The sequence below is a fragment of the Carassius carassius genome, chromosome 33 (assembly GCF_963082965.1).
Source record: "Carassius carassius chromosome 33, fCarCar2.1, whole genome shotgun sequence".
NCBI classification, from domain to species: domain Eukaryota; kingdom Metazoa; phylum Chordata; class Actinopteri; order Cypriniformes; family Cyprinidae; genus Carassius; species Carassius carassius.
Genome location: NC_081787.1, coordinates 1,438,534 through 1,544,221, shown reverse-complemented (window position 1 = coordinate 1,544,221; position 105,688 = coordinate 1,438,534). Strand labels below are relative to the sequence as shown.

The 105,688-nt window shown below is 37.3% G+C and overlaps 4 protein-coding genes across 5 annotated transcripts; all 4 read right to left on the bottom strand.

The window, feature by feature from the left end:
- Positions 1–33,525: 33,525 nt before the first annotated feature.
- Positions 33,526–41,619, bottom strand: LOC132114180 (histone-lysine N-trimethyltransferase SMYD5). Its single transcript, XM_059522293.1, has 13 exons — positions 41,469–41,619; positions 41,120–41,228; positions 39,871–40,010; positions 39,605–39,726; positions 38,998–39,067; positions 38,643–38,747; positions 38,404–38,466; positions 37,026–37,096; positions 36,849–36,955; positions 36,642–36,698; positions 36,396–36,490; positions 35,373–35,443; positions 33,526–34,235 (listed from the first exon to the last, which is right to left on the bottom strand). The coding sequence occupies exons 1-13, from the start codon at positions 41,559–41,561 to the stop codon at positions 34,088–34,090; spliced, it is 1,251 nt and encodes a 416-aa protein (XP_059378276.1). The 5' UTR covers positions 41,562–41,619; the 3' UTR covers positions 33,526–34,087.
- An 8,197-nt stretch (positions 41,620–49,816) lies between these two features.
- gdf9 (growth differentiation factor 9) lies at positions 49,817–53,761 on the bottom strand. The gene is made up of 2 exons (XM_059521261.1): positions 53,288–53,761; positions 49,817–51,437 (listed from the first exon to the last, which is right to left on the bottom strand). Exons 1-2 carry the CDS (start codon positions 53,640–53,642, stop codon positions 50,509–50,511), a joined length of 1,284 nt encoding a protein of 427 aa, XP_059377244.1. The 5' UTR covers positions 53,643–53,761; the 3' UTR covers positions 49,817–50,508.
- A 7,506-nt stretch (positions 53,762–61,267) lies between these two features.
- On the bottom strand, positions 61,268–62,876 carry sowahab (sosondowah ankyrin repeat domain family member Ab). The gene has a single exon (XM_059522292.1). The coding sequence runs from the start codon at positions 62,658–62,660 to the stop codon at positions 61,410–61,412; it is 1,251 nt and encodes a 416-aa protein (XP_059378275.1). The 5' UTR covers positions 62,661–62,876; the 3' UTR covers positions 61,268–61,409.
- A 7,389-nt stretch (positions 62,877–70,265) lies between these two features.
- Positions 70,266–105,202, bottom strand: LOC132113482 (copper-transporting ATPase 1-like). Of its 2 annotated transcripts, none has more exons than XM_059521259.1 (22): positions 105,083–105,202; positions 96,976–97,318; positions 95,265–95,936; positions 87,446–87,658; positions 85,930–86,093; positions 85,695–85,856; positions 84,992–85,068; positions 83,870–84,092; positions 83,156–83,389; positions 82,980–83,071; positions 82,773–82,900; positions 79,038–79,192; positions 77,859–77,993; positions 75,299–75,493; positions 75,032–75,214; positions 74,055–74,235; positions 73,802–73,948; positions 72,820–72,962; positions 72,536–72,739; positions 71,095–71,212; positions 70,838–70,940; positions 70,266–70,731 (listed from the first exon to the last, which is right to left on the bottom strand). In XM_059521259.1, exons 1-22 carry the CDS (start codon positions 105,200–105,202, stop codon positions 70,458–70,460), a joined length of 4,266 nt encoding a protein of 1,421 aa, XP_059377242.1. In that variant the 3' UTR covers positions 70,266–70,457. The 2 variants fall into 2 exon arrangements, with proteins under 2 accessions (XP_059377242.1, XP_059377243.1); XM_059521260.1 differs by having other exon boundaries at positions 75,299–75,439.
- Positions 105,203–105,688: the final 486 nt, after the last annotated feature.

Below are 105,688 nucleotides of genomic sequence, written 5' to 3'. Positions count from 1 at the left end.
TTCTGGCTTTGAACCGAGGATTTCAGAAGCTGGTGCTGAAATATTAGCTAAAAAAAAAAAAAAACTCTTCAAAGTTGCTCTTTTTATCTCCTTGCCTTTTTGCTGAAAGGACGGCCACTATTGTGGTGGAAGAAAACCTTTCAGCATTCACTGTAGACTTTTAGGGGACTGATTTAAGGGAATAGTTCACTGAAAAATAAACATTTTATGAAAATGTACTTACCCTCTGGTTTTTCAAGATGTTGATGAGTTTGTTTCTTCATCAGATTTGGAGAAATGCAGCATTGCATCAGTGTCTCATCAATGGATGCTCTGCAGTGAATGGGTGCCGTCAGAATGAGAGCCCAAACAGCTGATAAAAACATCACAATAATTCACAATAAACATCTGTTTCTTACAAACACTCAGCTTTTGTCTTCTCCAGATGTTAACTGATGGACTGGAGTGCTGTGGATTACTTGTGATGCCTTCATCAGCTGTTTAGACTCTCATTCTGACGGCACCCATGAACACAAATATAGATGTACTGTGTGAGGGGAATGTCTTGTGGTCACAGCCCTGGTTCATAATGGCAATCAGAGCGTGCTTTGGAGAACTGCTAACCTTCTCACCAACCCTGTGGTGCTACATCATAAGCCATGGCCTTCATGAATGCAAACTGAATGTGTTATGATTCATAATCACAATCATGTGTTGCATTTTTACTAGCCAAGTAATTATGACAAACTATATTTAAAATACAGAAATGGGAACCTTTACTTTTAAGAGTGTGTTCAGAAAGGGGTTGCATAATCAATCCATCTCATTCACGTGTGCTGATGACAGGACTGATTCCAGCTGTGCGCTCTCCTCGTGGCTCTCTGGAATGAGAGTGTGCTCTATTGTTTAAACTGAAGCTCTTTCAGGATTGGGCTGTGTGTATGTGTTGTGACATGGGTGATCGTAGACTTCAGGGGGGGTTTGAAATGAGGGACAGAGATGTGCTAAGAAAGCACTGACAGTCTGAATGAATCATAAGAGGATTAAACATAAAAAAGTAAAAATGCCCGAGTGATGCTGCCTGGAGGGAAGAAAGGCAATAAAATATCTGCAACTGGCTTTGAAAATCAGTAGAAAGATGTTTTAATATAGGCTGTGGTGGCATGTAATACCATAAGCATTGCTGGACTGATAACCCAAATTTACATGTCGGCAGTTTCTTTATTTTTATACTGAGGGTTTCAGAGAAAATGTTATAAAAGTAATGCAAAAAATAAATACAATGAAACAAGGCAGTGTAAACATGCAAAATCACATAATGCAAACATTAAAAAGCAGTTGTTTTTAGATTTACTAAGTTTGTTTAAAAGAAAATGTCTATTTAAAAATGCATATTTTATGTACTCAAAATGAGACAATATTTTTAGTATTTATGTACAGTAACTATGTGGGGTAAGCTGAGTCACAAACTGTGTATCGCTTTTGTCATTTGATCTTGTACTTACAAAGTTCTACATTTGTATGCATTAAATATTCTTAACATAGCATGCATTTATTCGATCATTCGTGTGTTTCGTTATGTGTTCACCAAGGCTGAATTTGGCTAAGAATACAGTAAAAACAGTAATATTAATAATATTATTAAATATTATGAAAATAACTTGTATATTTTAATATTTTGTCAGAATCTAGTTTGTTCCTGTGATGGGAATTCTAAGTTTTTTTTAATGTTGCATCCTTCCTAAATCATTCTAAAATGCAGATTTGCTGCTCAAGAAACTTTACATTTTTATCAGTGTTATCAATGTTGAAAACATTATGTATTATTATTTAAAAAATAAAAATATAAAAAATCATAATGACCCCGAACCTAACCACATACAGTAATTGGCTCAAGATTGGCTATGAATTATTGGCTAAAACATTTTCCTGTCATATGCATCATATATGCTTTAGGGTAAGCTATGTCAGTGACTAAACTAATAGTGATAGTAAGATTTGCGTGCAAATTCAGAAAACAATAAATAATTAAACTCGAAATGGGGACCACGTTTTTTGGAGGAAATAAAACGAGCTGAAAGCCACGAGAAACCCACAATTCAAAGAAAAAGATCAAGAGTATTTTTTTTTTCTTCCTTAAGTTGTGTATTGAAGAAGCTAACTAGAAAATTTCAAAGAAGCAACATTTCCCTGCAGCCTTGATGGTTTGAACATGAAATAATGTGCCTCAGTTCACCATCTTTAATCAAGGATCTCTACAATAATAATAATAATAATAATAATATAAAAACTTCCTTCTGAAACAAAGTTTCACAACTTATTCAGAAAATAAAACATTTTCTTTGCTTATGAGAATCTATAAGAAATATGTGAATAATATGCAGCAAAATAGGACTTTAGGTTGGGATAGTGAATTATTAAATATTTTTTTATGAAAGTGGCACATCTAACCTCTCTCTCCTCTATTGGTTTAAATGCAAAAGCTGCAAGCACAAACCTGCAGCTAAAGCAGATGGGGCTGATTTATAAAGATCATGTGACTCTGAAGTGAGGCATTATGTACCTCTGTGTGGTCTTTGTCTCTGACCCGAAGTGTGCTGCAGAAAGAATAAACAGAGGAGCATTAGCTAAGCATCACGCGGCCTGATAAGAGACTTCTGCTGTGTGATTGATCATTAATCAGACCTGCTGCTCTACACAGGGCAGGTGTGAGAGAAGAGTGAGCCTGGACTCGTGTGAGAATTACATCAAACGCTCTCATCTGTTTCTTCTGCTTTACAGTGCAAGCTGCCTGTGTAGACAGTAGGATGCAAGACGGGTGATGTTTTGGACAAAATGTTGCCTTCAATTGCATCTGTATGCTTATTTGTAACACTGGAGCTTTTAATTTAGTGCAATACTTTGTCATTGCAACTATTTAGTGCAACTTTCACTAACAACCCACTGGTCACTAGTATTGCCATCAACATGTTTACTCATTTTATCACCACACTCAAAAAATATAATAATAATGAATTCATATATTAATACTAGACACTTTAAAGATAGCATGTACCAATGATCTGTGTCATATCTTAATGCTAACACGCTTTACCAACCTTTCGTTTTCAAGCTTTGATGCAGCCATCATCTTCTCATGATGCAAACAGGAAGTAACCTGCTCTGGTCATGTGACAATTTGCACTAACCATGTGACACTGCACATATTTAATTGAGACACTTTCATTTTGTCATTAACATTTTTTAATATATATTTGCAGGAAATACACTAAAGTATCAGTCAGTAAGATTTTTACCGCATTATAAATGAAAACCTTCTTGTACAACTAGTGGGATTAAATAGGTTAGGTTTGCTGAACTCTGAAATACTTCATCAGTACAGTGCACTCTTTGTTTTATTTCAAGTAGCATGTATATACTGTACATGCATTAATGTATTTACTTTCACGTTGTTTTGTGCAATAATTAATTTAAATAAAAGTATTTGTTTTAGATGCATCAAGCATTTAAATAATCATATGAATGCAAACAGAAAAGACTCATTAATCGGAATCTAATTTATTTGAATCACATCGAATTTCATTGTGAACCATAAAATCTGAATTGTGAATCAAACTAATTGTTATATACATAGACTACACCATGAAACAACGAGCTAATCTGTTATGCTAACTCATGCTAAGAAATGGCATGCTACATGCATAATAGCGTTTAACATAAACAGTTGAGTCGTCAAAACGTCAGAAGTGTGCGCTGGATGATTTACGTCCCACAATGTTCTGGAATGTTCCAGAAAGCACTCGAATATTACAGAAACTTGTAGAATGTTCCCATCCTCACAAAAGCAAAATGCAAAAAAAAAAACATGCAGAATTAGTACAAAATGTTTCAGAATTAATGCTAGATGTGCCATAGTTTCCCTCTTATCATGTATGCACTTGTAATTGGGATATTTCCAACTCCACTTGAAAGGGACGAGAGCTGAGCTATTCTTCCCGTCCCCTGACACTGATGTCTTTTCACTGGATCATTTACACCCACACTGGGTCTCTCCCTCACACTATAAAGAACAGTTTTGTCTAAATGAGCTCAATGAGCCACTGATTGTTTGAGATATATATATACTTGGCATAATCAATATGCACATTTTTTCTTATACAAATGTGTTTCCACCCAACTTTATTTGCTACTCTTATCATTCATTTATTTTTTACATGCAGCACCATCAACGAGCTTGTAAAATAACAAGTGTTTCTCTTCAGCCTCCACTTCAGCTATAAAGCCTTGAGATTTATTTCTGAACTTTAACAGTTTGGTAGGGCTGAGATGTGCGAGAGGAAAGCATTAGACACCTGCCACAAGCAAGGATTGTTTCAATTCCAAGAGATTCCAAGCTGGGATCGCCATAGACGTAATCGAGCTCCCACTTTCCATCGCAACAGATGGCACAGTGTGAGCAGAACAGGTTAAGATGCATTGCTCCTGTGCACCTTTAGATATCACCTCCCTCACACACACATACAGGTCAGCGGCACATTTTCATACGACATTTCATATCATTTATGTTTTAATATAGTGGATCAAATATTCAACTCAGAGACCAAATTTATTCAGAGACCACAGAGGTGAATTTTTAATCACCACTTTGGTTTGAGTTGATGTTGTGATTTTGTCTTGTTATGCCTTCTAACATTAAAAACTGGCGATTTATGTAGACATATTCCAGGGGTTTCATCCATTTTTTATTTTAACAATTCTTTTTAAATCTTACACCATTTTATAAGTGTATTTTATTAATTACAAAATGTTCATAACAATAGGTTGATATATGTTACTTTTTAGATTTTTGCCATTTTATAAATATAATTGTGTATTTTATTAATTACAATAAATGTATTTTTTTGCAAAAAAAATAATAATAGTAATTAATTTTATTAAATGAAATTATATTTTATTATTATTATTATTATTATTGGTTCAACTTAGGTCAGAAAGAAAATAAAAATAACGTAAATATAGTATAAATAATATAGCTACATATACACACACACATACAACCATACATTAATTTTCTTTTTCATATAGCAACATTTTTCAAGTCCAGTAACAGTTGAAATGCTCAAAGCTTTTTCATAGCTAAGACTTCAAGGCATGTGTCTACAAAGAAGCTGACAATCAAAAATAAACCATTAAAAATGTACAATACAATAGCTAATACTTTCTACTTTTTCTACTCACCATTTCCTTGTAATTGCTAACGAATTCTACTAGCAATTTCTGATTGAAAATTGATTGTACTTTCTGTTTTTTTCAGTGCACCCTCAGAATTATTCACTGGAGTAAAAAGTGTGACAATTAGGTCATGTAGTTCCTCTGTCCTCTGATGACTGCTAAAGTTTCAACACATTATCACTCCTTTAATGAAAGATTAGTCACGTCCCGGTGAAATACCAGATGGTTCGGATTCCCATCCCAGTGTCGGGTGCTAGATTCATAAAATGGTTTGGTTTTATAACCGGGCCCTCGCTGTCTCTTTGGCTCTTTATGGGGGGTGAAAAGGTTGCTTTCGACCATTTATCACCGATCTCACCAACACCCCTGGTGGCCAAAAATAATCAGATGGCACCTGAGTCAACAGCTGCGGGTTTTAAAGTCCATAAGCTATCAAAGGTCTGGAAGGTTGGGGGTTGAAAATAAAGCCTGGGGTGAAAATAAACACTGGAACAATGATTCGGAAACAGTCTGTTTTCTTGGCAAGTTAATTGAAATAGCACAATCCACTAATATCCAAATATTGGCATGACTGCTGTGTGCTCGGTTGGGTTTTGTAACCTAATTGCAATGCTTGCACAAGGCTTGAAATTAAAGGAAAATTAAGTCAAGCAGTTCACAGTAGCCATCGACTTCCATAGTATGAAAAATAAAACACAAAATACAAAGGAAGTAAATTGGCTGCCATCAACTAACCGTTTGATTACCCACATTCCTCAAAATATCAACAGAAGAAGAAAACTCAAGACACATTTGGAAAGATATGAGGATGGGTGATATGAGGTGGGAGGATTTGGGTGAACTTTCCCCTTAAGCATCGTTTTGTGCTTCTCGAGGAATATCATCACGTTTTGTCTTTATAAAGGGTCGTTTCCCACTTTTTTCGTGTATAGTCATCTTTAACATCAAATTCTTACATTTAATCAATAAATTCAGAATAATAAGACACTGTATAGGTTGCGCCAAGTCACTTTATTAAAATATAAATTGAACCGTTTCGTCCAAACAGCTGATTCATTCAAGAATGAATGAGTCTTTATGAATGAGTCACTGAATCGTTGACTCACTCGATTCATTCAAAACAACTGAATCGTTCAGTGAGGAAGCACTATTGTGTGTTGCTCAGAAATGCACAACAGGTCAGTTGTGGATTTGTTTGGAATAATTTGGAAAAATAAAGATAGAGTCACTACTGTGTCTAAAATGTAAGTCGACTGTCATAATGTTAAATTATTTCTTGAACTACTGTTGTGTAAAATCAATGTCACATTTGCAATCGTGCTGAAATTTGGGAAAACACATAAAGCACTCTTGGTCAAAATGTTTTCTACTGCAGTACTACTTCTGTGAATGGGTTGCCAAGTCCACAGTTTTAACGCAGGAACATGATTTCGGCAGAGCATTTACGTATGAATTTTTTTGGTTTTAAAAAGTTTTGGTGCTTCTCTGATTATTTTTTGTTATAGACATTTTATCGGTCGGTAAAGTAGAATTTTCTCTTACTTGCTCCTTTAAAAATCGCATCCTGAACAAGCATTAAAGCCATGTTTGTGTTCACATTTCTGCTCACCATATTTTATAGACTTGATAACTGACAAAATACTGTTGTTGCTTTAGGAAGCAAGATAACATTTTCATTTTATAATGAGTCTGCAATCCTGAAGTGCGACCAAGCGCTCAGTTTTCCAGCTGCATGATCCTTCAGCGTGCAAAATATCTGTATGAACATCTTTTAAAGGTTTACTACAATGCATTGTATCATCAAAAATTCAGCATGGACATCTTCGTGGATTTGCACCACTGGGGTTTTGCTTTACCTTGAACACAGCGAGTGCATCATAACTGAATAATGCATTATTCTCAGCATTTCACCGGCTGCTTTTACTCTCCAATATGTGTTTTATCATTCAAAATGCGTTTATTTAGTCTTCTGCGACCGGCGCCATTAAATATAAAGGTGGTCATTAAAATGTCTGTGTGGCTACGGAGATAGATGGGCAGCCATGAACGGATGTGAGTTTAAGTGAAACCTCTTAAGAGCAGGAGGAATAAGCACCGTCCTCAAAATTTGTTAATGGTGTTTTGGTTTTCCGGAGCAAATAGATGTTAAAAAAGCAAGAATGACAGCGGGTGCAGGTGAGTCAATATCCAAAACGGCTGGATGGAGGGCGTTCGTTGCGTGTCGAGTTTGTGCTGTCGTGCCCTGCAGAAAGCTCATTGTTAAGCTGTTCACACGGCTGGCTATGAGACATTATAAATAATGAGGAACATTTGCTTGTGGTGTCTGGGCTACACCCCGTCAATAAGTATCCGTTAAAGTATCAGTGTCTAGAACAGCAAAACTATATTTAAGCACAAATGTGATTCGTGCATTGTCCTGAGAAGCTCATGTTAGCTCTAGAGTGACTAAAGTACATGTCAAAGTTAATATAACATTGTTAAATGAAACCAATCTAGGTGCGAGTTCATCCATCAAAACTTAATTAATCAACAGCGGCTGTAGGTTTTTGGATTTGTATTGTTTTTTGGCGGGGTTTGGAGTATATAGCACAGCATTTGGGAAGAACAAACAGGATAACACACAAGGCTCATGTCTCTGTCTCTGAGTTAGAAACCAACTTTCACCGTTAATATCTTTAATAATCTAATTATTCACTCTAAATTGAATAGTGATAGTAAATTACCCTGGAAAAAGAAGCATAATTGACAGGCCTGTGTCCAGTTCACACCTGTAGACTAATGAAATAATATCTATTATAAAAATAAAAAAACGTCCTCGAGCCACATAGTTAGTGAACGTTTAAATGGTCTATTAAATTGCCATTTCTAAGGTGCATTTTTTTTCAATCTTCAATTGTTAAATGTTTGATGAGGATTAACTATATATATAGCGTACCAAGGCTGCATTTATTTGAGCAAAAATACTGTAAAAGCAGTATTATTGTAAAATTTTATTACAATTTAAAATAGCTGTTTTCTATGAGAATGTATTGTAAAATGTAATTTATTTCTGTGATGCACAGCTGTATTTACAGCATCATTCCTCCAGTCTTCAGTGTCTGAATATGATGATTTACTGCTCAAGAAACACTTCTGATTATTATCAATGTTGAAAACGTTTTGCTGCTTTTTTTACCCCCTGTCCATTTTAATCAACCCTTACAGTATAAAAGTATTAATTTCTGTACACTTACACAAAGGGTAGTATACATACCGTCTTGAATTGACTACTAGGAACTAATTTAAATAAAATCTGAAACATAATGACTGTAACACCACTCCTCATGCCATATCCTACACTTTTTATATGAAATGAACTTCTAAGAGTCATTGACATGTGGTCAAGTGTCTGAGTTGCTTTGATCTATTATGCCAGTATTCATAAAGTAAAGATGAAGGACTTGGACAAAACTTAGCAAAGAGATGGATGCCTGTAAACCACAGAGGGCTCTTTGAGTCACTGAAGAATTGTTTGCCCAGCCATTCAGATCGACACAGAAGTACGAGGCTTACAAATGTCTTATTATTTCCCTGTAAAACAGGACCGCCAGAACTCCAGCAGATGGGAAGGGATCGGAGAGATTCATATCTGGACCCTGAATCCAGGGGGATTTGACCCCATTGACTTATCCATATAGAAAAACAAAGAAATCCATACTGAGGGGATGGGATAGTTCATCCAGTTTAACTCACTTTTAGGTGTTTCTAAACCTGTATAACTTTATTTATTTCCAAGCTTCTAAAAGGAATCACTCTTGTGTAGGGATACTGATGATATTGACAAAAAAAATACATTTGATGTATTCTGGAGTTGTTTGATAATAATAATTTAATGATGTTTTGCTGAGTGTGTTCTGGTACCTTAGCTGGTTTAGGCCTGTCATGGATAATAAATATGACACTTAAACCGCCAGTAGGTTGCATTTATTCCAATGATTTGTTAAAAATGGCTGATTTATGTAGAAACGGAGCAAGTAGCTGTCTTTATGAATGTATTATTGAATCATTGACTCAAATGATTTGTTCAAAAACAGATGCATTCAGGAAAAACAACAAAAAAACGCAGTGTTGCTCTGAGATGCACACATGTTCAGCTCCAGCTTTAATTAGAAAACAGAAACAAAACAGACAATATTTTGTCTAAAATGTAACTCACTCAATATTAACAATATATTTTTTTTAATGTCCAATTAAAAAAAACTCCAATATTGAGATAAAAAACTGGGATATTTTAGCTTTGAAGACATTTAACTGCATTCTAACAGGCTTCAATGTCAATGCTTTTGTGCTCTCAAGGCGTGTTTTTGTTTGTTTTTGAGTACTGTATAATGTCAGCTCGCATGTCATTAAAAGAACAATAATAGACAACGATCATAGATGATAAATATATCACTGTTTCACATAAAAACAGGTATGATTCAATGATGAACTGGACTGATCTAGTTATCAAATTCACTGGAGCGAAAGATTATCCCAGAATAATAATTCATCAGTAATACTCCAAAGTAAAGCGCAGAAGTTGTATTGTTTATGTCTATGTTTATGATGCTTTTGATGGTGTTTTGCATCCTCTTTGAAGCTTGAAAGCTCATTGTATCAATGCACGGAAAATCAACTAGTGCAGTTCTTCAAAATGTCTTATTTTGTTCATAGTGCAGAAGATAGAAAGTCACTCATGGTTTGGTAAAGCATGAGAGTGAGGAAATGATGACAGACCTGAAATAAACTGGACTGTAGAAATACAGGCGTCTCTTTTTAGTAGCACAAAACAAACCAGATGGGAAATTCAGAGCTTATTGATTCGTCCAGACTTTTTATTAAATGCCTTTCCTAGAGAATCTGCGCATCTAAATTTGTAAATGCACTCTGTAGGTCTCTAGGAATTACATAAATTGTTCATTTATTAATATAGCCGTGCATGTGAAATGCTCAATTAAACATGCAACCATGCAATGTTTAACATCTACGTTGAAGAAATTACAGAGATTCAGATCTAACCCGTCCATTTGGGGCTGAAGCAATTTAAATTAGCTTGCATTTTGTTTTTCACTTTACTAGCCGCAGAGAATCCTGCCTGTAACCCGACTAATTGATTAGGTCAGAGGTCTGAGGGACAGTGGCTATGGGAGGAATGAATTTCCTGTTTCCTGCATCTATAATTCAGTGGTTTCCTGAGTGTGTGCATCGCTGAGAACAGACACAAGCTGTGCAAAACACAACTCTGCCAACACTTACCACAGAGCCGTGGCTTTGAAGGTCTGCTGGATCAAGTCTACATCTCACAATACTCCGAGACCCAGACGTACACGCAGACAGACGCCCCACGAGTTCAGGCTTTGTGTGTTTGCTCCGGGACGGTTCGGCAGTCAGCTTGAAAGCAAAACAAATACCTCTGAAACATTTTCTTAGACTCGGCTGGTGAGGATGGAAATATTAACCAATGACGCCAATGTGGATTGTTTCTGACACACCGCATATGATGCATGAACCAAATATGAAAGCCAAGTCAACATTTACTCTCCCTCATGTTGTTGAAACACATATTTTACAAAATGCTTGTGCTGCTTTTTTTCCATTTAGTGGATGTAAATGACTATCAAACGCCAAAAATGGTAGAAAAAAAACTGTTGCATTGCATTATACTGTATGTTATGATCTCCCAATAAAGCAGAGCTTTGATCATAAAACTAAGCATTTCAGTATCATCTTACTATGTCATATCATTGGGAGATACAGAGTGACGATTGATATTTATATGCATTTTGTGCATAATTATTTTTAAGGATTCTGCTATACTGTTATATAATATCATACAAGCTTTAAGAACTTCATCTTACTTTTTGTCCATATAAATATCACCATCTGCACCAAATTATAATTTTTGTTATCAGTTTGGTCCTCTGATGTATCAGATTTGATACAAAAACACATGAACAAAATTTATTATATTATATTATTAATTATTGTTTTTGTCTAAAGATTCAATAAATAGATTTTTTCAGATTATTATTTAATACGTCAGGCTAATAAAGGGTTACAATACTATTTTCCCATATCTCATTTGCAATTGCATGCAAAATGCAAAATGTGATTTTGATAGTTTTCTAACTGAACCAAATGTGGCTTTTTAAAATGCATGAGTAAAAATGAGACTCCAGAGCTACAAAGTAAGGATGTTCCACAAAAAATGACTCAAGTTTCCAAAATTTCATGGTTGTTCCTCGTGCAAAACTGTTGTATGGCTTTGGACTGCTTGAAATATTGGGCATGGGTCATAGCGACCACTTTTATTTATTTATTTAAATTGTATTTATCTAAATTGTATTTATTCATTTAAATTTAATTTTATTTATTTAGATTGTATTTTATTATTTATTTAAAAAAAAATATTTTATTTTTTTATTTTATTTTTATTTTGTATTTTTTTTATAGGAGCTTGACAATCCTCAGTCCACTTTTACCTTTATGTACAAGAGCAGCATGAACATTCTGCTAAACATCTCTTTTTGAGTTCCACAGAAAAAAAGTCAGTCGTGCACGTCTGGAACAACATGAAGGTGTAATGAAAATCACAAGTGACAGACGTACCTGAAGCAGCATCAACCCCTGATGTCAGCAGTACACGAAGGCCACACATGGCCAATTGAAGGTTCTCGATCTAAAACGTCCATATGGGCCTCAAGACCTGCCCAGGACCCTTTTGTCCCTGAAGGCTCGTTCAGCAGCAGAAAGCAACCAGTCACTACAGCCTCAGTCAGGAGAACATGCAGCTGCTTATGAACCACATCCTGCGAAGTGAAGGGTTTATTTTAAATCTTCTCTCTGAGGAGAGAAGAAGCCGCTCACAAAGTGAAGGAAATGTCAGTGTCATTGGGGTCGCAGTAAATAGCAGCATTTCCAACAGCCCTGAGCGACGAAACCCACAAAGTGTCCAAGAACTTCTGCCGAATTAAACAGAATCATCTGTCACTTAAGCTGCTTTATCCAGTGTCACACTAAACAGGTTTATGTGAAATAAACGCTGGATGTTTCCTGAGGTATTTGTCTGCTCATGCATTGCTGTGTGGGACTCTCTGCAGACGCAGACAGCAGCTGCGAGATCTGAGCGGCCCTATAGATCATGCAGTTGACTTTTGGAGATGTTTTGAATGAACACGCAAGGAGAATTGAGAAGTGTACATCTAAACCAAATCTAAAATGTGAAGTCTGAACACAGATGCCCTGCTGCGCCAGACTGAGTCAGACTCGACAGATCTAACCTGACTAGTTTTGTTTTAGTGGGAGAATCAAAGGGTTATGGCCTTCACAATTTCACTTATTTCCAGTTTTCTAAAGCTTGTTACTGCTCTGATATGAAATATATAAGAATGATTCAGGTAAAGTTGAAAAGATCCCTCAATTTATTAGGTGCAACGCATTTATTGTGTTTTCTTCAAAAACTGTTCTGCAAAATGATTTGCAACTGTTACAGTAAGATTCATTTAATTAAAAACATAAACCAAATTATATGGTTTAATGCAATTATAAAAATTGCAAAAGCTGCAGTTTAATTAAGTAAATATGCACTGTCAGAAAATTACATAAAGTTTGAGATAAATAGCATGGGAAAAAACACTGTTACTGATATTAAAGTACAAGTCTCCCCTGTTCTATATAATGCAAAAGAAATTTAATTTGAACATCAGTCTCGCTCAAACTGATCATATATTTATGAACATAAACACAAATGTTGATAGCTATTTTAATTTCTGAGTAGAATTGATTGAGTCCTGATAAACAACGTAAACACTGGACGTCTATCAGCAATCTTCTCTATAATCTAGAGTACGCCGGACACTACATGCACACCAGAATGCAATTTTCCATAAACATCCCATTTTATTCAATCAACATGACCCGTAGGGATGTGATCTTGATTATTAAAACATGAAAATATGAATGCAATTTCAAACAGACTTTCCATTTCCCCCCAAAGGTCACGCTGCATAATTGTTGACTTGATTGCATGTGATTGTTCTTAAGTAAAGAAAAGACGACAATAGAAATATCGCTCACCACATGTGCACGTGTGTATGAGACTGAAACGCTTTGACGTGTGAGCTGACAGCTCTCTCGTGTGTGTGTTTAATACAGAAAGCATGTATGACAGGCCTTTATTGTGGTCCAAATCAGAGCCTCAAGTGATTAGTAATTCAATGTAAAAATCTATATGTATCCCTGGAGCACAAAACTCAAAATTGAGATTTGAAATCATCTGAAAGCTGAATAAATCATCTTTCCATTGATGTATAGTTTATTAGGATAGGACAATATTTGGCCAAGATACAACTATTTGAAAATCTGGAATCTGAGGGTGCAAAAAAATCTAAATATTGGGAAAATCATCTTTAAAGTTGTCCAAATTAAGTCCTAAGCAATGCATATTACTACTAAAAAATTAAATTTTGATATACAGTATATACAAAATATCTTCATGGAACATGATCTTTACTTAATATCCCAATGATTTTTGGCATAAAAGAAAAATCGATATTTTTTTACCCATACAATGTATTTTTGGCTATTGCTACAAATACACCCCAGCAATTTAACACTGGTCCAAATATAAATCGTCTCATTTGTTTAACAATCCTGAAGGATTGTCTGTGCAGTCTGTAGAGAGAGAAAACTTCCTTCGCAGAACAGACGTCTTGTGAAAGCCGATCTGCTGCATGGTGTGTTTTGATGTAATCAATTGAAACTGAAGGGGAAGAGCGGTTCAAAGTGGGAAATGTAATGATGTGAGTATCTCTGGCAGGAACACACCGAGCCCTAATGCTAATGAGGTATCTGTTTCTCCTCCTAATAAATACAAGTGGAGTCTCACCATTGATCTTAAGTACTGTACGCCTCAAGGGGATCTCAAGACTCCCTAAGGTATGTCCATTAGCGAGACAGGAAGGAAACGTCCCATAAGGATGACGAAAAGGTTGTAGAGGACGCGTGTTATTTAACCATGTGTTTCTATTTCTTTGGAAGGCTTTTTTCTTTAAACACATTAAACTGCACAAATGCACATTATTTCTAATTTACATGCAATGCAATGATTTCCAAACTTTTTTGTCAGCCGAACCTATTTCACCAAATGTATTTAATTTGAGAGCTCCTGAGATTTTGAGGTAATAAGTTAATAATTAAACAACACATGTGCATATGCACAGTTATTAATAGTCACATGACATGCAGGAAAACAAATAAATGTTTTATTTTATTGTTTTTTTTTGTTGTTGTTGTTATTTTAAAATTATTTGTTTTCATTATTAGCTTTTTCAATAAATTCATGAGTTTTTGTCATGTGATTTGGAATCAGTAATGTTTTTGTCATGTGATTTGGAATCAGTAATGTTTTTGTCATGTGATTTGGAATCAGTAATGAATTAAGAATGCCTTTTAAATTCCAATTCAATTAGCATGAGGAATTGTAAGTCAGGAATTAAAAATGGATTGAAATTCACTTAACTTCTGTTGAATATCTCAAGCGTATTCTTTTATAGTATTTTACATCACAACATTTGTATATCATTGTTGAACATCTGCTGTTATAATGTTGTATTGAACATCAAATGTTATGATCAATTTATGCGAATTAAATCCACAGTAAATTAATAACACGACTGGTTAAAATACATTATCCTCAAGAGAAATAAAAGTGAACAATGCTTTTACAACATGGATTCATTTGGGTTAACGTTCATTTCTACACATATTTACTTCCCCCCACTTGATTAATCTCAGTAAATTAAGAATTAATTATGTGTGTTACAAGTCTTCTGGAACATTATGTTTGTTTGAATATGCAAATATAGCATTATCTATTTAATTATGCACACATTTGCATCCATTTCCTGGACAGAAATCTTAAACAGAATTCGGTAACACTTTATTTTAAGATTTCCTTGTTATGCATTGCATGCAAGTAACCCTAATCCTAACCTTGAAGTTAATTAATATTACTCAGATGCATAATTACACTGGAACAATGACACCTTAAAATAACCCATAATACTTATTTCATTCTGTTTTTGGTGCATGCAAGTGCTGCTGAAGTGGAGATTTCTGGCTTTCAGTTCGTTTAGAGAAAAGGCTCTTTAAATATTTGTTATTTGGAAATTTACAGGCACAAATATATAATGTGAAAGCTTAAAATTGACCAGTGCCAAAAAACAAAAAAACCTTTGGTTTTGCCTGAAGTGTCTCGTCTTAATTGATGGCAGAATAAAGTGTAAACCATACTTCTCATGCAACTGTGTTACGTTTAATAAATTAAATTTCTATTTATGGACCAGGATGGAAGACACTTCACTTCCCAGAATCCATTGCATGTGCTGAACTTCTTTGATAAGCAATTCAGTGAATTCCCATTCAAACTACAGTTCAATATCCTGTAGTTGATCATAAATAGAAATGTAAGTTGCTATTTTCTAAATTCTGCCCAACCTGAGGCTGACATGGTCACAGTTTACAAATCACACAAGTCCTTCTTAACTCGGTAATCAATATCAGGTCAAAACAGTACTCACAATTTTTTGACTGATGCAGCTACTCTTAAAAAAAGAGCTCTGGCTTTGTCCATAAACGGCTCCCACATCAATCAATACCCAACATTAACCAGAGCAACACGTTTTACAGAGGAAGGCAGCTAATGAATGTGCCTTAAGGATGATGAAGCTTCTAAAAATATCTAAACCCTTTTCATTTATTAAAACAGGAACAAAAAGTACAGTCCTTTATCGGGTGTGCTCTTCGTTTAGCTCTATCCGCAGGATGTCACCGAGCACAATGCGTCCTTAATTAAGGTGACTTTATAGGACAGTGTCAGCACATTTCATTGAAGTGAGCTCAGATCATATAAGCGTAATTAATCAGTGGAAACCAAGCACGGCATACAAAGATATCTATTTAAAAGAAAAACGCTGCTTTTGTGTTATTGTGTGTCTGGGCTTTAATCTCCAGCCTGTTTCCAAAGAGTTCATTTCCGTTAATGATATCAAACAGGTTCAGATATATATTCTACTGCACTCAAAGCGTGACTTGCTGTAGAATAGAGACCAGATTTACTAAAACAGGGCACAATCTTATAAAAGCACAGATGGGAGTGAAAAGTTCTGCTGATGTACGGACAATGTGCACATTAAAGAACATGAACGCAGCCGGATTATTTCCACAATGAACAACGCAATCCACCAAGAGAAGGACAAATCAGATTTAAATTAAATAATTGCACAAATAACAGTAAATTGAATTGTGCAAACCTTATTACATTTAAAAACTCTTCTTGGAAAAATGTTGCGTCTTAAAGGGAAACTCCTACAAATGCATATGCATTAAGGTCAACCTAAAAGAAAAAAAAGGCTGTGTCCATGCATTTCATTACTAATTTTTTACTGTGTACCTTTAGTAAATCCTGATACTAGTTTTAATGACCAAAATAGGGTTTTTGCTTAACAAATCCATCATTAAGATATTTTAAGTTCATAATGTTATGTTAATGTTACTTCATAATCCTTTACATTATCCATAACTTTTCCTCCAGTGAAAAAGTCCATTCTCTGTTGTCATTCATATCAACATATTTGTTTTGAACTGTTCTGGATTGTAAACAGTTTTGATTTGTGCATATTTTTCGCCTGATTCAGACGAGACTACTTTTTCAATGTAGGAAGCAATATTATGGATAGATAATTCATATTTTAGTTTGAAACACTGGATTAAATTTAAAACACGCAGGTTTTGTCTTCTCCAGATGTTAACTGGTGGACAGGAATGGTGTGGATTATTGTGATGTTTTTATCAGCTGTTTGGACTCTCATTCTGACGGCACCCATTCACTGCAGAGCATCCATTGATGAGACACTGATGCAATGATTCATTTCTCCAAATCTGATGAAGGAACAAACACTGAGGGTGAGAAATTTTTCAGCAAATGTTCATTTTTGGGTGAACTATTCCTTTAAGCTGCTAACATCATCTTATTGTTCGTCAGTCAAGAGTGACATCTATTGAACTGCTCATGCATTTCCATTGGTTCATTCATGTCCTCTGAACAGGAAGTCAAAATCACAGAATCACATAATTGTCGTGTCGAACCTCCATGTTAATTCTGCGGTAGACCAAACATTTCTAAAATGATTGCTTCATGAATGACCTTTTGTGCAACATAAAGCCCAGTAAATGCCTCGCCCGAGGACAAGAAGGGAGTTATATCTTATCTCTGTGGAATATCTCGCCGACCTACTATACAGACATCCAAAATCAGTTAAACATAATTGTTCAGTGTTCCTCTTTTTACATCGGCCGACTTCAAAATGCCACGCGGGGAAAAAAGATTAGCTTCATTCAACAAGGAACCTGTTGTGATGAATTAGAAACTCAGATAGGACGACGGACCACTGAATGACCAGGGCCTTTTCACACTTCACGAGTCATGGATGAAATCATCTGTGCATGCACACTCCAGTTCTTCTGGAAAACACGGCTTTGTTTTGATTGTCTGAGATTCAAAATTGGATAGGGTTGGACAACTTCTGCAAATGTCAACATATTCCAAAGGTCTCAAGCCACTGTTGAGAGAACAGAATAATGAATGAGAGGGAAACCAACAATCCATTTACTGTGCTAAAAAAAACCTCCAAAACCCTCGCTGTGCACCGAAATGCTGCAAATGGAACACAATCGCCTCCTAACCTCGGATCTCTATTCAGACGTAAAGAAAAAGAGAACAGTGTGATGCCTATATACATTAGAGTCTGAATTAATAAAAGGTTTTGCTCTAAAAAAGCTGTGTACCCTCTGTGAACCGTGAAAGAGCTTGCGATCTCCCAGCTGGGACTTTTTTGACGAACGTCCACCACTGTAAGAACATTTCAGGAATGGTTTGTTGAACCTTCAAGAAAATAAAGCCATTCAGAACAAACGTGAAACAGCATCTCAATCGTGAGACATTCATGGCCCAATTCTGCGGTGCTAGACTCTGTGTTTATGTCAGAGGAGTCTGGGTAGTTGTGCAAATGAGCTTTCCATCAGCTCCACGGGACAGGAGCAGTCAGTCACTCTGCTTTACAGTCTCCCTCGTGAGCGCTCATGGCTTTCACAGAGCTAACAGATTTGGACAGCTCGCAGCTGATGGTTTCCATGTGCTTCATACTTCATCTTGAGAAACGGTTCTGAGCAAAGCAGCTTGCTAATTAGTTCTCTTACGAGAGCTCTCTCGTACTGCGTCTTAGCTAAGACGCTACGGGAAAAGTCTCTTTTCACGAAATACTGAAGCAAAAAATTATCCTTAATTTTTTATTTTTGTAAAGCGCATTTGCAGCAGTACACAGCCATCATCCCTCATTGCGAGTTAATGCCTATGGTGACTCTGAGGACTCGCCTGACATCCTTCTCGAAGCCTGCATCATCCGCTGCGCCGCAGCGCCGTAAGAAGCGCCGCTCGCAGCGCCTACCAGAACCGCCTCCAGCTCGGCCAAGCTCGCCGGTTCCCTCCGCTTCGCCGGCCTCCCCTGCATCGCTTCCCGATGCTCAGCGTCCGCTGCTTGCCGACGTGTCATCTGAGGAAGTGGATCTCAGGCCCGCGTCGGAGGAAGAAGACACGTGCTCTCTGCTTGCTTCGGGCAGTGAGGGTTGGGCGAGCTCTGTGGATCTCGCGCCCGCTGCTCAGAGGCCCAGCAGACGGGGGGATATCGATAAGGAGCTGATGCGTGTACTCTCGCTGGCCGCGGCGAGCCTCGGCTTCGAGTGGTCTGCACCAGCGACCCCTTCACGTTCCCGGCTGGATGGTAGCTATCTTCCGGATGAGCGCTCCTCCTCAAGCTCAAAGCACACCCCTTTTCTTCCTGAGCTTCACGAAGAAGTGGCGAAAGCTTGGGACGCTCCATTCTCGGCGAGAATCCGCCCATCTGTTTCGCCAGCATTCTCCACACTGGACGGTGCTAAGAACAGAGGCTACCTGTCACTTCCGCCGGTGGAACAGGCTATAGCAGCGCACCTTTGCCTGCCATCTGCTGGACGGCGGACTAAGGCGGCGTTGCCATCCAAAGCCTGCCGCATGACGTCATCGCTGCTCGCACAGATATTCTCTGCTGCTGGGCAGGCTGCGTCTGCGTTACACACCATGGCTACGCTACAGATTTTCCAGGGCGATCTTCTCTGCAAGCTGGATGAGATGGGACCTGAAGCGATCAGTCTCGCGGATCTGAGGAGTGCTTCGGATCTCTCCCTCCGCGCTACTAAGTCCATTATGGCTTCCGCTACGGTGGCTGAGAGGCATCTGTGGCTGACGCTTTCTGACATCAAGGAGTCTGAGCGCGCTGCGTTCCTTGACGCGCCGCTAACTCCTGCCGGCCTCTTCGGATCTTCCGTCAACGAGTTTGTGGAGAGATTCGCCGAGAATCAGAAAGCTTCGCAGGCGTTCAAGCACTTCTTGCCGAAGCGCTCCAGTTCTGCAGCTAGCCGCTCTAGACCGGCCCCACAGAGCTCTCAGTCACGCCCACCGCCTCCTGCTGCGTCATCGCGACAGTGTCAGCAACGCAGCTCAGGACCCCGTTCTCGCTCTTCAAGCCGTCGCCCCGCGCCGCGGGAGCCGCGGCAGAGGATTGCGGTGAAGCCAGAAGCCCCGAAAGCATCCTAGCACTGCTGGGAAAGCGCCGGTGTTCGAGTTCCGCTGCGGCCGAGCTCTCACCCAAGCGCGCCGCTGTTGCAGTTCCAAGAGTTGTGACTGCCTCAGTGTCTTCTGCAATGCGCAAGCCTGCACGAGTGCCCGCTTGCCTGCACACAAAAGCCGTTATCACGGCTACCCAGATGTTTCACAAAAAGAGTGTTTTTTCTGGTGTTCCGGCCCCGGCCGATGGTGCTATAAATGTTGTGACGATGCCCACTCCTCAGTGCCCATCTCCACATGTAAGCACAGACTTACACAGGGCCTGTGCCCATAATGTTGACTCAAGTCGGTCGCGCACACTGCATAGTAAACGTGCCCACCCCTCAGTGCCCACAATTACTATGTCACACGCGTCATGTGGTTTCTGTAAAAACGAAACCCATGCACGCTCGTCCGGCCACGGCCGATGGTGCTATAAATGCAGTGACGATGCCCACTACCCAGTGCCCATCTCCACATGTAAGCACAGCCCTGCACACAGGGCTAGCGCACATAAGATCGACACAGATCGGTCGAGCGCGCCGCATAGTAAACGTGCCCACTTCCCAGTGCCCACATACACTATGTCACATACGGCGCGGGGCTTCTGTAAAAACGAGGCCCGTGCACATACATTCTGCACTGGCAGACAGCGAGTTGAAAGTGGTAAAAGTGCACACATGCAAGCGAGGGGGGGCTGTACAGCAGATACTTTCTGGTGCCCAAGAGAGACGGGGGTCTCATGCCCATACTGGATCTAAGACAGCTGAACAAGGCATTGATGAAACACAGTTTCAAAATGCTCACGACCAGGAAGCTCCTCGCGCAGATTCGCAGAGGGGACTGGTTCATGTCAATAGATCTGAAGGACGCGTATGTTCAAATACAGATAGCGTCAAACCACAGGCGATATTTGAGATTCGCCTTCAAGGGCCAGGCATACCAGTTTACAGTCCTGCCATTCGGCTTGTCCGTAGCTCCTCGTACGTTTACGAGGTGCATGGATGCAGCGCTCGCTCCTCTCAGACTCAGAGGCATACGAGTGCTCAATTATTTGGACAACTGGCTGGTTCTGGACCGATCACGAGCGGAGCTCGTGGACCACAGGGCCGTTTTACTCGATCACCTCGAGAAGCTCGGCCTCAGTGTCAATTGGGCGAAGAGTTCGCTGAACCCCAGTCAGACGATCCTGTTTCTGGGTATAGTTCTGAACTCGTGTTCCATGACGGCGCGGCTGTCACCACAGCGCGCGATGGGCATTCAGCGCGCAGCGAGTTCTTTCTCCTGCGGCGCGACCGTGTCGCTCAAACACTGTCAAAAGATGCTGGGTCTCATGGCCTGCTGCATGCGCCCCCTGCAGTTCTGGCTGAAGGCTCGGGTGCCGCGCAGAGCGTGGGCATCTGGCCGGCTGCATTTCAAGGTCGATCAGAGCTGTGTTGCGGCTCTAGCACCTTGGACAGCGAACGGCTGGTACCAATCAGGTGTAAGCCTGGGGACTTCCCCGAGTGTGAAAATGGTGTCGACGGACGCCTCCACTTCGGGATGGGGAGCGCTGCTCGAAGGCAGACCGTCCTTTGGCCTATGGTCAGAATGGGAAAAGCTCTATCATATCAACTGCCTGGAAATGCTGGCAGTGGAGAACGCGCTGACGCGCTTTTGTCCCCATATCAAGGATCACCACGTCGTAGTCCGTTCGGACAACATGTCCGTGGTGTCCTACATAAATCGCCAGGGTGGACTCGGGTCCCGAAACCTGTGCAGGCTGACGGAACGCCTCCTGGTTTGGGCTCAGCGCAACGTGCGCTCGCTGAGAGCAGTGCATGTGCCTGGACTGCAGAATCTGGGTCCAGACAGGCTGTCCAGAGGCAATGTTCCTACGGGCGAATGGTCTCTACACCCGCAAACAGTCCGGCTGTTGTGGGAGAGATTTGGCATGGCGGAGGTGGACCTCTTTGCGTCCCACGAAAACGCTCACTGCCCCGCGTTCTTTTCCAAGAACGAAAGCGCGCTGTCACGGAGATGGCCGTGCTGCCCGCTTTATGCGTTCCCTCACGTCTCCCTCCTTCCGCAGGTGATAGAACGGGTGAGAGAAACGAGATGTTCAATACTGCTTGTATCCCTATGTGGGACCTCGCGGCGGTTTTGGAGGCCTTGAAGGGTCCCCCTTTTGAGCCTATCCAATCGGTTAGCCTTCAGCATCTGTCGTTCAAGACAGTATTCTTGTTGGCTCTCGCTTCTGTGAAGCGTGTGGGTGATTTGCACGCGCTCTCGGTGAGCCAGTCGTGCTTGGAGTTTGGGCCCAATGACTCAAGAGTCATACTCAAACCTAGGCACGGTTATGTGCCGAAATCCCTCAACACACCGTTTCGGGCTCAGGTTATTGCCCTGTCTGCCCTGCCGGTGTCAGGGGAGGATGGAGACTCGAGTCTTCTTTGCCCTGTCAGGGTTTTAAGAGCTTATGTGTCTTGCTCTGCTGCCTTTCGGCAGACGGAGCAGCTGTTCGTCTCGTTCGGTGGACGTTCCAAGGGAATGGCTGTTTCGAGACAGACTCTATCCAGATGGATAGTTGACGCCATAGCGTTAGCTTACGCTTCCAGGGGCCTTCAGTGCCCGTTGGGCGTCAGAGCACACTCCACAAGAGGCGTCGCCTCGTCGTGGGCGTGGTCTACTGGGATCTCCTTGCAGGATATATGTATGGCGGCAGGTTGGGCCTCGCCGTCTACATTTATCAGGTTCTATAACCTGGAGGTTCCCGCCTTGCAAGCAAGGCTGCTGTCGGTATAGTCGAATCAGGACCCTGAGGGGAATTCTGAGTTCACGAGCGCTATGCGCTGCCGACTGTTATATGGGCAGTATTGCGTAAGACCCGCATTGCCACATTGGTCAGGCCTTGCCTCGGCTGTGTGATGTCATATTGCCGCATCAACGGATGCTGCTAGATATGGGACGGAGGGCTTTCCCCCTTTCTGTCCTGGACTCTCTGGGAGTCCCTCAGGTGACTGTGCACTGTAAATCCTAGGCGTTGCTTCAGGTTTATTGGTGTGTGATCCCTGCGCGCACGGCGTTTTACATTGGGTTCCCGTAGCGTCTTAGCTAAGACGCAGTACGAGAGAGCTCTCGTAAGAGAACGTACTCGGTTACTAAACGTAACCTCGGTTCTCTCTAGAAGAGCGAACGAGTACTGCGTTCTCTGCCGTGCGTACGATTCACTCTGGTTCGCTTCGGCAATGAAATAAATCAGGTGAGTCAGCCTTTTCGAGCTCCTTTTATAGGTTGGGCCACACCCGTTTCGGCGGGAAGTGGCAAGAAGGGTTGGTCTGATGTTGCATCAGCCTGCGCTCGATAGGCTGTGCAGTTGCCGCAGAACAAGCCAATGAGTGAACGAGCCGTCTCGCCTATGGCTGTGTACTGCTGCAAATGCGCTTTACAAAAATACAAAATTAAGGATAATTTTTTGCTTCAGTATTTCGTGAAAAGAGACTTTTCCCGTAGCGTCTTAGCTAAGACGCAGTACTCGTTCGCTCTTCTAGAGAGAACCGAGGTTACATTTAGTAACCGAGTACGTTTTTCATTGTGCAGCGTCTACATAAACATGTACATATGTAAAATTCCAACTACAGTAATGCTAAGTTAGCTTATCTCAGAAAGCGGCAGGACAAAGAGGTTAAAGACACGGATGTTTCATCTAATAAAAAAAAATAAAATGTTGCATGCATTGTTAAAAACATTTTTCTTCTCCATTGTTTTCTAATACAAATATGTAAACATCCTTAAATCAAGACATATTAGATGCAAAGTGAAGATATGTAGTCTGATTTTTTTTTTATTATTATTTTTAAGTGAGTTTGTTTCAAACAAGAACAAATATCTGTCAAGCGGGTAAGAATGCTTGTTTTTCCTTTTAATTAAGTTGTTTTGTTAATATACACAACCATTCAAAAGTTAAAAAGCCAGTACATTTTTTAAGCTTTGCATCAAAGAAATTAATCATATTTTAAAGCATATTAAAATAGAAAACAGTTACATTAAATTATAATAATATTGTACAATATTACTGCTTTTTCTGTATTTTTGATCAAATAAATGCAGCCCTGATGAGCATAAGAGGTCTTTTTAAAAACATGAAAAATCATATATTGACTCCATATCATCATAACTACTTTAAACAGTATATTTATGAAAATTACAAGAAAATTAAAAGTACAAATATTGGGAACACAACATATTCCACTAAATCCTCTAAACAGAAACACAAAATGTCATATTTTACTGAATTTGCACCTCCTTGCATCTGTGCACTGAAAAAGTTTAAAGTGATATATTTATAACTTTATATTAAAGAAAAGAAATATGATTAAAAATGAATAAAAAAAAATTATCATAATTTTGGTGTACGGGATTATTGATTGCTCATCTTCCTTGAAATGAGTTTTAATTGATATTTCAAAATATACTTGAAAAACCATTTACAGCTTTGTTGTTTGACTATGTTGATTCTTCCATCCGATCAAAGTCAGTTCTTAGAACCAAAACAGTATTAGAACAGCAAGATTTTCTAGAACGGCTAGAAACTAAAGAACTGCTTTTAAAACTGCATGTGCAACTATAATAGATGCAAAAACTCATGGTGTCCACTCCTTTACAAGAGTCCCTTGAGAACAAGGCTATATTTATGACACTGCTGATAAAGGACAAAGTTCTGCATATATATATATATGCATTTGTTGTTTTTGTTGTTCAAGGAAATATGAGCACACAGATTTGTGTTAATGCTCTGAAGTGTAACAAATGTGTGCAAATGAGAGCATGCTGCACGCAAGTTAATTACACGCTAAAGAGGGAGCACTCATTAGCATTATCTGGAAGTGTAAACAATGTATATTCATTAGTTACAGACTTTGCAAATATAGCTAAGTCCTTGCCTGGGCCTGTTGTAAACGCAGAAGGTTTGACTCGTTGAATGGTTTTAATCATTCGAAGTGAAGTGTTATTTCAGTCATGAGTTGGAAATCCTTTTAATTACTTTTCACAATGTAAATTCGGTCCTTCTGCTCCAGGCTGCGTCCGAATAAAAATTTATTTCTCTCTGTAGTCGTAATTGTCTTTCATTTGAGTGCAGCCCTCGTTCTCTACATCTACATCAGCTGGTGTCCACCAGGGATCTGTCCTCTGACCGTTCTCATTCTGGAGCTCCACTTCTTGTGTGGCTGTTCTCAATGGGCCATTCTGTGAGAGTATTTCAAAACATACTCGGAAATGCTCCTGCGGTGCTACTGGCCTGAGCTTTCGGGCCCCAGCTGGCTCTGTGCTTCCAGCTGCATTCAGTGGTTATTCCTCAAAGACACAACCCCAGGTGTCCTTCCCTTCCGCCCTGTAATTCTCGTCTCTTTCAAACTCGCAGGATGTCCAACTTTTATTATAGCCTCATTCATTAAACAACATCCAGAGGAGCAGAAGCAGATACAGGTTCAAAACAAACAGATTGTTTGCAGACGCAGCCGGCTTTCACAGTCTCTGAAAACAAACTTTTGCAGCTCGATCTGGCTCCACAGAGATAAGGAACACATACAAACCATCTGAAATCTTCCCAAATAAAGATTAAATAAAACAAACATATTCATGAGCCAAGGGAAGAGAGCTGCATAAAATAACCACTGGTCCATTAATAGAAACATAATTTGATTTCACAGCACGATTAACTGGACTGTTATGATGAACTAACCACCATCACTATTTAATAATGTGGTCAGAGTGTTTTAAACAAATTACTAACTGATTACTAGATGTTCTGATTGGTAGCATTGTGTTGTGTTTTTGCTAATCTGTTGTGAGTGTTTTTAAGATGCTATTATATAATTGTTAAGATGCTCCGAGGGTTTTTAGTGCATTATGAAATGCTTGCTATTATGTTCTGATTGTTAATCATGTTGTTGAGTGTTTTTAATGTGTCTTAGGATGTTAATTATATGATTGCTAAGATGTTCTGAGTGTTGGCAATTGCTAAGGTGTTCAAAGGATAGATATTTACATAGAATCCTCATTAGCAGCTGTTCCTATGGGCTGCTATACATAAACTATACACCATATTGGAACGGTCAAACAATAAGCCATGGTGTTCAAACCATTTTTACCAGATTACTGCATGTTTATGAAGGTGATGTTTTGTACTGAGTGTGCGAAGTGTGCGAAACACAAATGCGTCAAGTTACACGCCAAAGTTCACTAAAGTTAGAGGCTTGTTCAAATCCTAGTATGAGCAGCAGTAATAGAGATGCCTTCCTTATAACAAGCACCAATAAAACACAGCAATATTTTATTTGTGATCTTCAAAGCCAGAAGACTCCCTATCTGTCATTATGTTTGGTTTTGCTCGGAGAACGTGCTTTATTTAGGGTCTGCTTCAGTAAACATTTAATTATTTTGGCAGATGTGTCTGATGACGAAGACACAGAGATTGTCAATAACATCATCCGTGAAGAGAAGAGAGCGAGAAGTGAGAAGAATTTCATAAACAGAGGATGAGAGTATTAAAAACTGGAGGATTATGACAAGAGGTATAAAATGGGATTGCCAGAATTTTCATACTTTCTGCAACACGGCGGATCGTCCTCACTCTACATCAAACAGAAAATTGAGGGGCAAAATTCATCAGTTTGGCAACTAGGAAGGCATCTGCCATCAGTGAGATTAGCAAAGCACTGGAGTCTGCTGCACAACTGATACAACTGCAATGACAAACAGCAGGTGAATTGGCCGCGGGGAATCAGACATGATTGGATGATGGCAAAGCCAAGGCTACCTGATTTCACCTAATCACACACGTCTTTACCAGCAGATGATGCTACTCATCTACAGTACTTTAACTCTTTCCCTGCCACTGACAGATTCGATTTAGCGACGCACCACCAAAGGGAGGGATTTTTTTTTCTTTTACATTCAACCAGTGTTACGATGGCTTTCACTATTCTAGACTGTTTGTGCTGCCTCTAAATAGTCCAATCAGCGACGAGTCACGTTTTGTGTAGTACCGCCCCTTTTTGGGCGATTTCTGTCAAACTGGGAATCGCACCGAGTGCTCTCATAGACTTCAATTCAAAGAATTTTTTTTCAAACTGTAGTAGAGTTGTGACGTTCGCGAACGAACCGATTCTTTTGAACGGCTCATAAACATGAACGATGGGAGCCGAGTCGCGGCTGGAGGGGAGCCGTTCTTTCTGTCGTTCTTTTTTCCTATGCGTGTTTCACACAGATGCACACAAATGAGCTCCTCCGCGAGACAGAACAGTTATAGGGGGAGGGGTGCACCCAGCGCAGGCCAACCCTTTATAGCGTTATGTTATTAGTTATTAGTTGTGCATGTTCATTGCAGCCCACTTTATTATTGTTCATTGACTTGAAGGGGCTGATGTCCTATTTGCAAATTTTACAGTAGTAATAGTATGTAGTATGTAGACATTTCCATTTTATTTATTCTAATTTTATCTACTTTAAATATTTTTTGTTTTCTATCAAAATGTTCTTGTGTGATAACAATGTTCTTGTGTGAAAGTGTTTGTAGTAAAAGCTGTTTTGCACAGAAATTCATTGCAGCCGGCTTTGTTTTTGATGTTTATTTGAGTAGGTATTGTATGAATAACATAAGTCAACATAGCTTTACACACACACACACTTTGTACTAAAGGTAAATACAAAATAGTGATGTCACTGTCTAAGCAGAGGGATTTGTGCAACCCTATGGAATATAGTCCACACATGACAAATGAGGTAATAATCAATATTTCAGAATAATTCAAACTCAGATATTGGTGTGTGATATCTGAGTTTTAATTATTTGGCTACAAATCTCACCTCATTTTTCCTCCCAGTAATTATTTCCAGGATAAACTGAGATGCCCCCAAGCTGGCTTCTTAAAACTGACTAAATATTTAAAAAGAGCCAAAAGAGCCGTTCTTTTGAACGGCTCTTTGAAAGGAACGGATCGCGAAGATCCGGATCCCCTCAAAGAGCCATAAATCCCATCACTAAACTGTAGCCACTGCAATGCAATCTCAATGAGTTTTAGGAGAGCTAGCCCTAACGTGCTTTCGTCATCGTGCGTAACCTTAACTTGTGCAACGACTGGTGGGAACACTGACATCCAATAATATTTAAAAACGATTGAATTTTAAAAAGAAGAAAAAAAGAAAAAGAAAAACTACCGCCCCTTTTTGGGCGATTTCTGTCAAACTGGGAATCTCACCGAGTGCTCTCATAGACTTCAATTCAAAGAATTTTTTTTTCAAACTGTAGCCACTGCAATGCAATCTCAATGAGTTTTAGGAGAGCTAGCCCTAACGTGCTTTCGTCATCGTGCGTAACCTTAACTTGTGCAACGACTGGTGGGAGCAGAGCTAAAACAATATCACACCACTGTAAGAGGTCTTAAAAATAGAAAGGCTATTAAGACCGATCTTGTACTTTCTAAATAGTTGTTGTTTAATTTGATCCTTTTATGTAATTTGGTCTGGTTTTTTTTTTTTTTGTGTTTATTGTTTGTTTTGTATGCCTGTTTTAGTAGTGTATTTGTGTATCAACCTTGGCATAAACAGATGTTGTTGTATTGTATTGTTAATACTGAATAAAAAAAAAATAAAAAAAAAAAAAAATAAAAAACGACTGGTGGGAACACTGACATCCAATAATATTTAAAAACTATTGAATTTTAAAAACAAGAAAAAAAAAAACAAGAAAAACTACCGCCCCTTTTGGGCGATTTCTGTCAAACTGGGAATCGCACCGAGTGCTCTCACAGATTTTTTTTTCAAACTAGCCACTGCAATGCAATCTCAATGAGTTTTAGGAGAGCTGGCCCTAACGTGCTTTCGTCATCGTGCGTAACCTTAACTTGTGCAACGACTGGTGGGAACACTGACATCCAATAATATTTAAAAACTATTGAATTTTAAAAACAAGAAAAAAAAAGAAAAACTTTTATATCTGTATCAAATGTAAAAAAATAAAAAAAATAAACAGAGAGACGGGGACAACTATGCCTTTGTCAGCTGAACTTGATCGACATCACGGTGAACATTACCTCAGCATAGATTAATTCTATCGTGTCATTGAAAGAAATACCATTCATTCATCGTAGCAATAAGGATAAGTTGGCAATTAAATAATTAGGACAACCATGACCAAATTTAAAGATCAAACAAGTATCTACAAAGGACGGGAAGTTGTATAAACGAGGATTTTCGATGACTTGGTATGAGCGGAGAAAAAGGCTGCGAAGTAGCTGACGCTTAAAGGTACAAGGTTGTATGACCTGCCACTGGAGGGCGCACTACCAAAACAATAACAATCGCGTGGTTTGATGACGCTAAGAAGGAGCATGAAATGATGGGATTTGTAGTCTTCTACCCAACCGCTGACGGCCATCAATCAGACGGAAAGATAAATCATGGTTTTAACGCGAGTTCAACGATTTGCGTGAGTAGATTACGTACAAAGTCTATGCAAAGACGCGATCAGACTGGATCAGACGCGTCCTCGCGTTGTTCTAGAGACGCGATGCCCCGCGTTTGGCTATATGCTCCATAATACTAATATTGTTGATCATTATAATAGCATACGTTTTCTGTAAAGATACGAATCAAAACAACTCACCTGTCGAGTAAAACACAAGCGAGATCGGCATCTCTTTCTAGTTGAAGTTTGTCCCAAACTCTTCTTGGGTCGTTCGGTTGGCCCGTACGCTTACGTTTACGGGAGCTGTCCTTGTCGACAGAACTAGCGGCAGATGGTAAACAGTAATTATGTTCCATAAATAAGTAACACAATCCAACATTAAACGTGCAAGAAGTGGTAAATAAGGGACTGCTTGAAGCAAGCTAGACACTACTTCCGCATTTGTCCATGACACTGTTGTCATGTGGTTTCTACGTCAGTAAAGGCGGTCACAAAGGGTAACTGACGTCATTGACAAGCGACTGCACTGCCCCGTGTCACTGTCTAGAAAGGGAATTTTCTCATGATTTACAAGTAGTTGAAAACATTAGAGATATTGTTAGTAATCAGCTGGACAAAAAAAGTTTAAGTAAAAAAAAAAGTAAAACGTTTTTTTTTTTTTTGGAAAAACCACATCCTGGCGTCAGTCTTCATTTGCTGCTGAATTGTGTTAACATGTATAAACATAAGGAGAGCAAGAGATTGATTCCTAATATCAGTTTATTTTTAATTAATAATATAGTAGTTCAGTTTCCTTTACATCTTTAACTAGCCGTTAATTTATCAATTGAATCGGTGACCTTTCCTCATTAATCGAGCAAACATTTGTTTAAACATTACGTTCTGTTAATCCTAAAGTAGTGAAAACTGCATCTTAAGTTTATATTCATCATATGGGTCCTCCTAAGATGTAAATGTATTACTTTTTTTTTTTTTTTGTTAACCTGGCAACACATCATTGACAATTAACCATGGTTTCACATGAAAAAAAAATAAAAAAAATAAATTAAATGTATGTAAAATAAAATAAATAAAGGTTACTAGTTAAACTATGCTTACCACAAATTAACTATGGTTTTATACTGATTAATAAGAAAGAAAGAAGATTCACGAACCCGCTCTGAATCAAATGATTCGCAATGCGACTGGAGCGCTTCGAAACAGTGAATCATTTAACTGGTTCGGAGTTTCGAAAAGCTCATTAACTACATGGTTTTTAAAATCATCACAATCCATGAAAGTGAAAATGAATGGCTCTTTTGAACTGCTAGCGAATCACTTGATCTGAATGATCGAAGTCACGGGTTTGAATCAATCGGAGCGATTCCAGCGTAAATGATTCACTCAATTGAATCGGTTCGTCTGTTCCTCTTATCGCGTCTTTACGTCTTTAGTCATGTTTACACGACACTGTCAACACTACTGGCTTAGATCGATAATGGTATGAAATTAATGGAAATAAGTGAAAAATTATGGATGTTTACAAATAAAACGTCTCTTCAGAAGTTCTGCACGGTAGGAGGCGCTATTACACATATTTTGAAAGAGACTGAATCACGGACCAAAACACTGCAAAGAAGCAGAAACAAGCCATCGCGTGTAAATGCACATATACAACTAGCGCGATAGTTATTTTATAAAGTAAAAAGTAACATACATTATTATTCACAGGTGTGATCCTGTAAAAGCAGTTATTAGCACATATATTCTCAAGTTTCGATATAAATGCTCCTTTTGTAAACTATCAGTTGAAGATATTGGAACATTTATTTCGTCTATTGTACGATTATTTAACTATTATTTTTCTACATTCATTTTTTTCCATTTCATTTTGGGTTGACTTTAAAATAGACATGCCATAAAAAAATTAAACAAAGCCCTTCATTTCTAAACTCGTGATATTTTACTTTGTTTTCGAAACCCATATTTTTCTGAAAAAAAAAAAACATTATTAAACCTAATTATTTTACAAAGTTTTATATTCATGTAAAAAAAAATAAAAAATAAAAGAAACCTGTATTACCTTTTTTTCTTTTTTTTTTTTTACCTTAAACCAGGTACTGGAAGCTTTAGCACTGTGTGCAGGTGCCAAGTCCTGTTGGAAAATGAAATCTGCATCTCCATAAAGTTGGTCAGCAGCAGGAAGCATGAAGTGCTCTAAAACTTCCTGATATACTGCTGTGTTGACCTTGGACCTCAGAAAACACAGTGGACCAACACCAGCAGATGACTTGGCACCATGCAAAATGGAAATGCCAAAGGAAATGCAAAATGTACTTTCATCAGAGAACATAACTTTGGACCACTCAGCAGCAGTTCATTCCTTTTTGTCTTTAGACGCTTCTGACGCTGTCTGTTGTTCAGGAGTGTCTAGACACAAGGAATGCGACAGCTGAAACCCATGTCTTGCATACGTCTGTGTGTAGTGGTTCTTGAAGCTGCAGTCCACTCTTTGTGAATCTCCCCCACATTTTTGAATGAGTTTTGTTTCACAATCCTCTCCAGTGTGCGGTTATCCCTATTGCTTGTACACTTTTTTTCTACCACATATTTTCCATCCCTTCACCTCTCTATTAATGTGCTTGGACACAGAGCTCTGTGAACAGTCAGCCTCTTTTGCAATGACCTTTTGTGTCTTGTCCTCCTTGTGCAAGGTGTCAGTGGTCGTCTTTTGGACAACTCTCGAGTCAGCAGTCTTCCCCATGATTGTGTAGCCTACAGAACTAAACTAAGAGACCATTTAAAGGCTTTGCAGGTGTTTTGAGTTAATTAGCTGATTAGAGTGTGGCACCAGGTGTCTTCAATATTGAACCTTTTCACAATATTCTAATTTTCTGAGAGACTGAATTTGGGATTTTCCTTAGTTGTCAGTTATAATCATCAAAATTAAAAGAAATAAACATTTGAAATATATCAGTCCGTGTGTAATGAATGAATATAATATACAAGTTACTCTTTTTGAATGGAATTAGTGAAATAAACTTTTTGATGATATTCTAATTATATAACCAGCACATGTATATATATATATATAAGTGTGTGTGTGTGTGTTTTGATCATTGTTCTGAATTTGCTCCAGGCATAACCTTTTATAAAAACTTGATTTTCTAATTTTTTTGCTCAAAATGTTGCCCTTTCTATTAAACTTACCCACTTTCACGTGTTTATTAAAAAGAACGCATGAATCTAGAATAAAAGTTTTGTTTGTTTGTTTACATAAGCAGAGGTTCTGTTATTTTTGACAAATTGCATGTTAAGGTATTCATGCAACAAAACACTCTTCTGGGGGCCATGCAATGTTTGTGAAAATGATCAAACATTCAGGCGCTGGCTTGAAACTTAAAAAGAGTGAGTCAACATTCACATCTGACTTTCATAACATGCTGTATTTTAAAGTGAATCAGAATATTCAACGAGTAAGTTGATTTTATCCATCAAGAACTGATTGGATCGTGAGCAGTGGGCGTCAGAAATCAGGAGTCAGAATGTGAGTTAGTGAGTTTGGTTTGGTCCAGCTCCGTCTCCTCATCTGTTGCCTACAGCAGTCTCCCAGTGATGAACACTGCCTCCATCACTTGAACCTTACAGTTTAAACACGCAATCATTTATTCATTTCACATGTGGAATTATTACATGTGCTAGGTGTGATTTTGCATTTACCATCAGTGAAAATTTTGTTCAAAACTATGTTTTTTTTATGTTTTCACTTTTGTTCAATTTAATGCGAACGTAATGAAATAAGATAATCATTTCTTAATATTACTTGTCCCAGATTTCTTAAACAGTAGAGTATCACAGTTTCCACAAAAAAATTGTGCATATTTTATCAAATAAATGCAGCCATTAAGAGACTCCAAAAAATATCAGTAGTGTATGCAAAAAAAATAAATAAAAATGTTTTATGGTTTCCCCTTCACCCAAAACATTTTTTTTCCACAATAGTCAATCCTGGCTCACTTTATATAAAGCTACATTATGGATTGTGAAATTGAAAAAAAAAAAAAATAATAATAATAATAAAATGACTTGATTGCAGGCGACTCTTGGACTTTTTGAAAACGTATTACTTAAATATATAGTTAAATGCTATCGCTATTGCATATACCTACAGTTATTGCCATAACCTTTATTAAATTTACATGACCAATTGCCAAGATTTCAACAAAAGCCTAAAACAATCCCTAACCAGTTATTTGGCTATGCATTGATTATATCTCTTCCCTTAAGACCTAGACGTCGTCAGCTGGAAAGATGATTCAAATCCTTACATAAGACAAAGACAAGATATACGCACTCAAAAAGTATACAGGGTCAGATTTGATTTCTTAGTCATTTTTTTTTTCGTCACATTACAGCAACATGGGTCACTTCTTCCTCTCGATCTGATGACAGTACAGTTTCTGAGATGTGATGTTTCTGAAACATGTGTGATGAATTATATAACATAACCAACCCAGCAGTGCACAGACAGATCATGTTTCATGCATGATCAGTTTTTTTGAATGCATGTGTGTTTAGAGCTACTTTAACCCATTGCATGGTAGAAATCATGACCGAAAGAGCACATGATAAAAACAGCGCACTTATATTTTGCATAGGCTTTGATATTAGGGTTAGAACAGCCAGACAGTAAACTGTACTGCTACTGTAAGTGTGATATCTGCTGTAGATGATTACACATCTGTCATTTCATCCTCCATGTCGTCTCCCTCCGCTTCACCTTCCTCCTCCTCCTCCTCTTCCTCCTCCTCTGATGTCATATCCGCTTCCTGCACCTGGGACATGCACTTCTGACAGGAACAGATGAATAAGTAATTCTCCCTGAAAACCAGAGGGAAAGATGATGTGGTTTAAACGAGAGTCACAATTCAGTCTCTGTTTGAAACAGCATTAGCTTATACTTTCAGTCAAACACACACACACACAATAAAAATTAATGTAAGAACTGTTACGCAGCTCTCGTTTACGAAGTATTTCAAGAGTCATACAACAGATCTGTGACAGAAATACAGGGTAAGTACTCTATAAAAAATATTTGGGTTGTTTCAACCCACCTTTGGGACAAATATGGACTAACCCAGCTTTTGGGTTACATTTTTAACCCTAAATATTTTATCCATATTTGACCAAACTCATTTATCACATTAATGTGAATAGGATCATCTTGTGCCGTATTTATATAAAGCACAATGAGAAAGAAATCAATTTAAATAAATCAAGGTTTCTTAAACTGGGGTTTGTGAAGAAACGAGCTAATGATGAATTAAAATCATAAAAAACAAGTGATTTTAAAACAGCGAAATCAAAATAAAACACTAACAAACTAAAAAAAAAAAAAAAAGATGAAATCTTGTATTTGTTTTCCTGCCGTGAACATGCAAATGTGTTACTTAAGTACTAAATTATTAACATATCACGTAAAAAGTTTGATTAGGAGTATTTTAAAGTGTGATACAATTTAATTAAAACTGATCCAGATTAAAGTTACCCAGCACAGTAAATACGTACATAAATATATACTTTATTTTAAGATGTCCTTGCTCCACTCTAATAATACATCATAAAAGTACCGAGAAATTTTAATTAACTACATGCACTTACAACACGGTTTGAATTAGCATGCAATTATGCATAATTCCTTGTTATTATACCAGTAAGACGTGTGTAACAAGGACACCTGGAAATAAAGTGTCACCTGAAATCCGAATACAAAGGTTTGAATGCTGAATATTAAATCTTTCACACTCAAGTGTTCGGTCCAAGTTTAGATAAATAATATGCATCAGATCCGAGGGAGGTTGGTCTCAGATCTCGACCTCAGAGACCGGTGATTCTTCTCAAGGTGAAGAATATAATAAAGCCTCACTGGAGCTGCTGCGTGAGAACAAGGCCAGCGATGGTCTCTGGAGCCGAGCCGGTTCACACTGAATCCTTAAACTAGGGATTGCACTGGTTTACCTCAAGATCTTGTGCCGGCTGTGACGACTGCGGTCTCTCTGGCAGACGTCCAGGTAGCTGATACAGATCTCCTGCAGAAACACATCACACAATCAGCAACGAAGCAATGCTGTCCTTATTTTATCACAGTTACTTGAGGAACCAAGGGAACCGAGTTGTGCAGAAATGATAGGTTTTCGGTTTTATTGTTTGTCAGTGGTCTTACTTCTTTCCACTAACAGAGCACACTTCAAATTCATACTATTCATTAATTCGTCTCCTTTCTTTTTACGGGAGTTTCTTCCGCTCATCAAGGGTGCATTTAATTATTTTTTCTATTTTAATATGCATTAATAAACTGTGATTTATTTCGGTGATGCGCAGCTGTATTTTCAGCATCATTACTCCAGTCTTCAGTGTCACATGATTTAAAGGATATTAAAATAGAAATCATTGTATTATATTGTAATGACATTTTGCAAGATTACAGATTTTTTTTTCTCATCATTATCAATGTTGAGAACAGTTCATATTTCAGAGGAAACTGTGATGCATTTTATTTTTGCAGGATTCACAGATTAACAGAAAGTTCAAAAGAACTGAATTTATTTACTCTCGCTTTCCATCAATATAATGCTTCCTCGCTAAATATATAAATCAACGGTAGTGCAAAATTTTCCCCATTTAATTCTACGTCCCTGCAATTGCAACCTAACCTCAAATCGAATTCAGGAACCGAACTGGAATTTAAAAAGCATTCATAGGTAACCTTATAAAAATGCATAACCCTCTCGTTCTTAACTACAATGTGAATTCAGTGCAGAAAGCCATTAGAGATCCACAATAAGCTGTCATGCACTGCATGTCTAATATGATAAAAAATAACTCTGTGCAACATGAACAGTATTGCACCGTGAATGCACGCTTTTTCAATCTATAAGAAAACTGCTCTTGAGTCTAAACTGTCGAAACGGAAACACTCAAGGCTTTCGAACACATTACGAGCCTCAGCTTAGCATCTATGATCTAAGATGCTCGTCTGACCTCTCCAGGGCCGATGTCACTGAGAGCGTTGAGGTGGAGGAGGAAGTTATTGTCAGGAAAAGACGCCTCGGCGTTGGGAACGCAGCTGTGGTTACCTGTGAACACAGGAAACACTCATAAATCTTCCCCTCTCTTTTTGAGGAGCACAAAAACAGGCTTCATTAACAAAGCTGACGCCTCAAAGCTAACTTGCATGCAAGAATTAATACTGAAAGACACGCCAACACGAATAAAGACGGTTCTCACAAGAGCTCTGCAGCAGGAAAAGACCAGAGCCCTCGCAGTTGAGGAAATCGCCGGTTTCTGCGAAAAAAAAAACAAAACATGGATTTATTTCACACTTTTGCATGAAACAATCACACTTCACGTAGTGGTCACAAGGCACCAGATGTCTAACACAGAGATATGCATGGTGTACAGATCAATGAGCTTTATAAAAAGGTTAAAAATGACCTTTGTCGATGTCCTTGTACAGCTGGTCGATGAAAGCGTCCAGTTGCTCCCTCTGCTGGCCGGGAAGCTCCAGCGCATCACACGCATGAACCCACTGACTCAGAGAACTACAGAGGAATATTACTCTACTGCACACTTGTGTACGCTAAAAATAAGTTTGCATTGAGGGGATATTACCTGGTGCCAATACCCTGACCGTTGGTCCCGACGAGGGCAAACAGAGAGCGAAACCCTTCAGGAGTGAACCACTGTAACAAAGAACAGAGTCGCTCTCATTCACACTCCATTACATGACATAAAGCAGTGATAAATCACAGATACACTGTCTGTTTGACCAAATAACTGTGTAAGTTATCACTATATTATCAGATATTGTATTTAAGAAAATATACATTAGACTTCAAAATTTGTGTTTGGTAATATTTCATTAACTCTTTATAATAAGGTCGCATTAGTTAATGCATTAGCTAAAAATGTGCAAGATGTATTTATTAATCTTAGTTAACATTAGTAAATTAAAATATGACTGTTCACTGTTAGTTCATGTTAGCCCAGATCCAGGAATGCATTAACTAACATCAATGAACTGTACATTTATTACAGTGTTTATTAATAAAAATACAGTCGTTCGTTGTTAATGTACAGTGCATTAAATGTTAACAAGCACAACTTTTGATTTTAATAATGCATAGTGAATGTTGGAATTAATATTACAATTAATAAACGCTGTAGAAGTGTTGTTTATTCTTAGTTCGTGTTAAATAAAGGAGTTAACTAATGGATTTATTATTAGAATTATCAATGCAATGCTTTTTTTGGGGCCGGTGATACTTTTTTCAGGATTTTTTGATGGATAAATAACATTTGTTCAAAATATGAACCTTTTCTAACAAGATTAATCTTTGCTATCACTTCTTAACAATTTAACACAATCTTGCTGAATAAAAGTTTTAATATCATTAAAAAAAAAAAAAAGAAAAAGAAAGAATAAAAAATGCACTGACCCCAAACTTTTGAAAATATTTATATTTTTAAGAAATGCTCTTCTTTTTATCCATCAAAGAATCCTGAAATAAAAGTATCATGGGTTCCAAAAAATTATTATTATTATTATTATTATTATTATTATTATTATTATTATTATTATTGTTATTAATAATATTAATTTCCAGCACTGATAATAAATCATCATATTAGAATGATTTCTGAAGATCAGAAGACTGGAGAAATGATGCTGAAAATTCAGCTTTGCATCAGATAAATAAATTACATTTTAATATATATTCAAATAGAAAATTGTTATTTTACATCACAATAATATTTAACAATATTACAAATTTTTCTTGTATTTTTGATCAAATAAATGAAGTTTTGATGAACTTTAAAACTTCTTTAAAAATCATTCTGATCCAAACTTTTGACCGGTAGAGTACACAAAATATTATTATTAGTTTTTTTTTAATCTTACCAACCCCAAACGTTTGAACGGTGATGTATGTGACACTTTTGCTTCTTAAATAAATCAGTAAAGACAGATGAAGCGCGATACAGACACCTGACTGAGTCGATCCTCGTACAGCGCGGTGGAGAACAGATTTCGCAGCAAAGACAGCTGTCCCTGAAAAACAACAACACAGTTAGTGACTTAAGATGTGAATCAATATCTTGCATTGGAGAAATCATTCATTTGTCAGTACCACCCAATTACAAAACCTCTCCGAACAGGCAAGAGTGATCTGAAGCATGACATTGAGATCTAATCAAATTAGCGGAGTCAAAAGTCTATACATGTACCTGAAACTTCTCTCCTAACAATTTATGAACTATTTCCTCCTCTTCGTTTGCGGAGCGACTGCAGAAATGAGAGAACAACCTCTGCCAGCGCTCCTTATCTTGAGCCTGAAAAAAAATTATTTCACAATTACTTATGAATGCCACTGAATTAAAAACATGAAAAAGATCATTGCAAATATCACAACACTGATTTGTTTTTGTTTGTGGCTCTCTCAAAATTCAGAACTTTAAGATTAATAAAAAACACAGTTATCTCTTCAGTGGAGGAAACAAGATTCCATTATTACTAAAAATGAATTTATGTAAACAATCATCTTTTTAGACGATTATTTAGATCAATAAGAAAAAAAGTTACCTGCTTGATGCTGGCCACCATCTTTGCCATTATCATGATACTAGATGTTTCCGGAGGGTAGTGCATGCTCCTGGATAAAATGCAAAAAATACAAATAAAATAAAGAGTCAAGCATTTCAAGACCTTTGCACCAGCAGCCTTCAAACCGACCCATCTGCAAAACCTCTCTAATGTTCTGCATACAGATGAAACGCTTTCATATTTCACATCATGTTTATAGTGAGCAAAAAGATCATCAATATTATCACCGTATCTCTTTTTGTTTGCATAAACATTAAAATAATAACATTAAAAATGATGGTCGGATTTAAAACAAACAGAAAATATTGGTTGGGCGACTTATAAGATAACGTTCCACATGCTCAAGTAAAAAAAAAAAAATTTTTATAAAATGATAAACCTTATATTCCAGCCTTGAAATCAAGTTTAGGAAAAGAAAGAATCAAAATGAACCATTATATGGATTTTAAAACAATTCTACATAGGCTCCTTATAATCCAAAGCGTTTTCAAATGAAAATGTAACTCCTCTGTCTGACAGCAGGTGGCACTGTCTGGACTTCAGCGTGGTTTATGGTGATATTTTCAGTGTATGAGAGAATATTTACCGCCAGGCGTCCTGCAGTTTGTTGAGCGGATGATCAGGATCCTGATGTGACGAGCCGAGACACAGGAGCCGGTGATACTGCTCCCATGCAGCCTGTCGGCACTCAACACTACAGTACACCACCTGAACACACACTCAACACTTCAGTACATCACCTGAGGAGATCACATTATATTCTGAACAACAGACATTAGGTCAAATCTCAACATATTATGAAGCACCTCCTGAATCAAACACTAGATGACATCAGGACAGCATGGTGTGTACCTGACAGTGAGGACAGGCCTGGTGTCGATCCGGATGCACTTTACACAGCTCCGGATGAGGCAGACTGAGAGCCGGAAGACCGCTCAAGCGTCTGGCGTTCTCCTCCGCCGTCTCCAGAGCACGCAGACAGTGCTCACACGCTGAACACGGGACAGGAAACACAGCAGAAACAGAAGGATATCACCTACACCCCATTACCTAAACTCGATACTTGAGAGTTGTGTGTCTGTAGAAGCTCAATGAACGGAGCGTTATAGTGCGTCCCAAAGAGATCACTGGGAAATCACTTTCACAGACTTTTCCATGAACTGTTTCCTCCTGATGGAGAGACCTGGCCACCTCAGTCCCAGCAGCCCTTAGCCATCCATCTTCAACAAACAACTGAAAACACATCGCTGCCTGTCATCTTTATCTGAGCCTCGAACTCTAACACACTCTGTTCTTACTGCTTATTCTATTTGTTTAAAGAAAAGCCTCTAACACTAGCATTTTCTATTCTTTTGACTAGGTTTGTTTTTATTTAGAAAATGACTAACACTAGCATTTCTATTCTTTTTCTATTATTGTCACTTATTTTTATTTTTAAAATGACCATCTAAGTCTTGCATTTCTATTATTTTTCTATTCTATCTTCATGATTTCTTTTGTATTTATTATAAAAAAGACTCTAAAACTAGCATTTGCTATTCTTTTGACTAGTTTTATTTTTATTTAAAAAATGACTAACTAGCATTTCTATTCTTTTCTATTCTTTTTATTTTTTAAAATGACCATCTAAAACTAGCATTTCTATTCTTTTTCTATTATTTTATTTTTAAAATGACCATCTAAATCTAGAATTTCTATTATTTTTCTATTCCATCTTCATGTTTTCTTTTGTATTTATTATAAAAAAAGACTCTCTAAAACTAGCATTTGCTATTCTTTTGACTAGTTTTATTTTTATTTTAAAAATGACCATCTAACACTAGCATTTCTATTATTTTTCTGTTATTTTCACTTATTTTTTATTTTAAAAATGACCATCAAACACTAGCATTTCTATTCTTTTTGTATTATTTTCACTTATTTTTACTATAAGAAAAGACTCTCTAAAACTAGCATTTTCTATTATTTTTCTATTCTAGCTTCTTGTTTTATATTTACTATGAAAGAAATGACAATCTAACAAAAGCATTCTCTGTTATATATATTGCAAAACGTCTTTTATCCCATAAAACATGATCAAGTGATGTATCTGTAGACTCACCTCTGTATTTGTACAAAGCATTCCACAAGAACTGAGATGAGACCAGAGGCTGCTCGATAAAAATAGTGTCACCCTTCTTGAAAGGTCTTTTGGCGAATAATCCTTTGCCCTGAGGAGAAATAATTTAATAGTTACAAAATTACATATTAGCGTTTGCTGTCTAGAGCATGTCCTTATGCACGACTTAATTTTAGCGCGCGTGCATTTGATTATTTGGCACAGATTACATATTTTGGCATGAGATGAGACTCCGCCGGCAGTACAATCAAAGAAAACCCGCTTAATAAACACAACACAGCTCTATTATCTGAGGAGGATGGGTCTCTATCATGGTGTAACCGTTCCATACCTTGACTTTATCGATAAATCGAGCCTCCACGCTATTACTGGCTTTGGCAGGATCCACGCAGCGAGAAAACCTGTCATCCACGGGCGCCGCCATGTTGGATATTTACATATTGACCTCCAACCTCTCGGCTTGACCAATGGTGTACGAGTACGAGTCTCTGACGATTTAAAAAGATTTATTCTGGAAGACAATTTTGGTGCTGCATGTCTTTTTTAAAATAAATAAATAAATGCTACGCTTTAAAGAGAAGGTTTATCTGGTACTGCCTAATAAAAACGTAAAACTGTGGCACTGGAGTGCGGGGCAACTCAACCGTAACTAGTGACGTGAATGAATCGTTCTAGTGAATGAATGAATCTTTCTGAATCGGATCTTTTGCATTAAGCACAGTTAAAGAACAAATGAAACATCGCGGTAATATATAACTTGAATACACACACGGATTTTAATGAGTTGCGCTTTATTAAAACTATATTTAGATTCTTAATCACTTGTGTGTGTATTTTTGAGCAGAATCAGGGTTGCAACAAGTTGTACCGGAAAACATAGATTAACAATAAACACCCTTATTAACTCAATTAAAATTTGATTGGAATGTTTTAGAACAGGGACAGCGAAATTACAGCATGTAAAGACAATTAAATTATGTACTTAAAAAATAATTCATTACTGACTCCAAATTACATGGAAAATTGGTAATATAATCAGACTACTGTTTGATTACTTTTGACCAAACTTGTTTATTTAAATACAAGAATGAATTTAATGAAAAGCAAATAATTAATAAAGTCTTAAAATTTTACAATTTAAATAAATAAAAAAATATCAAAATAAAACACTTACTAAAAACTAAATATTTGACCAGCATGTCATGTGACAAATTAAATATAGGCCTTTTAGATGAAAGAGGTTCAGATCAAAATAAGTTTGGGAATGCCTGCATTACATGAAATATATATATATTTTTTTTTTAATACCGTGAATTTGTGCATTTGAAAGACAAAATCCTTACAAAGACACAGTATGCATGTTTAAATAACCCACTGAGCGATAATTCAAATAAAAAAATTAGTCGTTTACATCAGTAGTTGATGCAGTATTGAAATGCTAAGAAAACACTTCTTAAAACTGAAGTGATTTTTGTAAATCCAGTGGTCAAGTCCTGTGGACTTATAATTTTCCGTGTAATTATAGCCACCTGACTATAGTGACTGGAGTCAGGGAGAATCAATAAATTATAAACAATTAAAAAAGATTATTTGAGTCTCATTCCCAGGAATCTGAGCAGTGTGTTAGGACACAGTCTGCAGTACACACTAGTCCTCCTAAAAAGAACATGAACGCACACACAGCCTTCAAGAAGAGCCATCGCAGAGCAGCGGACCGCTGGGACTTCAGAGGCGCTCAGATGTGGACTGCAGCATCCCGTCGCCGTGGCAACTGTTGCTACGGCGGATGCAGAGTCAGGATGCTCATCATCAGTCTTGGCCATTTCAGAGCTAGAAGCACCACAGCAAGAAATACCAGTGTATGGCATCATTAGTGCACAATTAAAATAGTGAGAAAATCAAGATTAGTGTCCGAACAGCTTTCCATAGAAAACAATGCAAAATACACTTCTGTATAACTTCTGTATAAATATTAAGAAAATTATTAGACTTTTAATAGCCACCAGTATACACAAAGTTTTTGCCATGAAGATGAGGTCAGTTATACAGTTAAACTCTGGAACTATATTTTTATTGTTATCTTTATAGTTATATGCAACCGGGCCCTGCACTTTATCTGACTACACTCCAAAGTCTCCAGTTAACGACTCACTGATTCAAATGATCCGGTCAGAGCGAGTCTCCAGTTAACGACTCACTGATTCATATGGTCCGGTCAGAGTGAATCTCCAGCTAACGACTCACTGATTCATATGGTCCGGTCAGAGTGAATCTCCAGCTAACGACTCACTGATTCATATGATCCGCTCAGGGCAAGTCTCCAGTTAACGACTCACTGATTCATATGATCCGCTCAGGGCAAGTCTCCAGTTAACGACTCACTGGGTGCTTCTCAATTCTTATTTGTGCATCCTCGTTTCCTCTCCTCGCTTCCTTTCCTCGCGTCTCAGCTCCGCCCCCTGTAGGATGCGAGGGAAGGCTGCAAGGAAAAGACGCGAGGACGGAGGGATCGAATGAAAGCTTTTTTTTACACATTGGAATCCTTGATCACTCGAGCGTCACTTCGTTGCGTCATAAGCAGCGCTCAGAGGATCTGCCCTCATGTTGTTGAAATTTGTTTATTTAAGAAATTCATAATAAATAATAATAAAGAAAGATACCCTGTTGAAATATGTGAGGTGTGTGGTTTATATAAACTGCAAAAGTAAAGTAGAAATCAAAATTATTGTGACCGATGTGAAGGGGGAGGAGAATTTATACGTGCGTCACGTTTTAGTCGATAAAACTCTTCCGCATAGGATGCACCTGTGTATCCTCGCTCATGACTCCTCTGGAAGCCTCCTCACTCCTCGATCCTCGACTCCTCGCGGTGCAATTAGAGAATTGAGATGTCCTTCAAGATGGCTGAGCTCGATCGGTTTCCGGGTCATAGGATAGAGGACGGAGGAGAGAGGAGACGAGGAGGGATATTGAGAAGCACCCACTGATTCATATGATCCGCTGAGGGCAAGTCTCCAGTTAACGACTCACTGATTCATATGATCCGCTCAGAGCAAGTCTCCAGTTAACGACTCACTGATTCATATGATCCGCTCAGAGCAAGTCTCCAGTTAACGACTCACTGATTCAAATGATCCGCTCAGAGCAAGTCTCCAGTTAACGACTCACTGATTCATATGATCCGCTCAGAGCAAGTCTCCAGTTAACGACTCACTGATTCATATGATCCGCTCAGAGCAAGTCTCCAGTTAACGACTCACTGATTCAAATGATCCGCTCAGAGCAAGTCTCCAGTTAACGACTCACTGATTCAAATGATCCGCTCAGAGCAAGTCTCCAGTTAACGACTCACTGATTCAAATGATCCGGTCAGAGCAAGGGTGCTTCTCAATTCTTATTTGTGCATCCTCGTTTCCTCTCCTCGCTTCCTTTCCTCGCGTCTCAGCTCCGCCCCCTGTAGGATGCGAGGGAAGGCTGCAAGGAAAAGACGCGAGGACGGAGGGATCGAATGAAAGCTTTTTTTACACATTGGAATCCTTGATCACTCGAGCGTCACTTCGTTGCGTCATCAGCAGCGCTCAGAGGATCTGCCCTCATGTTGTTGAAATTTGTTTATTTAAGAAATTCATAATAAATAATAATAAAGAAAGATACCCTGTTGAAATATGTGAGGTGTGTGGTTTATATAAACTGCAAAAGTAAAGTAGAAATCAATATTATTGTGACCGATGTGAAGGGGGAGGAGAATTTATACGTGCGTCACGTTTTAGTCGATAAAACTCTTCCGCATAGGATGCACCTGTGTATCCTCGCTCATGACTCCTCTGGAAGCCTCCTCACTCCTCGATCCTCGACTCCTCGCGGTGCAATTAGAGAATTGAGATGTCCTTCAAGATGGCTGAGCTCGATCGGTTTCCGGGTCATAGGATAGAGGACGGAGGAGAGAGGAGACGAGGAGGGATATTGAGAAGCACCCCAAGTCTCCAGTTAACGACTCACTGATTCATATGATCCGCTCAGAGCAAGTCTCCAGTTAACGACTCACTGATTCAAATGATCCGGTCAGAGCAAGTCTCCAGTTAACGACTCACTGATTCATATGATCCGCTCAGGGCAAGTCTCCAGTTAACGACTCACTGATTCATATGATCCGCTCAGAGCAAGTCTCTAGTTAACGACTCACTGATTCATATGATCCGCTCAGGGCAAGTCTCCAGTTAACGACTCACTGATTCATATGATCCGCTCAGAGCAAGTCTCCAGTTAACGACTCACTGATTCAAATGATCCGCTCAGAGCAAGTCTCCAGTTAACGACTCACTGATTCATATGATCCGCTCAGAGCAAGTCTCTAGTTAACGGCTCACTGATTCATATGATCCGCTCAGAGCAAGTCTCTAGTTAACGACTCACTGATTCATATGATCCGCTCAGAGCAAGGGTGCTTCTCAATATCCCTACTCGTCTCCTCGCTCCTCCGTCCTCCATCCTATGACCCGGAAACCGATCGAACACAGCCATCTTGAAGGACATCTCAATTCTCTAATTGCACCACGAGGAGACGAGGATCGAGGAGGGAAGAGGCTTCATGAGGAGAGATGAGCGAGGATACACAGGTGTATCCTATGCGGAAGTATTTTATCGACTTAACGTGACGCACGTATAAATTCTCCTCCCCCTTCACATCTGTTGTAACAATTTTTATTTATATTTTACCTTTTCACTTCAAATAAACCATGCATGTCATATATTTCAAACAGGGCATCTTGCTTTATTAATATTTATTATGAATGTCTTAATTAACAAACTTTAACAACATAAGGGCAGATCCCTTTAATTACAGCTGATGACACTTTGAAGTAACGCTGAAGGGAGCGAGGATAAATCATTTCACTTGATTCAAGTCCTCCATCCTCACGTCTTTTCCTTGCGTCCTTCCCTCGCATCCTGAAAGGGTGGAGCTAAGACACGAGGAAAGGAAGCGAGGAAAGGAAACGAGGATGCACAAATATGAATTGAGAAGCACCCCAAGTCTCCAGTTAACGACTCACTGATTCAAATGATCCGCTCAGGGCAAGTCTCCAGTTAACGACTCACTGATTCATATGATCCGCTCAGGGCAAGTCTCCAGTTAACGACTCACTGATTCATATGATCCGCTCAGAGCAAGTCTCCAGTTAACGACTCACTGATTCATATGATCCGCTCAGGGCAAGTCTCCAGTTAACGACTCACTGATTCATATGATCCGCTCAGAGCAAGTCTCCAGTTAACGACTCACTGATTCATATGATCCGCTCAGAGCGAGTCTCCAGTTAACGACTCACTGATTCATATGATCCGCTCAGAGCGAGTCTCCAGTTAACGACTCACTGATTCATATGATCCGCTCAGAGCGAGTCTCCAGTTAACGACTCACTGATTCATATGATCCGCTCAGGGCAAGTCTCCAGTTAACGACTCACTGATTCAAATGATCCGCTCAGGGCAAGTCTCCAGTTAACGACTCACTGATAAATATGATCCGCTCAGAGCAAGTCTCCAGTTAACGACTCACTGATTCATATGATCCACTCAGAGCAAGTCTCCAGTTAACGACTCACTGATTCATATGATCCGCTCAGAGCAAGTCTCCAGTTAACGACTCACTGATTCATATGATCCGCTCAGAGCAAGTCTCCAGTTAACGACTCACTGATTCATATGATCCGCTCAGAGCAAGTCTCCAGTTAACGACTCACTGATTCATATGATCCGCTCAGAGCAAGTCTCCAGTTAACGACTCACTGATTCATATGATCCGCTCAGAGCAAGTCTCCAGTTAACGACTCACTGATTCATATGATCCGCTCAGAGCATGTCTCCAGTTAACGACTCACTGATTCATATGATCCGCTCAGAGCAAGTCTCCAGTTAACGACTCACTGATTCATATGATCCGCTCAGAGCGAGTCTCCAGTTAACGACTCACTGATTCATATGATCCGGTCCGAGTGAGTCTCCACTTAACGACTCACTGATTCAAATGATCCGGTCCGAGTGAGTCTCCACTTAACGACTCAATGATTCAAATGATCCGGTCAGAGCGAGTCTCCAGTGAACAACTAAACGATTCAAATGATCCGGTATTTTTCTTGCATTAATATTTCTTTGTATTATGGCTGTTCAAATTCGTTGGAAGCTCCTGATAAACCCAGAACATTCGTGCAGAAGGAAGAACGACCGAAATCAGAGTGTGTTTGGCTTTGATTAGCAGAGCTTCACCTTTACAAAAAAAATAATTGGTTCTGTCTGTAATTTCATTAACAAAGGTCATTGCTTATAATGAGTAGCACGCTTTTGAGTACCAAAATGTTGTTTTTAACTGGAAGTTCTTCCAGAAAAATTAATATTCTGTCATTGTTTACTCATGGCTTTTTTCTTCTCTGTAACACTAAGAAGTTGTTCAGAATGACAGAGCTGCTCATATAAAGACAAATGTCTGTTTATATTCCTCTGATACATTTGCACCAAATTAAAAGGTTTTAGTAATTTCTTTTTAAACCTTTATTTTTTCCCTTTATATTTGTTTAAATTAAAGTATCTCAAAAATAATAAACTTTCCATAGAAAACAATGCAAAATACACTTTATATGGATTTAAAACAAGAACTTCTGTATAAATATTATGCAGTTTTTGCAATTGTTTAAACAAGTCTCTCTTTCATTACACTACTGTATACAAGAAAACTCCAACTGTTGGCCCTGATTGATCATAAAATAGATTAAAAGAAGAGCTCACCAAAAATCATCCGAGATGTAGTCAAGTTTGTTTCCTCATCAGATTTGTAGAAATGTAGCATTGCATCACTTGCTCACCAATAGATGTGAATGGGTGCTGTCAGAATGAGAGTCTAAGCAGTTGATAAAAACATCACAATAATCCACACCTCTCCAGTTCATCAGTTAACATCTGGAGAAGACAAAGAAATCCATCAAGACATATTTGCATCTAGCAATACAATCCATACTATTGTTTTCGTCAGTAAAAAAAAAAAAAAGTCTGGTCTGAATCAGGAGAGAAATCTGCACAGATCATGCACCGATTACAAGCCAAAAGACTTCAGGCAAATATGAGGCTGGATTTTGATGTGAAAGACAACAGAAGATGGACTTGTTCACTGGAGGAAGCGCTATTATGAATTATGGACTCAAGATTTGACATACCCGAAGTTATCAAGACAGTTGCAAAAGGTAATGGAAGTGTCAGAATATACAAGCAAGCATTGGACTTGTATCATAAAAGTTTTAAAACTGTTATCTTTGACTTCATCTACAGGCACACACACACACAGATACTACTGCATTTCAGATCATCTACACACCACCATTCAAACATTTGGAATAATGTGTCTTTGAACGAAAAAAAAAGTATCTTCTTCTCCCCAAGGCTGCTTTTATATGATCAAAAATTTTGAAATATTATTTAAAATATCTGTTTTCTATGTGAATCTCCGTTAAAGTGTAATGTATTCCTGTGATGTGCAGCTGTATTTTCAGCATCATTACTCCAGTCTTCAGTGTCACGTGATCTTTAGAAATAATTCTAATGTGTTGATTTACTGCTCAAGAAACATTTCTGATTATTATCAACGTTATAACAGTTGTGCTGCTGAATAGTTTTTGTGGAAACTGAGATGCATTTTATTTTATTTCAGGATTCACAGATGAATAGAAAATTTGAATTAGCATTTATCTGAATTAGAACTCTTTTGTCATATTATAAATGTCACTTTGTAGCACGTTAATGCTGTATTGAATACTTCCCTACAATATTTAGTATGCATAAAAAAACCGGTACGACAAAATAGTTCATAGTACAGCTTGACGGCAAAAAAGCGAACTAATTGAACAAAGATTCGGTTAAATTTTTAAGCGATTCTGAATTACAATGCACTTGTCATACTGATATTTATTCCGTTGTTAACAAACACAGCTAGTAAACAAAACTTGCTTCCTTCGCTAAAGCCTACAAAACGCGGACTTTTAACTGAACAACTTCCGGAAACGCCGCACTTCAAAATAAAAGTCTGTAGCCTGCGCGACGGAGAAGAGAAAATAGAAATAACAACTAATCGTACTGCACTACGTTTAAATAAAATAAACATGGTACACGCTATATTTTTTCATCTCTTAAAAATATAATCTGTAGCCTATTTTCAGCTCACCTGAGAGTACAGAATTATTACTATTAATAAGAATTTATCATTTCGTTTTCCATAATTTTTCTACATCAAGTGAAATTGGCTCAATTACCTTGTTTTATACACATAATTATTTTGTCTCCTAAAGGTCAAAAAGAGATTATTAGAAAATAATTATATGAATAGAAACTGCAATGTACTTAAAATATGAATTATATTGCTACATCAATGGTATTTGCATACTTTTCTACACATCTACACAACACTTTTATCCCAAGTGAGTAACATTTCTATTTAGCTGATCTTAAATTAACACACTTTAATATTTCATTAACATATATATATATATATATATATATATATATATATATATATATAAAATCTTCAATTTTCAAACACTTTGAAAGCAGAGAAAAATATATTCTGTGCTTAATATATGCAAAATACTGATATTACAATGACAAGCCAATGTTTGAAAAAAATAAAAATGAAACCTGTTTGCTGAATTTTAGTTTTTTATTTTAGTTTTTTCATATGAGATTTTTTTTATCTTCGCATTTTTTTGTGAAACCAAAGCCAGCCTGACCAAATTACACAGACATAAATTATATAAATAGTCATGTGACACACATCCTCATCTATTACTTTCTTTATACACACACATCAAGTTGCCCACACTTAAGGCAACTTATTTTCTGGACACGAAGAAGAGAGAGGTTGCCCACGAGACAACCGTCTACAATTCCCAGGTTTTAAAAAAAACAATGTAAAAGTGTTCTGATAAGACAATAGAACTACACTTTTTATATTCTGTCCAGAACTAGAAGTGTTAAAATCTTGCCATTCTTGTTTAAGGAATAGAGAGTGCGAGACAAGACCACCAACCTACAGGACTCAACTTAAAATAACAACTGAAAAAAACTAAACAAAAAACATCCTTTAAGTCAATTAAACACCCCAATATATAACTATTATACAGAAGAAGAAAAAAAGTGTTTTAAGTAAACAACAAAATATATTCTAAGCATTAGTGAATCAGAAAAAAAAGGTAATGCTAAACAAAACATCGCCGTGAATTATCTGAAACATTGTCGAGTCATTAATCATCTTCATTATAAGAATGGCCAGTGCAAAAACAAAAAAAAACCTGGTCAGTGTTTTACAAAGCAATGCATCACAAAAAAAACTCTTATCGACAGGTGCATTTGGTAGCAATCATTTCCTCGTACTCCTTGTAAGCGATGGAGCCGTCGTTCTCAATGGTCAAAACACTTAACGGATTATATTCTGAAGGCACACATGAAGGTCTAGGCACAGAGGAGTCCAGCTTCTCGTAAATTAGATTCTGAACCATCGTGTGCACTGGAGACCCGTAAATATATCCCACAGCCCTCGGACAAGACCCCTTACAGTACCTCGGGTTGTATTTGTGAGGCGCTATGATCCAGTGATCAAGTTTGAGCTGATTGAAGCTCACTTTGAAATCGTGCAAGTCACAGTCATCCGTGGGGAAGTCGTACATTGGGACTAGTTTAGGCATGCTGGTTTCCGGCGAGTCGGTGGTTTTTAACGTGCCTCGTTTCTTTCGTGAAACTGAATCCCACCATGTAGACTTTCCATCCCATTGGTTCGACGTCAGGTCTACCATCCGGCCTCCTGAAGCTCTTCTCTGGTACGCAACCTCGCTGGTGTCATTGAGGTACAGAAGAAGAGACGGAGATCTGTGAGTTAACTCCACCGGGCTCTTATGAACCTGGCCTCCGGGTCTAGGGATCATATCTTCAACACATGTCAGGTTTATGAGCAGATGGATGTCTTTCTTATGGGCTTGGATGAGAGGATGGAGGAAGGAGGTCACGTCGAGCTCCACCCAGCGGCGGCGGACTCTTCTGTCAGTGTGGACGCGGAAGCTGAGAAGAGGGACCGACTGCTGCGTGCCGAAGTGAGGAGAACACATCTGATCCTTCGAGGGCTTCTGCTCTTTCACGTCGAGATAGCAGAGCGATGTGAAGGAGGCGATGTGGTTGTGGTCGAAAGAGTAAAGCAGGACCGACTTCAGCAGCTGCTCCTGAGACCTCACTCGAGTCAGACTGTAGGAGATGTCCTGCATGAAGAACTCTGCCGAGATAACAAAAAAGTAATATTAAAGGAACACATTCTTCGCTTGAGCTCAGTTGCTTGACTTTGTTGTGGATGGACTGCAGTTTCAATGTTTGGAATGGAATATGGTGATTGCATTTGGTAATATATATTTTTTTTCTGTGGTTAATGCGTAAATGAAGAGGAAAAGCAAAATATTAAAATGTCTTGGCTGTATATTTACTGAGTTTGTAGAGGAGGGTCAAAATTATAATTTTCACCTGAGATTTGGAGACACATCACATGGGTTAAAATGACTTAAAAAAATAGCAGCATCATTTTTATATTATTTCTACACAGAGATTGGTACGTCTATTGATAACATCTGTTGACGTAATCAATATCTGGTGCATTATATGCCAATGGTGACATTTCAAAAATAGGGGAAAAGCACTTTTCAAGTTCATTCTCCAAAGTTTGTGTGGATGTATCTCAAGAAGTATTAAATGTATCTTAATGCCCTTTTAGATTTTGGATCTTACCCAACTTTCCTTTTGGTGTCTTAATTTTTAACGCCCTGTATGGTTCGGTCCCCGAAATATGGGGATCTCAAAGCAGCTCCATGTACAGATTGAATGATATATGTTGGATAATATCCATTTTCAATGGTCGAAAACCAAATGTTTGTCACTTTGTATACAACTGATATTTGTTATAATTAAAGGGGAATGTCTGAGTAGTAAATAATGTTGAAACTACAGTTATAGGTTGTTTTTCTATATCAAAACAAATGCGAGGAACAAATCTTTCTGAGAGCTAAAAATGCACAGAAATGGTCAAATCAAGGCACATTAAATTGCTCTAATTAATCTATTCATAAGATTCTACACATTATTCCGATTTTTTTGTGTTCACCATATACTGCAACAAAAGAACTGGCAACCCTGTCCAGAAGTAAAAATCCCACGCACTTTCTCCAGAAAGAAACTGATTCATCACAAAAACGTATAAAACTTCTAAAAACATAAACGGCATGCAAGTTTGTGATGATGTCACAGAAGTATACAAGTCAGTATGATTTCAATCTAATAATGTGTGCATAACCACTGAAGAACAACACTAGTTTAGTTTACTCAAAAATTAACATTTGGTCAACATTACTCATGTTGTTCCAAACCCGTGAGACTTTCGCTAATCCTTGAAAAACAAATCTCTTCATTTATACTGAAACCTCTGAGACTTTAGTCCACCAAAACGTGATGCTTCAAAACGATTATAAATGACATTCATTAGAAGAGAATGGAATAAAAACTTGTGGGTTTGGAATGACATGAGAATATGACAGTTTTCATTTTGGGTGAACTATCCCTTTAAGCACACAGAACTTGAGATCCACCAATCAGAGAAAGCCTTGTGACTATAGAAAGAGGTCTATTATTGAATCAGGCTCCCTGCAAAATTTGAATATTTTGAAATAAATGTATAATATTGTGCACTTATGTTAATAATGTAGTTCAATGCCTCAATAAAAGTGTGTACTTCTCAGCTTATCAAATGTTTTTGTAATAAAATCTTGGCGCAATAGTCCTCGCTCACTTCAGTTATGCTGTCGCTTTAATATCATACATAAATATAATATTAATGTCAATTATAACATGCTGCAGACATTAGCTTTTAAAGTTGCTGATATTCAGTATATCTTATGTGCAGTATGTGAAATATCTAGGAAAATGTATTAAGTTGTTATTCCACGAATAGGCTATGGATAACGTGCATAAAATGAACAGAGGGGTACATTTGCAACACAAATGAATGTTATGAGTCTTAATCGACCGCATGTTTAAATCGCTGGTAAACATGTCTCAGATTCACTTGATGGAGTAGAATACCTCGGTTCTGCTCGAGACACTCCTCTCGAGGCGTGATCAGGCGGGCAGTGTTGTACAGGTGAGACGCCTCGGGACTCCTGTCCGGTTTGGATGATAGTTTATACAGTCTCTTCATGTAGCGCACATATCTGGAGTCCGGTTTGGCTCGTGGTGTGAAGTCTCCCCATGGGTTCTGTTCTGATAGAGCCTTCAGCAAAGGGCTCAGGATATTCCCATGGTGCACGGAGACGTCGGGCTCGACAGACTCGTTTTCAAAGCTGTAGTGTGATGTAAACGACAGGCAGATAAGCGCGAGCACCATGAAGGATGTGAGCAGGGAGCAGCGCGCGCCAAATTTAAAAACAGGCATCGCCATAATAATATAATCTGGAGAAGACTTCAGAGTCTCCGGCCAAACCTCGCTTCCGTCGCCCTTACCTTACAGACAGGTGTGGGCAATCAGGACGAGGTGCTTTTTTGGGGTGGGGACAGGAAAGCCGGTACAGACATCCACAGAATTTTAATCCATTTTGGTTTTACTCGTCTCAAACAACGCGACATTTCTTTTAGATTCGCTGTCGATGAGCTCGGACGAGTCTAGTTTAAACACAAGTTACGTAGTTAATATGGTTAACAAAAGAAATACGGTTATTGTCTGCGTGTCAGTAATAATTGAGAGCGTCACGAGGACATCTGACCTATATAAAGTGATAATAAAACACATTTAAAGGCTTTCACAGAACATTTATTTGGGGCAGGGATGTCAAACTCATTTTTTGGAGGGATGGAGCCCTGCAGAGATGTTTTCCAACACAATGTAGTTTTCAAATAAGCCTGAAGGACTTGATTGGTTGGATCAGGTGTGATTAATTAGGGTTGAAACTGAACTTTTCTGGGCTTAAATTAATATATTGAGTTTGAAGTCCCTGATTTAGGGTGAATAAGATCCAGACAGCATGATGTCTGTTTAAATAGGAAATCTTCTGCTGTGTGTAAACATCTGAGTTTTACATGCATTGTGAAGCATCTTAAAGACATCTTCTAAACGTCTATTTGATGGTAGAAAAGGTACTATAGATGTATTGCAGATGAGCAAACACACAAAAGAAATGGGTCTTGCAGACATCAAATATAGGTATCGGTGATGACCTGGGTTTCTAAATTGCTTAAAATGTCCACGTTTTGTCTTTGATTTTCATACTTGCTGATGATAATGACTGAGAAGTATTTTTGACCAATAGCGTGAAGGAAATGTACATAATCGACCAATCGTGGCGTGTGAGAAGGCGGGATCTAGAGACAACGGCCAAGCAATACAAACACACAATACAATGCAATATTATCAAGCTGCAGACTCGGAGCCTGCTGCATCTACAGTCCCGCATTCTCAGACCCCTCGTTTTTCGAGACAGCGCCTCCTGCTGTTCGGAAGATCGTATAACACCCTTATCCAAATGCCATTGAAAACATCAGAATGCAATATTACGGTCTCTTTTTATTTAAAGTTATCCAAATAAATATTTGCGTTTCCTGCTTAATGCATGTGCCAAAAAAATCATTGTGTTCTCAAACTAACTAATTACCCAGTATTTATTTTTTGAGCGTGGGTGTAATTGAAAGGAAATTACTGATGCAAACGTTACAAATACAAATTGAACTATCATCTGAAAAATATTATGTGACATTACATTGCTACAATGTTTTAGTTTGTTTTTGTACAATGTTTCAAATTCCATTTTTTTTCTTTCAGCTCAACATATAATGGTCTAATTAACATTATACCATGCTAACATTACAAAACCTGTTTTTTGATATTTTGAATGTGAAGCAAAACTCAAATAATAGACAAAACACCAATAATGAACAATTCTGTACTTTATTTAACGATCACCTTAATCACTGTCATCTTGCTGTAAACAGGACAAAGCAAAGAAAAAGGGAAGAAAGAATTGTGTTAGTGACTTTATTTTCATCTTCAATTGCAATTAAAAAAACTCCTCATTTATAAGTTGCTTTGGATAAAAGCGTCTGCTAAATGAATAAATGTAAAATGTAATGTAAATGCATAAGGTAAAATAATTACTTTCTGGGAGGCAAATGTTGCTTCTTTTCTCATTCTTTTTGCAATCACCCGGTCAAATTCCTCAACTTCACTAAAATAAAAGATGAATGCCATTGTCAAAAATATTGTGTAATAATAATATTTTTTTTGCATATGCAAATTTCAAGCATACCTATGGTGATAAGTAGGGCCACAAAGGAACACCTCCTCAGCCTCCTGCCAGGATAATGCCTGCAGCTCACATAGGCCATGAATGATGGCCTGTCCATATAAATAAATACATTAATTAATTAATGTATAAAACATTTCAACTTATGGCAATATTAGAAACAATCCAATTGACAAACATGTGCGGGCCTACCTCAGGAAAAAGAAAACTACAAATGAACTCCACTTCATTTGTGAAGTTCAGTTGAGTTTTACAATTGTGTAGCAGAGCTTTGAGGTGTTCAAAAAGAATGGCACACTGCTGCTCACTGTCCATGAAGATTGGCACACGTGGCTTTAGGGGGAACCACTTTGATGGTTTCCCATTGAGAACATCCTGCGGTGCAAACAAAAAGTGTTGTTTTATATATACACAAGCCATCAATGAATAATTGGCATAACCATTCAAAATATAGCTAAAGAGCATATTGGATAATCAATTGACAATGTTGTAGTTGACAATGATCACAGCCCTGGGTGAGTCATTTAGGAATGCTTATCTTTAAATGGTGAAAAATGAGCATTTCAGTACCACTAAATGCTGCTCTGTTCCCTTTGAAGACACAATGCAGTCCACCAGTGCTTCTTCAGTTCTTGTCCGATCTTGGACTGCTTGGACGTGCTGTGGGACATCTTGTGTGGTGCTTCTGCTTCTTTTTAGCCTATACAGAGGTTGAGTTTTTGCCTCCAATAAGCATTTTGCCTCGTCTGTCCAGAAGGCAAACCTGCGCCCATAGCTTGCAAACAATAATAAATAAAAAATTATAGAAATAATAATAAAAAGAAAAGAAAAGAAGAGAGTTATTAACGCTTATTAAGTTAGTTACTCATGCTAAATAAAATGTTGTATTGAAAAAATATTCAAAAGTAAATTAATTTAAATAAATTTAACTCATATATGGGACCTCTGAATAATATTTTACCAAAATGTACAATACTTTTTGACATACCCGTCAATTTGAAATCGTTCCATTAGCACCAAGGCACCACCATTTTCTAATCATGGGCATGTCAACCTGAAAGAAATGCCCAGTTAAAGGTCATACTGTTTTCTACTTTTACCAAATAAACTTAAAGTAAATAAAATAAACATAAATTTCCTTTTTTTAACTTACCTCTTGGAAATCGAACTCGATGTCACAGACCATTGAGAGGGTGTACTGAAATACAGGAGACAAGCTGTTGTTAACACTGTTCACTAGACCTTACTTATAAACAAATGAAAGACCCTACCATCAGCACAAAAACACCACAGTCATTCCCTCTTGTCTGACGTGGCAAAGCCTATGATTGAGAAAATGAGAAAGTCAGTTTAGAAATTAATAATAGATAAAAGGTACGGATGCAAAATAATAATTTGTGCAGTAGAATTATCACCGAAAAATCCTTTCCAGTCATTTCTGTCCAGATCCCTGGATCAATTTGGTTGGCAATTTGTCTGTAGACAAAAAACATGAATATGACTGATCAAATTTAAATGACAGCTCATCTGTAACCTGAGAACAGTGTCAGACACACCATGCAAAACAGGCTAAATGAACGTAGCCAAAACATGCAAGAAATGGCTAGGAGAACATAGCCAAAAATTTGAGTTAAGGCAATAGAACATGGCCTTTAAACTTTGAACAAAGCTAATTGTATAGTAGAACAAAAGCTAGAAATGGCTAAAGGAACATAGCCAAAATTAGAGCCTGAAACTGCATGTCTAAATTCATAGATGGACCTAAAAATTGCTCTGTATTCCACATCTCCAAAGCCGGATTCGTGCTCTGCATACTGAGAGTCTAAAAAGACTATCTCCCTTCGAAGTGGCCTCATAATCTATAATGTGTTAAGGTGTAACAAGATTTATTTCTAAAGTTCTTGGAAGAAGCATTGATGATAAGTTTAGTTTTAGAAACACAACAATTACGCTGTAATCAACAGATCTATGAGACACTCAATATCTAGTAAGAAATAATTCCTTACACAGACAATGTAGTGGTCAGGGCCATTAGCTTTTGTCCATGCTGGAAAGACTATCAAGTCTTTCATATCTGCATCCTCCTAAAATTGATTTCAGAAATTATGAAATTTTTTAAATAAGAATTTATGCCTTTTTATAGTTTTTACCTCCCACTCACTATATACACTCACCGGTAATGCTGTAACAATGTTTGGGGTTTCCTTCCAAGTAGGAACAACATAAAAGTTCTCTATGCATATATTTTTGCCCTATGGAAAAAGAAAGCAAGCAAAAATGTAGGTTAATTCAGACACATGTATACTCTTTGAGAGTTTACATTGTAATATTTTATATACATACAATATTCCGAGCCATTTCAATAATAAGCTGCATGCAGGCGTTTCCAATCTGCAATAAATAATTAAATTAGTCACTCATTAGTGAATGTTTAAATACAAATATAGCTTTCCAAATGCAGACTGCTTACGTGTGAATCCATATCCCTCAGCAAACCCAAGCTCCAAAACTCCTCTCTAATGAGACACAATTTCCCCTCCACAAATATTAAATAGACTGTTCATATGTTGGTGTATCGATGAGCTATAAAGCAGTTTGATTAAAAAAGAAATCATTGAATAAAATTGACGATACTCACCGTGTTTCGGTTCTTCACGTGTTTATCCATGTGTTTATCCGATCCAATTTGATAGGTGGCGCTGTCTCGAAAAACGAGGGGTCTGAGAATGCGGGATTCTGGGTGCGGGACTGTAGATGCAGCAGGCTCCGAGTCTGCATATTCATACTACTCATACAATGTAAGAGGACTGTAGATAACTTTAATAGGGAAAGCAAAGCCAAAACTTTGATATTTAGGGCATGTCCGAAAAAAAGCTGATTATTATGAAAGAATAAGTGTATATTCATTGTCCCAATCTTGTATGTCTTAGTAAAGTTAAAATATTTATTGGTGTTCTTTGATCAATGTATCACTATTTAGTGAACATAGAGGTGAACTTTGGTTTAGATGTTCCCATGGTGCCATGCAACTTTTAACCAGGAAAACCAGCAATTTGCGAATAAATATTCTTCTAAAGCATTTTGTTAAATTAGTGGAATACTGATTGAAAAGATTAATTATTGTTTAAGTAGCAAAATTGTGTTTCCTGATGACATTGCCTAACAGGAAGTGACATCACTGTGGGAAAACAACAGTGTAAATATATATGTAATTGAATTAATTTAGCAACATCACCTCATATTGCCAAATGACCTTTATTAAATAGTTAAAAACATGTTTTATGTTGGGTTCTGTTGGGTCAGTGTGTTTACACTGGGCAGTGTTGAGTGTCTATATGGAAGATTCATTCATTTTTACACATGAATGTGGTCAGTGCATTATTTGAAATGATAAACGTCATTTAAACACTACCAAAAACGATAACTTGAGATCATATTAAGGTCCACACCAACACACAACATTCTGTTTATTATAAGCACACATTTAAGTCCACTGCCACTTTAAATGCTTGATCTCTTTAAAGTTGAGTGGATTCCGATTGGCTGTCAGTGTTTTTTTTATCACACATTAGCCATTGATAAAGAAAAAAAGTGATTTCATATGCTTGTAAGATAATAAAAGCACCTCTGATATCGTTCCTCTGTGTGGTTATCATTATAACTCTGGTGTAGCTATCCTCAATTAAAATGATTAACAAAACCTTACTGCTTTAAACGGCTTCTTAAAGTTCTGTTTACGAACATTCTAAATCCAGCTGCATTCAGATGAAACTTTAGAATGTTAAGAGTCGTGGAATTACAAACGTGACATCATTCTGAATGTTACATTTGTTGTTTGTTGCCAAAAACAATGTGATCCGTGCCTCATTTTACCATTTTATCTGAAAGGGTTCCTCATGTGGAGCTTTCAATAAATTATAATTCCCTTGCCAAATAAGCTTTTCAACATTTGTATTTTTTGGGGGGGAACGTATCTAGACTATAAGCATTAGTCCATGTGACTCGCAGGGAATTGAGGCGGTTCAATGTTGAGGTTGACCGTGGGATCCTGCATAATGGATGAGAAACATCCAAACAATGACCCTAGACAGAAAAACACAAAGAACTAGTATTATGCTTTCTCTAACACAGATACTAACAGCCTACAGACAGATAATGCAGAGAACACAAAATCAAGAATTTCCGACTCATTTGACAACATTTACATGAACTTTAATTAAATATTACAAGTAATCAAATAATTTTGTCAGAATGTGCAGCTTAAGTGCTCAAATCTGGCTCAGGATAGCTTCACATTCAACAGTGAAGGGCTCTGAACCTAAAGGATATACTTTCTGAACAACCTTCACCTCGCTGGAGCTCTAACTGAGAGGCAAGGGCACTTGCATCATTCCAGATCACTGCACATCAGTCAAAAGGCTCTGAATGCAGTTCTGCTGAGCTCGAATGCCCATGAAATCACGCCTGAATCACTGCCTGACTGTGACAGAAGCCTCATTATAGTTTCCAGGCTGTTTCTAACATTGATAAATTCCTAGATAAAACTGTGGGTTTCTTCTTCTTACCCATTAGATCAGTAAAGTGGTTGTATGCATAAAGTTCGACCTTGGCTTATTCAAAAATAAAAGGACAGAGCTAGAGTTTATCTCTTCAATATTACACAGACATCAAATCAAGCATGAAATGAGCTCAAGGACGACATGCTACCCCCGACACAGAGGCCTCTCTCTCCATTCATTCAGTGCCAGGAGTTTCTCTAGGCATTATTCACAGCACAGCACTCAGATAAGAACGATGAGAGAGTTACTGTCTGAGGCCAATCAGAAAATGCTCACACAAGTCACATGGTGGCATTATTTTGTAACACAATGATGCATAATGTCCACCAAATTTGCATTACAAAGAAACCGTGTGGTTTTTTTTCTTCTAATTCCTATTACTCTCAATGAAGATTCAGAGTAGATTATTTTCATCATAAATTAAGGGCAGTGCAAGTATTTCACAATTACTCACCTAATACAAAATGTAGAGGAGTTTGTTTTGAGAATCAGATTTGGAGAAATGAAGCATTGCATCAGTGTCTCATCAATGGATGCTCTGCAGTGAATGGGTGCCGTCAGAATGAGAGTCTAAAAAGCTCATAAAAACATCACAAGTAATCCACAGCACTCCAGTCCATCAGTTAACATCTGGAGAAGACAAAGGCTGTGTTGCTTCTGGCTAAAATACAGTCCTCTATCCATAATATTACTTTTCAGGGGAGAAATAAGCAGAAGTCAAGCACTTTTTTTTAAGCCAAAACAGTTCAAACAAATATGTTTTTGGTTTTTGATGTGAGAGAACAACAAGAAATTTACTTTTTCACTGGAGGAAGCATTGTTATAAATTATGAACTTTATGGAAATTATAATTAAAATATATTAATGGATTTGTTTCTTACAAACACGCAGCTTTTGGCTTCACATGATATGACGGACTGGAGTGCTGTGGATTATTGTGATGTGTTTATCAGCTGTTTGGACTCTCATTCTGACGGCACCCATTCACTGCAGAGCATCCATAGCTGAGACACTGATGCAATGCTTCATTTCTCCAAATCTGATGAGTTTGAGCACATTTATTAAAACCATTATTAAGATGGTTTTCAATTTGACAAAATTTTTGGGCGAACTATTTCATTAAAAGTAATTAGTTTGTTCGTTTTGCATTTACAGCATGAGAATTTTCAAGGAAAAAAATCTCAAATATTATTCTTTCCTAACACTTTGGCTGTGTTAACTGCATTTTCTTGTTACTTATTAACTTAATTAACAGATATAATAATCAGTAGATGCAAGGCTGTTACTGTACAATCACAGATTAAATTAATAACACATTATATTAAACCAGTAATACAAGTCAGCTGGGATATTCTACTGTAACAGTTTGCGATGAAGTGCGGCATTCTTTCTGGGGTCTTCGTGATCGTCTCTGATGAAGTGGAAGCTCGGTCGACGTCTGTATTTCTTTTTATGTCCAGCGATGTGGGGATGGAATAGTTTACTCAAGGTGTTGAATCCTTTAGGGAGGTCTGAGGGGTTCTGAGCATCCTTCAGCAGGCTGTGAGGGTCTCCGAGCATCTTTCTGATGTCAGTGGACACGTCTGGACTTAGATAACGGTAAGGTTTTTTCCCGCTGTTATCCCGTATGTTAGTGTTGGCACCATATTCACACACCAGCAGTGATAACACACGTTCACGGCTGTGAATGGCAGCTATGTGGAGCGCTGTGTATCCGTCATAAGACTTGGCATTCACATCGACCGCTGCGCCTCTCTGTCTGGAAACATCGATGACTTTACACACCATTTCACAGTTTCCGCTTTTAGCAGCCCAGTGCAGGATCGTGAATCCAGACATGAAGCTTGGCTTGTCCGCCAGCCGAGGCTCTTGCAGCAGGAGGCTGTAGATCTGATGCCAGCTTCCCGTCGCTGCTTTCACAAGCCACTCATGCTCCATCAATCCCAAAGGCACTCCATCTGAGACTTTAGCAGGTTTGCTGAGTTTGTGACACCATTTCACTTGTGTAAAACTCGCTTTGACTTTCCTGGTTCTCTCTATAGTTGCTGGAAGAGGTTCAGCATCGCCTGCTACTGTTTTTAGGCTTCTTATTCCATTTTCCTCATGCTGCAAATCATATGCTGGAGATTTTATGGCTACAAGAGCAAAAACAGCCCCTGATTTGCCACTCTTGGCATCGCTTGTCATGCTCAGCACTCTTGCCGTCAAAGACTCGGTTGCATTGCAGTCAGATGGTCTTCCAGGATGAACAGATTCAGCACTTTTAATGCTATTACACACAGTTTGAGGGGAGCAGTGACAGTGGTTGTTATTAATAACATCCACATTCTGTGTTTGGCTGGGTTTCCGACTGCAGGGCGATTCGGTGGAGCTGATGTTTTCTCCCTGGTACTTTTTCTTCACAGCCACGTACTTCACATCATCGACTTGTTTGACCACTGCGACGCTGTTGACCAGGCGTTTGAACAGGTCTCGGTTCAGTTTCTTCTCCGCGGGGTCGGCGGAGTTTAGAAGTCCTTTGAAGTTGCTCACGAGCTCCGAGTTCTTCACTTTTCCCCCGCGCTCCAGTAAAAACGCCAGGATCAGATCCTGAGTCAAAGCCATTACTCTTTAGGGTCGCTTTAGGGTTGTTGTTTTTTTCTTTAGTCGTTGCGTGAGATGTTTCGACAACAACCTGCTGTTTCCGGTTATCCTCTGAGATCCGCGTGCCTCCCTCTTTATCCAAGACGAGCACGTGAACGCGCGGCGAATAAAGGATGCGGCTGCGCGTGCACGGCGGAGGGTAGCGGAGTGCACGCGCGGCGCATTTCCCTCAAAGATAGAAAAGTATTGTAAGTGCAGTGTTGGGAAGTAACTAGTTACATGTAACGGCGTTACGTAATTTAATTACAAAATTATTGTAACTGTAATTAGTTACAGTTACTAAGAAAAAATGAGTAATTAAATTACAGTTACTTATGAAATTTTTAACGATTACAAAGGGGATTACATTTGAATATTTACACACATCCACATACAGATTTAACTGATTTCTTTCCCAAATTGCACTGACTATTCTGAGACATACCGCCCTAATAATTTCCGGGATGCGGAAACACAGTCTGGTTCATAGAATCCAGTCATAAAAATGGAATGCCTAACGCGGACGGAATATGCCACATTTTGGATGACTAAATCAAAAGTAGGTCAGTAGGCCTACACTTGAATCAAAACATGACATCGACTAGTGTCTGTGAATATAAAGCCCCAAAAATGCAATATAGGACTCCTGCACGTTCTGCGTGTCTGTGGAAATCAGGCGCGGACTGGACACCGGGAGAACCGGGACAATTCCCGGTGGCCTGGCAGATGATTTTGCCCCACTATTTAATATCATTATTGTATAATTGCCTGCCGAATGTACTAAAGCGATCATTTGCGAATCCGCCATTTGATTTTTTTTTTTTTTTTTGCCATTTGATAATTAAATCTCTAATAAATCATGAATTGTTAGTCATGACGCGCGCTCTCCGCGCCTCCGCCAAACGGTTTGGATCAGACTCAGAGTAATCAATGCGAGAGAGAGAGAGATAGAGAGAGAGAGAGAGAGAGAGAGAGAGGATTGCTGGAGCAGAGAAGCAGAACTACTGTTCAGGGTTTCAGGTCAGTTTCATCTGTAAAGATGCTTTTTTGTCTTTGTTTTTTATTTATTTAGCACGTTGCTCATCAGTCATCACTCAAAATACTATATAAAGGACATCATTATTATCTGTTGTAATGTTACAGTAGTAATTTAGCTGAAAAATAATTCCGATTATTTTTTTATAGGTTTAGGGGGAGCTACGACAGACAACAACACAACCCTTACGAAAATTAACATTTTAATATTTAACTATAAATCCAGAGAAAATGGTTACTATTGTTTAACTGTGATAACCAAAAATGTAAAATTATTTTACAAATGTATTTATTTAAAAATAAAAAAAAAATAATAAAAAAAAAAGTTTATTTTTCTAATAAAAGCATGTTTAACTTTTGTAAGGGAAAAACATGACTCGTGTACAGTATTAGGATTTTTCTATAAAGATATTGTAGTATTGTAGAGTATTGTATTGTAAAGTATAGTTTTGTTCAATCTTGAGTATTAAAGTCACGAGAGAGATGGATAACGGCAAAATAAAGAGACTGAAGAGAAAAATGGAAGTGAAGGTGCAGTTCAGGAGAGAACTTATAATTATTTTGCATGTCCCCAAATTAAAGATTTAAACCTTTTTATGTCAGGTCCATACCAAAAATAGTTTTGTCCATGAATTTGTTTGTATGAGTTAGAATTTTCCAGTCTGAATTTTTTTCCCAGTCCTTCCCTCCTGTAAATTAATGGCAAAGACATGGTTTCATTTACTACACATGGGCCTACTGAAGCTCGCAGTGTTTTCAACCTCTGCTGCCTCAATATAGGAGTACACGAGCACATAAACACAATTTCTAGAACTGCTTTGTGTCACTTAATGTGCATTTTACTTATTTTGAGAAAACTATCATCATATACAGAGACAGCAGTTTCAAAAAAACACCAGTGTTTCAGGAGTTTATTACAAAGAATACGTCACATGCTTATTAGATAACTGTATTTAAGTTGATGTATATGCTTTTATTTATTATTCTTTAATTTTCACAAATTTAGAAAAGTAATCAAAAAGTACTCAAAAGTAATTAGTTACATTACTTTAATAAAGTAATTGAAAAAGTTACACTACTATTACTTTTTAAACAGGGTAACTTGTAATCTGTAACCTATTACATTTCCAAAGTAACCTTCCCAACACTGTGTAAGTGTGCATCTCGTCCGCAACTCTTCGTGATTTATTGACCACTAAACAAACGTGTCTAATAACACATTAACTCAATAAATAAATAAAAAATCACTCCGTGCTCGTTTGCATGCTATCTAAATTCATTGTTTGGTTCTTTATCGCTTTGGTACTAATTTCAAAATAGTATATTCTTCTCCAATCTCCAAACGTTCAGTGTCTCCATGTTTAGTGCTCATTTGGTGTAAAATAAAATTCGACACTTACATATTGTAATTAATTATGTTTATTTCTAAAGACGAGCAAACATAATCTTTTTTTTTTTGGCATTAAACTATAAGTGGAAAAAGTGGATAAAACATTGAGTGTGTGTGTAGGCATATATATATATATATATATATATATATATATATATATATATATATTATATCATATCATATATATCAATATATGAATATTTATTTATTATAATACTGCAATATTATTACTGAAACACTCTGTAGCCTACTATTCTTTATGTACAATAAAATCAAAGTAGTGTCTTATAAAATGTTACATCGATGCTTTCCTACAAAGTGTTTTCTACAAAAGCAACATAAAACATATTGAGTGTTTTTTTTTTCTGTTGTATAATTCCTGATATCTCTTTGTAACATGAGAATATTATTCTGGAATATACAAATGAGAGTGAACAGTCAGAAGTTGTGTTATTTATTCAACATTATTTTGTTCCTGGCTAACTATTTTATACATAAATGTACATTTTGTAAGCAAAAGCCTTTCTTTAGTATATATCGTGAAGATTTAAATCTCTGTGTGTGCATCATTTCCGACTCTTTTAATAAGAAAGCTATAAAAACTAAATTTATTCAAAATGTAGGCTACATTATTATCTTGCTCCCTGCATATGATACACTGTCAATCTGTTACATGTTATAAAAAAAGATTTCATACTAACGATATTGTTTTTAGATACAGAGCAATACTATGTAGTTTATAGTAAAACTTATGTAAGTTACGTTTATATGCAATTGTTACATTTATAATTACAATCTCCCGCCTCCAGTTCACTCACTAAGATGAAACGTCATGTGGAGCGTGTTGCATTGTGGGAAACTGTATCCCATACATCAGATTTCAGCAAATGTAGCAGGTAATCTGGGTTTTCCTTGCATACAGAAAGTTATCATATAGCCTACTATTCACTGTATACAGTATACACTGTATCTAGTTTGTTAGTATGCCATTCGAAACACAGCTTCTGTACTGATTTCAGTGCACTTGAGTTATATTTAGCAGATTCTGGCAAAATAGTAGGTCATCCGGGTATTCCATGCATACTAAGCACATACTGCAGAAATAGTGAGAGTAGTATAATAGTATGGCATTTCGAACACAGCAAGTGACAACCGCAAAACCGGAAAGTGAAACTATTTTTTTTAATGGTCGCTGAACTGCGAAGACTTGATTTAATGTTTTGTGGTGCGTGCCTCTGCTAACTAACTTAGTCTAGAAATCAGATTTCGCGTGCAACAATAGCAGAAATCGAAATTCTCGTTCGGTATTATTGAACACCAGCCTATTTAAAGGTAAGATCTCTCAGATGAGGTGATTTTAACTCGTTAACTTCTCTTATAAGAGTATTATGTGCGATTGCATCTGAGAAAACATCCCATCAGAGAACTGTCAGTCGTATTTTCAGCATGCTTGCTTTGACTGTTGCATGAGTTGATGTATTTTGGTAGTGTTATATTGGGGTTAAAATTCTGGAATAAAAATTAGGCCCAGGACAAATCTAGTCCATCCGGGACACGAGTTCACTGTTAATGTCTTGCAGAAAACAAACGAGTACATAAAACAGGACAGAAACAAATAATAATGATAGATTCGCTTGCTGAGTTCACTGCAAATGCAACACACTTAATGCATTTCTGTCACATAGAAATGCACTTGAAAGTAACGCATTGATTTTGAGCTAGAATGCAGAAAATGCACTGCTATTAAATTCTGTCATTATTTCCTCACATCCTTCTAAAGCTGGAATTTCTTTCTGCTGTGGAACACAAAAGATATTTTGTTGCATGTTGCCAAACCACTTTGGTTACCCTTGATTCGTGTGGACAAACAGTTCTCAAATTGTCTTCTTTTTTCATGTTCCACAGAAGAAAGAAATTCCAACAGGTTTGGAATGACGTCATAAATAATGCCAATTTTCATTTTTGGTTGAACTATCCCTTTAAGAACTTTAAAATTTGTAAATCGTCAACACCTACGTACTTTATATAAAACACTGATATTTGTCTTTTACCAGCCTCTAATTGAATTAACATTTTACTTCAATTAAAATGAATTAGAACTAAACATTTAAAGAGAAAGACGATTCAACTTCGATGCGATTGGCATAATGAAATAAACTATGGAATTTGTAGTAATAATAATAAACCTAAACATGTAGAAAGTGATTTTGTTATTTTGTTTTTAACTGGTAAAGTTATGCATTAATATGTTGTATCATGACCTATCAATGTTGCAGGGATATTTGATTGTAATTTTTGTTTTATAGGTATATCGGTGTGAAATCAAAATCTTTTCCAAACACCTCCTGGACACGTAAATGGCCGGCAACGTTTACACTTGGGTTGTTTTAGAAGGTAGCTACTGTCTGACTTTAGTTTCTGAACATGAACCTACGCTTAAAATGACAAAGTAGAAAAGAGATTTATAAATGAATGCACCGTTTATAGAGCTCTGATGGCGCAAAAGATCATATCATAAACACAAAATGTAAAAGTGCAGCATTTTTCATGTTTCAGTTGTGCTTCACATTTACTGATCAGATGAGCTTTAGTGCATTGTAAGCTAATATAGCTGGTTTTGTTTTACAGCAGATCAATGGGTGAGGCAGAGGGTCCAATCGATGGATGCAAATGTATTTTTTAGGAAAGTTGATCAGCCTTGGAGGCCACGTGTTTTTTCTGTGCATGCAAACACTGTAAGTGTGAGATACGGCAGACAGAGGAGGATAATCACAGATGAGTTTGATATTCTGCTTGAAAAAGGGGTAAGATGAACTGAGAGAGGGAATCATACTTTTATTCAACAAATTCAGTCATTTGTGGAGTGTCATGAGAATTAATCTCCTTGTCTCCAAACATCTGCCTTCAGATGAAGAGGATGTGTAACGACAGACCAGCATCACAGTCACAGATACAGCGCTTCATCTGGAGCCATGAAGAGTCTGACGCAGACGCAGAGAGGAGACACTAGAGGCAAAATGAAGAAGGTGCATGGTTTGCAGTGTTGGGGGAAGCTTTGGTCTCTGTCTGATTTCAAGTTGTTTACAAGAAAATTGTATATGCATTAGATAAATGACTCTCAAACTCTATACACTTAAAGGTGCTGTAATTTTTCTTGACTGTCATAAAGCTTAAAAATACCATAGTATGTGTGCGGATATTTAGGACACATGCTAATGCTCACATGATTATTATTTTTGTCTTCTGAAAAAAACTACATCCAGTGATTCTGCTTCGAAATGTGTGTTCAGTGTCAGAATGTCTGTTTTTGATTTGGTCTGTGTGACTCCGCCCACTGCCAATTCACCCAATAGGATTTGAATACCCCCGGGTTGCCAGTTTGTTTGCAGACTTGTCACCTTCCATTATCAAATGTGCTCATTCTGTTGTGTGTCCCCAATCTGGCAACCTGCATGATTACATAATGCACCTTTAACTCAATGTATTTGTTTTATATTTTTACATTTTCTTACCCTTTTGGAGTAATAAATATCTTTATTAGTTTGTCTACAGCTCTCAAAATGGTTTTAAAAGGGTGTTACATATTCAAAGAATAGTGTTTCAAAATATGTAATTTTCCTGTACCTTTTAATATGAATAAAAATGTATTAATCTGAATGTTTGATATTTGTAGTCCAAATCTCAGCTGTCTTGCGCTCTGTAGCACAACATCTCAACAGAGAGTCCAGTTTAAGTCCTTTCCCTTCTCTCCATTCCTATTATTTGTTTCTGTTTCACAAATAGATATACTGTATAATAAAAAAAAAGAGCTGTTTATTTCTGTACACTCGGTCTACTTGTTCGATCTTGTGCACTAGAAACAGCTAGGCCTACTCATCATAAATCATACAAAAGTTCAAATTTACACCATAAGAGGACACATTGGATAAATACAGAGATGCAGTTTTACAGCTTTAGGATTAGTTTCCATATACAACTTTTAGTAAAGAAAAGATGCTTCTCTAGACTATAAAGACAGTACACCTTTTTTTTTTTTTGCAATCAAAATTTAACTGAAATGCTAATGTGACCGCACTTTCAGAAATACAAAATGACCAGAATGCTAATCTGATTATTATTTAAACATTGAAGGCAAGTGCATATTTTTGCGCATAAATCACTGAAAAAAGTACTTCATGAATGCATGTTGGCTTATTGACAAGCCGTTTATTAAAAGAATATGATGCTAAACTACAATAAGAATTTATCAAAACAATCACAATTTCAGGATGTTTTAATTTGAACACGTTTGGCAAAAACAAGCAACAACTAATCATTACTTACTAACGAGTGCACTTGTTTCATTTGAAGACTGCATACTTGAACTGACCTTAAATAATACAGTTACAAAACAACTTCTGGATGATTTAAAAATATATATATATATATTGGAAAATAATTTTCAAAGTGATGTTTAAAATGCTTTGAATGTATTAATCAGTAACCTGATTCAGGTCATGCTGTGACGTGTGGAAAATGCATGCATCTATTCTTCTTTAAAAATAAAACATTTAAAAGCAAAGTCGACAAGGTAATGCACATTTAAGTATAGCAAAGGCAGCTCAAATGTTGCAAACAGTTTGCTGAACGATAGAATTGATATGCAATGAATATGAATTTAACATCTTAAAGAGGCTTATAATGTTTAGCGTTAATGAATGCTGTTTTCTTTGGAATGCACTCGAAGAATATAAAAACAGAGTTCATTCCTTCACTTTTAAAAGAAATCCTCACATTCCTTCAGGACAAAGTGTCTTATAAATAAAAGACGCAATAAATATTCACTTAAATCATTATCATAAAGCACAATCACTTTTAAACTGCTGCTTCCACACAAATAAAACTGATTTTAAGTTGTTTTGTAGGTAGATTGTCATTCTTAAAGTGACAGTGCACCTAATTTTTTTTTTTATTCTGCCATATATTCCACATCAAGTTGTTTTAAATCTGTAAGAGTTTCTGCTGAACACAGTAAAAGAAATCTTGAATAATGCTGGAAGCCAAACAGTTTCCGGTCCCTATCGACGTTCTGCAAACTATCGTTTTTTATTTTTATTTTTTTGTACTCGACAGAAGATGAAACTCACACAGGTTCAACCTGAGTGTGACTAAACTGCAAAATCGTAATTTTAGGGTTGAACTATCCCTTTAAATTGTCCAGCGGGAATACTGGTAATGTAAACGGAGAGGATCTGAAAGCTGTGTGAGCTGATCCATGCAGCATCACAGTGACAAACCTCTTATAAGGCGACTGAATTTGGGGTTTTTACACAGATGTCCCTCGTCTAAAGGCACTGAGGTAAAGTGAGAGCCGCTCAGACGAACTCCTCCTCGCAGTGAGCGTCTCCCATCAGCAGAGAGTGTTTGTCAAGTTCACTGAGAGCCATGCTGTTCATCGAGTGCTTGTCGGAGCGCAGCGAGCTGATGGAGACCCGGCTGTAGTTGACGAAGCGGTCGAGCAGACTGAGTTTGGGCGATGACCGGCGCAGCTGTCCCATGCCGATGTGAACGCTGACTTCAGACAGGCTTCGGTGTCTTCTGACCTCGCCCAGACGTCTCTCCAGTGTCTCAGCGCTGGGTTTAGTGTAGCTGCAGAAACAGGAAACGACGGACTAACGATCCGAGCATCTTTCAACAACAAACCCAGTTAAACTTAAGCATGCAAAAATAAAAAACTCAAACCGAGACTGTGTACCATTTGAGAAGAAGGGAGGAGAGCACTACAGAAACGGAGGACGCAGCCATCGCAGCAGAGCCCATCCACGGCTGAAGCACCAAACCCAACGGCATAAACACACCTGCACCAATAAACACACTCCAGCAGTTATACAAACCAATACTGGGCACAAACCCATGCTATCAGCTGTGAGATGCACTACTATCCAACATGAGATCTACACTGAAAAGTATCTACTTCTACAATATGTCCAATTTTTTTTAAATTTAGTTTACCTGCAGCGACGGGAATCCCCACGAGATTGTAGATCAGTGCAAATACAAAGTTGATTCGGATTCTTTTCACGGTCTTGTTTGAAAGGTCGATACTCCCAACAACATCAAGAAGATCATTCTGAAAAAAAAAAAAAATGCATTGAATTAAAAAGTAGGTGCAATCTCATGAAACGTATGTTTAATCAGGGTTCCCAACACCTCGGTTAACTTCAAATTCAAGGACCTTTCAAGGACTTTCCAGATCCAGTGACCTCGAAGACTTAATGTGGAGACACATTTCAAGTGTGAGCAAGGTAAGATATTTTATTACAGGTTTCATGTGTCAAACACAACTATGCAAAAAAAGCTTTTTTTTTGCCATATGACAGAGATCATATATTCCATTGTTTTGCATAAAACTGAGGAATATTCAGTTCATCCTTTACGGTTTTCACAATTGATCTGATATTAACTTGTGCATTAGGGTTGCCAACTTCAGAAAATGAAAACAAGGGACAACTTTTTTATTGGAAAATAAGGGACAGGATAAGAAACGCTCAAAACATTTGTTCTGTACCACACATGACCATTTCTGTGTCTGATGTTAAGTATGTGTATAAAAGCTTCTCCGAAATAATCACATTTGTTTTGCTTAACCTACAATTGTACAATTATTGTAAAAATAAAGTTTAATGTCATGCAACAAAATGTTATACACAAAGCATCAGAATTAATACCTCTATAGAATTGTCACTGCACAAGTGCAGTAATTTAGGAAGTGGATATACTGTGAAATTACTTAAAATAGATGGCATAACATTTGAAAGAATTCAGACCTGTATCTATGTGTGTTTATTTTCCAAAACTTTCCAGGGCCTTGAAAAAAAAAAAAATCCTATTAGAAAGCAGTTAAAAGGACCCTATAATTCAAGTTATGAAAGCATTTGTTTATTATATTCATACAGTTATGTAATATCACACTAGACACAGCCATTTTCATAAATATTAGGACATGAGCGTGATCGTCCTAATATTTCATGAAAGCATCAACATTCACAGAATTCACGGATGCTGTGTGCATGGTTTGGCAGAATGCAGCGCTGCATTTATAATCTCTAAAAGACCTCTCAGTTCATCGCAATCTCACAAATCTCTGTTATAACACAATAAATATATGCATAATTGATATTTCATAATTTTTACAATTCGTGTGTTATAATGAGAAGAAACGTGAGCATGCACATTTCAGCACTGCATTGCTCAACGCTGCAAACACGCGTTATAGCCTAAATAGAAACTCTGCATACACTTGCACCTGCTAATCGTTTATATTTTATTCACAAGTGTACGCACTATCAAGTCTTGTCCATCACGCTGCATCACTTGACTCGTCAGTGCATGTGCTACATCCTTTTTACAATCTCTAGCTTTAAACACAACACAGTCATTGCAGTCTTCATACCCTGATGAGCACCACGTCGGCTGCCTCGATGGCTACATCTGTTCCTGTGCCTATAGCGATGCCCACATCAGCCATCGCCAGCGCTGGCGAGTCGTTCACTCCGTCGCCCACCATGGCTACGCGTTTGCCCGCTAGCTGGAGCTGCTCCACTTTCGCCACCTTGTGAGATGGCAAGACTTCTGCAAACACCTTCCTGATGCCCACCTGGACAAAAACAGCAGGACTTCAGCTGCTTAGCTCCACCGCTGCATGAGGACAATCCTTATTCTTAAAGACTGCTGTACCTGGGCAGCGATGGCTCGTGCGGTTTTGCTGTTGTCTCCCGTCATGAGCACGACCTCCAGCCCCATTGCTGTGAGAGTGTGCACTGCCAGCTCAGCCTCAGGCTTCACTGTGTCTGCTATAGCCACCAATGCACAAAGCTCATCTGAAAACAAAACAGCACACATCCACACAATAAACACTGTGCACTGCGTGGCAAGGCGTGAAGTGATTTTTAAATCTGCAATTAACTTATTTTCCCTGTGTTGACAGATTATCGCTCTTAAAAACTGTATTAAAGATCATATTTATGCACAGTTTAATGCACATGAATGCCACCACGATACACTGTATTTGAAATTATGATCACGATTTCTGTGCTTTTCTATTTTCGAAAGCAAAAAGTTCCTGGCTATTTATCCAGAAACATTTTATTTTCATGTTTCATATGCTTTATCTTGCATTAGTCACAAGCTTTCATGGTTGCGGTTGCCAGATATCAAAAGTTTAAACCCCGCCAATCAGGGCTTTTTTTTTTTTTTTTTTATCAATACATTTTCTGCCCATTGGTATACTTAATATTTCCAATGTGGCAACTGTGCATACATGCTCTCTCTACATTATGGAAAGGATCTTTCATGGTTGCGGTTGCCAGATATCAAAAGTTAAAGGGCTTTTTTTTTCTTAAAAAAGTAGATGTTTACTTCCAAGTCTTCAATGCAGCACGCCCATAAAAACCAGCGTTTCTCGAGACGGCCTTAAAACTAGGATAGAAAATAGTCTATAACTTATTGTTTGTGATGTTTTTGAGTGTAATACCATGTGAACGTCATAAGTGGACCTCAGAGAACAGTAAAAGATAATAAAAAAGCCAATTCATCACCCCTTTAAATCAGCGACTCCTAGTTGTCTAGAAAAATCTTTAGTCAAATCTTTGCATGACTTTTACAGTTCCTCACATGGAAAGTCCTAGTGATGAAAGTGTGTCTGAAGTGTCTCACTCACGGTCCACAGCCACCAGCACCGCAGTGCGTCCTCTCTTCTCGTGCTCCGTCATGGCTTCATCCACATCTGCTCGCACCTGCAGCGCGTTCCTCCTCATCCACTCTCTGTTCCCTATCAGCACCGTGAACGAGGACATCTGGACGACAGCTGAAACACAGCATAGCCGAGCATTACACTCTCACAGCTTTCACAACTCTATTGCAGTTTGAGCTGGCAGCCAATGAGGCGCTGCAGAAGTGGTCATGTGACTCACTGAGCGGCTGGTCACTGCTGGTGTGGCTGATCTGGATCAAGACAGCACTGCACTGGTTCTCCTCTCTGTCGATGTGGTCTCTCTTCAGCAGGTTTTCTGTGTTACTGACCACACACTTCATCCCACAACCCGGCACGGCCTGGAAATCTGTACAGGTGCCGAGAGCCTCCGTCCCCAGCTCCTGAACACAGAAGAGACATCGTGGATCTGAATGACTCTGGAGAGCACAGTGAGCTCTGACAAAGGGACTCATGTTTAAAACAGTCCCCAAAAAACACTTAGTGTTAATTTCAACATTTATTAATACATTACTAAAATCAAAAGTTGTGCTTGTTAATGCACTGTACATTAACATGAATTAACAAAGAACGACTGTATTTTTGTTAACTAACATTAACTAAACCTTACTGTAAAGTGTTACCAGAAAATATTTAAATATTGTCAGTATAGTTCATCTGTCATTCCACAGCAGTTTTTGACATGAAAAAGTTTTTTTTATTAAAATGATATTTGTCATAGTAAAGACAGCTTTAAAATTTCATTAATTATATGATAAAAACTACTTTCTTAAATGAAGCAGTACAGTCGTCGTCATTTATTTACGATATTATATTTTAAATTTAATGTGTAACTTTGCTTAAAGTGATAGTTCAACTAAAAATAAAAATTGGTCATTATTTACTCGCCCCCAAATTGTTCCAAACCTCTGTTTGTTCAACACAAAAAAATATATTTTGAAGAATGTTAGTAATCAAACAATTAACGGTAGCCATTGACTTCCATGGTATTAAATAAAATACAATGGAAGTCAATGGCTACCGTCAACTGTTTAGTCACCAACATTCTTCCAAATATCTTCTTTAGCTGAAAGAAACCCATCCAGGTTTAATGGCGAGTAAATGAATAACAAAATATTCATTTTTGGGGTTAACTGTCCCTTTAAATAAAGACACAACACACCATGAAGTCAAACGCACCTGTTTGCAGTATTTGGTGATGGCAGCCCCCAGTGGATGTTCACTGTTATTTTCAGCAGAGCCGACGATCGCCAGCAGCTTGGAGCGTGGCATCCAGTTCCCCTCCGTCAGCATCTTCACCTGGACCACTTCAGGAGCGCCGTACGTGATGGTGCCCGTTTTATCAAACACCACAGTCTGAATCTGTAAGCACAGACAGATTTATAAAACGGTCTTCCTTTGCACAACAACACGGCGGCAGCATTAAACTCAGCAGTCGTCTCAGACCTTGTGTGCCATCTCTAATGGCTCTCCTCCCTTGATGAGGATCCCGTTCTGGGCTCCCACACCGGTTCCCACCATCACCGCGGTCGGGGTGGCCAGACCCAGAGAGCACGGGCAGGCGATGCAGAGGACCGTGATGGAGGCCTGGAAGGCGAAGCGGATGACGGCTTCGGCCTCAGAGATGCTCTTATCATAACCCTGCAGAGAGAGACGCTCATTATTTAATTGTGTTTTAAAGAGCAGAAACCTAGTCTAGCATTAAAGGGACAGTTCACCTAAAAATTTAATTTATTTCACTTTCAGGTCCATTCATTTTTTTTTTTTTTTTTTTTTTTTTTTTTTTTTTTTTTGAGTAGGACAGATTTTAAGTTGAATTGGCTCCTTGGTTATTCATAAAATGCACGTTTTTGAGAATAAAACAGGGATATATTAAGGAACACAACATTAACACTCGTTGCTCCTGACGATATATCGCGGTAGTGTTGTCAATAGACCTGGTACTTCGGTACCAAGTCGGTACTAAAATTTTTTAAATGTGACGGTACCAGGTTTCTTTAAGTACCGGTAGTACCGAGGTCCCGTTCAAACCCGGTTCAGCGCTATGATTTCCGCGAAGCAGAAAACGAGGACGGAATCTCAAAATCCAGTCATGAAAATGAAACTTACATTTTAATATGGACAGTCATAGAATTTGTCAAAGTTAGCATAAATTAATCAAATCAAATCTCCATATGGACCAGTATCTGTAAATGTTTAGCCGCAAAAGTTGTTTGAAATATGAATGCGTGTTCTGCGCGTCTCTGTGTGAATTAATGAATGGCAGAGACGTGCGGATTTGTTTACTACATAGACTGAAGCGCATGACGCTTGCATTAATTTCAGCATCTGAGCTTCAGAGTTCTCTCTCCATCAAGCGATCTGAACTTTTCAGTTCATCTCAATGGACGCACAGCGCACATGTATTTGACGCTCTGTAAACTCTTTGTGAAGGCGCACGACTCACCGTCGCTTTACTGATAGCACTGTTTCTCACACATGCAAAGAGAGAGAGAGACAGAGTCTTAACACGCTGGTTCGACACGTTATATGGAAACTATTCTTTGTTGTCTTCTCCTGTTAAAATAATGGAGTTCATTTAGAATTATTCATATTTATTTTCGAACAAGCAGAAGACATAACGGTTTCTCCGGTAGTGGGCGGAGCTAATGTGCAAATGGCAATTTCATTGGCTGGCGCTGATTTAGTACCGTCCCTGTTTTGATTTCAGCAAATCAGTTTGACCGAACGCATACAACGTGATTAATATTCATGAACCCAGCAGCTCATCAATCCATAGTGCATTGTATATACATTAGTATGATAGTAGAATTAGTAGTAGTATTATCTTTTAATAATAATTAATATGATCTATTACTATTGTTTTACAGAAACCCTCAATGACCAAAAATATCTTAAGCAACACCACCAGTCTTAAGTTCAGTTAAAATGACAAATATGCATTCATTAGGCCTAAAAGTTAATTTTTACATAAAGGCATTGTGCTAGAAATATTACTATTATTTAGTAAAATGTATGTGATACTGCTACTGTTGAAAAAAATTTATAAAACTTTATTTTTTAAAGAAATAAATCACAATATTTCTTCCATGTTTTAATTTCAATAGCAAATCCCCTTTATTTACCAAAAATAAAATGTTTAAATTTCATAAATTAAAAGACAAATTAAATTTGGGTGAAACTTGTTAACTGTTTTTCATAATTATATAACTTGTAGAAAAACTTTAAACACGATTGTAAATAAGTATAAAGAATGGCATTGGTTTTATTTTTAGTGCTAAAAAGTTTTTTTCTTTTAATTAGCATATTTTTGTGTTTTGCTTTGGTACCGAAATTGGTACCGAGAACCGTGGATTTTCACTGGTATCGGTACCGAATACTGAATTTTTGGTACCGTGACAACAGTATATCACGGTCTTATGAAGAGAATTGATCGGTATGTGCAAGAAGCTGAACATTATTACCTGTAATCCAGAGCCTCAGACAAACGGTTTGTTTCAATTAAGAGGTCAAATTCACTAGTTTATTAATGTAATCATACAATGATGTAATGCATATGCAGTTAAACTATTAAAGCACCCAATAATGTTGTGAAATGTGGATGTTTTATGTGTGTAAAGCATATAAAGTGAAGTCTTCATCAGCTCACCATAAAAAATGAGAAACCATTAAAACTTTCACTAAGTGTTCGGTTCATGCATGTGGATATCAGCACGAAGGACAAAATCACCAAGGATTACGGTTTCAGCGAAAGATCTTCTTTACCGTTCTACTGAAGTCATTTGGATGAAATAACAGCACATTTTCATTTCGGGGAGAAACTATCCCTTTAAAACCCTATGAAAATTTTCATTTAACGGGTTTCAGGATTTTTCTTGCTCTTCTGAATGAAACGAGTTCAGTGTAAACACAGTCTAATGTTCACAAAGCAAAGGTTACTGAAACTTGACCTAACCTTGAACAAGTGAATTCAAGAGAAAAAATAGTTGGACAAATCTTCACTCACGGGGAGATGCTTCTCCACAAGAGGAAAGTTCACAAAGCCGATCAGAATCCAGGCTACGAGAGTCAGGAAGGACACACCAATGATGAACGGGACGAAGTATCCGCTGATCTTATCCGCTAACTGCTGGATGGGAGCCTGAGATCGGAAAGTTTAACAGAAGGTTTTGTGAAGATCAATGGTGAGGTTAGACATTAAGAGAGCTTTACAGGATAAACTGACAGTCAAATATGCGGAGTTTGTTTTGATTTAAAGCAATGCTTCTCGACAAGCTTCCTCATGAAATTTGTTAAAAATAAAAAATAAAAAATACAAATTTTATTTCCCATAGACTAGAAAAACCTTAATATATGAGAAGAACAATTTTAAAAGAGTGATTTCTAGACTAGAAAAGTAATCAAATTTGATTATATTCTTACAACTAGATGAGCATTTTTGTAATGAAAATGCATTTTTCAGCTTATGCCACTTTTAAAATATTTGACCAGGTAGAGACTGAGTAAAATATATATTTTAAAAATCATTATCCTGAAAATGAGTATCTGTGTCCGAACTCTTAACTAGCAATGCAGCTGGAAAATACACTACAAAAATACATATATTACGTGTTGTTTTTATTATTAGATATTCCAATCTATTTTTTTTATGAATTATTAACTACTTTATGTTGTTAAATATTTAGATTTTCTCATCAATTTGACATAAATTTGAAAATAAAAATAATTATGTAATTAACAAATAATAATTTATATATTATACAATAATTGTATTTTTTTATAATAAAAAAGCGTTTCCCCTTTAGAAGTGCACTCTATTAATTTGCTAAAAATAATTATTAAAAATATATATATATTATAATAACACTAGCTTTCAAATTTTTTTGTATTGTATCAGTTTTCTTTTCATTTATTACACAATCAACAAAGCAAAAATACCTCTAACACTAGCTTGCTCTATTCTTTTTCTTTATTATGTTATTTAAAAGCCTAAGCTAACGGAGACTTGTATATCATTGCTCTCTTGTTGCTTCCTCATTTGTAAGTCACTTTGGATAAAAGCATCTGCTAAATGAATAAATGTAAAAGCTAAAGCATAAATTGGCAGAACTACAATCTCAGGCTTCCAAATGAACAAACAAAGTGGTGGTTCTTTTCGAAAGCAATGCTATGATGGCAGACGCACCTTCGAGGTCTGCGCCTCCTCCACCAGTCTGACGATCTGCGAGAGCGTGGTGTCTGTGCCCACGTGAGTGGCTTCGATCAGCAGAGAGCCGTTCTGATTGATGGAGCCCGCGATCACGGTGCTCCCCGGCCTCTTCGTCACGGGCATGGCTTCACCTACAGCACAGGACAACTGAAACACTGAGACGCACAAATGTCACAACAATTATGATATTATATCGTTGACAATAAAAATATTGCACACCCCTAACCTGGTTCCCTGAACCTTTTCGACTCCAAGGCCCCCTTTTACTTTTCAGTGTGTGATCACGGTTGCCAGGTTGGGAATATTAAGTATACCAATGGGCAGAAAATATATCGATGCAAGAAAGAAAAAACACTTTACATTTACATTTAAATGTATTCATTAAGCAGACGCTTTTATCCAAAGCGACTTACAGATGAGGACAGTGGAAGAATAGAGCAAGCTAGTGTTAGAGATCTTTTCACACACACACACACACACACACACACACACACACACACACACAATTGCATAATAAATGAAAAGAAAATAGAATACAAAAAGATTAGAAAGGTAGTTAGATTTTTTTAAATAATAGAATTAGAATAGTGAGTGTTAAAGTTAGAGGGTCAAATAAAGATGGAAGAGATGTGTTTTAAGCCGATTCTTGAAGATGGCTAAGGACTCAGCTGTCCGGATTGAGTTGGGGAGGTCATTCCACCAGGAGGGAACATTAATTTAAAAGTCCGTAAAAGTGACTTTGTGCTTCTTTGGGATGGCACAATCAAGCGACGTTCACTTGCAGAACGCAAGTGACACAAATTTAGGTAAATGGGTGCAGAGCCAGTGGTAGTTTTGTAGGCAATCATCAATGCCTTGAATTTTATACGAGCAGCTATTGGAAGCCAGTGCAAATTGATAAACGGAGGTGTGATGTGTATTCTTTTTGGCTCATTAAAAATTAATCTTGCTGCCGCGTTCTGAATTAATTGTAATGGTTTGATAGAATTGGCTTAAAAGACCTGCCAAGAGAGCATTGCAATAGTCCAGCCTGGACAGAACAAGAGCTTGAACAAGGAGTTGTGCAGCATGATCCGAAAGAAAGGGCTTGATTTTCTTGATGTTGAATAAAGCAAATCTGCAGGATCGGACCGTTTTAGCAATGTGGTCTGAGAAAGTCAGCTGATCATCAATCATAACTCCAAGGCTTCTAGCTGTTTTTGAAGGAGTTATGGTTGATGTGCCTAACTTGATGGTGAAATTGTGATGAAACGATGGGTTTGCTGAAATCAAAAGCAGTTCTGTCTTGGCAAGGTTGAGTTGAAGGTGATGGTCCATCATCCAGGAAGAAATGTCTGTTAGACAAGCTGAGATGCGAATAGCTACCGTCGGATCATCAGGATGGAATGAGAGGAAGAGTTGAGTGTCATCAGCATAGCAGTGATATGGGAAGCCATGTTTCTGAATGACAGAACCTAATGATGCCATGTAGACCGAGAAGAGAAGTGGTCCAAGAACTGAGCCCTGAGGCACCCCAGTAGTTAGATGTTGTGACTTGGACACCTCACCTCTCCAAGATACTTTGAAGGACCTATCTGATAGGTAAGACTCAAACCATTGAAGTGTGGTTCCTGAGATGCCTTTTGCCAGTAAAGTTGATAGGAGGATCTGGTGGTTAACCGTGTCAAAAGCAGCGGACAGATCAAGCAGGATAAGTACTGAAGATTTGGATTCCGCTCTTGCCAGTCTTAGAGCTTCAACAACTGAGAGCAAGGCAGTCTCAGTTGAATGTCCACTTCTGAAGCCAGATTGGTTGGTGTCAAGGAGGTTGTTGTGTGTGTGAAATGTAGAGACTTGGTTGAACACAGCTCGTTCAAGTGTTTTTGCAATGAAAGGAAGAAGGGAAACTGGTCTGTAGTTCTCTAAAAGAGATGGGTTGAGGTTGGGTTTCTTAAGTAGTGGAGTTATACGTGCCTGTCTAAATGATGAGGGAAAAACACCAGTGTGGAGGGATGTGTTGTTGATGTGAGTGAGTGCATGTACAACTGCAGGAGAAATGGCTTGAAGGAGATGAGATGGAATAGGATCAAGCGGGCAAGTTGTAGGGTGATTAGAAAGGATGAGTTTTGAGACTTCTGCCTCAGAGAGTGAAGAGAAGGATGTAAATGAGTGTATGTTTGCTGGTGATATGAGCTTGACTGATTGTGGTGTGGAAAATTGTGCACGAATGTGTTTAATTTTATTAATGAAAAACGTTGCAAAGTCGTCAGCTATTAGAGATGAAGCAGGAGGGGGAGGAGGAGGACAAAGAAGTGAGGAAAATGTTTTAAAAAGCATGCGAGAGTTAGATGAATTGTTAATAGGGCTGCACGATATTGGGAAAAAATGACATTGCGATATTTTATTTTTCTGCGATATATATTGCGATATTTTTTCTTACAAACAAAAATGGGGTGAGCACACTTACATTCTCATTTTAAATGATTTAAACATCGACACCATCGCGTCAATTGATTAATATGGGGGAGGGAGAGAGAGCAAGACAGCGCTCGTGTTGTTTGAAGACGGCTCGCTCTCTCTCAGTCTCTCTCGCGCGCGCGCTCTCTCTCTCTGTCTCTCTCGCGCACACTCTCTCTCTGTCTCTCTCGCGCGCACACTCTCTCTCTGTCTCTCTCGCGTGCGCGCTCTCTCGCTGTCTCTCTCGCGCACGCTCTCTCTCTCTCTCTCTCTGTCTCTCTCGCGCACGCTCTCTCTGTCTCTCTCGCGCTCTCTCTCTGTCTCTCTCTCTCTCTCTCTCTCTCTCTGTGTGTCTCTCTCGCGCTCTCTCTCTCTCTCTGTGTGTCTCTCTCGCGCTCTCTCTCTCTCTGCCCTGTTAAACTTGCATGTGTTTTTCAGTCCTGTCAATGAAAAAACTTTCACTCTATGATGGTTAAGCTGTGCAATTAATCTGCGAATCACATTCATCAAGGGCCGGGGAGCAGCTGGCCCGTACAGTTAATGAATAACAGATCAACTACGACAGCCTACATCGCACATCCTGCGATGTGACTATCGTGGATTCGTACATCGTGATATCGATGCTTAAACGACACATCGTGCAGCCCTAATTGTTAATTTTGTTATGGAAGTATGCCATTTTAGCAGTGGAGACATTAGCAGAGAAGGAAGATAGGAGTGACTGATACATATTAAGGTCAGTAGTATTTCTGGATTTGCACCACACCCTTTCAGCAGCTCTAAGCTTAGAACGGTGTTCGCGTAGAACATCAGATAACCAAGGAGCAGAAGGGGTGTTACGGGCTGGCCTGGAAGATAAGGGACAAACAGTGTCTAAACAAGATGTAAGAGTGGAGCAGAAAGTATCAGTAGCATCCAAAGATGCAAACAGTTTAGGGGAAGGAAGTGAAGATGAAACCATTGCAGATAGTCGGGAGGGTGAAAGTGTGCGTAGGTTACGTCTAAAGATGACATGTGGAAAGATGACACTTATTGGGGGATTTAAACTCTTGACATCTGGCAACCGTGACAGAATGCTTGTAGAGGTTTGTTACCAATGCAAGATCACGCAAGTGACAAATTAAACATTTTCAGGAAAAATAAGCAGATGATTATGCATGAGAGAAGCAGAAATCGTGATCATGGTTAACTTATCCATTGTGAATCCCTAGTGTACACCACAATTATCCTGTTTGATTAAACTCATGTCAGTGGAGAGAAAGTGCCCTCTCGAACCTGTAATGAGAGATTCGTCTGCCATCGAGTGTCCCTCGATCACTCGGCCATCAACTGGAAACTTCCCTCCGGGCACAACCTTCACAACATCTCCTCTCTGAACCAGCTCCACATCCACCTGCTCCTCACTGAGAGACAGAGAACGCAGTCAGCTGTGCTTTCTGTTTGATAGGAAATCCAAATTAAACAGCACAGAGATGCACAGACCTTAACACAGACATGTCATCCTTCAGTGTAACAACAGTGGCTTCTGTGGCCTGTAAAGACATCAGCTTGGACAAAGCCTCGGAGGTCTTACTCTGCGATTAAACACAATGCAACACATGAAGAGATATAACAAGCTAGCAAGCGAATAGCTTGTGTAACTGGAAACTCTTGCTCACCTTTGCTATCTGCTCTAGCCACCTGCCCAGCGAGATGAAGACAAACAGCATGGGTGGAGTATCGAAAAATGTGATGGGGTTCACTTTCGCTCCTTCGATCATGGCAACCAGGATTATCACCACGGAGTATGTGAATGCAATCGTTGTGGCAAGAACAATCAGCACATCCATATTGGCCGTCCTGTGCTTGACGGCTTTATAGGCTTGAAAGTAGAAATACCGGCCACCGATAAACTATTTAAGACAGAGAAAACAAGCGTGGTTACTAAATACAAAGAGATCTTTCATAAAGCATTTACCAAAGTTTTGGCATGTTTTCAGCCAACTAAAGACCCAAGAAACCGTGGTTTACAGTGCATTTATAACAACTATTGGGCGTTGTTAGGCACAACGCAAAACCACAGCTATTTTACAGTTATAAAACACTTATTCCATACACATAGTAAGGCTTCACAAAATAAAACAGAGGGAATAAAGTGTAATGATATTAATAAAAACAGTGTAAACAATGTAGCTCCTCGGAATCAGTTGTGGTTGCAACAAAGTTGTTGCCGAGCAACACACAAACGTAAACAAAGGTGTATGTTACTTTGTAGCGTTATTTAGAACAGCTTTGAAGTCGGCTCAGCCAATCAGAATCAAGGAGCGGAACTCTGGGCTTTATAAAAGGAATTCAAACTTAGAAAGTGCATTAATGAGCCACAAGCTGGCAACCTGAACGGGGACACAGAAGAGAAACGAGATCAGGTTCATGATGGAGAGGCCCGGCAGCAGCTGTTTCTCCAGGAACATGGCGGAGTGGTACTTCTCTCTGTCCTCGGCCGAGGCGTTGTGGTGGTGGGACATCTCGATCTGGTGATCCACGATTATCATGTAGATCATCATGCCCATGACTGGCACGCAGAAAAACATGCTGATGAGGAACGATCTTTTCCACCTGGGAGGAAACAGGACGCCAGCATTAGCTCTGACCTACAACCTTGTGAGCAACCAGACTGCTGCTAGACTACTTTTCCATTGTTTTTCTATGAGGAGTTGTGTCTTCTGCAGCACCTCGCAAAACACACAACATCACTCAAGCAAAAAGAAGCAAAGCTTTTAAAAATCGCAAATTGAGACCTCGTCTATTTCCTCATTCTACTGCATTAAAAGTGCCTTGAAAACAGTGATATTAAAAGATCAAATTCAGTACACACCTTATTGACGATGCATGCTTTATACAGGCAAGAAAAATGGGCCTGAAATGAATGCAACGTGCTTAACGTCTTCTTTATAATGGTTTTCTATAGGAAAACATTTAATATTAAACTTTGCACACTGCGTTTATGTTCTGAGTTCATCTGCTTGCCTGTGCAATATGCATCATCGATAAGGTGTACAGAATTTAACCTTTAAATATCACATTACATTACTTAATATTGTACGTACACAGAAAGATAGTAAGGACATTGTAAAAATAGTCCATGAGACACCAGTGGTTCAACCTTAATTGGATGTTTTTTCATTTTTCTTTGTGCAGAAAAAGTATTCTTGTAGCACTGAACCACTGATGTTTCATGGACTATTTATGTGATGTCTTGACTATCTTTCTGTGCCTTGACTGTGGTAGTTCCTTTGCTGTCTATGAAGGGTCAGAAAGCTCTCGGATTTCATCAGAAGCATCTTATCTGAAGATGAACAAAGGAATGACATTAGGATGCATTTTTGGATTTTTGGGTGAATTCCTCTGGAAACATCATTTGCACAAATACGTTAAAATTCCACGATGATTATTTAGGTAATAGTTTTAAAAACTCATTACAGAAACGTATTGCTCTTATTCGCTCATGTACTTACTGTCGGATCTCACGGCTGTGATCCAAGTGACTCCCAGGACCATCTTTCTTCACCAGAGAGGCTGTAAATCCCAAGTTCTGTCCATCAGAAAAGGGAACATAATGAACTGAAACACAACTTAATAAGTGGCTGATTCAGAATGCCGACTGATAACGGATTGCTGAAATATTTCAAATTCTATGCAAGCATATATATATATATATATATATATATATGTGTGTGTGTGTGATATATGTGACCCTGAAACACAAAACCAGTCATAAGGGTCACTTTTTTTAAATTGAGAACTATACATCACGTACAATCTGAATAAATAAGATTTCCATTGATGTATGTTTTATGTTAGGATATGACAATATTTGTCTGAGATGCAACTATTTGAAAATCTGGAATCTGAGGGTGCAAAAACATCAATATATAGAGAAAATCGGCTTTAAAGTTGTTCAAATGAAGTTCTTAGCGATGCATATTGATAATCAAAAATTAAGTTTTGATATATTTACGGTAGAAAATGTACAACATATTTTCATGGAACATGATCTTTACTTAATATCCTACTGATTTTTGGCATAAAAGAAAAATTTATAATTCTGACCCATACAATGTTATTTTTGGCTATTGCTACAAATACACCCCAGAGACTTCAGACTGGGTTTGTGCTCCAGGGTCACATTTATCTGTGTGAACGTGACAGTGAATTCACCTCTATCCATCGGATCACGTCTCTCGGGCCGGTCACTTCTGGGTCATATCTGATGTGGGCTTTATTAGTTGCCAACGCAACTGAAGCATAGAGGATGCCCTTCTGCTTCATCAGGTTAGACTCAATTTTGTGAACGCAGGAGGCACATGTCATCCCTCTGACCTGTTAAACACAGACACGTCATCCTCAATCTTGTGCTGATAAGAAAATGGATCACAAATCAACAACAGCTAACCACAAGCTCCAGGGTCCCATCGGAGCCGTCGTAATCCTCCATCACTGAAGCCGTGAAGCCGAGCTCTCGGATAAACTCCGCTATTCTCTGAGGATCGATGATCGAGGCGCTGTAGCGAACCTCGGCTTTACCAGCCATCAGTGCAACCAAAACTGAGTGTACACCTGGGGGAAGAATGCACGATGCCACACTAAATACAAACGTTTGTAGATTTTGTATTAAGTATACAAAGCTATTAATATGAGATTTGTAACAGATGTACTGATTAATCAATTTTAGACACCATCACTATGATTTAATACAATGCAATTCTAGCATGATTTTATTTTATAAAGATCTGGGGTTACCAGTGCTGGCTGGCTAAATATATATATAAATATAAATATAAATATATTATTAAATATATTAAATATTAATTATAATATTTTAAATAAATAAATAAAAAAAAAAAAAAAAAAAAAAAATATATATATATATATATATATATATTTATTTAAAATATTATAATATGTATATAATGGTGTTATATTAATTAATTTATTATTTTATATTATTATTTATCAAATATAATAAAATATTATAAAATTAAAATATTAGTAAAATATTATTTGTTCATTCTTTTATTATTTTATTTATTTGTATGCTTATTTTTTTATTTATTTGTTTATTTATGCTTGTTTATTTATTATTGTATTTTATTTATTAATTCGTTTCGTAAAATTAAGAAAAAAATTATTTCAATACATCATTAACAATAATATATTTTTCTTTAGGAAATCATTATATAAAAACATAAGAGAAACAACAATAGTACTGATAAAACTCATATACAATCTTTGAGTTTTAATCAGTGATAAAAATTCTAAAATTCTTCCAGGAGAGACTTTTTAGTTTTTTTTCTGAATTATATCGTAAAACTGAACATTCTATTAAAATATATTTACACTCGAAAGATCCTTACACAAGTCTCAAACTAGTTTCTTTTCTCCTTTCAATAAATATGAGTCTTGAACATGTAATATGGATTAAATAATCAGATTACAAAAATGAAGTACTTTTAATTAGAGTAATTACATCTTATAATGCTCACAATCAAATTAGATATACATTTTAATGGATTACAATTACATATTATTCACACAACAGTAATAAATTATTAATAATTCATTAACTCTCTCTAATTCTTTTTTCTCTTTTAATATTCCTTTCTAATATTCACAATGAGGGTCAATGACATTCAGCTAAACAAATAAAATATTTATTTTTAGTGTCAAAGTGTTTAAATTAATTTTATTTGACATTGTATGATTTAATGAAGTACTTGCTTTTTATTAACTCAAAAACCCTCTGCAGTTCTTACATTAAGCCCAGTTTAGGAAACCCTGGTGCAGTGTCATGTTTCATGCATTTTATGATGTTGATATCCAAAAAACATTTTTTTTCTTTTCCTTTTTGCTTTTTTATATCAATACGCTACTTTTAAGAGTCAGTTTAAAACAAGGTTGATTTGGGATACCGTGCTTGTTCTTCAGGTTCCTCTCGATGTTGGCCACGCAGGAGGCACAGGTCATTCCACCAATCTGGATAAAACATTTGGAGATGTTGTTTGTTGGTTCAGCGTAACTCTCTGCTTCAGTCTCTTTCACGGCTGACCGGACTGGAGATAACGACGAGCTCCAGACAGACGGCGATTGGCTTTTGACCACTGAAGGCACCAATGAATTTGTCTCTGAAAACATGACAGGACAAGGTTAAAAGAGACTTTTAACTAAGTTTCAGTGGAAAAGACAATGTAGGGCACTGCTGCTGTGCTTTTTATAATTGACCAATATGCACTCCAAAGCAATGACATGAAAACAACTTTTTAATTTGTTCCATTCTTTTAGTTTAATTAAATTAAACTGTGCTACTCTAAAGTAAAATTATATCAAATGTTTACAGAACGAGATAGATGTGGTTGATAGGTGAATTTCACAAAATCTAGCAAGAACATATCTGGTTCATATTTTACCCACACACACAAAAAAAAAAGAAAAGAAAAAAAATTATTAAAATTATTAAAAAACACGCGCTCTCTCTCTCTCTCTCTCTCTCTCTCTCTCTCTCTCACACACACACACACACACACACACACACACACACACACACACACACACACACACACACACACACACACACACACACACACACAGATCTACAAAAGGCCTATTAGTATTATTAAGACTGTGACATTGTTACAATTACTGCGAAGCTAAAAAAAAAAATAGAGTACTGAGAATGAAGAGTTTGGTTCCAAAACAGGATGAAGGCAATTTTTTTTTTGAGTTACGCCAAAATCAGTATTGTATTTTGTCGGTATTGAAAAGTCAAAAAAGTTTTTTGCAAAATGTGATATTTGCAGAGTTATTAGGTCATGTTTTCAAGTTGTGATCAACTTACTATGTTCTTACTGTGTATTTTAACAACAGTTTCTATATGAACAATAACTTTCATATTGATTCAATGGATTTATTATATTTTGAGAAAAAAATTTATTATGGATTTATTGCATTTTGGGGGGAAAATATTTTTTTCAAATAACTCTTTGAAAATCTACATCTGGATCTGAATTTATGTTATTATAACATAAAGATACTATGTGAAAGTTTGAAACAGAAAATAGTGGTTTTCATCTAGCCTTTTTCTTTGTACAGAAAACACATTTTTACTCAAATTATTCAGAATGGGTTCATTGCGTTTTGGAACCAAACTCTTCATTTAAACATCATGGTATCGCTTAGGTTGCTTTTTATATTACATTGAGTCATGATGACTTGCATTTCTGTATTCTATAAATAAATACAACATCTGGACACATGACAATGCGGTTGAGAATTACGACGGAAATGTGCTTTTGTCATGACAATAGTGTCACAGTGCCAGAAAATCCCAATCGCCCAAAACTAGACTTCATTGTCTTAATGCAAAACATCATTTATGGTTTTCGTTCTTTTTATGGAACGGTGAAATATGACCAGGACACAAGTTCCTTGTTTTCGGAACCAGTCAGATATGGTATTAAACATGGTAAATGGAAGCTCAAATGCAAAAACAAAAACCAAGCCAATCTGATATGGATTACTTTTACAATATCTTTTTTATGAGTATTTCGAAGCGCCAACAATTTGGTAGAATAGACTTTCAATGGAAGGACAGAAATCTCTTAGTTTTTATTAAAATATCTTCAAGTGCGTTTCAAACCTGAATGGAAATCCTGACAGAATTGTTATTTAGGGGCGACTTAACACTTTCATCAGCTTTTTTTTTTTTTACAACAGATTCTCGATTTTTATGATTTTGAACTAGTCAACTTGAAAATGCAACTACAATATGATTCAAGTAACATTTTCTTTATTAACCCTCTAGTCAAAGAAATTTATTTTCCAAGTGCAGCACACATGAAGCTGTCAACATTAGGGCTGACAAAAACCATAATTGTTGATTATTCCCTTTAAATTGTAATTGCGATTATTAATTACGATGATCACAATTTACATTGAATGAGGTTTATACCCAGTGTTATGCTAGTTACTAACAAAAAATAGTAACTAGTTACAGTTACTAGTTAATTAATTCAAAAAGTAACTTTTATGCGTTATGGTCTATACAAACACAAAGTAAAACAGAAAGTAATTTTTAAACACTATTTTGATTGAGTCAGACCAGCACAAACTGAATATTGTATATCACAAGGATTTCTGAAATAAATAACAAAACACCTGAATAATATATTCAGAATCAAAAGCTAAAGTGGCTTCTGCATCATAAAAGCTGTTGTGTTGAGCCCTTAAAAATGTTCCTTTCACAGCTTAAGTATGAAAACTATCAACAATGGACAACTTAACACAAAATATTTTGAAATAAATAAATGAAAGCAATCTGAATTATTCAGAATCAATTTCGATATGTATGTTTAAAAATGAAATCTCTGTTATCATGCTAAGGAGCTGACTGAAAGCCGGCGACTCCACAGTAGAGACAGGCTGCATGTTTTCAACAATGTTTCACCTGTATGAGAAAAACATACAGAGAATCACTTAAGACACTTTGCTGTAGACCCATTCCACATAATAATATTCATTAAAACTGTATGTTAACACGTAGGAGCTCGCTGCATGAATCCGTGAGTAGGCTACAGTTTACAAATCCATGGGAACGGATTGTGAAAGTGTGCGCGCAGATTATGAATTCGTGGGTACAGATTCAAAAACCGAGGGTACGGTTTACAAAACCTGAGCGCACGGATTGGAAATTCGAACCAGAAAGACACAGCTTACTTTTGACTAATAGGTTTTTGTCTTTATGCTCAACTAAAGTGAAATAATGAGCATATTTCCACTTTGAGAAACTCGTGTTGCTCTCGCCTTGACTCGCCATGACTGCCGCACATACTTGAATAAACGGAGACACGCCCACAGTGTGTCTTCGTGTTTACAGTGGTTGGCATCCACCAATCCTACAATGCGTCGCTGCTGCAAACAGGTTAGGCTGCACTTCAGTCAAAATTAATTGATTTTTTTTAAGTAATGGACAATGCACCATATGGTAATGGTAACGGAGTTAATTTATTTAAAAAGTAATGTGTTACAGTATTAGTTACTGTCAGAAGTAGGTGCATTACAGTAATGCGTTACTAATAACCCGTTACTGCCCAACACTGGACAAACTGACTCAAATGATTCGCGAACCTGCTTTGAACTCCCGAACTGACTCAAATGATTCGCGAACCTGCTCCGAACTTCCAAACTGACTCAAATGATTCGCGAACCTGCTCCAAACTTCCAAACTGACTCAAATGATTCGCGAACCCGCTTTGAACTCCCAAACTGACTCAAATGATTCGCGAACCCGCTTTGAACTCCCAAACTGACTCAAATGATTTGCGAACCCGCTTTGAACTCCCAAACTGACTCAAATGATTCGCGAACCTGCTTTGAACTGCCAAACTGACTCAAATGATTCGTGAACCCGCTACGAACTCCCGAACTGACTCAAATAATTCGCGATCCCGCTCTGAACTCCCGAACTGACTCAAATGATTCGCGAACCCCAAACTGAATAAAATGATTCGCGAACCTGCTTCAAACTTCCAAACTGACTCAAATGATTCGCAAACCCGCTTTGAACTCCCAAACTGACTGAAATGATTTGCGAACCCGCTCCGAACTCTCGAACTGACTCAAATGATCTACGAAGCCGCTCCGAACTCCCAAACCGACTCAAATGATTCACTCTCCGAACTCCCAAGCTGACGCAAATGACTCGCGAACCCACTCCGAACTCCCGAACTGATTTAATGTTTTGCGAACCCCAAATTGACTCAAATGATTCGCCAACCTGCTCCAAACTTCCAAACTGACTCAAATGATTCACGAACGAGCTCCGAATGATTCACGCTCCGAACTCCCATACTGACTCAAAGGATTTGCGAACCCGCTTCGAACTCCCAAACTGATTCAAATGACTCGCGATCCCCAAAATGACTCAAATGATTCGCGAACCCGCTTTGAACTCCAGAACTGACTCAAATGATTCGCGAACCCGCTCCGAACTCCCGAACTGACTCAAATGATTCACGCTTCGAACTGCCAAACTGACTCAAATGATTCATGCTCCGAACTCCCAAACTGACTCAAATGATTCGCGAACCCGCTTTGAACTCCAGAACCGACTCAAATGATTCGCGAACCCGCTCCGAACTCCCGAACTGACTCAAATGATTCACGCTTCGAACTGCCAAACTGACTCAAATGATTCATGCTCCGAACTCCCAAACTGACTCAAATGATTCGCGAACCCGCTTTGAACTCCAGAACCGACTCAAATGATTTGCGAACCCGCTCCCAACTATATGCTGTTTAAAAATGAAATCTCTGTTATCATGCTAAGGAGCTGACTGAAAGCCGGCGACTCCACAGTAGAGACAGGCTGCATGTTTTCAACAATGTTTCACCTGTATGAGAAAAACATACAGAGAATCACTTAAGACACTTTGCTGTAGACCTATTCCACATAATAATATTCATTAAAACTGTATGTTAACACGTAGGAGCTTGCTGCATGAATCCGTGAGTAGGCTACAGTTTACAAATCCATGGGAACGGATTGTGAAAGTGTGCGCACAGATTATGAATTTGTGGGTACAGATTCAAAAACCGAGGGTACGGTTTACAAAATCTGAGCGCACGGATTGGAAATTCGTGGGCTAGGATAGGACATTCGAACCAGAAAGACACAGCTTACATTTGACTAATAGGTTTTTGTCTTTATGCTCAACTAAAGTGAAATAATGAGCATATTTCCACTTTGAGAAACTCATGTTGCTCTCGTCTTGACTCGCCATGACTGCCGCACATACTTGAATAAACGGAGACACGCCCACAGTGCGTCTTCGTGTTTACAGTGGTTGGCATCCACCAATCCTACAATGCGTCGCTGCTGCAAACAGGTTAGGCTGCACTTCAGTCAAAGTTAATTAATTTTTAAAAAAGTAACGGACAATGCACCATATGGTAACGGTAACGGAGTTAATTTATTTAAAAAGTAATGCGTTACAGTATTAGTTACTGTCAGAAGTAACAGCGTTACTAATAACCCGTTACTGCCCAACACTGTTAATACCATTGTTTGATCCAACTGCATGCCATATATTTATATGAAAATAAACAAGATGAAAACACTAACTGAAAAACTTTTAGTGCTTTCCTGTAGCATTATGCATCAAATGTGAATTATACATCGGATTGGTTTCTTCTTTAATCAAAAAATCATTAAAAAAATCATAAATATGAATGGTATTATAGCTATACTAAAACAATGGTAAAAACCTTAAGATAACATCTAAAAACACACACACATCTTAAACACGCAGAATAACATAACTGGACTTTGAACGATTAATTGTCGCTTTGAATAATTACGTAATTGTAGCAACCATAATTGTAATCGCGATTAGAAATGAAATTAATTGTGCGGCCCTAGTCAACATGATGTAAATGTTAAACAAATCACTTGTTAAATATCTTTGCAAAAAAGATGCATTAACTACAACTACATCTACAAACAATCTGAGGGTGCAAAAAAAAATCATTTAAATATTGAGAAAATGCCTTTAAAGTTGTCCAAATTAAGTTCTTAGCCATTAGTGTTGTCAAAAGACCCGGTACTTCGGTACCAAGTCGGTACTAAAAAAATGAAAATGTGATGGTACCAGGTCTCTGTAAGTACCGGTAGTAGGCTACCGAGGTCCCGTTCAAACCCGGTTCTTGACGCATACAGCGCTATGATTTCCGTGAAGCAGAAGACGCGGACGGAATCTCAAAATCCAGTCATGAAAATGAAACTTACATTTTAATATGGACAGTCAAAGAATTTGTCAAAGTTAGCATAAATTAATAATAAATTAATTTTTAAATGTTAAGCCGCAAAAGTTGGTTGAAATCTGAATCCTGCATGATCTGCGTGTCTCTGTGTGAATGAATGAATGGCAGAGACGTGCGGGTTTGTTTACTACATAGCAACCCTCTAAATTGCGAGTACACCATTCGCATATGCTAATAAATCTTCCTTCTGGCGACTAAATGATTTCTAATATTAGACAATGGCTAATAAATTCTCCGATTTTACTCGCCATTGTGTGAGTTAGAGGCTAAGTATAAGTTTAGCTCAGATATATGTTCACTTGCCGAACACTCTCTGACTGAGCGCTTTAAAGTTTCACTCTCAGTCAGGAGATCTGTGTGATTCAGTTCATCTCAATGGATGCACAGCGCACTTGTGTTTAGTGTACCTCTAGTGTGAAGGCGCACAGATCGCTGTCACACACGCAGAGACCGAGAGAGAGAATTGACGCACTACATTTAAACTATTCTTGGTTGTATTTTTTCCTGTCAAAATAGTGGCATATCTATGGAAATCTTCCGCTTTTAAGAATAGCTGGGTTTTCCGATAACGTAAGTGTGTGGAGTTAATGCGCTAATGGCAATCTCATTGGCTGGCGCTCACCTATTATCGTTCGTTTTGATTTCAGCAAATCAGTTCGAGCGAATGCACAAAACCTGATTAATATTCATGAATCCAGCAGCTAAATAATCCTTAGTAATCTTTAGTGTGTTTTTATAATTCTTCTTATTAGAATTCGTATCAATATTATCTTATCAGTATTCTTGTTAGTTTTTCTCACCTCCTTTTTTTTTTTACAGAAACACTGAATGACAAAAAAAGCACCACCACCATTCCAGTTAAAATGTTCAGTTAAATTGACTAATATGCATTTAAACACGGTTATCAAGTTTACTTCTAATTACTAAAGTTCTAATTATATATCAGTCTGGCGAGTAAACTAAAATATTTAATGCCCAATGGCGATTCAATGGCAGAGGTGTCCGAAGAGGGTTGCATAGACTGAAGCGTGTAACATTTGCAGTAATCTCAGCATCTGCCATCTCAATGAGGACATAAATACATAAACAACATCACCAGAACTGTTCTGAGTCACTTCACAAGCATTTTACCATTTCATTTGAGTAAAACCAGTGTCAGTTTAAAGGTATTCACGGCAACCCGTCAAAATAATTTCATTTTTACAAGAAGGCATTGTGCTAGAAATATTACTATTATTTAATAGAAGGTATGTGATACTGCTAATACTGTTGAGAAAATTAATAAAACTTTTTAAAGAAATAAATCACACAATATTTCTTCCATGTTTTAATTTTAACAGCAAATCCTTTATTTACCAAAAAATAGAATGTGTTAAAATTTCATTAATTAAAAGACAAATACAAATTTGGGTGAAACTTATTTACTGTTTTTTGTATAATTGTATTACTTGTAAAAAAAACTTTAATCACAATTTTAAATAAGTATAAAGAATGGCGTTGGTTTTATTTATAGTGATAAAAAGTGTGTTTTTATTTGTGTTTTTTTATTAGCATATTGTGTTTTGCTTTGGTACCGAAATTGGTACCGAGAACCGTGGATTTTCACTGGTATCGGTACCGAATACTGAAATTTTGGTACCGTGACAACACTATTAGCCATGCATATTACTAATTAAAAACTAAGTTTTGATATATTTAAGGTAGGAAATGTACTAAATATATTCATGGAACATGATCTTTACTTAATACCCTTATGATTTCTGGCATAAATTTTTTTTGTATCATTTTGACCCATACAGTGTTTCTTTTTTTTTGCCTATTGCTACAAATACAGCTCAACGACTTTCGACTGGTTTATAAAAGGTTTGCTATTCCAATTTGCGTGATTTAAAGACTAACAGAAGAAGCACTTACCAGGGAGAAAAGCGTCGAAGCCCATGTCCTCTATAGCGGCCCTCAGCTCCTCAGAAGTCGTCACTAAAGGGTCAAACTCAAAGGTTCCCTGATGATTGGCCAGTGACACTTGGGCGGATCTCACTCCTTTCTTCTGGGAGATCAGGCCCTCGATGGACTGGACACAGGAGCCACAGGTCATGCCCTCGATGTGGATCTCTGCGACTGATCCCAGCGGCTGGAGGAAGCCTGGCTCCGGGGAAGCTGGGAGGATAGCTTTAAAGTCCCCAGGAGGAAGGGCTTCGATGGCCTTCTGTAGCTCCACCGCTGAGGTTTGTTTTGGGTTGTGTTCAATCGTAGCTTGTGTGTTCTCCAAGGACACCACGACCGAACTCACTCCAGGCAGCTTGGATATATTGTCCTGAATATTGACCACGCAAGACTTGCATTGCATTCCCGTTACCTGAAACACTGTAGTGATGCTGGAGTCTGTGGACGGCTCTGAAACCTTCTCCTCTGTCTGTTTGTGAGCGCTGAGCAGGCGCTCAACTTCACTTGCTGAAAGCTTTAACTGACGAGGTTTGGATTTAACAATGGCTTTGAAACCAGCCACCTCGATTTGGTTCACAATCTCATCCAGCGTGATGACGCAAGGCAGGTAGAGGACAGCGGCCTCCTGGGACGCGAGGGAGACTGAAAAAGCACAGACAAAACCAAAAATAAGTTCTAGAGTAAATTTTTCCCATGACTAAGACGAGACCGCATTAAGGTCAATAAACGATAACTGTGACTATATCAACATGCAATATCGTAATGATTGGAATTACTATAGGGAATTTTACTGTTGAAATTGTGTTTGTTTATGCCATTTGTCATATTGTAGACAGAGAGAGCACATTTCTAAGTCTTTGATATTAATTAAAATATTTAATAGCCTGTAATAAATCAGTACACTAGATGAGGTAAATTAAACCATGTGTATGACTTCACATTGTGCTTATTGGTGAAAGAGCAATACCTGAAATGCAAAAGTAAAAAATATTTTTGATTATAATTTTAAGGGGGAAAAAGATGTACATATATATATATATATATATATACACACACACATAATTTTTATTTAGCTTAAAAAGCAAAAAAAAAAAAAAATCTTTGCAAAATTTTTTGAGATTTTTTTTTTTATATATATAATTTTACGCAAAAAAATCATTTATAATTTAGACATTTTTTGCTCAAAAAAAGCAAACAAAAAATAAATCTTTGAGTAAAAAAAAAAAGTAAATATATATATATTTAATTTTTTTTTTTTACTCAAAGATTTATTTATTTTTTAAAGCAACATTTTTTTTAATCAATTTTTTGGATAATAAAATATATGTATATGTGTTTCTGTTTTTTTTTTTATTAATCAAATCTATTGTTTTTGCCAATGCATGTTCATTCATGTCTTATTATTACTATTATTATTATTATTTTTAAAGAAATCGAGTACCAATGTCCTCTACCGAGGACACAGTATAACTTATGAATTAAATATATATATTTTTTTTACATAATTTTTAATGCTCTAAACAATGTTAAGACATGGACAAAAGCTCACTTTTTCCTAAACCTGTTCTCTCGGGTCTTAAAGTTGATTTTACCACATAAACTTCCCAACGCATGACGGGATTAAATGTTAAAGTTCACTGGAGATTGTTTTACTGAAGCAAAGGCAAAAGTCACATGATACCTTTGATCTTCTCAATGCCTTTTAACTTCCCGATCTTGCCCTCTATGGTTGTAGTGCAGGACAGACAAACCATTCCTTCAACACGCATTTTCACCGCTTCGACTCCGCCGGAGGAGCGAGGACTCGGCCCTTCCTGTGCTTCAGGAGCCAAGCAGCTCATCACGTCCCCGAGCCGCTGGATCGAGTCTGTGCTGAAGACTGTGCTTTCTGTTCGGACTGCTGCTGACGAGGCATTAATAAGACTGCACTCAAAGCCCATGTCTTCAATGGCTCCTGCTAAGGATTCTGGACTGTGCCGAGTGTGCTCATACGTCACCGTTACGTTACTCTGCTCCAGAGACACCTGTGGAACAGAAAAGAAAAAGCTCATACTGTGCGAATCCGTCAGATTGAGCCACAATAAAAGCCTTACAGTGACTCGTAGAGCAGCATTGTTCCAGTAACCAGAGATGCCACACGTGCTTGTGATTGCACGACACATCATTATACAGCAGATATGTGTACTCCACTACATGATGCTTCTTCAGATTAATGTTAATAGCTCTCTTGATAACCTTTAAAGCAAACTCACTGACCCCTGGTGTAACAGCTGAAAATACATACAGTAGTTTACCAAAATACACACATATGTGACTTCTGACATTACAGACGATTAATCACATCCAAAATAAAGGAGTTCATTTACATAATATATGTGTGTACGGTGTATATTTATTATTTACATATAAATACATATATATATATATATATATATATATATATATATATATATATATACACATACACATATATATACATACACATATATATACATACATACATACATATGTATATATATGTATATATGTGTGTGTGTGCATAATTTATATTATATACAAATGTAAATATTTTATATATATATATATATATTTAAATACAACCCGAATTCCGGAAAAGTTGGGACGTTTTTTAAATTTTAATAAAATGAAAACTAAAGGAATTTCAAATCACATGAGCCAATATTTTATTCACAATAGAACATAGATAACGTAGCAAATGTTTAAACTGAGAAATTTTACACTTTTATCCACTTAATTAGCTCATTTAAAATTGAATGCCTGCTACAGGTCTCAAAAAAGTTGGCACGGGGCAACAAATGGCTAAAAAAGCAAGCAGTTTTGAAAAGATTCAGCTGGGAGAACATCTAGTGATTAATTAAGTTAATTGATATCAGGTCTGTAACATGATTAGCTATAAAAGCTTTGTCTTAGAGAAGCAGAGTCTCTCAGAAGTAAAGATAGTAAGTAAAAAAACTTTAAAAACAATGTTCCTCAACGTCAAATTGCAAAGGCTTTGCAAATCTCATCATCTACAGTGCATAACATCATCAAAAGATTCAGAGAAACTGGAGAAATCTCTGTGCGTAAGGGACAAGGCCGGAGACCTTTATTGGATGCCCGTGGTCTTCGGGCTCTCAGACGACACTGCATCACTCATCGGCATGATTGTGTCAATGACATTACTAAATGGGCCCAGGAACACTTTCAGAAACCACTGTCGGTAAACACAATCCGCCGTGCCATCAGCAGATGCCAACTAAAGCTCTATCATGCAAAAAGGAAGCCATATGTGAACATGTTCCAGAAGCGCCGTCGTGTCCTGTGGGCCAAGGCTCATTTAAAATGGACTATTTCAAAGTGGAATAGTGTTTTATGGTCAGACGAGTCCAAATTTGACATTCTTGTTGGAAATCACGGACGCCGTGTCCTCCGGGCTAAAGAGGAGGGAGACCTTCCAGCATGTTATCAGCGTTCAGTTCAAAAGCCAGCATCTCTGATGGTATGGGGGTGCATAAGTGCATACGGTATGGGCAGCTTGCATGTTTTGGAAGGCTCTGTGAATGCTGAAAGGTGCAACATATGCTTCCCTCCAAACAACGTCTATTTCAGGGAAGGCCTTGTTTATTTCAGCAGGACAATGCAAAACCACATACTGCAGCTATAACAACAGCATGGCTTCGTCGTAGAAGAGTCGGGTGCTAACCTGGCCTGCCTGCAGTCCAGATCTTTCACCTATAGAGAACATTTGGTGCATCATTAAATGAAAAATACGTCAAAGACGACCACGAACTCTTCAGCAGCTGGAAATCTATATAAGGCAAGAATGGGACCAAATTCCAACAGCAAAACTCCAGCAACTCATAGCCTCAATGCCCAGACGTCTTCAAACTGTTTTGAAAAGAAAAGGAGATGCTACACCATGGTAAACATGCCCCGTCCCAACTATTTTGAGACCTGTAGCAGAAATCAAAATTGAAATGAGCTCATTTTGTGCATAAAATTGTAAACTTTCTCAGTTTAAACATTTGCTACGTTATCTATGTTCTGTTGTGAATAAAATATTGGCTCATGTGATTTGAAAGTCTTTTAGTTTTCATTTTATTAAAATTTAAAAAACGTCCCAACTTTTCCGGAATTCGGGTTGTATATATAAAAATAAAAAAAATATATATATATATATACACACACACATGCACATGTATGTATTATATATGTATTTTATATATATATATATATATATATATATATATATATATATATATATATATATATATATATATATATTAGGGGTGTAACGCTACGCAAAAATCACGGTTCGGTACGTACCTCGGTTTTAAAGTCACGGTTCAGTTCATTTTCGGTACAGTAAGGGAAAGAAATGCAAACATTAAACTGCAGGTTGTTTATTACTATAAACTTTTTTTTACAATTTGTTTACACTCTTTTTTGAAATACTTTTTAATAAAATATAAATAAAATAAAAAAAGAATAAGAAATAAAATACTGCTGCAAAGTTCTCCACTAAATAAAATACTCTCAGTCTCAAACCAATATCATATAATAAAATATAATGAAAGATATAAATAAATAACTATGATTACAGTGCAGCATTACCAATCCCAGCTTGTAGGCCTGCTCACATTTAAAAAATATATAATATAACTTTTCCAAAGTGTAAAGTGCAGCATGAACAGTTTCAGTTTTGAGACCTGCTCAGATTTCGTTATTGCGTTGGACCGATCTGAATTAAGAGCAAAGGTCTGTTTAAATGTCGACGGGAGCTGCGTTTGAATTACAATCGTTTTTTCCTAGTTGTAGTGATGTTCACACTCGCGTGATGCCTTTTGAAAACCTTAGGCCGGTGACACACTGGCATATTGCACCTGTCAAACATAGTCTATTTTGCCGTCAATACTGTTGACGGTGTCCTTTATCAGTAGGCTTTATATTTATGCTCAACATGAAGTATAGATATTGTTGTGAAGACAAGATCCTGGTCTGTCGGCGGTCTCCCTCTATGTCACCTACAGTAGCAGCAGCGCCAGCGCTGCGCCAGGCACGATTCTGGTGTGTAAAGACACAGAAAACACGCAGCAGAAACGCCACGCTCACGCCACGCAGCAGAAACGCCACGCAGCCAGTGTGTCACCGGCCTTAGAATCAGCTGCAGGGCGGGATTTCATTCGTTTGGAAACACGAAAATGTACTTATGTTCCGCAAACAAAATATTGCATTCGGTCATTCGGTACACACGTGCACCGTACCGAAAGCCCTGTACCGAAATGGTCCGGTACGAATACACGTACCATTAAACCCCTAATATATATATATATTCGGGATGCACCGATCATGATTTTTCATGGCCGATTCCGATACCAATTTTTTTACAAGCAAACTGGCCGATACCGATTTCCGATTTTTTAAAATCTTTTAAGCAACAAACAAGAAAGAAGAAAAGTATGCATAAACAAGATATTTGGTATTTAATAGGCCAAACTGGCTTTTGGCTATTGAAAACAATAACCGTAACCATCAGAAATTAATGTCAGTAACTGCACAGTAATTAGCCTACATTCAATGCAAACATAGATGGTACAGACATCAGCATTTAGCTTTTGTTTTTGAATTGTGTTGAAACTACATAGAACTGGCCTTAAATGAAAAGATTAACTGTAACCATGTGAAATTAAAAGCAATAACTGCATAGTTCTACAGTCCAAACAACACAATCAACACACATTCAATAAGATGTTTCTTAATCAGCATTCAGTATTGTAGTTTTTAAATTTGGTAAAAAAAAAAAAAAAAAGTCTTTACCAGTGAGACTAAATAAAAGTATGCTATATAAATACATTTTCCAAAATGTTAAAATCAAATAATGTTGGAGCGAATAAAACAAAGATGCAAAGCGTTTCATTCATCCAATTAAAAAAAATAAAAAATTAGGGTAATGATTTACATCTATATTTTTTTACTTGAGCCAATGAAAAATAAATAACTTATTGTCTCAAGTAAAAAAATATAGATGTGAATCATTACCCTAAAATGTTTTAATTGGATGAATGTGTGCTACAGCAGGTGATTTTTAAATCAAATTAAGTTTATGTAATTTTAAGGTAAAATAAAAATAATCATCCGAATGCAGAACTGACGTTTATTTCTGGCTTTTCAAATGTGTATGCAAGTTCTAATAAAAAAAAAAATTTCATTTCCAGTACTGATCGGCTGCCTGTGTCCTGCGCACAGATTTCGAAATACTCTTCCACACAAAGACATAGCGAACGATTACAATGTAGTCTGTGTACGCGAGCGCACTTCCGGAAAAATCGGCCGAAAAAAGACCAAAAACCAATTTATGGCCGGTCAACCCGTGCATCCCTTATATATATATATATACATAATAAATGTACACCGTACACACACACACAAATATATATATATATATATATATAGCTTTTGGAAGCGATTGATCAATTGCCAGCACTTTTACAGATTTTCATCACATTATAAGTTTACATTAGACTATAAATTCAGGCCATATATTTTATCTACGATCGTCTGAACAATTATCTCATAATTGGGACATTTTTTATTCTTTTAGAATGCTTACATTTTTATTTTTTTTATCCAATCATGTTGAGTTCAATGGAAATGGAGAAAGCTTTTTTTTCAGTTCAGTTTATTTTATTTATAAAGCACAATAAAACAACATTGGCTGATACAATATCATTTTACTTCTCTAGGAGATAGGCTTTTAGTTTTGCCTGTAATGATGCTGAAAATTCACAGGTCAAACACGTTTTTATGTTACATTTCTAGTTTTGACCCACATTTAGTGAAAAATTCCAACCATTTAAAAGATTTTTTTAATTTTAATTTTTTTTATTTTTAAAGAAGTCTCTTCTGCTGATCAGGGCTGCATTTATTTGATCAGAAATACAGAAAAAACAGTAATAATGTGAATTATTATTACAATTTAAAATAACTGTTTTCTATTTTTAATATACTTTAAAATAACATTTATTTCAGTGATCAAAGCTGTATTTTCAGCATCATTTCTCCAGTCTTGTGTCACGTGGTCCTCCACAAATCATTATAATATGCTGATTTATTATCAGTGCTGGAAACTGCTTAATATTTTTAGGAATCTGAATCATATGACCCTTAAACCCTGAAATCCAAACAAGTTTGTTTCCACACAATCAGCACAGTTTCAGGTCTATAGCCTCTTCTTTGTGTTGAGTGCATTGACTGCTGTTTGTTTCTGTGTGTAACAAAGCTTTTGTATTTGACCGTACTGGTCAATAGCTTTACCACCAGACGGCTTTTTAAAGGTTAAAACAACATCTTAGATAAATAACTATTTCATTATCTGCCCGTTTGACCCATGTCTGCAGGGTGACTGTGTTTTAAGGGAAAGGCCAGGATGAATTAGCACAATTTAGATTGTGGATCTAAGTTCAACATACGAGTGGCTTTCGTCAATCACGTAACTGTTGCTGGAGGGAAGGCTATTTGGTAAATATTATCACCAGCATATCTTTGTCAGATTGTTTTGTCAGCCGCCCAGAAAGCACAGGAGTCTGATCAAACACACAATGATTCATGGAAAAAGGACACCAGGAAATTTAATCTGTGGCTCAGTTAGGTTTCTGTGTTTGTTTAGGGATAAAAGATGGAATTTGCACATGAGAAATGTGTTAATAATAGTGAAACTGAACACATGGTCAGACCAGTCGTGAGCTCAGAGAGATAGAGTATAAGGTCTAGCAATAAACTTATATTGTGGTAAATATACCTTTAACATACAACTATATAACTGTTTAACATTCAGTATACATGCCATTTTAAGCATGAAGATATTACAATTTAAGATGCTGCAAATAGATACACAATATATACATATACAATACAAGACATCAAAATGATAACAAAAAAACAACAACTCAAATTTAGTTTATTTTACTGTTTAATCCATTTTGAATAATTAATTCATTTATTAGTACATTATTCAAATCAAAAGTTGTATCTGTTAATATTATGTAATGCACCTGAGCTAACATCAACTTACAAATACAATAACATTTTTAAATAGACTGTATTCTGTATATATATATATATATTCAGGTTTTATATTTTATCATATATAATAATCTATAATAAATTACATTTTTATAATAGATAATTTAATATATAATAATATTTAACTGTATTATATTTTATAATATAATTTTTAATACCAATATACATTTCATAATATATCATAATATTAAATAACAATATGCAATAAATTGATTACATTTTATAAAATATAATAAATTGAATTTAATAATATATATAATAGTTTTAATACCAATATAATACATTTGTTAGATTTTACAATATATAATAAATTAATTTTATTAACTTAATAAACTTTTAATTAATTAATTAACTTTTATTAACGACCAGTTCGTACCAAGCCGTAACACAAAAGAGGGATCAAGCAGAAACGTTTTATTTAATTAAATATATCACAACCAATAATTATAAACATAAGTCCAGGGGTAAGGGAAAACAAAATCTTGAGGCTGCAATGTGTGAGAAAACACAAGGAGCCACTCATGAGGACAGCTTCCCCAGAGAGTGCCTGTCCCAAATAAAGCACACAGCACAGCACTCTTATATACACTCTAGCTAATTATCAATTAGCATGAGGAAAACCAATCAGGAGCTCTCATGACCTGGATCAATAGAATCAGAAGACTCAGGGTCGTCACAATATATATATATATATATATATATTTTTTTTTTTTACACTGCCGTTAAAAGGTTTGGGATCAGTAAGTTTTTCATTGTTTAAAAAAAATTATTCTGCTCATTAAGGCATTATTTAAGTGATCTGAAATACAGAGAAACTGTAATATTGTGAAAATGTATTACCATTTAGAATAATTAATTTCTATTATAATATATATTAAACTGTAATTTATTTCTGTGATGCGCAGCTGTATTTTCAGCATCATTCCTCCAGTCTTCAGTGTCACATGATCTTCAGAAATCATTCTAATATGATGATTCATCATCAATGTTTGAATCTATTTTGCTGCGTAATTTTTTTGGGAACCTGTGATACGTTTTTATTCTATTTAGTTTTTAGTTTTATAGGATTTGAATAGGTTACAAAGAAAAGCATTTGTTTAGAATATAAATCTTTAGTAACAATATGCACTATAATTTTTTTATTTTTCCTGAAATAAATTAATGCTTTTATTCAGCAAAGATGAGTTGAATTTATTACAAAGTGATAATAAAGTATAAATATGAATACTATTAGTATGAATTATTATTAGTATAATAAGTATTAAATATTATTAGTATAAATATCAAAAGTATAAATATTCTTTTTTATATAAATCAATAAATATTTATTTTAAAGTATATTAAAATAGAAAACTTTATTTTAAATTGTTATAATATTTCACAATATTACAGATTTTTTTTCTCCAATTTTTCTGATCAAATAAATGCAGCCTTAATAAGCAGAAGACCCTTCTTTAACAGCACTGTATGTACAATCCAACACATATTTGCACAATGTTTACTGGAAAAACACTAAAAGAAAATGCTTATAGACTGAATTAGTATTTTGAAACCCACACAATGAAGAAGTAACACTCTTGTTAATTGGTCAAGCATGCACGGTGATAGTTACAATTATTATATTCATAAAAAGGTGAATGCAAAGAGGTAAACCTCACATCGACCTTGTGTTCATTTGTTGAGTTCAGCATTAATGTCACTCTCACCTGTATATGAATGACCCCCGGCAGAGCCCCAATCCGGCCCTCGATGGACTGAACGCAGGAGCCGCAGGTCATGCCCTCGACCCCGAGGGTCACATGACACAGATAAGCCCTCCACGCCATTCCTCCATTGGAAGGAGAGAGAAAACAAGACACATGTAAAACTGATACAGACCCACAAACATCATCAGACACTTCCTTCAGTTTAGCTACATCTTCTTTAGACAACAAACAGTGAAACGACCAAATTAAAGCAGTTCTGGACAGGATATTTAAAACAGGCACAACCTCTGAATAACAATTACATGAATATAGCGAAGTTGTTAATTAGGGTTATTCAAAAATAGCATGGTATTACCAAAGATGGCACTTTTTTGGCAAGTATTAAACATATGTATGAAAAAACAACAACAACAAACTTGACTGTCCTTAAAATTAAACATAATTAAACACCTTCTGATCGTAAATGATACATTGGAATTGATTTTAATTAAATTAAAGCTTTTCCTGGAGACAAAATGTCCAACATGACCACAACTTAAGCATCGTGCACTAAATAAATCTATATTTACACAATTTTTACACTCCACAAGTCTGTCTTTACATTTT

Coding starts and splice junctions, on each gene's coding strand:
- LOC132114180 (XM_059522293.1), bottom strand. CDS start 41,561: ATGGCGGCGCCCGTGGATGACAGGTTTTCTCGCTGCGTGGATCCTGCC. Junction 38,748..38,997: donor TGGTGGCCAGCATCAAGCAG/GTAACTTTTTTT, acceptor ATTTTTTTTCAG/GCTCAAGATAAGGAGCGCTG. Junction 35,444..36,395: donor GTGACATCGGCCCTGGAGAG/GTCAGACGAGCA, acceptor GTGTTTCTGCAG/GAGATCTGTATCAGCTACCT.
- gdf9 (XM_059521261.1), bottom strand. CDS start 53,642: ATGGCGATGCCTGTTTTTAAATTTGGCGCGCGCTGCTCCCTGCTCACA. Junction 51,438..53,287: donor GTGTCTCGAGCAGAACCGAG/GTATTCTACTCC, acceptor TTATCTCGGCAG/AGTTCTTCATGCAGGACATC.
- sowahab (XM_059522292.1), bottom strand. CDS start 62,660: ATGGCTTTGACTCAGGATCTGATCCTGGCGTTTTTACTGGAGCGCGGG.
- LOC132113482 (XM_059521259.1), bottom strand. CDS start 105,202: ATGGCGTGGAGGGCTTATCTGTGTCATGTGACCCTCGGGGTCGAGGGC. Junction 72,740..72,819: donor CACGAGCCATCGCTGCCCAG/GTACAGCAGTCT, acceptor GTTTTTGTCCAG/GTGGGCATCAGGAAGGTGTT. Junction 70,941..71,094: donor GGGGATTCCCGTCGCTGCAG/GTAAACTAAATT, acceptor TTATTGGTGCAG/GTGTGTTTATGCCGTTGGGT.